We start from the raw sequence: 128646 nt of genomic DNA, 5'->3' as shown, positions 1-128646 counted from the left end.
CCGCTAGGGGTGGGGATCCCCCGCTCCCAACCTCCACCATCTGACCCCACTAATCTGGCTGGTAGAGGAGGCACGAGTCTCAAGGGCGTGCTCCCAGGTGGTGAGGCACACTCCCGTGCAGCATGGCACACTCCTGTGGGCCCAAACTGGTCCATATCGGGCCCGAATCAGCCAGGGGGAGTGTTCCCGCACACCTCAGCATCCCATTACAGGCTGATTCAGGATCAATCGGATCTGATTCGTCCCGATTTGGGGAGTGCTCCCCCACATGGCAGTGGCCCATTCAAGGTGATTTGGGTCCAATTTGGGCTGTTTGGGGCCCAACTTGGGCCCGAATTGGCTCGGATCAGGCCACTGTGGAGTGGGGGAATGCTCCCACGCTCTGCAGCGGCCCAATCTGGGCCAATTCAGGCCTGATTGGGGCCGATTTGGGCCTGATTCGGGCTGAATTAGGCCCTGATTGGGGCAGAATGGGGCCCCCTGCAGAGCACAGGGGTGCTCCCAGGTGGTCACAGCCTGCATGATGACATCACTTCCTGGAACCATCCAAAAGGTAGGCGTCAGGGCCCCCACCTCCCCCTGGGAGTACAGGGGAACCTGGCAACCCTATTGTAGAAAGAGGTGCCAGTACTGTGTAGCTGTGTGTACCTCCAGAAAAGAAGCTCTGGTAATAACGAATAAGACACTGGAAGGACGGTCTTCAGCTTGTAAAAACATCAAGAAATTAATTATGAAGATAGATGTGAACAGCTAGGAGGGTTTGTTCTTCCCTCCATATGGAGATTCCTCCAAGATTTACGATCCTAATGTATTTGGTTTGGCTTAACTATTCAAAAATACAGACGAGCAATTATGCTCGCAAAACTAAATGTACTACCTCCTGCAGTCTCTAAAGGCCGCATTTTGAGTATACCCTTTCCAAATAGATATTGCAGCCCGTGGTTTGCGTGCTACTGAATCTGTAACCCATGTTTTATTTGAATGTCCCTGGTACAAGAAGGCAAGACAGAAATGGATTAAACCCCTGACATTACACTGGACCAGAGTCTACAGTAGATATTTAAGTTCCTAAATTGCTAGCAATAGCAGACTCAAGAGTAGAAAATTGACTCATTTTATCCACATTTTTATTTCAGGCCATGAGAATTTGGGCAACTTACAAGAAATCAGTCTTTTTGTAGCTTATGTATTAACACTCTCTGGCCTGAATTCTTCTTTTCTTCCTCATATTTTCAGTTATGTTTGATGATGAACACTACTTAAGACTTATAGGTCAGAAGAGTAGAATAAGAAAGAAAGAAAGAAAGAAAGAAAGAAAGAAAGAAAGAAAGAAAGAAAGAAAGAAAGAAAGAAAGAAAGACACTGGCGAAAAAAGGGAAGCCACCAGCCAAGTCAGACTGGGAGCGGAGCGACAGAATACAGGCAAGTCCTTGCGGTGAAAGCACCATAAAGTGTTTGCTCCTACTTCGATGCCTGCCATGAAACTTAGATCATGTGAACATTTCCTGTCTTTCTCTCATGGAAATCAAGGAGGCATCGCTAAGAAGTTCCAAGCAAGCTTCCTATCCAGGCACTGGCCCAACCCAGCCGATATCTCTGATCAGAAGATGGGCCTTCTGCTAAACAAGGGCCCAGACAGGCAATCCCGATGTCAGTCCTGTTGGATGTTTGAATAAAGTTCCTTTTGTGTCCTCACTATAAATAACAACAACAACATTTGATTTATATACCACCCTTCAGGACAACTTAATGCCCACTCAGAGTGGTTTACAAAGTGTGTTATTATTATCCCCACAACAAAACACCCTGTGAGGTGGGTGGGGCTGAGAGAGCTCCTAGAAGCTGTGACTGGCCCAAGGTCACCCAGCTGGCTTCAAATGGAGGAGTAGGGAATCAAACTTGGCTCTCCACATTAGAGACCTGCCACTCTTAACCATTACACCAAAGTATCAAGCTGGGGTGGAGGCCATAGAACCGACATTTCTTTTAAACTTAGTATAACCTATTCCTCTCCTTAACAACAACAACTATAACAACAACATTCGATTTATATACTGCCCTTCAGGACAACTTAATGCCCACTCAGAGCGGCTTACAAGGTACATTATTATTATCCCCACAACAAACACCCTGTGAGGTGGGTGGGGCTGAGAGAGCTCTGAGAGAGCTGTGACTGACCCAATGTCACCCAGCTGGCTTCAAGTGGAGGAGTGGGGAATCAAATCCAGTTCTCCAGATTAGAGTCCTGCCGCTCTTCACCACTACACCAAACTGGCTCTCAGAGGGCCAGCAGCACGCATGGTGTAGCATCCGACCAGGATGAAGGCTCTGAATCTGCCATGCTGAGGGACCTTGGAGCAGTCACGGTCTTTCAACCTAACCTGCCTCACAGGGTTGTTATGAGGATAAAACTGAGAAAAGAACTATGTTGTCAATGTCAACTGCTTCGAGTCCTCATTGGGAAGAAAGGCATAGTATAAATAAGCAGTTCTTAGGGTTGCCAGCTCTAGGTTAGGAAATTCCTGGAAATTTGGGGGTGGAGACTGGGGATGATGGAGTTGGGGGGGGAGGGACCTCAGTGGGATATAATACTATAGAGTCCACCCTCCAAAGCAGCCATTTTCTCCAGGGGAACTGATCTCTGTCATCTGGAAATCAGTTGGAATTCTGGGAAATCGCCATTCCTCTCGTGGAGGATGGTGAACCTGTCAGTTCTGGGTTGGGAAATTCTTGGAGATTTGGGGGGGTGTCTGGAGAGGATGGGATTTGGGGAGGGGCCTCAGCAGGATATAAGAGCCCCGTGGCACAGAGTGGTAAGCAGCAGTACTGCAGCCCAAGCTGTGCTCATGACCTGAGGTAGATCCTGGTGGAAACTGGGTTCAGGTAGCCGGCTCAAGGTTGACTCAGCCTTCCATCCTTCCGAGGTCGGTAAAACGAGTACCCAGTTTCCTGGGGGTAAAGTGTAGATGACTGGAGAAGGCAATGGCAAACCACCTTGTGACAAAAGTCTGCCAAGAAAACGTCATGATGCGACATCCCCCCATGGGTCAGTAATGACTCGGTGCTTGCACAGCGGACTACCTTTACCTTACCTCAGTAGGATATAATGCTATAGAGTCCACCCTCCAAAGTAGCCATTTTCTCCAGGGGAATTGATCTCTGTCGCCTGGAGATCAGTGGTAATTCCTGGAGATCTCCAGCTACCACCTGGAGGTTGACAACCCTAGTTGACTCCCACCCTGTTGAAATTTCAGTTGCCAAGTCCTAAGGATAGCGCTCTTTCTTTTTTGCAGGCAACATGCCTCCGGATGCCAGTAGACAAACACTGATCTTCTCTAAATGGGTCTATTCTGATTTTGCAACCCACCCACCCCACCTCATGTTTTAGCAATTAATCCATGTCTGGAAGATGTTGTTGGAGGGTCATTCCTCAGCTTTGTTTCCCCATTCCTGGAAATCCTGGGCAGACATTTTTCCTTGGCATTTCTTTGAAACGTTCTTACTCACCAGGAACAAGGAGCGGACGTGCCTCTGCTTCCTGTGCTAACATGTCCTTCAAAAGGCAGCTCCTTGCGTGCCCAGTGATGCCGACGTTCCCCCCCCCCTCCATTTGCATTCTTTGCTGTGAAGGAATGCCAGGATCCGCTTGGCCTGAGGTCTAACTGTCTCTGTCCATCCATCTCTCTCTTCCTTTCCTCTGTGCTCTACAGGCCTCCTGCGTGAATCATATCTACCTCGGTGTGTTCTTCCCCACCCCATCGTCCCTTGACTCCACTGCAAATGTATCGGAGACCTCTTAGGAGAAGCGAAGGAAGCGACCAGGGTGCCCTTCTCTCCAATCCTCTCTCTTCTCTCATATTTAACGTAAAACGGATTACGTGGGTTGAAAAGAAGAGGAAACGATTTCAAAGGCAAACCCCAGAATGCTATGCCTCTAGTGGAAATTGGGAAAGGAATGGAAAGAAGGTATTACAGATCCCAAACACTATGTGAAGGAAAAGGCACAGGTTGCCAGTCAGATAAAGACTATGCAGACAGGGAATATAAATCTGAACGTGTAAGAGAGAGCTTAAGTACACAATTATTGAAGTGTCGATAATATATCTATACACCACATTTTGAGTGTTCAAAACATATATTTCGGTATTCCTTACAATGGGCAATATCTTGCCACTCCAACGTTCCTCTCTGTTTTTGCAATCCCTTCCGACTACTAGAAAAGTCATTCCCAGGCTGATGGGACATGGAGGAACAGCCAAACGGATTGGAGGACTATAGTAGGGAAGGCCAGGGGTGGGGGCAGGGCTGGCGCGCCCATAGAGGCCAGGTAGGCGGTGGCCTCAGGTGCAAGGGCACTGGAGAGGTGCCGGAGGGGGTGTTGGGGGCGGAGGTGCACGCCGCAGAGGTGGAGTGGCTGGCCCACAGCTGCTGCAGCCAGCCCCGCTGCTGCCGCTGCATGACTCAGCCAGACGCAGCAGCCACGAGCCGCTGCCGGGGTGGCTTGCGGAGCATGGAGCAGCCTCCGCCCGCCACCCCAGCCATCCTCCTGCGAATGCCCCTGGCTTGCGCTGCGTGATGATGTCATCACACAGTCCGTGGCACGTGTGTGCTGTGCGCGCACGTGCACAGGGGGGTTTGCCACAGGTGCCAGAAACCCTGGTGCCAGCAGTGGGTAGGGGATGTATAATTTGTTTGTTTGTTTGTTTATGTCATTTATAATCACCTTTCTCACTGAGACTCAAGGTGGATTACACAGTTTGAGATTAGAACAATCAGTAGCAAGGATATTCCATAAACAATGCCATAGGGTAAATCAATACAAGTTAACAAAGATATAGCATTAATAGGAATCTAATACAGAGATGAAGAAATGCTGAAACAGAACATAAGCAATTCTAGGACTGGTATTAGACAACATGAAGCACAGGTAGTACATAGGAGTACGTATTTAAAACAATAGATAATGTGTTAGGGTCACCATAGGTCGGAGGTGACTTGACAGCACATAACACACACACGCAATATGTAAGGCAACACAGCGATGAAGTCTATGGTCCCTAACTCACGAAGCACAGATTCATGATAACTCATTTAAAGCAACAGATAGTATGTAAGGCAACATAGTGGTGAAGTCTATGGTCCTGACCCTAACTCATTAGAGAAGCATCTGAGACCCCATCCCTACAAAACAGCCCTCCTATCTGAGTAATAAGCCTTTTTGAATAATTCTGTTTTGCATCATTTGTGGAAAGCCAGGAGTGTGGAGGGTCTCCTGTCCTGACCTCCTCAGGCAGGTCATTCCACAGGACAGGGGCCACCACAGAGAAAGCCCCTGTACAAGCTGCTTTTGATTTCGCCCATGTGCCGCCTGGCTCCTCCTCCTGCTAGGCCAGCTCCTTAGCTAAGGAAAGGGGTTGCGTTTTCACCCCTCCCTTTCCCTCCTCAGCCCAGCCCACCAACCCACACAGCTGTTCCTCCATGTGGATCCTGTAACACCAGGAATGAGGTTTCCAGGAACTGGGTACGCACCAATATCATTGTAAGGGAGATGGGTATTATTATTCTCATATTGAGAGGTGGAGATAAGGTGAGGTGGCTAGAGAATTGCTAAGTCTGAGAGCAGAACCACAAGTGACAAAAGGCACAGGTTGGACACTTGTCAGCTTCCTTCAAGTTTTGATGGGAAATGTAGGCATCCTAGTCTTGCTGCTTGGCTCTCCGACTGCTGTCCAATGGACTTTTCAACTGTCACGTGTCCAACATTCTGCCAAGCTGCCTACATTTCCCATCCAAACTTGAGGGAAGCTGACAAGTGTCCAATCTGTGCCTTTTGTCACTTGTGGTTCTGCTCCAAGACTCCGCAGGCATGTTTATTGGTGACCATAATTGGACTGGTTTATTTTCAGGCTCATGTGGATCTGAGAATGAAGACTCCTTGCTTTAGGGAGTCTAACCACAGTTGGTCGCGATGTCCAGATTTGAGCACTTCGACCAACAAGGGTTTGTATATTGCTTATAAACTGGGATTCTATGCCACACAGTTTAACTCTGGATTAGAATTCAAGTTTGGGGGCAAGAAGCAAATCTTGTTCTGATGAGTGTATTGAGTAGGAACCAAGTGATGGATAATATCTGGATAGAATTTATATAGATGTTTTGTATTAGCCTTGAGATATAGTATTTATTGTATTTGACTGGAAACATTAATAACTTTGGCACTTGAGCACTTTGCACTTTATAAATTATATTAATACATATGGTGTATTTTCATTCATATTTTCATTTGTATTGCCTATGGGGGACGTTTGTCCTAGTAAGTTGCATTAGTATATTCGGGGCGGCCTCTTTAAATGTGTGGCTAATCTTTAGATGCCCTGACCTGAATAGCCCAGGTGAGCCTGATCTTGTCAGATGTCAGAAGCTAAGCAGGGTCAGCCTTGGTTATTACTTGGATGGGAGACCTCTAGCAAAGACCAGGGTTGCAGAGGCAGGCAATGGCAAACCACCTCTGATAGTCTCTTGCCCTGAAAACCCCGCCAGGGGTTGCCATAAGTTAGCTATGACTTGAGGGCAACACACACACACACAGACAATCTTTAGATAGGGCTTCCCCTATCACTATATATTGCCATTTTGGAAGACTGCCCTTGTTGAATTCCATTTGCCAAGAGGAAGGGGTTTATTATTCTTGTTATTATTATTCTGCCTTTCTCACTGAGATCCAAGGCAGATTACATAATGCAAGTAAAATACAATATAATCCACAGCTAAGACATTGGCCGTTTCCACATGGCTTACTTTATTCTGCAAAATACCGAAACCTCACGCGAAATCTTGCGAGAAGACGCTGTTATTGCATCTTCTCGTGCAATAACAGCGTCTTCTCGCGTGATTTCGCGCGAGATGTCACTATTTTGCAGAATAAGGTAAGCCGTGTGGAAACGGCCATTTACTGAGCAAAGTACAATAATGAACAAGGGAAACAGTTTTAAAAGAATTCCTTCAGTCCTGACAGGAGAAAAATGTTATAACCCGAAGATTTTTTTTTTAAAAGAAATGGTTAACTGGAGAATCTGGAATTTATTTCCTTTTTTAAAAAACAGGAATCTTTCTCCGATATCTAGTTTCTATGCTAATATGACAAGGATAGCAGCAGAAACTGATTTTCAAGATAAACAAAACCAAGTCAACTCATTTCAGCCCCTTGTGGCATTTTCCTTCCTGGGGTTCCTCGATTTCTCATGTCAAATACAACACTTAAAGCAGGGGGGACATGACAAGAAACATCCATTGCCTCAGCTAAGCATAAATCAGCCAGTGCTATGCGGGTCTTGGAGGCCTGCTGCGGTTTCCTGTCATTCTTTTACCTTCAGTGATTTCGATCTTTTCTAGACTAAAAAAGAAAATACGCATAAGGGGGAGGGGGGAAGGGACCCTGAATCTAAATTTCCTCCACTCCAAAGTCATACCAGTGTGTAAGTGAAATGACTACCTTCGATGTCGGGATCTCTCCAGATTACATAGTGTATTAGAGTATTCGATTGGACTTTGTAAGCAGATTGATTTGGGTAAGATCTCAGACTGTGAATCTTGGAGGGGGTGAAATAAATCCTTTTCTGTATCAACATTGAATCAGATGTCTGCGAAATCTATGTTGTTAGTAGCTCTTCGTTTACAAATACATGTGTTTAGACGCGAGCCCCAAACTCCTCATGATTTTTCACCCAGGTTTTTGCCAATGCTGAAAAATACTTCTCCTCTTTGGTACTTTGCCTGTTTTTGGCTTGCCTTGTGAAAATGTCTGACCAGTCTTTCATGTTACTGTCACTAGCACCGTCTGTCTCTTGCCATATCTAAGTTGCCTCTGGCTACTTATTGTTCCAGGTATGTTCCATAATCAAGTGGGGGAGTACGAGTAATTATGCTTGCCAGCCCCCTGGTGAATGTTGGGGATCACCCACTCCCCTCTAGTGCTAGTTTCCTGCTGCCAAACTGAGTAGTGGTAGAAGAATATTTTTTTTAAATGGTTGTTGGGCTGATGGCATGACTTCACTTTCGGGGAAAACGTCGAAATATTGCCCGTCCTCTCTAGGAATCATCAGCAACGCTATGGTTCTACCATAGTGTTTCTGGTAATTTCTAGAGAGGTTTTCCCAGAAGTGGTGTCTTGTCATCTCCAACGCCTGCCCCACCATATCCCTGTCTCTTTGGTTTCCTGCTGGTTGTCATGCCATGCCTAGCAACCCTATACCATCAATTGCAGTTACTCTCACTTGCCCTCTGTGACATCATCACATAGCCAAATCTGGTTATGTAGTAGGGGATAGGTCTGACCTGCAAAACTACAGACCAATAAGCTTATTTGATGTAGCAGCAAAGCTTTACAGTAAATACTTGCTGTCAAAATTGGAAGAGTGGGTGGGTAGTCAAAGCTCACTTAACTGAACATTGATAAGAGGTTATGTAGTGTACTGATGTCATCCATTCACAGCACAGTCCCTGAATGGATATGATTGCCCATGTGATTCATACAGGACGGAGGAAACAACAGCTGGGAAAACAAAGGAGTCAACCAGCAGTAAAAAAAGTGAAAAAATTCTACCTTCTAAATGTATTTAGTGGAGAAATTCCAATCTCACTTGTTCTCACCAAGTCCCTTTTCTTTGGCCCAGTTCAGATGACCATTGAGAGAAGGAAAATCTACTCGTGCTTCAGGTAATGCTCTTCTGCCAGGTATATAAAGATTTCAGAATCTATTGCACAGCGATGGTTGATGGACGAGGATGTAAATTCTTGAAGTGCCAGATACATGCAAAGAGCGTAAGTTTGGAGCCTGAGGCTATGAGTGCTCCACAAAAGGGGGCATTTTATTTACTTAGATTTCTATCTCACCTTGTCCCAAGGGCTCCAGGTGGCTAACAGCTGTTGAATTATATGTACATGTCTGTGTCCTTTCAAAGCACACGGAGTCTTCAAAGAACCCTGAGGCACAGCAAATCTTTCTGAGATGCTTTTGACTTCAGATATTGTTCAAACACATGACGCTTGTATTGCAGCCATAAGGGCTGGGCAATTGAGGTTCTTTCCAAGCAGAGAAACAAAATTCTGCACCCAGGAATCTTTGTGTGCTTTTTCTGCCACAGTACAGAAATGCAGAATGCACACCACCTGGAGTATAATCAGATGCATTAAATTATTTTACCAAATTCCATTCTGCTCAGCATCCCCCCCCCCCTGCAAGAAAGTAATGATTATTTAAATAGCAATATCATATTAACCCTGTTTCATAAAAAAGATGCTCCGAAGACCACCGTAACATTACTTTGGTGATGTTGAGGTGCAAGCTATCATTCAGTTCCTTTAATAACTAAAAGGCATTTGAGTGGTCTAAGCCTCTATAAAGAGATAAGCAGCTTTCTTAGAACTTGGAGTGGTTTAATCATAAGGCACGTTAGTGGAATACGCCCTCGGCATTTAATAATATACACTCTGGGTGCCCCAACAAGAGAATGAACGTGTAGAACAATATGTCAGCTAATAGATCCATATTTTGCTTTCAATAATATAGAGAGAGTAACTTCCAAGCCTGTGAATCAAGATCAGGATTTGATTAAAAAATGGATATTGTATCATAAAGCTGGGCCTGCGGTTCCCATCAGATAAAAATCTACAAGCATCTCAGTAGTCTAATTCTGCAAGGGAGATACAAAAGCTTAGGCAAGAATGAAACATGAAACCCATCATTGAGAACGGTTCCTTTAGAATAGCTCAGAATGCATTTCCGGACTTTTAAACGTAATTTATTTTAGAAATCCCACCTTCAGTTTTCCTATGTCTGCATCAACATCATCTCAAACGGCTGTTTTTTTTTAAAGAGGGTGTATGAAACAATTGGAAAATTACAGGATATTTGCAAGGGCTAATCTGATCAGGGGCCTCGCTAATCTGCATACAGATGGCCGACGTATGCGCTAAGTACTATATTGCTCGGTGATACCGAACACCTTGGTCCGGAGCGTGATCAGATGCTACGGCAGGTGCAACAAGATCCGGATGCCTCCATCTTGCTGACAAAAGGCTGTCACACTTTTGTGAGCTAGAATAATAGGGTCGTCTCGAAACGAGGGAGAACAACCATCTTAACCTGCCCAGATGGCACCCATTGAATCTAGTTCCTTACACAGCTAGCTTGGCATCACCTGGCTTACAGTGCAAGTAAGTGGGATTTAAATGAAAATAACCATTCAGCATCTGATAGTGAGGGGAGAGAATAATTTTTGAATATCTTTCTTTTTCATAAACGCAAAGTGCCTCATCTGCTTTTTTTCCATTGGCCTTGTTCACAACGTCGACAGCTGGGGAAAAAAGTGGCCACGGAGCCAATTATAAGTGACACAAGAGATTACTGGTATGCAACCCTTGAAGGAGATGATTGCCAGAGATGCTAATTACTCAAACTCACTTCTACTTTCCAGGCTTGGGTTTAGAAAATGAATGGAATTGCACGATACGGCCCAGGAGTGGCGAACACAGATACGTCACAAGAGGCTAGCAGGGCAAGAACAGTAGTCAACCTAGTCTGGCATTCCAGATCAAGAAAATCACACCGCTTAGAACCACAAGCTCTAACCCATCCAATACATTTCAGAGATCTGTGATTTATAACAACAACATTCGATTTATATACTGCCCTTCAGGATGACTTAACACCCATTCAGAATGGTTTACAAAGTATGTCATTATTATCCCGACAACAACAATCACCCTGTGAGGTGGGTGGGGCTGAGAGAGCTCCTAGAAGCTGTGACTGACCCAAAGTCACCCAGCTGGCTTCAAGTGGAGGAGTGGGGAATCAAACCCGGTTCTCCAGATTAGAGTCCCACACTTTTAACCACTACACCAAACTGGCTCTCGTGTTTACACTCTAATGCATTTAAGGTTTCCCATTTTGTCTTTGATCCACTAATCAGGAGGGAGATACAACTTATCTTTAAAACCATGGTTTGTTTCTGGACAGATGCTACCCGTTCAGTAAAATAGCTTTGCAATTGTTTGGGAATACAACCAGGGCTTTTTTTCAGGGGGAACACGGGGGAACAGAGTTCTGGAACCTCTTGAAAATGGTCACATGGCTGGTGGCCCCACCCCCTGATCTCCAGACAGAGGGGAGTTTAGATTGCTCTCCGCGCCGCTGAGCGGCTTGGGGGGCAGTCTAAACTCCCCTCTGTCTGGAGATCAGGGGGCGGGGCCACCAGCCATGTGACCATTTTCTCCTAGGGCAACCCACTGAGTTCCGCCACCTTTTTCCCAGAAAAAAAGCCCTGGATACAACAATTTCTCGTTTCTTGAGCTGATGTCTGGGTGGAATTTTCAAATTTTGCTGACATTTTCTTGATTCCTCAGAATCAGTTGAATATAACAACAACAACAACAACAACAACAACAACATTCGATTTATATACCGCCCTTCAGGACAACTTAATGCCCACACAGAGTAGTTTACAAAGTATGTTATTATTATCCCCACAACAAAACACCCTGTGAGGTGGGTGGGGCTGAGAGAGCGCCAGAGAGCCGTGACTAGCCCAAGGTCACCCAGCTGGCTTCAAGTGGAGGAGTGGGGACTCAAACCGGCTCTCCAGATTTGAGTCCCGTGCTCTTAACCACTACACCAAACTGGCTCTCAGCTACCTCCAATACCTGAGGTCTCTGAAGTGTTTTTCAAGAAGCCAGTTTGGTGTAGTGCGGGACTCTAATCTGGAGAGCCAGCTGGGTGACTTTGGGTCATTCGCAGCTCTCTCAGAGCTCTCTCAGCCCCACCCACCTCACAGGGTGATTGTTGTGAGGATAATAACACACTTTGCAAACTGCTCTGAGTGTGGCATTAAGTTGTCCTGAAAGGCGATATATAAATCGAATGTTGTTGTTGTTGTTATTTAGGTTCCTGTTACACAAGATGCCTGATGTGAATTGGGTTGTGGTTACTCAACCTGACTTTCAGATGTTCATCAGGGGAATCACTTAAAAGTGATTGGAGGGTGTTTTGCTTATCATGGTGAGCTCTTGGGCTCATGCTTAGCCATCTACTATAACCATTGGACTGTATTGTCCTTTGAAGAAAACTCCATTTGAACACCTATAAAGGAACAAGCAAATAGAATTACATCACGGAGTACATCACTGGAAGACCTGCATTATTGTCATAGGATGGAACTTCACCGGTTGGACTCCTGATTGTATTTGTACATAATTGTATATTTGGGTATCTATTGGATATTTATGGGATGAGCCATTGATATTTATATGTATTAATTATTAGAAATTGCAGTTTGAAATTCTAAAATACATTTAAAAATTCAAAAATTCTTAATATCAATTTATTCCTTTTGGCCTTCGAGGTTCCTTTGTTGATATCGGTTGTATCATCATGGTGGCATGGAATAAGAAAAGGTTTTGAGCGTCCTTCCCATGCCAGTTTGCCAGCAAATATGGCTGAGGTGGGGGGGGGGGCTGCTTGCCTCACTGCCAAAGACCACATGCCCTTAATCACAGGATGCCAGGTCATGTGGTCCCAGCGGTGGTACAAGCATGGCTCCCCCACAGCAGTTTTTGCTGGAGGAAACAGCATGGGAGAGAAGGTTGGAGCCCCTTGTCACTCCACGCTAATGCTCCAAGCTAAGCTGCCGACACCAATTAATAATAATAACAACATTCAATTTATATACTGCCCTTCAGGATGACTTAACACCCACTCAAAGTGGTTTACAAAGTACATTATTATTATCCCCACAACAACAATCACCCTGTGAGGTGTGTGGGGCTAAGAGAGCCCTGAAAGAGCTGTGACTAACCCAAGGTCACCCAGCTGGCTTCAAGTGGAGGAGTGGGGAACCAAACCCGGTTCTCCAGATTAGAGTCTTGCCTCTCTTAACCACTACACCAAACTGGCTCTCAAATTGCTTTTAAGGTGAGTTCCTATTGAACGTCCAACTGTGAGGTTGGAGAAGTCAACGTGTTTCAGCTATCTGTGATCATGTTTTCAATACAAAAAGAAAAGAAAAAAATTCACCATGTTTGGGACAAATGGTAGAATGGAAGGAGCCGCTGTAGAAAGTCAGTATGGTGTAGTGGTTAGAGTGCTAGAGAATGATCACGGAGATCTAGATTCAAAGCCAAACTAACATGTGACTGGACTCACCTTCAAAGTGGTTCAGGGGTAGGGAAAAGGGGTCCCACGTGTATGTGCGGAGATAGGAGCGGCTTCATCTGTCCTTGCTTTCCTCCCAGCATGCTTTTGCAGATAGGAAAGAGATGCGGAGTGGGCTCTTTCTGTTTTTTTCTTGTGTTTGTCCAGGAGATGCATAGAAGAAGCAGTAAGAGAAACAGCCTGCTCCCCTTGGCTTTTTTCTATCCGTGAAAGCTTACTGGGTGGAAAGTAGGGACAGACGAAGCCACTCATGCCTCCACACTATAAACCGGAGCCCTTTTCCCTTCTCCCAAACGACTTTTTAGGTGAATGCGGACGGGTGCTAAACTCTAGTCGTTGGGGTTTCCCTTAATCACACATGAGATTAGCACACTTGTGACTGGACCCTGAGATTTTGAGGAGACCATGGGAGGATCGCAGTCTGGGAAGTAATTTGTCTCTATAAGAACTTGCCCATGAATGCGTCCTATATTTGACACCCCATAATATGCAACACACTCTTCCTGGATGACTGTTTTAGAAGATCTGAGGAAGTGGCAAGAGGGCTGTATGATGTCTTGGTTTCTTCATCTCTTCTAAAGCAGTTTGGCCTTTCAGAGGACATCTCACCACTGTAGAAGACACCAGCTCACTCCATAAATACAACTCATTCTGCATACAAATGTGAATTAAAGAGTGTTGCCAGTCCCTTGTAGGGTTGGGCCAAGGGCCAAGTGCCAGGCTAAGCCCTGCATTTGTCACCTAACAGCAGGACCGTGCAGATCTCTTCCTTTTGTGTGTGGTTATTCCCTGCTTGCTTCTTAAATAAATGTTGCTACGTATCAAGGCCGAGAGCCATGCAAGCAAGATGGGGTTTTAAAATAACAGCAGCCATGCCAGAGACAGCCACGGAATGAGCCAGGCCATTTTCAAACACAGCGGGGAGGGGGAAATATCAGGAGGAAATGGAAGAACAAATGTTCACTTTATCCATCCTAGAGAGAGTGCCAGACTTACAGTGCAGTCCTATGCAGAATTACTCTATGTAAGCCCGTTGAGATCAATGGTTTAGAATGGAATAAATCAGCATAGGATTGCACTGTTAAGATACAGCCCAGCGACAGACAACCCTCCCAGGCTAAAAACAGCTCCTTTGCGGTTGCTAACCTACATTCTCTTCCCTTATCTGCTGCTGTTGGAAACGACCATTTCGGAAACGTTGGGTTAGGAAGGAACGGGTCTATTTGGATGGAAACAGCAGGTTGAGAGGGAGGAAAAGAGTAAGAGCAGAAAAGGAGGAACCTCTTCCGTTTGATGCTTCCCTCTCTCTCCTTCCTAAGGTTTCCAGTTTTTTATTTCAAAATTGCTGGTCCCTTATGGGAGGCAAAAGAATGAAACCAGGGCAATGAAAGCAAAGACAGAATTGCTCTTCCCTTCTGGAGGGAAAGCCAGTCTGGTGTTGTGGAAAGAGCTGGGACTTGGGTGGGGGAAACCTGGCTTTAAATCCTTGCTGGGGCAGGGACCTTCAATCATTCTCTCTCTGTCTCTCTCTCTCTTTTGCCATCTTAACAGGGCAGCTCTGAGGACAAATGTAGGCAAAAATGCAAGAGAAAAAAAATGTAGGATACAATTGTGAAGACTGATTATAAACATAGGGCACATTTTGGAAGGGGAAATTGCTGAAATTCTGCCTTGAGCACCCAAAAGAACACAGAACCTCTCTGAGTGGGATTACTAGAGTTTTGGGACAGCACCCAAGGTTGCCAACCTCCAGGCAGAGCCTGGAGCTCTTCTGGAATTACAGCTGCTCTCCAGACTAGAGGTCAGTTCCCCTGCTGAGGCCCCTCCCCTCCCCAAACCTCATCCTCCCGGGACTCCACCCCCCCCAAACCTCCAGGAATTTTCCAACCTGGAGTTGGCAACACTGCTAGTGACTCCTAGCTTGGAACGGGGGGGGGGGCATGAGCAAGAACAACGGGCTCAGAACAGCAGATGCTCCCCATTTCCCATTTTACGGAGAAGGGGATTAAAAACATTAAAACTTGTCGCTTTAATGTAAGTTTGATCTGCAGGCATTTATCCCATGATGTTATTTATCTTCAGGCCATGAAAAGTTTTAACAGCCCACTCATTATAGGGACAGAACCTCCCCCCCACCGCACCCCTCGACTTGGCAACCTTATTTACAAGCCTCCAAACTGCCTCTGGCTCAGAGTGTTTGCTGCCCGTCTCCTGAGCGAGGCTGTGTCCTTTCTGCCAAGGCCATTGGCAATTCTTTGGTCAGCTCTGGCACTCGGCTCTTCCTTCTCCCCCCTTTTCCCCGCGAGCAGGTGCAGCAGCTGCAGCTTTACAAGGAGACAGCCCGTTGGAACTCACCCCTTTCCTCCATGGAGAATTGTCCCAGCAACCGCTCCCTGTTCAAAGCAACTGGAGGAGGGTCAAACGAGAACAGCCTCCCCCCAACAACTGGCTCAGGGGTGAATGCCAAGAACGGGGGTGGCAAAGACACACCTGCCTGGAGGTCAAAGGGAAAGCTTTTGGAAGGAGGCAGATGGTTTCCCCAACCTGCAAGCCCTTCACCGAAAGTGGGGGGCACTTGCTGCCAGATAGTTCCAGCTGTTCTTTCGTGGAAGGAGACACAGGCTTTGATTGTATGATGTCTTTTGTGGTGGGTTCAGGAAAGCTATGAGGTAAAAAGGTCCCTGGAGAAGACCACAGTGCGGCTCCATCACAGAGACCGAATAATTGAGGACCAAGTCTTTAGTTCTGATATTCCATTAGGCAGCCGTTCTCAAGCTGCTCTGCTTTCTCAAGTGGCTCTAGTCCCCCCCCCCCAAACTATATTATTGAAATAATAACCAGGGGCTCTCAGAGGCCCATAGAGGTCGCTTCCCAGTTTGGTGTGAGAGCCAGTTTAGCGTAGTGGTTAAGAGCGTGGAACTCTAATCTGGAGAGCCGGGTTTGATTCCCCACTCCTCCACTTGAAGCCAGCTGGGTGACTTTGGGTCAGTCACAGCTTCTAGGAACTCTCTCATCCCCACCCATGCCACAGAGTGTTTTGTTGTGGGGATAATAATGACATACTTTGTAAACCACTCTGAGTGGGTGTTAAGTCATCCTGAAGGGCGGTATATAAATCGAATGTTGTTATTATTATTATTAAAAAAAGAAAATGGGGGGAAAAGCACTGAAAAAGATGAACCCTGATTTGAATTTTTTTTAATGCCTAAATTTGAGGCCTCTTTTACACTTGAGGCCTAGGCCAAGGCTTTCCTGGCTCTCCCTCAAATGCCCTGTTTAAAGATTCCTGTATGTGAAATGTTTTGAACCAATATTACTACATCAGTGCTAGCTAATATGATGGTTAAGGTTATGGACTCCTATCCCATGGGATGGGGCAGGGCCAGGCTAACTAGTTGTTATGATCTTGGGGTTTAATTTAACCTACTATTTAAGTCAGGAGGACATCATCATGCCCACAACACTGCTGTTTTTTTAAAAAAAGAAATTTTCCCCTCACTGCCACTCCAAGCATCAGGGAGCAACAGAAACTCAGGGTGGTGGTCCTATGTCCCCATTGGTGCCTTGGCAGCCCTATAGTCAATCCCTATGGTTGCCAAACTCCATGTGGGGTCTGGAGATCTCCTGGAATTATAACCTATCTCCAGAAGATAGAGATCAGTTATCCTGGAGAAAATGGTTGCTGTGGAGGGTAGATTCTTTGGCATTATACCCCACTGAGGTCCTTCCCTCCCCAAACTCTGCAGTCCACAGGCTCTAACCCCAAATGTCCAGGAATTTCCCAGTCCAGAGTTGGTAACCCTACCTATCCTTCTCAAGTATTTTTTTTTTGTTTCCTTTTTCCAGACCTCAAGCTGATTCAGGGTGCATTTATGCTTCAGACTCTCAAAGCAAAACCAGATTTTTAGGAGATTGCATCTGAGGTATTACATTTTAGGGTCCTTCTGTTCCAGTGTGCCCCTCCCCCATTATTATTATTTATTTATTTATTTTACAAAATGTATACCCTGGCTTTCTGTCCTCCTACGGGCCATCAAGGCGGCTAACAAATTAAAATGTACATAATAAAATAATCTTAAAAATAATTACAATCAACAACAAAAAATCATAAAAACAATTAAAACCAGGGCAAAAATACACCCAAAAGCATAAAAAACAATAATTTAAAACAGGGCAGGAAGGAGGGATCCCTGAGAGAATGCCAGATGAAATAACTACGTATTCATCTACAGGCAGCTGATAGCAACAAAAGGGGACAAGCGAGTCTCTCGGGGGAGGGAGTTTCAGTGTCTTGGCACCATGGCTGAGAAGGTCCTCTGCTGGGTTGCCACCCGCCTAATCTCAGAAGGCAAAGGCAGCCAAAGCACAGTCTTAGAAGGTGACTGTAGCGGTCGAGATGGTTCATAAGACAGTCTTTCACGTATTTTGGTCCCAAACCATATAGGGCTTTAAAGGTCAACATTGACACCTTGAATTGAGCCTGGAAACAGGTTGGGAGATACAGTAGATGGGCCAAGGTTCAAGTAATATGGTTCCTGTGCCCCAAATTGTCCAAGATTTTCTATTCCTTGGCTCAATCATCAACCAACAGGGAGACTATAATGAGGAAATCAGAAGAAGGTTGAGACTTGGAAGAGCAGCTGTGAGGGAGCTAGAGAAGACCCTTAAAGATAAAGATGTCTCTCTGGGGACCAAGATCAAGATAATCCAGCCTATGGTATTCCTCATTACAATGTATGGATGTGAAAGTTGGACAGCGAAGAAAGCTGATGAGAAGAAAATGGATTCATTTGAAATGTGAAGCTATAAGACAGTTTTGTGGATACCATGGACAGCCAAAAAGACAAGTAAGTGGGTACTAGATCAAATCAAGCTTGAATTCTCCCTAGAAGCTAAAATGACCAAACTGGGGCTTTGGTCACATTAAGAGAATACAAGATTCTCTGGAAAAGTCAATAATGCTCGGGCAAGTAGAAGGCAGTAGGAAAAGAGGAAGACCTGAAACAAGATGGCTTGACTCAATAAAGGAAGCCACATCCTCCAGTTTGGAAGACCTGAGCAAGTCTGTTAATGATAGGAGATTTTGGAGGTCTTTCGTTCAGAGTCACCATAGGTCAGAGACGACTTGACAGCACATAACACACAAACATGCCCCACTCCAGTCAACATCCTGACTGTAGCATTCGTATTGCTTAAGGTTGCCAACTCTGTCTTGGAAAATTCCTGGAAATTTGTAGTGAAGCCTGTGGAGGGTAGCATTTGGGGAAAGTAAAGACCGCAGCTAGGAAAACCTGGAAGTCATGTCGTGCCTCTCTAGGAATCACCAGAAACTCCATAGAGTTTCCAGCAATTCCTTGATGCCCCATGTCTCCACCCCTACTGGCCTCCTGCTCGTTGCCTGGCCATGACTGACAACCTTGGAGGGAGGTTGGAGGGAAGAATGAAGCTGTTCCTACACAGACTCCCACACATTTGGGTGAGAACGTGCATTTTTCTATCCTGTGTGAATGGATATGGAGGTGTGCTTTTCTTTCCATTCTGGCACTATGACGTGGATGTAGAGATCAGCTGTCTGGATCGTTAACTGTAATTCTGTCTAAACTTCAGACTGGTGCCTGATGGGGAATGTATTTATTCTACTAAATAAAAACGTCCAACACATTTTGGCCAAAATGTCCTTCTCAATGGCAGCTGTAACTATTGATAGATAAATAGTTCCCAAATGGTGAGATCATTGAATGAATTCATGAGTTATACTTACAGGGTTTGATTCCATGGACCATTTCTGTTTGCAGAAGAGCTTTTGCACAAGTGAGACACACATGAAAATAATCACAAGCTTGTGTTAAGTCATCTTGATTGTATCTCATCTTGATCATTTCAGGTGGGTGGCTGTGTTGGTCCGCCATAGAAGGGCAAGATTCAAGTCCAATAGCACCTTAAAGTCCAACAAGATTTTCAAGTATACCTGGTCAGATACCAGGTATCTGGCAATGGGAGCTTTGGTTCTTGAAATCTTATTCCCTGGAAATTTTATTAGTCTTTAAGCTACAACTGGACTTAAATCTTGTATCCCATCTTGCATTCCTGCTTGCACAAGACATAGTGCAAGGCAGGGCTTTTTTTCTGGGAAAAGAGGTGGTGGAACTCAGAGGCTTGCCCTCGGAGAAAATGGTCACATGGCTGGTGGCCTCGCCCCCAGCGTGGAGGGCAATCTAAACTTCCCTCTGTCTGGAGATCAGGGGGTGGAGCCACCAGCCATGTGACCATTTTCAAGAGATGCCAGAACTCCGTTCCACCGCGTTCCAGCTGAAAAAAAGCCCTGGTGCAAGGTATATTTCAGAAACTGCACTTCTGTCTACAACCTTCTTTGATCAAGCCATATCACATCTTTATATTGGACTATAATAAATCCATCAAATAGCTTTCTGCCTTTTGATTTTTGTACACAGCAACACTGATTGGAAGTGAACAACCTCCCATCTTACAGCTGCTCGTGTGCAATGTCTCACACAAATGGAACTGTATCAAATAAAACTTATCATCTGTCATCAGGATCCAACCTGTAAACTCTCCATATTTATCTGTTCACCTGTTTCAGGATTTCATTCTTAAAATTGAGGCAGCTTACAAACACTAAAAAAAATTAAGAAAATATGACTATCCTGACAACAAAATCTTGGAACAGCAAGCACTGCACAATGACAATGTGACAAACACACGCACAAAATTGTGTTTCGCATGGACCTCTGTGTACAAAAAGGTAATGTCAGGGTAAGACATTAAGCCCCTTTTGGGGCAGAGACTGTTCTTTCACCCGGCACAAAAGGCTCCCAAATGCAACATCAAAACTCCATCAGAGCCCTGTAAATAATAATAAAATAAAGGCCACATTGTATTTTTGCCAGGCTCATTTATCCATTATCATAAGGAAGTAACTCACAAGCCAAGCTGGTCTGCAGCTTGAGAGGTTTTGTGCCGCAAAGGCCAATTCACACCTGCCAACTGTTCCGAAGAAGATTGCAGACAGCACCAGGTGTGCCGATTGAGAGAGATTTTATTGCTGGGTGTGTCACGAGTGTATTTTTAGAGGCACTGCAGCCCACAACACGGACTCCTTCTCTGACAGCCTGTCCAAATTAAGGCTCGGTCATCTTTTTAAAGGCTGGTTGGTGTGACAGAGAACTTCTGTGTCCACAGGTAGGCCCAGATAAAGAAGGGGCGCCCAGTAGCAAACAGGGAGGTTCCCTTTTCAGTTCCACTGCTGCAGGCATGAGGTCAACAGTGATGACAGAAATATGACAAATCATTGCCTGCTACACTCACAAACGGTTGTTTCCGTATTCCCTCCCCAATAAAGTCTCTGTGAAGAGTACAGAATCAGCCTTTTGCTGATCCAAGAAGAGTAAGGCAACACGCCACATGCCAATTGGATGCTTGTGGTTGGTAAAACAACCTATTCATTTTCACAGGTTCTAAAGGAATAGAATGCAGCACACGTCCCCCCCCTAGAGACTTTGATCTCTGCATCAAAATCGAAATCACCCAGAAGTCAAGTTTACCCAGGAGGAAGATAGGCATCATCTCACTGTGCATAATTTGGTGTATAAATTTCTTGACTTCATTCATATCTCACTTTTATCCCCAAGGGGGACCCAAAGCGGCTTACATCATTCTCCTCTCATGCACTTTAACTTCGCAACAACCCTGTGAGGTCGGTTAGACTGAGTGTGTGTGTGTGTGTGTGTGTGTGTGTGTGTCTGGCCCAAGCTCACCCAGCAAGCTTCCATGATAGTGAAGATCTGAACGTGAAGTGTCCCTGATCCTGATCCAACACTCTAACCATTATGCCACACTGGCTCAGTGTCAAGACCCCATGCATGCCTACGCAGTCCTGTACATCTGGGAATGATGCACGTTGCACCCTTCGAAGGGATGGGTGGTTTGCAAAGCTATGTTTAGATGTCTGCTGTTGCATACACTCTGTCATTAGGGTTGCCAGGTCCAGGCTGAGAAATTCCTGGAGATTTGGGGGGTGGAGCCTGGAGAGGGTGGGGTTTGGAGAGGGCAGGGGCCTCAGAATGGTATAATGCCATAGAGTCTACCCTCGAAAGCAGCCATTTTCTCCAGGTGAACAGATCTCTGTCACCTGGAGATCAGTTATAATTCCGGGAGATCTTCAGCCATCACCTGGAGGCTGGCAACCCTAGCTGTCACTGATGGTTGGATGGCGAGATCTCGGTATGAAAAAGCAGGTTGTGAACGTTCTAGCCCTCTTTCCCAAAATTCTATCACATACCAGGCTTGACAGAGAAAACCCATTACAGAGGGTATGAAAGGGCAGGGTTATGCAGCTAGGAGCTGTCCCAGCGGTGGACGTCACCAGGAACAGGGGTATTCTGATTAAGGCACGTATAACTCCTGTCTTACATAGCTGCACTGGCTCCCCATAGAATTCCAAATCAGGTTCAAAGTTTTGGTTTTAACCTATAAGGCCCTTAGCAGACTGGAACCAGCATATCTACAGGAGCACCTCTCACCATATATGCTCCGGAGGGTGCTTTGATCAGCTGGAAAAAAATCTGCTGGTGATCCCCAGCCCCCGGGAGGCTCACCTGGCCTCGACCAGAGCCAGGGCCTTTTCGGTCCTGGCACCGACCTGGTTGAACACTCTGTCTGCGGAAACTCAGGCTCAGCCAGGCACATTATTCTTTCATCGTGCCTGTAAGACACAGCTGTTCCACCAGGCATATGGTCGAGGCTGGGGTGTAGGTGTACCTTCCCACCAGCCTCCTGTCCGGGTGGTGGTGGTGGTGGTATTGTGACCCCTCCAAGCTTTCCATCAGACTGGTTGCTCTCTCCACCACCTGCCCTTGAATGTTAATGGAGCAAAGCATATTTTGGGGGCCACCATCTTGAGTTTTATTGTATGAACTGAGTTTTATCATTGTAGGGTTTTATGTGTTTTATGTATGTTTTAATGTGTTTTAACCTGGTTGTTACTCTGCTCTGAGCCTGCCATAGGGAGAGCGGACAAAAAATTGATTGAATGAATGAATGAATGAATGAATGAATGAATGAGGCTTATCTCCTCTATGATTTCATAGAATCATAGAGCTGCAAGGGACCTCCAGGGTCATCTAGTCCAACCCCCTGCACAATGCAGGAAATTCACGACTACCTTTTTCAACTACAACTACATGCCTGTAAGCTTTTCCCATGTAACTGCATGGCTGCCCTTCATCCCTGCGAGGGGGAGAAAGCACATTCCTTTGCCAAAGGCAGCCCAAGGTTCTTTCTACCTAAACTTCAACCATCATAATGAGGGACATTTTACAATGAAATAATGCCTCATTCTATCTAGTCCATTTTTATCCTGCTGATTCTCCAAGTAGAGATGAATAATTAAGGTTGGATCCAGCCAACTTTTGCTCGATAGCAATTCAATAGTTTTAGGTGGGTAGTAGAAAAGTAGGATTTGAGTCCAGGGGCACCTTAGAGACCAACAAGATTTTCAGGGTGTAAACTTACGAGAGTCAGAGCTCCCTTCTTCAGAAACCAGAGCTTCCTTCTTCAGGTGTCTGAAGAAGGAAGCTCTGACTCGAAAACTTATACCCTGAAAATCTTGTTGGTCTCTTAAGGTGCCTCTGGATTCAAATCCTGCCATTCTACTGCAGAACAACATGGCTTCCTACCTGAAACTATGACGGGAAGATGATGCTCTATCTGAAGAAGGGAGCTCTGACTTGAAAGCTTACACCCTGAAAATCTTGTTGATCTCTAAGGTGCCACTGGACTCAAATCCTGCTGACCCAATTCTTTTATTTACTACAACCCCCGTCACACCTGGCTTTAATCCATGCAGGTCCCATAATCCTCAGCACAGCCATTTTGGTAGTCAACGGGGACCTCGTCCTCTCTTTTTCACTAGTGAAAAAACTGGTGGGATTCAAATCACAGTTCTTCCTTCTCCATATAATCCTCACAACAACCCTGTGAGGTAGGTTAGGCTGAGAACCGTGTGAGTCACTGATCAGATTCATGATAGCATGTGGATTTGAACATGAGTCACCAAGAATCTAATTTCATATGATAACTAGTACACCACACTGCTTTTAAGAGCCTACCCCCCTGTCCATGTAACCTTCCACAAAATTAGCACCCTATGAATTGTACCTGAATTCACCAGTCTATCCTGGCAAAATATTGCTTGTTTTCATGGCTAGGCCATGAATATATTTCGAGATGCGCCCAATTAGGATACTAATTAGAACGGGCACACAATTTACCCTTATTAAAGAATGGAGGCTGACAGGACTTTGATCAGCAGATTAGATTAGTTGCGCAAAATCAAATGTAGCGCGGAGATTTGAAAGAACCACTTTTTAAAATGATAGGCACGATCCACTCAGTTTTTATTTTTGTTTTCCATTTGTGCAGCCTGTCTGGGAAAAGCTCCCCATAGGTTTGGTTCCTACCTTGTATGTGTTAAATATTTTACTCTGCAGAGCACCAAAGTGAATGTGTGGTAGACTTGTCAGAATGGCTAGGATGAACATTGTTTACAGATGTGACGTGGCTGCTTGCATTAATGCTCTTGGTCCTCTGCCCAGACCGAGCAGATGCAAATCTAATTAGGCCTAATTACGCTTTCCAAAAAGAATGCTAATTCGAGACTCAGCGTGCAAGGATTTCAGGATGTATCTTTTACATAATGTGATTCATCTGTATATTCTCAAACAATGAAATCCCTTACTGTGTGTTTCCAAACTGCCCCTTTTGTTTAATAAAAACACATCAGGAATTGAGCACACGCTCCCCAACAACCCCTGGCAAATCACTGTCTCTATTTATTCCCAAGTTTACCTTTCAGTAGGATTTTTGGGAATGCTTTTTACCACATGCTGTTAGTGAGGATGAAATTACTTAGGTTTCAACCTTCTTTCTCAGCTGTCTAGAAGTTAAGTGTGGGTGGAATATCTATTTATTGCCATTTTTATCTCCACTTTCTTCCAAGGAGCTCAGGAAGGGTGGTATATATGGTCCTCCCCTCTTCTCACAACACTCCTGTTAGGCAAGTTAGGCTGAGAGAGAATGGTAGGCCCAAGGTTGCCAAGGCTGTCAACCACTGAAAGGGTAGAGGGCAGGGACATGCTAGGGGATGTCATCACGGGCATGATGATGTCACTAATGGGGGAAACCTGGAAGTGACAGCTGGTAACTCTAGGAATGGCTTGGAAATCTATGTCAAAATCATAGAGTTTCCAGTGATTCCTAGAGCTACCCACGGTCATGTCCAAGTTTTCCCTGGAAGTGACATCATCATGCCTGCAACACTGCCTGTTTTTTTCTATTCCCCCCGCCCCCCTGGCTGCCATTTGGAGATGCTGCAGGCAACACCGGGAGAATGGTACTCCTCTCCAGGAAGCTTCATGGCAGAGTGGAGACCTGAACTCTGGATCTCCCAGATCCAGTCTGACACTCTAACCACAGCATCACACCAACTTCATCAATGGGCAAGTATCAGGGGAAGGGATATTTTAAAATACTATCTGCTAATAAAAAAATCTCTGCACATAAAAAAAAATAACCGAGCTGCAGCGTTCTGTATCAGCTGAAGTCTCTGAGTTGACTTTGAGGACATACGTAGAAGGCATTGCAGTAGTTTAGATCCTGGTGGCTAGATCAGCTGTGTCAAGGTAGGGGTTGATCTTCCAGGCTAGATTTGAGTTGGTAGCAAGTTTGGTTTGGCTACAGCTCGACCATAGCTGTAGGGCAGTAACTCAGGACTTCCGCACAGGACCTCTACTGCATCACCAGGGGATTTGGATAGCGAGATATAGAGCTAGGTATCATATACATATTGATGACATCCAATGCCATGATTTCTCCTAAAGGCTTTATACAGAAGTCGAATTACATGGGGGATGATTGCACCTTGTGGAACTCTGCAAGATAATTCTGCACTCAAGATAGCTGGTCTTCAACAATACTTTGAGTTCTTTCAATAAGAAACCATTTAAACCAGTCCAAAGTTATCTGCTGATAACCTACTTATCTGCTTTTTAAAGTAGTGGGGGGATGACTGTCTTTTTGAGTGGTCACGGGAAGGTGCCCTGAGTTAGTGCTTGATGGTACTGTTTGAACCCACAGAAAATAACCTGCAGAATGAGCTTGAACTGCCCAGAGACGTTTCAACTGAGTAATGAAAAACCAGCTCTTAGTTCACCACCGGTGAACGGAATGGGAACTGAATTGGGATTCCAGTTCATGTACAGATGATTCCCAGGATCATAATGAAAACACGGAAAACAATTGAAGATCTCAAACTTTTCTTTGAAAAGTTTTCTCCCCCCCTGCTGATGAAGCTGTCCAATTCCAGATCTGAATTCTCCAATTTAAGTTCAGAAGAGGCTTGCTGTAAGGACAAGGGGTGGCTGAGGAAAGTTCCTTGAAGCCTTTGGCTGTGTGTCTTTGTGTGTGGTTCTTCCTCAGGGCTCAAATGAAAGTTTCATTGGATTTCAGTCATGGGACATAAACGCAGCCATGAAGTTTTATTTCATAATACCAAGGCTTTTCTCATGAGGTGGCTGTAATGTGGTGGTCTGTGAAGAACAAGCAAATGGGACCGATGCTGCAGGAAACCACAGAGTTTAAGAGCCACTGCTAAGGGAATGTTCACACAATGATGGGTCTGCGTTTCAATGGACCCCTGCCCCCCAGTTTGCATCTATAGAGGAAATCTGGCCTGAGACAATGACTTTGTCAGCATGCATGGTAGACAAAAACAATTTTGGTGCCTAAAGACTTTGGGATACCTGCTGCTGTCCCAGGCTCTCAGTGGAGTCTTATGATCCAGCTAGGAACATAAGGCTTAAAGCCATGTTCCATTGGCTCAATAACTGGCTCAAGGTTGCCCAGCAAGCTTCCATGGCAAAGTCAGGATTTGAATCTGAGTCTCCCAGCCCGATGCTCTAACCACTATGCAACGCTGGCCGTTCATGACTCACCAACTCCTTTAAAATAATCTTTTGCTCAGAAGAGGGAAAAAGCACATGGGCACATTTCCCCTTATTTGAATAACCAGACTGCTTTTCTTACATCACACTATGTGAACATGATAGACCATACTAAGCCACCAGCCTGCTTACTGGCTTGCTTCCAGGCCATCATTCCTGATAGGTTATCGCTTGCCCAAGATGATGGTGCCTTGGCCAGTCTGAGCAGTGGAATCCATTTGAGGCTGTAGAAAATTATTGGACAGGACAGTAGTTGGTAGATAGTATTTATTTATTCAGTACATTTAATCCCACCCTTTCAACAAGTCGCTCAGGCAAGTTACACCATTCTCCTCTCCTCCACTTTATGCATACAACAACCCTGTGTGGTAGATTAGGCTGAAAAAGCCCCCCAGCAAGCTTTCATGGCAGGGTAGGGATTCGAATCTGTGCCTTCCTGGTTCTAGTCTGCCATCTTAACTACTAAGCTGAAGTGGTCCACGGCATAGCAGGAAGAGCTGTGCAGAAGGCTCTTTATTATGGGTCTTTGCTGCTAAAGACAGTGACATTTGTGGGTCTGAAGATGTGGATACATTTCAGCACACAGGTCTTGTGGGCTTGCATTCAGTCCTGCACGAAGCCCTTCCCAACTGCACTTTTTAGCCACAGAATCCAGTCACAATCGCACAGCCTCAGAGCTGGCAGCGTGACTGTAAAACGCCTACCTCTCACACTGCACATCTCCAGAGATTAGTTTGCCTTGTAACATGCATTTTAAATTGCTCCACTGACACAGATAGCTTTGTCATGGTAATTCATGCCAACGCGCTAAGAGATGGTGATGGGGTGGGGGGCCCCCGTGGAGAGAGCTTTGCTTCTCTTCCTGTCTCAGAAGAGCATGTTTGGATTCTCTGTACTTCGGGACAGATGTTTCACTCCACATCTACAATGCTGACACATTTCACAGCATTGCTGAAGATTGCATTACTAGGGATGAAAATCCCAGTGTCTTCATTTGGAAATGAGAAGGCACAGAAAAGGATTTAATTGGTTTGTACCACTCAAATGCCATCCTAGGATCGATCGATCGATCGATCGATCGATCTATCTATCTATCTATCTATCTATCTATCTATCTATCTATCTATCTATCTATCTATCTATCTATCTATCTATCTATCTATCTATCTATCTATCTATCTATCTATCTATCTATCTATCTATCTATCTATCTATCTATCTTCTGCCTTTCTCACTGAGGCTCCAGGCGGATTACATAGTGAGAGATTAGTACAATTAGTGGCAAGGACAAGGGCAGGCATTTCCATACAGTGTCAAGAACATTTCCATAAACAATGTCACGGGGTAAAAGAATATAATTGTCGAAGGCTTTCACGGCCAGAGAACGATGGTTGTTGTGGGTTTTCCGGGCTGTATTGCCGTGGTCTTGGCATTGTAGTTCCTGACGTTTCGCCAGCAGCTGTGGCTGGCATCTTCAGAGGTGTGGCACCAAAAGACAGAGATCTCTCAGTGTCTGAGAGATGGGAGATCTCTGAGATTGAGAGATCTCTGTCTTTTGGTGCTACACCTCTGAAGATGCCAGCCACAGCTGCTGGTGAAACGTCAGGAACTACAATGCCAAGACCACGGCAATACAGCCCGGAAAACCCACAACAACCATAAAAGAATATAAGTTTACAAAGATATAGTATTAGCAAGGATCCAGTATGGGGCTGAGGAATTGCTGAAACAGAACATAATCAATTCTAGGACGCGATCTAAGATTTCTGCTGCATCCTGTGGGGACCTAGATAGCGAGATATAGAGTTGGGTATCATCCGCATATTGATGACATCCAACTCCACAGCTGCAAATGAGTTCTCCTATAGGTTTTACGTAGAGGTTGAATAATGTGGGAGATAAGATTGCGCCCTGCGGGACCCCACAAGATAATTCCCATTCTGGAGACAGCTGATCTCTGACGGCAACCCTTTGAGTCCGTTCCATGAGAAACCATTTAAACCAGACCAAGGCACATCCTTTGATGCCCACTTCCATTTCTAAATTCCCCATTTTTTTCTTGAGAAGACAAGATTCACTAGAAAAGACAATACTGTCAGGAAAAGTGGAAGGCGGCAGGAATAGAGGAAGGCCCAAAATCAGATAGTTTGATTCAATAAAGGAGTAATCAATGAAAAAGAACGGAGGGGGGTGGGGCGCACCAAGTCAAAATGAAGAAGGAACAGCAATGGTGCAGGAAAAGAATTAATATTGACTTACTCCTACTTTATCTAAATTGTTTGTGAATGTAAGATATGGAATGTTTGTTAATATACGTAAGCCTATGTTGGTGTAGGTTTCTAAATACCAAAAATGTATTGCACTTCGCACATGCTCTATATATTGGTCCTATTTTTTTAAAAACATGTTTTTTAAATTGTGTTTTATCATTTTTGGAATGTTACATGAATTGCTTCTCAATGAAAGAGGCCACGTCCTCCAGTTTGCAAGATCGGAGCAAGGCCATCAGCGATAGGACATTTTGGAGGTTGTAAATTCATAGAGTTGCCTTAAGTCAGAAGTGACTTGATGGCACATAACACACAGTTTTTTTCTAGTTCTTTTGAGACCGATTTTACCCCAATCATTTCCTGGAAACTAATTTTGAGTCGCCCTTTCCCCTTGTTCATAATGCTTCTTTTGGTTTTCTTTATTGTGCCCACTCCTACCCACCTTCAACCCACTTTTCAATGACTGAACATCCATCATCATTGAACCATTCCCCCCCTTGCCTTCTGTTCTCCTTTCTCCTGAATTTGTTTTCAATCTTAATTTTTTTAAAAATTCTTATATTGCTGTACGAACATACCATTGCAACGACAGGTGTAGCAGGTTCTCTGAATTCCCAGATTTCACTTTTTTTAAAAAAGTATCTTGCCCATTCCCTTGCAAAGGTATGCCTTTCCCCTTATATCTCCACAAGGGAAGGGGCTAGATCCTTATTGCTGGGCAACAGACTTTCTAAAAACCTATGGCAGGCACCATAAAAGGTGTTGGTGGGCACCATGGTGCCTAGGGGCACCACGCTGGGGATCTCTGCTCTAAAAGTAAACCTTTTTAGCTGTAAAAATGGAAAGGTGACTTGAACTCTGAGCAGCCTATAATAGGACAGGAAAGAAAACTTGTTCATACTTGCTAGGTTGCCTCTGCTACCAGGTAAAGCCAATCTTTTTGTAGGGATTTCCATGCTGAACAATCAGTTACAGGGCTCTCAGCACTCTCGCTGGTAATGGCAAGAGGATCATGCCAGAGGCTGTAAACAGTGATGAATATTCGTCTTTGTGGTTTAATTTCTTTATTGCCCCCCTCGCCCTGAATTCCTGTACAACCTGATGCTATTCTGATTTTTCTGGTAGCTTTGGGGCAATGTTGTTATGGAACCACATGAAGCAGAACATAACGCCCATAGTTTTAGGGAAAGTCTCATCAAATGCAAAATCCATTGAGTCCGGCAGAGGTATTTCCACAACTTCAATCAGCTCGCCTTCTTCTGGCCGGCCGCCTCCTTTGCCCGTTTTCATCTCATCGGTCACTTCTGCATAAAATAACGTCTGCTTTGACCCGGTCACACCAACTCCAGATCTTCAGAGGAAAGGAGATGAAGAGAGAGAAAAAGAAAAAAAAACAGTAATATTTATTTTTAAAAATATTATCGGATGAAAATGGGAAATACGACTTGATTATTTAATTGAGGGCCAATGTCCTTTTAAAGAAACATAGAGCTACTTCTGAAAACTGCAACCTCATGTCAAATTCTCATCCTTCCTTTTGTACATCTTGCCTTGTATCCCAGTGTCATTATTATGATTATGCTGTGTGTTTTCCTTGTAAGCTAATGGGGCGGCAATGATGCCAGGGTATATGCTAAACTGTATTGTGGAAGGAGAGGGTGGTAAGAACTGCCATATTTGGCAGGAGCCCTGAATTTCTCTTAAAATTTGAATATTATGGTCCAGATAATTTAGCTATTTAACATATTCTGATCTAGGTCATAAATATGGTATGTAAATTATATACATGATGGGATGTCTCAATTTACTATATTTCATTGTGGTCCCTCCAAAAATTACCTCCAAACCTTCTATATATTATCCATTTTTATCTCTCAAGCATTCACAGTGTTGTTTTCACGCCTAAAAGCTGGTACTTGTTGATTGTTCTATACTTTAAAAATGCCAACCTTTGTTAAAATACTAAACATGAATCTCGGTTATTAATGAAATGCAATTTAGGTGAATGTACAATCCATCATTATCAAGACTGGATTACACCACGTTTATAAGCAAATACTAAATCACGGCGTTCTTTGTACTACAGTCCAAATCCTTGCACACATACAATGGGAGAGCTGATGAGCAATTAAGGGCTGTTCCCAAGGTAAATCTGTTGGTCCTTTATACGGTTCTGAGATTGTAAGTGGCAGGTGCAGGAAATAAAAACACAGAATAGAAGCAATTGACACAAAATTATATTATATTATACCATCTACAGACAGGTGTCCTGGCAGGTGATCTCACTTGTTATAAAGTATGTTGTGGTGAGGTTAAAGTGGTATTTATTCATAATCTATCAAGTGGAGTAACTGCATTACACTCTATATGGTACGGTTAGTATATTGTTACTATTAGGAAACATCAAAGCAAACCCCACCCTCCCCCCCATTTACGAAGCTGAAACAAATTAAAGCGAGATGCCAAGTTCTGGGCCGTTTCCACACGGCTCCCCACTGCTCGTAACAACCTGGAAGATCGCGCAAAAAACGCGGAAGATTACGTTTTCTCGCGCGAGCCGTGTGGAAACACCCCTGAACTTCTGAAGAGTATTCATACTGGTGGGTGAGGGAATCAGAGATGACACCTCTAAGCAATCCTCAAGTGGTATAGCCTCAGCTCGATCCAGAGCTTCTGTTGCTGTTCTTCCCTTCGTGTAAGAGGGTGCAAGCAATGTCACCATGTTTGTGGGATTTCTTGAGTGCTCCCCCATGCTCTAAAATAATCATTCCAAGAGCAGGATGGAAGCCCCTAGCGGCAGCATTTAGGAGGGGCTGTAAAACGTAGCTGCTTTGGAAGGCTGTATGGAGATTTCTGAAGTGCTGAACTTCTGTTTTCTAAGTGGGATAAAGTTGGGTTTTGGATTTTATTTGGGGTGCTGGGTTGCATGGGCAGGCTTTTTTTTCTTTTAATTGTATTGTTTTATTTCATTAGCAAATTAAGAGAGAAAAGGAGACTTGTAAATAATTTAAATAAATGCCTCCTGGACATGGAAGGGGAGCCTTCTCCTCCTCACGGGCTTGGCTCTTGCTCTCCCAAGTCCAAAGTTGCCAGCAACAGCATCCACGCTATTGATAAAACAAACAATACTCAGTTCAGGAGTGGACCAATACTCAGTCTAAAGCAGCTCCTTATGTTAGGGGTCTGTACTGGATCCTCCCAGCTCCATCCCAGTTTTGCCTTGGCTAGCCTGCATGGGTCATGTGGAGCGGCTGTTGACTGCACATGTGCCTGCTTTGCAACTGTCTGTGCCCTGTAGGAGTGTTGGCAAACAAGCAGTTCTTGCACCTTAACGTGACCTTCTTGGACCTTTTGAGCTCTCTGGTTCTCCAAGACACAGAACTAGTCTTGCTTCAAGCCTCTTGCCAATTCGGAACACCACACAGTCTTCCAAGGGCATCTGATCGGAGTGAGGACAGCTGCATTGTCCACAGCAGCCACTTGGTAGTTCAGCTCTGCACTCTCTCCCGTGACTTTGGACTCCTTAACGCCTCTTTTGCACTGAGCTCACAGCTCAATCCTCCACCACCTGGTAACCACACTGCAACGCAGGGCAACCCAAGTCCGGCTGCCTGCACTGCGTGATGACATCACTTCCATGACATCATCACGCAGGGGCAGAGTGTGCACAGTGCGCTGTGGAGCTGGCGGCAGCAGTGCAGGCAGCTGGGAGGCTGCCCGTGCCATTCGCCTGCCCCGCTGAGGGGGCGGCTGGCTTGCCGCGCGCTCCCTGTCCTGCGGGGCAGGCAAATGGTGCGGGCTCCTCCTAGCCCTCTGCTCAGCTGCCCGTGCTGCCGCTGGTGTGCTCCCGGTGGCTGGCAGCTGCGCCTGGCGCCCCCTCTTTGGCAGCGCCGGGGGCAGACTCCCCCCCTGCCCCCCCCATCGATCCGGCTCTGGCAGGCCAATAAACAGGGCACAGAGGCCAAGGACTTCCCCTGATGTTCTCTCCTAGCACTGGCATTCAGAGATTGACTGTCTCTGAATACAGAAGTTCCCTTAGAGCTAAGCTACGACAAATTACACGAGGAGGAGCACGTGAAGGGAGTTGAAATATTAGCCAGGAAGCTGACTTGATCCCCCTGGCTCTGTAGAGAGGGGAAACTGACAAAGACTTCCAACCTCTCTTAAAACTCAGCTTCCCAGCTAACATTGTGACTCCCTTCACGTGCTCCTCCTCGTGTGATTCGTCTCTTGTAGCTTGGCTCTCAGTCTCCAAGGCTGATAGCCACCGATGAACCAATCCTCCATGAATCTCTCTAACCCGCTTTTGAAGTTAACTTTGCTTATGGTCCTGTTCAACAGAGACTAAGTATATTTTCTGCGCTTAAAAAATAAATTCCAGTATATATGTTACTCAAGGTCATTCTAAATTTTGAGCATGGCAGTGTAACTTTTAAAAAATACTGTTATTGTTTGCAAGTGGGCCCCAGTACACATACCAAGCTCAATTCCCTGCAAAGTCTCTCTTTTCTATTTGCTTCAACAGGAAAAAAGAGCATATGACACATGCACTTTCAACATCTCTGTAGACGTGACACCTTGGGGTGTGCGTGTATTATAATGCCATCCGACCTATGACGACCTTATGAATGAAAGACCTCCGAAACATCCTATCATTAACAGACTTGCTCAGATCCTGCAAACTGGAGGACGTGCCTTCTTTGACTGAGTCAAGCCATCTTGTTTTAGGCCTTCCTCTTTTCCTACTGCCTTCTACTTTTCCTAGCATTAGTGACTTCCAGAGAATCTTGTCTTCTCACACCTTGGTGTAACGATCATAAAAATGCTATGGACATTTTTTACCCCAATCCTACGGAGACTTCCTCAGAATTAAGTCCAAATGAGTTTAATAAGGCTTATTCCCAAGTAACAACACTTAAGGCTTGCAGCCTTTTGTTTTACACTGAAGAAAGCATCTTTTCATCTAGCAAACCCGTCTTCTAATCTGGCTCCAAGGAGCAGCTAGAGATATCTCCTCCATTTCTCTCCCCTCCTCCCCCTAGCAAAAGCTCGCTAATCCAGCAGGAAACGACATTTGCCAGGATTGACAGCTGTGGATTTGTATTCAATTCCCAGGTTTTTCTCTCTCCTTCCACCCCCTCCCTTTAAAAAAAAAAAGCATGTCAGTGTCCACCTCAATAGAGTTGTCAAGAGGAAACACTAAGAAAGTTTTGTTTTGCTTAAACGCGGCCACGCTCCGTACATTTAGACATGCGTTTCCAAGGAGAGAACAGATGCTTTTTTCCACAAGCCCGCAATATGGGGAGACAGAAGGCTCTGGGCACATTTTCATTTGAGATTATTTAATTCTTGACATTTCCTTAATTCCAAATACGAGACACATACTACACACGCGCACAGTTGGCTACTTCTCTGATTTCTGATTTTTAAAAAAATCCTTGTAAAATAGACAGTTATTAAAACAGGAGTATTGGGCTAGTAAAGCCGTGTTCTAAAATGCATCTTGTATTTTTTTAAAAAAAATCATCCTACAATACCCCAAGTGCGACACAATCGCTGATTCTAGTAGGGTTAGATCAAGATGGGTAGCCGTGTCAGTCTGTCTGTAGCAGTACAAAAGAGCAAGAGTCCAGTAGCACCTATAAGACTAACAAAGTTTGTGGTAGGATATGAGCTTTCGTGAGTCACGACTCACTGGTATCTGAAGAAGTGAGTTGTGACTCATGAAAGCTCATTCCCTACTACAAATTTTGCTAATCTTATAGGTGCTACTGGACTCTTGATCTTTTCCAATGCTCCAGTAGGGTCGTAAACTTCCAGGTGGGGTATGAAGATCTCCCAGAATTACACCTGATCACCAGACTAGAGATCAGTTCCCCTGGAGAAAATGGCAGTTTTGAAGGGTGGACTTTATGGCATAACATTTTTCCTAAGCTCCCTCCCTCCCTCCCCTCTCCAACCCCTCCTCTTCAGGCTCCACCCCCAAATCTCCAGTAATCTCCAAACCATGTACCATGGAGAACTACAAATATAAGTCTCCTATAAACTATCCACAGAGGAGAGTGTCCGCGGCATCTCTGCGTGACTCATTATGCCAAGCAACTCCTGCAGAGGCGGTGTCACTCGTGCAGATATAGTTTCTATGATTTAGTGGGAGGTGTTAACCTTCCCCTCCCCCTTTTTTAAGTTTTCAGATTTTTCTGCAAACCTGGGAGTTCCCTCCTATCTGTATGTGGCCCTATCATGATGATTTTTTCAATCCATACCTGGGGAATCTAGTTTGAACTGAGATACCGGGTATTTGTTAGTCACAACAACCCAAATCTGTTCAGCAGAACTTCGGCAGGATCCCAAGTCAGCTTGATTAATCAAACTATGAGACACTGATGGGGGGAAAATAACAAATTTCCTTAAACTGATAAGAAGCCATAATTTCTATGCATAGTACAGGCTAGTGAGATTACACCCTGAGATAGGTTTTTTCAAAATGAAATTCTGCAGCCTGAATATAATTATCCCTCAAGCAGCTCTTGAAATGGGCTTGCAGACTGCCTCAGGATCATGCCACCCATAAAGCAGCCCTAATCCTGACACGTCCCGATTGGTCTTGTCAGCTGAATCGCCTAACAGAAACTTAAATGTCTGTCCAGTTAAGGCATTAAATGCATAGATGGGCATTCTCTGTGGCCTTCTCTTCCCGCGGAGACTTGCCAAGTCTGAACTGGGGTGCTAACTGCTGAAGGGCTTTGGGCTGGCTTCTGCAGGAAAAGTATCTACATCTGGAAGACATCCATCCCCTTTCATCTCATCGGGTCACCAACAAAACTAAAACAGTGTTCCACAGAAAACCAGCAAATACATCATTAAAATATAGATGCACTAAAATGCTGCACGAAAAATTCTCATGTACTTGCTCTAACCCAAGCCATTGAAGGGCAGCCCAAATACCAAAATCTTACAGGATTCTCCTAAAATATCCAAGTCCTGCATCATTTGACACCTCACAAAAAAGGTCAGTTCCAATATTTCCTAGGTATATTAATGACAAGCTGCAGTACTGCTGCTCAAGCTCTGCTCACGACCTGAGTTCGATCCTGGCGGAAGCTGGGTTCAGGTAGCCCGGCTCAAGGTTAACTCAGCCTTCTGTCCTTCCGAAGTCGGTAAAATGAGTACCCAGTTTCCTGGGGGTAAAGTGTAGATGACTGGGGAAGGCAATGGCAAACCACCCCATAAAAAGTCTGCCAAGAAAATGTCGTGATGCGATGTCCGCCCATGGGTCAGTAATGACTCGGTACTTGCACAGGGGACTACTTTTACCTTTACATCAGGTTCACTTTTTGCCCTTCACTCTCCTAATACTATTCATGCTGTGTTACCCATGTGTACGTCTACTTCTTTAGGGCGTTGTGCTGTCAGGTTTTTAACTTGATATGTTAGTAAAAGAAATTACAAAATATAGTTCAGGAGGGGGTGTGCAGAGACAGGAATTAGACCTTATGTTTGAAGCAGAGCTGCTGGCCAAGTATCAACTTCTCCATATGTTTAGGCACACTTAAACATGACATGATCCCATCACGTGGTGCACTTCTCCACCCCTGTGCCACACAACGTGACGACAGACCCAGATAAGCACGCCTAAACACACCAGGACAGCCGGACCTGTAATTTTCAGCAGCAGCCCTGAGCCCTAGTTCTGTAACTCTGCAGTTTTTTATTTTCAAGAGAGGAAGAGAAAGAGGCAGACAATGAATGGCTTGGAAAGAAGACATAGTGAGACTTCTGTGCAAACTAATTCCAGAAGGATGCACTGTACAAAAATGCTCCCCCAGGAAATGAAGTGTTTATCAGCGACACAGAAGCCCTGTTCACAAGTCACAGTAAACATACATACATTCTGTTTATGCACGCTTGATTTTTCTCTATACCTGTGTTCAGGGCTTTTTTTCTGGAAAAAGAGGTGGTGGAACTCAGTAGGTTGCCCTCGGAGAAAATGGTCACATGGCTGGTGGCCCCGCCCCCTGATCTCCAGACAGAGGGGAGTTTAGATTGCCCTCCAAGCTGCAATCTAATCTCCCCTCTGTCTGGAGATCAGGGGGCGGGGCCACCAGCCATGTGACCATTTTCAAGAGGTTCCGGAAAGCCCTGCCTGTGTTCAGTAATTCTCATGTTACATTCAACGCAACCTCAGCTGAATGTTTTATTGGGTCCTGCACATTCATCCAGGTATTGGTTCCTGGTTTCATTTGTAAAATGAATGCATGTTGGATCTTACAAACAGAGGTATGCAAATACATGTAGGAAATGTGTGTGTTCACTGTAACATGTGAACAGGACAAATAGCTGCAGGGGAGGAAGACCGATCATGATGATTCCTTTTCAGGCTACCGTTCAGATTATGCTAAAACTTCTACTTCCTTCCTCTGCTTTCCTTTTGGCTTGCTTTACAGTTGTTGTTGGCCGGCCTGACCTGGAATTTACAGTGGTTGTTGATTGCTGAGTAACTGAGTGAAGTGGCTGAATGCATCTTACTCTTTGCATACAGGAGGTCTCCAGGATCTCCCATTAGTTAGCAGACCTGGAAAAGGCATTTGTGTAGTGCTGGCTTTGGCAGAAATTCTGAATCAATATAGAAGAACTTCATATATTAAACATACTGGTATCCAGAGTTTTATTGTATGCCATCTTGATCAAATGAAAGGTAGCTAATAAATGTTTGAAAAATTAACAATGCAAGCAATCCAACGTCTCTTTACCACATTACTCCACTCTTGGCCCATCTACACTGGTTCCCAATTTGATTCCGGGTCCAAGTACTGATTTTTAAAGGCCTACAAGGCTTATTCCCACACAAAGCTACCTGGCTGCTACAGTCCTCTACGAAGGTCCTGGATCAGGTACCCCCATCGTCTGAGATTACTCTGGTGGCAAACCATGAAATGGCCTTCTCAGCTGTGGCACCCAAACTCTGAAGCTCTCTCCCTAGGGATATTTATCTGTCTTCTGTCACTATCCTCCACCAGTGAGTGAAGACTTTCTTTTGGTTTTGTCTCATTTTCTTTCATTGCTATCTCCTTTCTGCTCTGTTTTGATTACTGTTTTTTCTGTGCTTTTACATGTTATTTCTGGTTTTAATTGTTTTTGTGATGTGTTTTTATAATGCTCATTTGAACCTTTAGCCGCCTGGTACAAATTTTGCAAAAAAACTAAATTATGTACCATCACTTCAGAATGTATGAAAAAACAACACTGGTCTTGGAACAGACTCTATATGCTACATAAGAGGAGTGTTGGGGGAGCTGAAAGGTATCCATTTCTGATCAATAGGAACTTTAAATTCTTGTATGTTACTGATGCTTTTAGTGTTGAGGAAGCTAAAAATCTGAGCAGAAAGACAAGCCAACAATGCCCTGTTTTGTCTTCATCTTTCCCACTGTTCTCGTACTGGCCATTCCTGCCAATCTATGACTTTTCATAGGAAAGGGAGTGTTAATCCATCATAACAACCTGTGGCCCACAGCTCACCAGCCATCAAGGATATAGTTCATCCTTCTTGCTATGCTGCCTGCTTGAGACTACAGCAACAGGACTATCAAAGCACAATTTGTTGCTGGTGAACTTGGAGGGTTTCACCTTGTGCAAGCCTCTTTAGCAACTGTCCATTAACAATTAGTGATTCCAGACCTATTTACCTGTATGATGTAATCCTCTTCAGGCCGGCTAGGGGGACTTCGTAGCCACATTCCTCTAAGACTTCCTGGCATGCGATTTCCTCCAGAGAGAGCTCTGCCTTGTCTACAATGCCAGCACAGAGCTCATACGTCACACCTGATGAAGCCGGTAAAGTACCTTTAAGAGGACACCAGGTCTCTGGGGCGTTGCTCTCAAAGTCTTGAGGACAATGCTGATCCATCTCACACATATAGACAGCTGAAAACATGCAACAAGTATACCCAGTCATTGACAGTACTATGCATGGAGAAAGGCTGTAGTTTAGTATTGGAACATGCGGTTTGCATGCCAAAAGTCCCATCTTCGGACAAGGATCTCTGGTAACAGCAACTGGGAAAGACTCTTCTAAGCCAGTCAAAATAGACAATATTGAGCTGGGGCAGGGGTCCCCAACCTTCTTGAGTCTGTGAGCACCTTTGGAATTCTGACCCTGGGTGATGGACAAGACCACAAAATGGCCGCTACAGGAGGTGGAGCTAGCTACAAAACGGCTGGCACAGGAGCCAATCACAGAATGTCAAGGAGCAAGGTTATGTAACGCTTCAGCATTTTCAGGCAGAATCTCTGCTTAACAGGATTCCTTTTAATCTGCACAATTGATCAGATCTCCAGTGGCCAATCAGAAGCCCTGTTGGGCAAAAGCCCCACCTAGCCCCATCCAGGGTGCACGGGGGCACTGGAGTACTTATCACCTGTGTGCGCAAAGTATGCACGGGCTCTCATGCCGCACCAGAAAATGATGTCCCCTGAAGAGATGTGGGATACGCTGAAGCCCAGTTCAGTAAAAATCACCTCCGAAGGGGCAGTTTTTACTGAACTGGGCTTCAGTGCGACCCACGGCTCCCCTGTTCAATTGGAAAATGACGCCACAAAAGAGGAGCGTGGGAACATGCGCCTCCCGCCATGCCTTCCCCCCAGTGGGCAAGTGAGTGGGGCTGGGTGGGGAGTGGCAGGTAGGGGCAAGGCAATAGCAAGCCTACCACATCCATATGGAAACTTCACAGAGTTTTCATATCTGGGACCAACAGCTCATTTAAGATATGGCAAGCTTTTCACCAACATATCCTCTCTCAAGTAAAAATGAATGCCTGTTCTGTGGGCTGATGGCTACCTGGGCTGTGCCAAAATCAGTCTTAGAAGATCTCACTTCCCGTAAGATTATAAATAATCTTACCCAGCCTTGCCCAGCCTAATAATCCAAGGCTCAAATTTCTTCAAACCAGGAAAAAAATGTAGCAAATGTAAAATGTGCAGTAAGTGCAATTATAATGACCATGGGGTAATCTACAGAGCAAACCACACAGCAGTCTATCCCTGCCTCTGAACTGCATCGTCGCTGTAGATTCAAGCGATAGAATTCAAAAAGCAAACCAGCCAGGCACAACCCTTCCTGTAATTTAAGACTGCAAAGGGCTTTAAGGGATCTCTGAAGTCTGTATATAAATAATCTGAACCCACTTTAATGAGGTTTGCTCATCTCATTTCTGATAACTGATGATACAACTAGCAAAGCAGAACAGCTGCAATTAGAAGGCACTGGAACACCTAATGTTCTGTGTCTTCCCAAAATGAGGAGAGGAAAATCAATTAAAGCTTTTGAGTAGAATGGAGGACGTAACTGAATCGCCCCCCCCCCAGTTAGATTTCTGCAAGATGGTACATTGAACACTATTATCTCTTTGTGAGCAACCTATGCCTCAAGGAAACTTCCATTTGTCAGCCAACACATATATTCCACAGGATTCGTTGATATTTGCTGGGATGTCGGACTGTACGTGATGTACCATGTGCACAGCGATGAGTCTTCCAGCCTGTCAACTCAGCTGCCGTTTCGGTAAAGTTATGAGAAGCATGCATGTTTGTTTGAAAAATCCCTTTTGAACATATAGTGCCCCCTCACACAGATTGCCAAGTGGAATTTGCAACGGACCTTTAGCGTTAATCTAGAAACAGTTGTTGTGGTAATACTCGTCTAAAGGAAACTCTAAGAACCACGTAATACCGTCAAAGGAAACGCAAAGGGCTGGATTCTGCATTACTGTTTCAGTCCACGTCGACCTGCGAGCTACTAAAAAACAGATCACTGTTGCCAGTAGCCTTTATTGTAGAGTTTATTTTACTTTTTATTTCTGTTCTTTATAGTCCACCTTTCTCACTGAGACTCAGGTTTGTGGCGGCGACCCCAAGCCATTAGCTAGATCCATTTTGTGGATGTCTCCGCCTCCTGTGGCGGCCATTTCGTGGCTACATCCACTGTGCTGTGTCAAAATCCCAAAGCTGCCTGCAAGTGCAAGGAAGTTGGTGACCCTCGGCATTAAGTTGTCAGTGGAATATAGATCCAGAGGAGTTAGCCGTGTTAGTCTGTTGTAGCAAAATCAAAAAGAGTCCAGTAGCACCTTTAAGACTAACCAACTTTATTGTAGCATCAGCTTTCGAGAATCGCAGTTCTCTTTGTCAGATTCTTGCCCTCCATGCATCTGACGAAGAGAACTGTGATTCTCGAAAGCTTATGATACAATAAAGTTGGTTAGTGGAATATAGGGCATAAGTTGTCAGTAAATCGGACAGGGTTCAGGCTGGAAATGCCCTATTAGGCAGCTTTCTGCACATTCATTTACTAGATGATTGAGGGCAGCTTCTTTTGGCTACAGAACAAATATTACACCACAACTATTCACAGGCCCACCAGCCTTTTACTGGCACAGCCACAATGCTTGCTTCATTGAAGGGTAAAAAATAAAGCAAAGGAAAAGAATTACCTGGACGGAACTGCTTCACCACAACAAAGCACTGCCGAGAAGTATTAAAGATCAGAATGGACACGCTAAGGAAAGAGAAGAGAGAGAGAGAGAGGGGAAAAAAAACCCAGATCAATGCACTCAGAAAAAAGCAACATGCCACTCTGCGAAGTCATCCATTTTAATGGGTTTAGGTCTAGCCTGAGAAGAAAGGATGAGCTAGCCACATGAGCTAAGGACGTAGTTGTTAAATTATAGTTCTACAAGTGAGCAAGCTAATTCTGAAAGGCTAGAGCCTTCTGATCTTCAAAGGCATGCTCTGGTACATATAAAGGAAACAACATACATTTGCATAGTCTTAAAACAGGCATAATGAAACCTGCGCTAGAATCATCGGCTCACAGAACGTCTCAGCCATATTTGTTCAGGGAGCTTCAGTAATTTTGCTTACCTGCCTTACTTTTGGTACCCAGAAATTTATATTTGTTTTCAAAGCGCCTTTTCTTAAAACTCCAACTCAAAACTTATTTTCTCTGCAAAAACCTCAGGCTTAGGCCACCCCGCTCCCCCGGAAATAAACTGCACTTGTTCACTTGGCCTGTGTCAAATGAGACACGTGTGCACGTGTGTGTGCTTGTGAGAGAAAGAGCAATATAAGTATTGATATTGTGATGAAACACCTCATTTTGGATAACTGGAAAGCAGAATGCACAAGCCTTTTAGATTGGCTCTGCACCCTCTTCCCCCAGGTCATTAAACATTTCCAGCATCTCTCAGGGTGTGGAACATGCTGTCTCAAGAAAGATTAAATGGCTTACATGCACCCATTGTTTCCTTACCACAAGGTACACTGATGCTCGCCGCAATGTGTGAACAAGTTCTAAACAGTTTCAGGATCAGGGCCAAAGTCAGCAAAGCCAGTCCACCAATACAGCACGAGGCATTCATTGCCATGACACCCTTTCCTCAGCAGCGAGGACCTCTAGGATCATTTATCATTTGGTGATTCATGGATTTCCTTCGTATGGCCAGTTATAGAGATTGCGTGCAATAGGGTGACAAATAAACCACTAATGTTATTTGAAGGAGAGGTGTGACGCATGCGCAGTAAGACCAATGGGCTGAACAAAGAGGGGTTATTTACACGTCATATAATCAGCTGAAATCCTAATGCCTAATTAGGTACTCAATTGAGACACAAAAACCTTGGCAAAAGTTTTAAAAAAATTATAACCTCGTTTAAGCAACGTTTTGAAATTCTATTCTAGGTCAACATGTGAAGAGAAGGACAGGCAATGAGTTCGTCGAAGGAGTCTGTCAGCTCCTGAACAGACTACCAGTGGGTTGAGGAAATTCTGCTGTTTGAGTTAATAAGTCAGTTTTTAAAAATATATGGAAATGAACCAGGTGTACAAAAAACTTCACGTGGTTTACATGCAGAAGGTCCCAGGTTCAGTCCCTGTCATCTTCAAATGAAAGGCAAGCACATGACTGAAGCTACCTCTGTATTCTAAGAACTAAAACACACACAAGACGAATTACATGACGCTCAGGTGAAGGAAGACGCAATGTTAGCCGGGAAGCTGAGTTTTAAAAGACAGATCGGAAGGCTCTGTCAATTTCCCCTCTCAGAGCCAGGGAAATGGCTCCTCAAAGGGTTTGTTTATTTCATCTTCTCCTCCCAGAAGGGGAGGTGAAACTGACAGAGACTTCTGGGAGGTGAAGAGGAAATAAGCAAACCCCCTCAGCAGTGATATTTGCAGGCTCTGTAGAGAGGGGAAATTGACAGAGCCTTCCGATCTGTCTTTTAAAACTCGGCTTCCCGGCTAACATTGCGTCTTCCTTTACTTGAGCATCCTCGTGTAATTCGTCTCGTGTGTTTTAACTCTTAATCTCCAACTTGGGCAGCAGTTGAATGAGCGGAGAATGGTTAGCACAGAGAGGGAGCGTCGCTGCATGGTAGAGCTTTTGCTTGGTGTGCTGGAAGTCTCAGGTTCATCTTTGGTTAAAAGGGTCAGGTAGGAGGTGATGTGAAAGACCTCTGGCTGAGACCCTTGGGAGCCACTGCCAGGGTGAACAGACGATATCGACCGACGGTCTGATTGCGTGGATCGCATCATCATGCACTCCATTACGAAGATTCTCCCAAAAAGAAATGACGTTCTCACTTTCTTTTCAGACAGAAGCGACTGTATCCCACTTCAGCTTTCCAGCTTTTAAAACGCAACATCTTCTCTGACACAAAACATTTATTAGTCGATGTGTGTAATCTATTTCCATGACAACTTGCTGACTTACCTAAATATTCATTTAGGTTTACACTCTGCCCTAGTAATCAGTAGAAATCTGTAGACAGAGAATATAAAACCAGGCACCTGCTCGAACCATCAATTCACTGGGTGCAAATCATCTCTTGTCTTTAATTCCTCACTGAGAATAGTGATGTACCTTCATAGCCTTCTGGTAGAGAGGGGACCGTAACAGACCTGATGCTGTTTCACTTAACAACCTTCTAATTAAAACGAATCCGATTTTCATTCTGTTACAGTTTAATAATGTTCTTTTCTCTACTTCTTATACCTACATTATCCCATATAGGTTTCCACTCTCCTTCTAAATATCACTGGTATATCTCCATCTGTGCAGCTCCTGTGACAAAATGACAATTCTATTTGGTGAACAGGGGGTGGCAAATTCTGCTAACTCCCAGTTCCCACAGCATACCCCTATTTTGCCCCCATGGCTGTTCCTAGGGTTCCACTGCCCCCCCCCGGAATAACATTTCAGGGGGCTCAAGGGACTGCAGCAGGAGGAGGAGGCTTCATGAAGTCCATGGATGGCTGGATATACGTCGCTGTGACTTTGAGCATGGTTTTCAATGTGTTAAAGCGGGAGAAGTTGCCAAAACCCTGACCATACGATATCCGGATCTCCAAGAACTGCGGTCCAGTTTGTCCCAATGAAGATCCCAAGCACCGATTAGAGCAATGGAGGCAACAGTGCAAGTCTTGCGTTTTATAAATAAATAAAAATAAAACTGTTTAAGTGGCAGGCTTCCTTCTAGCAGAGGTGCCCTCTGGGATATTTCGCTCGCTTGCTCGCTTGCTTGGAGGCCAAAATAGGAGTGCTGTGAAGATACCATCTCTCTCTGTAAGCTAGCCAGTTCCCAACATTCAGTCCCTTTGCCCTGCTCAGGGCAGAAGATGAGGGTGGGCCTGCTTGTCAACAGCTCTGAAAGGCCCAGGGGTACTGAGGGCAAGGTTAAGTCCCAACTCTGTCTCTTAAGTCCAAAGTTAGAACTGTTAGTGCCGATAGTGTGGTGCTACAACATTTGACAGGACTGTTAGGCAAGCAATATTCTTAGGGCTCGATTTTGAACAGCTAAGTTTGAATGCTGCAAAATATCTTCAGGTATTTGGTCAAGGAGTACAGTCTGGGAGTCTACAAAACAGATTGAAGTCAATTTAGGTTAGGTAAGGAAGCATCATTGCCGTTCTTACCTGGGAATAAGCCCCATTAAATACAGTGGGATGTGCTTCTCGAGCAGAGAATTGCATCATAACTCTTGTACATATTTGAACACGCACAAACACTTTTTCTTCTCCTCTCACCCAATCTCCCAACCTTTGGGGGGGGGGGAAATCCACCACAACCATTTCTCAATGGTTTCATTTTTTTTTGTACAGTTCTGATTCCACTAAGATCTTGTATGGTTCCTGGGGGTTCTTCTAAAATATATCCAAAACAACCATCTTGACATCGTTAGTAATAAATATTCAGTGCATGAAACGAAGGGTTTATATTGCGGGAGAAAAAAATAATGAGTGAAAAACAAGCATCAGCTAATGGAAGAATGGGTTATTATTTTTCTTAAGATTCAGTCACTTCAAGACATGTTCCGAACAGATGGAACAATCAGAGAACCAAGCTGTCAAAGTTAAGGAACAAGATCAATTTAAACTTGAATGAAATAGTGTTGTCATTACAACCGTCTCCTTTCTGTGCCATCTTGAGACAACAGGGAACACTGGGACACCAAAGATTTGTGAAGCTTACCAAATTATCTGTACAAAAACAAAATTAGTCAGCAGTTCAAGGAACGATCTAATTTTCTCAAAAGCTGACAAAAGGGGCGGAAATGAATTTTATTTACTCTCAGATACGGAAAGAGGTCCAGGTAACTGGGGTTCGGAGAATGTGGTTTCCATTATATACAGTGAAGCCTTGCTTGAATGGAAGTCATCCAGAAATGTTAGGAAAATGAAAGGTTTGGAAAAGAAAAGGCAACTTGAAAAATAATTAATTAGTTGTTGCCTGAGTTCCAATTAACTAAGATCTGGTTAACAATGAGCGGTGGGGTGGGTTTCACCATTGCAACATGCACCCAAGTAGTTTAAAAGCTTATTAAAAACAGGGGACAGTTTCCCTATATTGTGGTGGCAACATTATTTGGCAACATAATGCACAAAAGATTAGGTCTGACCAATGCATTATGTTATCAGAATGCCAAAAAAGAACACAAGAACAGGAAAAGAGTAGACTTTCCTTGGAATGTATGAGGCCTATACAAGAATTTAATCTGAAATTGACATCGAACAGCCCTGAACAATAGGTCTCATGTGCAAACATGCCAAAAATGCATACAATTTGTTTTTGTTCTTGCTCCTTCCCAGGAGAATTCAAACAGTCAACAAAACCATGTTTCAGGTACAATGGGATGCTGATAGCTTTATGAATAATGACATAGCCTGGAGAAACACTCTAACAAAAGAGAGATGGGGGGGGGCGATAACGACGACTCTCTTCTAATGGAGTGGATGCCCTGATTTGCATAGAGCGCTCCCCCACTTGCAAAGATATGTCCATTTCTTCTATGAAGTATGTATTTCTACATGCCTATCACTTGCGCATAAGGAACTGTCCCACCACCAATGAATCTTAGGACTGGAGGTGGCACTGGAATGCTCACAGAACCCTTTATCTGGCATTATCTGGCACCGCCCTGAGTCTGTCTGACGGGGAGGGTGGTCTAGAAGTGTAATATAATAATAATAATAATAATAATAATAATAATAATAATAATAATAATAATAATAATTTGAATTTACTGTCAGGGATGCCAGTGTTTGAAACGATGGCCCAGGTTTTGGCGCTTTGCTACCTTTTCCAATCCTCCTGGTTTACCTGGCTGGCACATCGTTCCAATGTGAATGTGCCTCCGTTTTGCACGACTCCTCCACTAAGGCAAGCAGGCAATTCAGACCACAGCTTAGCAGAAATGCTTCTGGAGCAGAGTTCAGTCCTTTGTTTGAGCAACAGTTCCCTAGATTTGAGCTCAGCCGTGAACCCTGGGCCTGCTTTTCATCCCCGTCATTCCATTCTAGTTCTTTAGCCTGCATCCGCATTGCGCGAGTGGGGAAAAAAAGGTGTTGCATGCCAAAGGTCCCAGGTTCAGTCCCCGGCATCTTTGGTTCACTGATCTTAAGTAGCAGCTGTGGGGAAAGACCTTTCTCCGCCTGAGGCTCGAGAGAGACAGCTATTGCTGGACACAGTAGACAATTCTGAACAAGACGACTAATAGACTGACATAGTATGGGGAAGCATTGTACGTTCCTATGCACCCCTTTTCCCACGCCTTACCCGCTTCACTACTGGGCAGGTTTCTGGGCTGATGAACTCCAGTTATATTTGACATCTCTTGTCGTCTGCTCCAGATGAGCCCTTGGGATCAACCTGGGCAGGTGTGTCAATCAGTGTTTGCAGGAATCCTGTAACACATTCCTAGCTTGCCCACTTATTGTGGGTCTTGCTCCTGCAACTGCTCTTGTCTCAAACTATGGGAAGGGGCTGCCTTTGATTCAGTGCGTGAAAGTTCCGGGAAGTTTCCTTCGGGAGACAGCAATCTCTTTTCAGCACGAGAACCTTCCAACCACGTGCCTCGGAATCTCATTAATAGAAATTACTTGCAGAAAAATAAGAAGAAGTCCATTTTGTCTTCATGAACTGCTAAAACGGAACACACTGAATTATGAAGAAGTCATTTAATTTAACTTTAGATTGACTTCCTTTTGCTGATTTATTTAAATTTTCTACTGCAGTATTACAAGTGACTTATAAAATGCAAATCACAGACCAATAAAAAACAACAAATCAAACAACAAAAAGCTTGCACAGAATTTGAAGACCCTAGCAAGGATCCTTATGCCATAAGACTATGTCATAACATTGGTGCCGTTATGGAGAAGACTTATGCTTCAACCACAGAGGATCTGCCTGCGTAAATAAAGGCGCCAAAAGCAGCAACTACTCTAGTGATAAAAATCGCTTTAGGTTGTTTTTGTTTTTCTTTAAAAATGTCAGTCTTACAAGCAATTTCTTAAGTACCCAAACTGTAGACACAACAGCACATTCCCGATGACTGCTATCACAGTGTTATTTTCCTAAGGGCTGAGCTACGTGTTACATTCTACATACAGGGAACATAAATAATCAAGTCCGTCACTGCTTCTATTGCCTACTAAAAGAAACCTGACAGCCTTCTTCTTGGTAAGCCACAACATTTATCTCCAGCCAGAGAACCACTGCAGCTCTTGTCTACCGATCCTTGCCTTGGGCACTCTTAGTAAGGAATGATGGCGTCTCCACAACAGATAAAACACCACAGTCCTGATGCGGGGAGAAAAGTAAGGTGCTGCTGCTGAAGCGATATCTGAGAGCAGAACCACAAGTGACAAAAGGCACAGGTTGGACACTTGTCAGCTTCCCTCAAGTTTTGATGGGAAATGTAGGCAGCCTGGCGGAATGTTGGACAAATGACAGTTGAAAAGTCCATTGGTCAGCAGTCAGAGAGCGAAGCTGCGAGACCAGGATGCCTACATTTCCCATCAAAACTTGAGGGAAGCTGACAAGTGTCCAATCTGTGCCTTTTGTCACTTGTGGTTCTGCTCTTACTCGCTCTTGATCCGTTTGTGGTGACCGGGGGACACATATCTCTGGAAATCACCTCAACAAGACATTTTTCTTCTTCCAATGGAAGCATTTCACGCTTTTGGCTGCAAGTCACTGAACAGCATACACACGTATCAGTATGTATGGGAATACTATGTTCTCTTTAATTCTTTGGTTAATAATAACATAACAATAACATTCAATTTCTATACCACCCTTCAGGACATCTTAATGCCCACTCAGAACAGTTTACAAAATGTGTTATTATCCTCATGACAATCACCCTGTGAGGTGGGTGGGGCTGAGAGAGCTCTGAGAAGCTGTGACTGACCCAAGGTCACCTAGCTGGCTTTAAGTGGAATCAAACCCGCCTCTCCAGATGAGAGTCCTGCCACTCTTAACCACTACACCAAACTGGCTCTCATTTCACACTCTGATCCCATAGTACTCTTGGCTGCTGCTCATAAGGCCTGTTTTGAGGCCTGCTTGGGAGTGAAGCCTGTGCCACATTCAACACATTCAGCCTGACGCTTATGTCAGAATGTAGCTGTCATTCTAGAATTTTCCATTTCTAAAAGTCCTATTAATGCAGCTAGAAAAACAGGCACTGAATGAAAGTGTGGAAGCCTACGTAACATTTTCCAGAAATGCAAGCCCTGGAAACATGGATTCCAAACCTATCTAACAAGCTTTTGCCTATGTGGGTGTGGAGGAACTCAAAAGCACTAACAGCCCCCGGGTAACGTTGAGTGGGAAAGGCATGTTTTAACTTAACTTTCGGCTCCAAACTACAAGCCTTTCGCTTTCTTGGGTTGTTCAGTAGGAAGAAAAGTTAGCTAATCTTAAATGCTGTTGAGATTAAAAAAAAAAAGTTGTGGATTTCACTGTTTATCCTGAAATCAGCTCTGTGTTTGGTAGACAATGCATGCAACTGCAGGGCACTGCAACATTTTTATGGTAAAAGGGAAAAAAAACGGGAGGAAAACAGAATTGTTTCTCCCAGCGAACTTTCACTCCGTTATGCCTTTCATTTTTAAATATACATATCTGTAGAAGTGAATTGCAGGAAGGTGCTATTTTATTTGTTGTATTCCCCTTAAAACGGAAATTGCCCTGTTTGGTGGCCAGTTTGTTTCTGAGCATGCTCAAGATGCTGTTTTTAACCGTTAAGTGCTTGATGACTTTGCGGGCACATACCAGAAGGATTACCTCTCCCTGCATAGACCTGCCCACCAACTTAGGTCATCCCAGAATTTTCTCCTGACTCTACCTTCCTTTTGGGAGATCCACTTGGTCTCTTTTAGAGGTTTGGCCTTCTCAGTGGTAGTACCTCTCCAGAAGACTACCTTCTTTAATTAGGTTTCACACACTGCTTAAGGCTATAATATTCTATCAAAAGCCTACCTGACACAGCATTCTCTTTTCAGCGATGGCCCACCCAATGTTTCTAAGAAACCACATCCTTCCCCCAAGGTTTGACCTTCAACCGAGGTTCTATTTAGCTGGACAGGTGGCAAGCATAAGAAAACAGTTAGGGAAAGGAAAAGACAAAACACACAGATTCACAAGTAGATTCACACAAATTAATGCTTAACTTTTGGAGACTACTACTTAGATCAACAACTCATAAATGTTCATTATGATAAACGAAGCACGGTTACTTCCTTTTATTAGGAAAGTATATTGAGAATCTTAAACTGGAGAAAGCAACTGTTTGATTGCAAGACAAATGTACCATAGCGACCGCCTTTGATTTTTCTCTGGGACAACTCCTTTACTTTCCCAGAGCTTTAAGTATAATACAGGTAGGCCGGAGATTAAATGTGTGTCTTTGCAAAGTCTTTACTAGTTTGTTTTGAGCTTTCTTTCTCAGCACACTGCATTTTTCCCCGAGAGACCACTGCCAGTTCAAATGACAATTCAAAGATGTGACCCACTGCAAAGGCAAGCTAGGCTTGACAAAAAACTCAGCCGTCCATAAAAATCACAAACAAAGACAATGTGCAGGCTTAACTGGCAAAGCCCAATAGGCTATTTTTGCTATATCCCAAATAAATTTCACAGCTGCTCTTGATGCAATTTAGTATTAAAAACTTTGAATTAAAAAATTGAGGCAAATACCTTCTAACTCACTTATATTTGTAGAAGAAGGTGCACTAATTTGGTGCTGGGGTTGAAAGACACCAATTAAATTAAAGGTTGAATTTTTTTTTAAAAAAACACCTACAATAAGACACATTTGGAAAGGACTCTATATTCATATAAAATATGCAAATTTTATTCAGTATTATTAATAGCACAGGAGTACAAATTTGGTATCTGGGGGTCTGTAGTGTTCCCCCAGTGTCGATTTCCATGAGGTCTCAAAAAAACCCTCTGATATTTGCTCATGAACTTTTCATTTCAACTCAAAACATTTTGGGTACTGAAATAAAAATATATATTTAATAGTTAACATTTCTTTCATCTTAATCTATAGATTAATTCTCACTCTACCTTCATCTAAATCTAATCCAGCTTTCCTTCTGAAACAGATAGGGATAATATCCATCTTTGTCTGACACCATTCTGTCCTAACAGAATTCTCTTATCTAGAGTACAGGTTGCACATCAACACAATCACATGTAATGGCACACCCACTTGTTTAACACCATCCATAGTTTTTCATGAACCACACAATTTAAAACTTTGCTATAATCTATAAAACACTGCCTGGTTTTCTTCTGAAATTCTTTGTTGTGCTCCATTAACCATTGTAAATTTGCAATATGATCTCTATTGCGTCTTCCTCTGGAGAAGAGTTTTATGGAAACCATGCATGGCCAAAGACAAATAAGTGGGTTCTAGATCAAATCAAGGCTGAATTCTCCCTAGAAGCTAAAACAATGAAACTATTATATGAGAAGACTTTATGGAAAAGACAATAATGCTAGGAAAAGTTGAAGGCAGTAGGAAAAGCGGAAGACCCAAAGTGAGATGGCTTGACTCAATAAAGGAAGCCACGTCCTCCAGTTTGCAAGATCTGAGCAAGGCTGTTAATGATAGGCCATTTGGGAGGTTGTTAATTCATAGGGTTGCCATAAGTCGGAAGTGACTTGATGGGACAAAACACACACGTGCAATGAGAGCTTTTACTATAGGCTACATCTAGCCAGCTTTGCTCAGCCTCACCCAATTAGCCTTCTTACTACAGCCTGTTTTGTGACCATGAAGGCCCCATAACCCCCAACATCGCCCTTTGGAGGTCAAAAGAGACCCCATTCTTCCATTTTTGGCCGCTGAAAATCTGTTCGGATCCATCTTCGTGTTAGGCTTGTTTAGCACCATCACCAGCCCGTGGTGAAATAACTTGGACAGTGGCTGATTCCGCACACGTTGGATAATGCACTTTCAATGCACTTTATCAATCGTTTGAGGTGGATTTTTTGTTTCGTACACAAAAAAATCTGTTCCAAATGATCTATAAAGAGGATTGGAAGCGCATTATCCAACGTGTGTGGAATCAGCGTGTTTCAATTCTCCCTTCCTTCCCTCCCAATTCACTATGGAATAACAGACTCTAATATCCTTTTAGTGAAATCCACACATTTAAAAATACAAGTGGGACTCAGCGTGTTTGCATACGTGCACACACACACACGCTGAAAAATCACAAAACAATCCTCTTTGTTGTAGGAAAACAGACGGAATATGAAGTGAGAGAGTAAAAGGAAGAGAGTTATATTTGTTAACACTTTGCATGTGTGTGTGTGTGTGTGTTCCTTATCACCTCCAAATGCATATAGCAGGAGCCTTCAACTGGTTGCTCACTGGTTACTACAAAGTAGCGTATGCATCTTCTAGAAGAAGACCCAGGAAAAGATCCTTAAAAATCTCTTTTAGGCTGACACAAAACCCCCTTTTATTTCATACAGTTTTCTTTGTGCTGCTTAGATGACAGCTTCATTTCTGGGGCTTTTCCTAGTCCATGTTCCGTTTTCTGTTTTCACTGAACAAAACTTGGGAACGTGGTAGGAGATGGGGGAGAATGGAGTAGCTCAGGATATTTTTCATTACTTAGGAGTAGCTCTCATTAAAGAAAACATTGGAGACCTCTGGCACGGAGGATAATCCACCAACAGTTCCTACGAAGAAATTATTTTAGTCTTGCAAGAAGTCTCTTGTGATGCCGCAAGCAGAGTTTTAACTATCAGGCTTGTAGGAGAATGAGGAATAACTACACATTTCAAGAAGTGTTAACAATCCCATAAGCATCTATCTTTGAAACATAAACTCCAGCTACTTGTTACAGGGGCTTGAACTGTGTACAGTATTTCATTTAATCAGCATATAAAAGAATGAGGTGCCAGCAGAAAGTTAAAATAAACAGACACTCACCAACACTAGTTTGCGTGTAATAACAGATAAAGTATAGCATGTAAAAACTCAACTGAAACAAAATAGAAAGAGAAAATGAAATATCGGGCCAACATTCTGTATATAATAATATTGTACTTGTCAGGGCATTTTTAAATACAATATTCTCTCTCTCTCTCTCTGTGATACCTTGGCCCACAGCCCAGGATCCAGTAGGCAATGAGACCTGGCAGCTCAAAAACGTCTCAGACAACCCCGCCCCCCACAAAACCTTGAAACCTACTGTGTTTAGCTACACTAAGCTCCCTGTGGGTGTTGTTTGCAACACATTTTGTAATAACCATTTTGTTATTGGTGAAAGTTGGTTTCTCTAAAAAGTCCCTAAGCATTATTATCCTGTACAAATCCAAAGCTGCAATAGGTGCACAACATGGTGCCACCAGATAGGTGAATCTGATCTCCTGCCTGCCAGGTGTAAACTGACTGTCAAGCGTGTAGAAGCAGACATTCCTTTAGAGTGATGTTCAGGTGAGGCCTCCTAAATCCTATTTCTGTCATTCCCAAACTTTGTGCGGGCATACAGTAATGTGCTATGAGCAATTCACTGAATCACTGAAGGCTCCTGTTAGGGCAAAATCCCTACCCACAGAGATGACTGCCCGCTGCGTGTCTGCATAATCCATGGCTTTAGCCTTCATTCTTTCCCGTCAGATCCTACAGTGAGACAGGTAATTCGCATTGGACTGTAATGCAGAGATGGGCCAAAATTACCAGCCTTCAGAGGAGGCTGCCTGCTGCATCTCTGCATGGGTTACTGCTCTGGGCTTACTTCTTACCAATCAAAAAGCTGGCTCAGGCCAATGAGTTACGCAGAAACATATGGGGGAAGGGCTCCTCAGAGTAAACCTACTCAGTATTCAAAACAAATGTTCGGGGGGGGGGATGTAAAAGTTAACATTTGCTTGAACAGGCCTCTGTGGTTTCCCTGTTGTTGCAGCAGCTGCTAATACTGCACAGTAGCAACGCCTTACGGCAACAAGGGCTTTTTTTTTTTAAAAAGGGGGCAGTTAAATATTGTTAGCATCAGGGGAAGAGGTGAGCATCTTTGCCTTGTATGTCGGCCCTCCAGGTAGCTGTGGGAAACAGAGGACTTGATGGTCCATTGATCTGCTCTAGCATTTATGTCTCAGAACTCAGAATGAACAACTAACATAATAACTTAAGATCTCACTTGACACATGGGTGGGTTTTCCTGAAATTTTCTCATTTCAACTCCACTTACTATTAAGGAAACTGAAATGCCACCCAAATTCCAAAAGTCACTTCTAAACAATAGCATCCTATAAAATCAATCTCAGGCTTTAAGTGGGATATGCTAAAAGGTGTGTATAAAGGTGTGTCTGAAGAAGGGGGCTTTGACTCACAAAAGGTTATAGTCTGAAAACCTTGTCGGTCTCTAAGGTGCCCCTGGACTCAAATCCTGTTGTTCTCTTGCAGCAGACCAGAGTGGTCACCCCCTTAACTATACATACAAAAGTCACTTCTCAAAATTCCATCACACTCTAGCAACACTATCAACATGAACAACAAATATAAATCAAGACTAGATGATGCAAATGAAGGGGCGAGGCCAGGCAGACGGGTTGGCTCGGTTTTCAAAGTCTCCGATCGAATTCTATTGTACAAAGCGCATGGACTACAATTTGAGCCACAGTTGCAAGAGGAGACCGTGGCCCTTTGACCTACACACTGCTCACCAGGAACAGCCAGCAGCTTTAACTCCAGCCCAATGGTGACACTTGGCACTTAGGATTTTCTTTTACACAGGCAGATGTATAAAGCGAACTAGCCATATGTGTACAACCACGTCCCTTAATTGGCATCGTCTGATCCTGGGTTCTCATTCTTGATTATACTAGTGTGGGGCAGAATATAGGGAGCTGGGTTTATTTTTTATAGATCTCCCTCACTTCCATTCACAAATTTGTCCTTAAAATAATAGGATTTTTAGGGGGAGAACATAGTTCAGGGTGTGTGTGGGTGTGGGGGGGGGAGCATTTAGAAAGAATTTCCATATACCTTACCAATCTCTTTAGGTACCTCGTGCAGAGCGCACAAAATCGCCGTACCCAAGATTGACCTACTGTTGCTCCCAATTCAGTGTATGATCTGAAGCACAGCAGTTGTGCTATCAAGGACTTACGGTCCAGTCACTGTTATTGATGCAACATGCAAACAAATCAGACCATTATCTCTAGCTGGAAAGAGCACATAATAGATCTTTTGGAACATTCCCCTCCATAAGGGCAGGATGGAATTCATTATTACTGCATCATCCGTGATAAAGAGGTGTCAAGTCTATACTTGATTACCTTCAACAATAGTTGCATAACACAGCCCTTCACAACTTGTTCAAAAAGCTTTCCCTTAATGTTTAACCTGAAATAATGTTCTGTCTTCTGCTTAAGATCTCAACTTGTACTGTTCTCAGTGGCCAAGGGAGATAATTGTTACCTGCCTGTGCTAAAGATCTCTTTACATGTTTATAAAAAAGTACCCCCTGTCTTCCGTTAAGCCTTACCAGCCCAAGTATAAACATGCCTTGATCTTTTAACAATTCTACTGTTGGGCTCCTTTGAACTCTGTTCCATTTGGAATAGGTGGATAACACACAGAGTTACCTAAACCCGCTCATTTTAGAGACCCATCTCATCCAACTACTGGGCTGTTCAATCCTTTTCCATGATAAAGCAGCTTGCCATTCTCCTCACATATCTCCTAGAGCAGCGATGACGAACCTATGGCACGCGTACCACAGCTGGCACGCAGAGCCCTCTCTGTGGACATGCGAGCCAAGGTGCCGGATCGCTAGTTCCAGGGCTCACTTGGAGGGGGAATGCCTGGAACGGCATTCCGGTAGCTCTGAGCAGAGATCACATGGGTTTTGGCCCTGCCCACGTGATTCCTTTTCCTCAATGCTGCCTCCCTGCTGCCCATCTCTTTAGCAGCAGGAAGCGCTGGTTTTCTAAAGGAGAGTAAGCTGCTTTGATTTAACTTGCTTTACTTTCATTCCTGACTCCTGAGTGAGTGAGAGACACTGACTGACTGCAAGCCGGGCTGCTGGTGTAAAGAAGGGCAAACTGCTTTGATTTCACTTTATTTACATTAGTTGCTCCTGAGAGAGAGAGAAAGAGAGAGAGAGTGCTTGCAAGCCGGGCTGCTGGTGTAAAGAAGGGCAAACTGCTTTGATTTCACTTGCTTTACTTTCATTCGTGACTCCTGAGTGAGTGAGAGAGTGAGAAACTGACTGACTGCAAGCCGGGCTGCTGGTGTAAAGAAGGGCAAACTGCTTTGATTTCACTTGCAGTATTCAGGTTTAATTGCAGTGTTGGCACTTTGAAATAAATAAGTTGGTTTTGTGTTGCAGTTTGGGCACTCAGGCTCAAAAAGGTTTGCCATCACTGTCCTAGAGACTGTGATGCAAAGAGTCCACATACACAACTGTACATGCAGCAATCCAGGCTATGTAACCCTTCTTTGGAGGGGAGGGAACAATTGTGCAAGCTCGACTGCACACATGAAGGATTCGTGTCATAAATTATGAGAGGTGCATGGGAGCCCTTCATTTCACCCAGGTTTGGGATCTGTATGACCTGGACCCATAATATAGGTGGAACTTTGGGTCATGTATGAAATGGTGAGGATTCATCAAAACAAGATAAAGGCCCAAAGTAAGCTCTTACTTCTGTACCTAAGCTAGTCTCCCCCACCCTCTATTCCTGTCTCTCCACAATCGCTCTACAAACCGATCTTCTGTTAAAAGATAGCCCCACTGGCATCGTCTGGTGTCTGGAGACATGGGCTGGTGCATGTGCACATTATAAGTCCCCATGTTAATACTGTCCGGGGTCTGAGTCCCAGCCCCCAGACTTGCCAGGAGGGAACAGTGGGAGGCAACCGGGAGGCAGCAGCCCTGCCGCCCCAGCCAGCAACCAGGTCCAGGACCTGCCTACTCCAGGGGGAAGGGGCGAAAGGCCAAAGCCCCAGAGGGCTGGAGGGAGCAGGGAGAGACCAGCTAGTCCCACCCTCCAGGGGGAGAAGAGGAAGCTAAGCAGGCCAGAGGAAAAGGACCAAGGCGGGGGGAATAGGGGCCCAGCAGTAGCCCAAACAAAGCTCTTACCTGGCAGGGAGGAGAAGCAGCCACAGCAGCTCAGAGCCACACCCCAGCCTCCACCTCAGCTTGAAGACAGCAGCCTGACTCAGGAGATGCTCACAACCAAGCCCCTCCAGGTGGAGCTGCTGAAGGCATTCTGTGGGAAGAGCTGGGCAGACAGCCAAGGGGCCACAGCTGGGCCTACCTTCAGTAATCAGCTCAGCCAGAGAGGCCTGGCAGTCAGCCAACATAACACAGCTGTTGCTGATCCAGGCAGCCCAGCCAGCTACCCCAGCTGCCGCAGCTTGATACAGCCCAGGCCAATGCTGGGAGGCCAAGGAGGGGTGTGGCCTGGCAGGCAGGACCTGCAAGGAGGGCGGGGTGCTGAAAGAAGGCCCTATAAAAGCTGGCTGGGAAGAGCTCTGGGGTGGTTGGGTGTGAGTAAGGAGTGATGGTGCGGAGTGAGAGCAGTGTGAGAACAAAGGCTAGGAGGAGAGTGGATGAAGTTGGAGGAGATGGCAGAGACCAAAGAGGGTGAGTGGCACAGGTTGAGCAGGCCAGCGACTGGATTGAGAGGGAGTCTGGGTGATGTATACCGCCCCTCCTTCCACAGAGCAGGGTCCTGCAGAATCCCTGGCCCCCCTGTGATGTCAGGAGCAGACCGCCCAGTGCCCTGCCCAGTGGCAGCTGCTGCGAGCCCTGACAAATACGTGGAGTGAATTAACGTGCATAGGGGAAAATACTTGGTAGAGCAAGTGATACAGTAAACGCTTATCTGTGTCTACCTTTTATTTTTATGGAACCGATTTCTGAGATTTCTCCCATAAACATGGGTTGGATTAGACTAAATCTGCTAAAGGAAGGGATGGGATTATTCCTTCTTCCTGCTGCAGACCCCCCAATTTGCTTGAGCAGAAAACCTATTCTGGATCCAACCCAATGACCAGTAGAAAAGGCACATCACATAGGCACATAGCACACACCTAGAGACATGACTACAGCTGCAGGGCTACTGAGCAGGTCAGGACCCTAAAGAGGAAAAGAACAGCTGGATGAGTATATGGAAGATATGCACTGGTCTCCACTGCAAGCAATGGCAGTACACTGTGTTATGTGTGCACAGTGACAGGCCAGCTGGGAAGAGAGCGCAGTGATACCAGAAGCAGAATGGATCATGCTGTATCCAATTAACATGCTGAAATTTGAAACAGACAATCGCTGTTTTGAAGGGCTGCACTGCTGTCTACAGGCTGTTTTGCAATCTCTTCTGGAAACATGGTAATAGAATGCTTGTGGGGATTGGTGTTTTGCCAATACCACAATGTCGCTTCTGGTGTGAACCCAGAAATGACGTCACTGCGTTGGCAAAATGCTCTAGGATTCACCTGAGATGCTATACATTTACCATAGAGATTCTGGGGAATCCTAGATCATCCTGCCAACATGGCAGCAGTTCCAGATGTTGTCAGATATGATGTTGTGGCATCAGCACAGTGCCATTATAATCACTTATATCCCACTTTTCTCCTCAACGGAGACTCAAAGCGGCTTACATTGTTCTCCTTTCCTATGTTATCTAAATAACAACAACAACAATAAATATAACTGTGCTTATATACTGCTCTTCTAGACAGATTAGTGCCTCACCTAGAGCACTGAACAAGTTAGTGTTATTATTATCCCCACAATACAGCTGGGGAGCTGGGACTGAGAGGAGTGGCTGACCCAAGGCCACCTACTGAGCTCATGGCAGTAGTGGGATTTGAACCAGTAGTGTGCTGATTCGCAGCCGAATCACTTAACTAGTGTGCTGGGCTGAGTGTGTGTGACTGGCCCAAGGTCACCCAGAAAGCTGCCATGACAGAGTTGGGAATTCAGAGTGGGAATTCAAACCTGGGTCTCCCAGATCCTTGTCCAACACTAACCACTGCACCACACTTGCTCTCAAATGGTGATGGCTGGAACCTGGATGGATTTTAAATGGAATTAGGCAAATGCACAGAAGGCAGGCCTATCCACAGTAGAGTTGCCAACTTCCAGGTGAGGCCTGGAGATTTCCCGGAATTACCACTGATCTCCAGGCGACGGAGATCAGTTCCCCTGGAGAAAATGGCTGCTTTGGAAGGTGGACTCTATCTGGCTTTATACTCCACTGAGGCCCCTCCAAACTCCACCCTCCCCAGACTCCATCCCCAAATCTCCAGGAATTTTCCAGCTGGAGTTAGCAACCCTAATCCACAGACATTAGCTGTGACCGTTCAGGTTCAGCAGCAATGTGACTCTAAATAAAAGTTGCTGGGAGGTGAATAGTGGGGGGGGGGGGGGATTATTTATCGCCTTCCTGTTGCGCTTGTCAGCAAACAGAGGTATTTGGTTGGCCACTACTGGCAAGAGGTGCGGGACTGGATGATCTTTTGGTGTGATCCAACAAGGCTCAGCTTATGTTTTTATTGCAATTATTCAATGTGCTCCAGTAATTCTTACAATCATTCCTTATTGCCTGCCTATGCTGCAGAAAACCAGACTGAGGCGAAGAGAATAGCATGTCTAAGACCATTTGGTAAGTTCAAGGCTAAGGTGAGATTTAAAAAGGGATCCTCACAACTGCTCACAATGCACATTCTCCACACTGCACTAGCGAGGCAGAAGTACACCAACAATGTGGAGGCTTAAAGTATTCTTCATCATATTATCCTATGAGAAATAATCCGTGATGTTTCACCGTACCTATCAATCATGGACGGAGTTAGCAAATAGTCAGAATTGAGAATGAGGCTATTCTTACAGCTCAGAGACCCGGGAGCAGACCCAGTGGCTTCGCCTCTGCAAGCAACCCTTACCGTACCCCGACTCTGCTCTTGCCTCTGCCCTCCTTCGACAATCTCACAAGGTTTGTGTACCGAGGAAATGAAGATGATCAGTAACTCACTCTGCTGTTGTTGAGCAGGGTGGGAGGGTGAGTGAAAGAACTAATAAAATGTGGTTGAAACAAAATGATCTGTGTCTGACCCAACTAACTCCATCTGGCTATGTGGTCCTACACCAACCTCGCAATGGTGGCTGGGGAGGAGGGCTTGCTATTATCCTTTGTGAGTCTGTCACCAAATCCCATTGGTCATATATATGCTTTTACTGCTTTTCGTGGCTTAGATTCTGCACCCATTTCATGTTTGCCTCTCATTTGCGTGTGTGTTTTTGGCAGGCGGATTTAATTCCCATGTGGACAAAGAACCATGTACCTGCCGAGTCAAATACATTACTCAAGCAAAATGATCAAGAGGACATTTTTATAAAAGAGTTAGAACTGTAGCAGAATGGAAAAGTCCAGGAGGTGCCTTTATAATAGTACTGTAATCTACTGCAATGATTACTGTAGGCGTCCTCTTGCTTTTACTGCCCTGTCTTCTACCTTTATCATTCTACTCTGACATTGTTTATAATATGCCCTGCATTAGGCAGTTTGTTGTTTGCAGTTTTCTAACTGTGCAATCCCAGTGCTACTGCCCTGTTCACTGGATGCCTTACGCAGTACGATTGCATTGCTTTTTAATTCTGTAATCTGCTTCGAGTCTCAGTGAGAACGGTGGGCTACAAATCAAACAAATAAGTGCATTATACAGCATCATCATAACCATGTCCAGCAAGATATGAAAGTATAGGTCTGGGTCCCACAAACTGTCAGCAGAAAGAGCTGACGAGTCAGGATCTTCTCCACCTTCCTCTGCCCCCAGACGCCTTTCTAACCATGGAAAGTTTTATCACGGTTGAGAGACTCCGAATGTACTAATAGCTGCATTAGCTACTAGCAGGGAGGGGAAAGAGAACAAGATTGCCCTTTTTGCCTCTGGTGTGAGCAACTTCATCCTCCTCTTCCTCCTCCTCACTGCAGTTGCTTGACTTGAATGGCTATCAGTGCACACAAGTCCCTCTCAGCCCCAGCAATAAACTTTACCAGGGTCAGAAAGCGTTCCAGGGAGAAGGAGAAGGCGGGGGAGGTCCACAATCTTTGTGCCCGTGCAATGCAGGATCCAACCCCTAACACTGAAGACGCAAATTCACACCTCTGTCGCAAGGAGAAAACCCCAGAACCAGAGATGGACTCTCTCTCTCTCTCTCTCTCTCGGACAAATGACAAATGTGTTTATTTAGGATATATCCACGCCAGCTGATTTCATATGCTTTCTTCCAGCAAAATGCTTTTAGTCGCTTGCAAAAATCTATGTCGATCTGGGAAGGGTTTGAGGCCAAGCAATTTTTCATCCTTGTTATCTTTGTGGTGATTCAAATTTAGAACTTTATGGGCACGTTCAAATTGCCTTTTGAGAATCTTAATGTGTCTTTACTAAAAAAGGCAACTTTCTTTTAACATGTACTCACAGTTTAACACACGCTGCGTCACAACTAGGACCACAAAGAAAGAAACAGCCACTAAATAATTCTTTGTTGGCAACAGTTCTCCTGTTGTAGTGTGTGTGTGTAGGGGGGGGGGAAGGGGTGAATAATGGGCAAAAGACTCATGAATGAATCTAAAAAAAAAGGAAGGGGGGGATGCGGTTTTCTGTAATTCTAATCTAAACCATTAATGGCTGCAGATGAATTGATCCCAGGTCCAATCAACCAAGAACTCTTTTTTTTTTTTTTTTGCAAATGCTGTACTGAAATAAACATGAGTTCCCAACAACATACTGCTTTAACTATATAATTCTACAATGGAAAAGGTTCAAGTTACCAATACCTTGGGATAAAATCCTGCCTGGTCCATGCCTGGTACACTTCTATGGGAGGCTAATACAGCCTGCTGTTCCCCCCAAAGTATCCTCAGTGCCTGGTCAGCACTACTCCCAAGATGCTGAAGGCAGAACAATCATTTTAGAACGAGGCTCTCCCACATCGCGCACTGAAGCATTCAATGCCTGCCTCCTCCTCAGGCTTATATAAAGCTGCCATCCTCCAGGCAGTGGCTGGAGATCTGGAATTACAACTGATCTCCATCTGACAGAGATTAGATCCCCTGGAGAACATGGCTGCTTTGGAGGGTGAACTCTATAGCATTATACCCTGTTGAGGTCCCTCCCCCCAAAACCCTCCCCTCCTCAGGCTCCACCCCCAAATCTCCAGGTATTTTCCAAGCTTGTGTTGGCAACTCCAGGCCTATCCCTGCACATGGTGCTGCTCTTGTTTCCGCTAAGCATGGCCTGTGTCCTGGGGGCCTGCAAAGGGCCAGTTACAAGGATAACATGGCAGAGGGGTGTTATAAGCCATTTTGTCCCCACTGGTGAGAACAGTGGGATATAAGTATCTAGATAAATAAAGAGCTCTCCATGCTTCAGGCAAGCAAGATTCTGCTGTTCAGTTTATAGAACCCTACGATGCACGCTAAGGCTCAAATAATGGAGTGCCAGGAGACAAAATGTTGGATTTAAAGAAGGGCTAACGGGCTGACTCTGGGCCAGTCACAACCTCTCAGCCCTAGCCCGCCTCACAGAGTTGTTGTGGGGATAACACGGAACGAACCTATGGCTTGCTGCCTGGAGCGTGTTGCAGGAGAGGAAGAGTACAAAAGTCTTAAAAGTGAATGAAATACATAAGCCTTGAAGAAGCTTCCCATAAAGGAGATGTTCTCAGTGGGGCTACACAGAAATAAATTAGTTGAGGAGGATAGTTTGAACAGTACAATTCAACATATTAGGAGTGCGGGGTTGCAAGCCATTTTTATTCCTGCAAAGAAGTGGGAAGTCTGCACTGTGGAGCATGTTGGATTGGTTTTCTCTCTCTCTCTCTCTGGTTCAACGCTGTGCTTTGCAGTCACTAAAAAAGTTACAGATGACAGCTGCTGTACATGTAAAGGCAACAAATGTTATGTGACCAGAGATGAGTGGCATGACATGTGCACCTTACGCAATCATGTTCCTAGCTATTTTAAAAATGTCCTGTGAAAAAACTCCTATAAAAAAAAATGATAATTGTCAGAAACCTTCTGGAAAACAGATCTCTTGTAAGCATTTTCTCCGTAACCGTTTTAAAACAACCCTAGAGCACTTTTGTTTAAATTAGCAGCAATATTTATGAAGTGTCACTTAATGCAGAAACAATGAAAGAAGTTATGTCTAAAACTGCAAAGCGTAGCAAAAGTAGTACATTCCCAGCAATTCCCTCTGACCTCTCTCATCCACCAAAAGCAACCTTCTCAGAGATCGTTCCCACCCCGGCATTATCCAAGTGAAACACCGAGAACATGATAAGAGTGTTTTTGAAATGCCTTCCCTAGTTCTGAACTGACTTCAGCAGTAGGCATGAAGAGTAAGAATTAAGAGCTGACTTAAACACTTAGCAAGGGCACATGGCATACTGAGAACTGGCAACTCCGTCTTGGGAAATTCCGGGAGATTTGAGGTGGTGCGTCTGGCTATGGCACAGTTTAGGTAGGAGACGGAGCTCAGCAGGGACATGATGCCATGGAGTCAGCCCTCCAAAGCTGCCATTTCCTCCAGAAGAACGGATCTCTGCAGTCTGATCTCAGCAGTCCAGAGATCAACTGATCAACAGTCCAGAGTTCCAGGAGAACGGCAGGCCCCATCTCTATGTGGCCAACCCTAGGCACGGCCCATGCAGGGGTGGGCTACCCCGAGGGAAATGGCATGATGAAACGCATATCCACATCACGTTCTCTTTGTGAAGCCGAGGCTTGCGCTCAGGAAAAACATATTTCGTCTAGCCGAAACCTCCTCCACAACACATATTTATTTAAAAGGTGTTTTCCTCTCCACCACCCCTCCCCATTTGTTGTGCCTTCAGGAAAGCACAACAAATCTATAAAAACACTACAACAAAGCAACGATACATAAAAAACAGCACTGGCTGTTGCTAGTTGAGGTTGGAAGACATGTGTGCCTAGGAATGCCAGGTGCCCGCGGATGGCAGGCAAACTCCCAGAGGTTTGCCCCTTTGAAAGCTGATCACAGGCTCTCAGTGGGAGGAGGCAAGATACCTGGGAACTGCCCGCCACCAGTAGGCACTCCAGGCGAATGGGAGCGCACACCTCCGTGGTGATGTCACTTCCAAAAGAGACGTAATCTCGTGGGAGGGCGGGAACAGGAACACACTTGTTCTTCATGCCATGGCCCAAAATATACTGTTTGGGGCCCATTCTTAAGGAATTGGCCCCGGCGTGAACTGCACACTCCAGCCCCCCCCCCGGCAACAACTTCACTTCTGGAAGTGATGCCATCACAACGGAGGTGCACATGCTTTGCACGCATGCGGGAGATAGAAAGGTAAATACTGCACTCCCCTGTGCCCCGCCTTCCTAATCTCCCATCAGCTGCCAGGGAGACCTGGTCTACATGTGCCCTACATGCACGCCAGTGTGAATGGGGCCCAGTTTCTAATTCAAGCCCAAATCCACACTGATTACCCTGAGTATAAGGAAGAAAACACTGCTTCTGCCACCTCTGCTAAAAGAGCTTCTGGCTTAGGCTCGGTACTCAGTTTAAAGCAGGGGCCCCCAACTTTTTTGAACCTGGAGGAAGCTTTGGAATCCTGATACAGGTTGGTGGGCAGAACCACAAAATGGCTGCCATGGGAGGCAGAGCCGACCACAAAATATCAGGGAGTTGAGGTTATACATAACTCTAATGGTAAATCTTCAAGATTTCAGGCAGAAGCTCTGTTTAACAGGATGACTTTTTAAATGAACATATTGTTTTAAAGAATTTTGTACACACATTGAAGAACTTTGTGCTGTGGTGGCAGCTGCTGCCAAAGCAATTTTTTAAAAGTCTGCACAGCCAATCAGAAGCCCTGTCAGGCAAAAGCCCCAGTGGCCACATTCACTTTCTAAAAACACTTGGTGGGCACCAGGAAAGGTGTCCATGGGCACCATGGCAGGGGACCCCTGGTTTGAAGAAGGGTTCTCTGTTTGCATGATGACTGAACCAACTGCTATAAAGAGACCTGTTCACAAAATGGTGATTGCCCCTACAAGCCTAGGAGAATCCAGAAAGAGTGAAATCAGCAACCAAGTTTACTGAATAAAGTTATAATAATTAGTTGGGTGAGAGAATGAGCAAACTCAAGCAGTTAGAATAATATCAAACATTCCATACAAGGCCCAGCCCTAGAAAGCCCATGAAAAGGAGCTGAATAGGTGCATCATATTCTGTGCAACACTGTGCCACTCAACAGGAAGCAAGCCAAAGAGGTCAAGGGAGAAAAGGGTATACCTACAGGTCCAGGCAAAATTCAATTCCCAGGTCCTATTTACATAGAAAGTGCGTTGTGCAGTTCATTAGATGGAGGCAGTCCTAAGCAAGCAAAAGCCCAACTAGGGAACAGATTCCAGTTTCAGTTATAGATTCAAAACCAAAAGATTATTTTCGTTTGAAGTTTGGAAAGAGAAGAGAGAGCAAGAGGGATGACTGGGTATGCAACCCGACTGGTAGAAGGAAAGGTGGAACAGTTTAGCACCCTGGCAATATTTCCCAGGTCAGAGAGTCGAAACATCCAGTTGGGAGGGGTGGAGGTTTGGGAGCAGTCTCAGACTGATCAGTAACACGTGACCTCAGCAGATAACTGTAAACATTTCAGATTAAACTGTAGATCTTTTGATGGAAAATGCTAAGAAAGGAAAGACCGTTTTCTTGGACAGCGCTAACAAGGCAGGTTTCTCATTTCAACTTTCAGGTTAATGTTTTGCATGGCAATTCTCAACAGTCGCTTTTCATGGACAGTGTGACACCCCCCCCCTCCCCCAATAAGTCATGAACTGTCTGTTCTCTGAGTCTCTGCATTGTTTTCTACATGAACATTGACATTATTGGATGTGATGTCGAGATGTACTTGGCAGTTCTATTTTGTATGTGTCTGTGATTTTTTAAAGTACACCAACATAGCACACAATGGCTTCTAGACCCTTTGCCTTCACATACTGTGGAATTGTATGTCAATCAAACCTAGAATTTCAAATGCAGAAATTTTTGAATATGTACTATATGTATATGTTGCCTTATGTACTATCTGTTGCTTAAATATGTGCTCCTATGTGCTACCTGTGCTTCAAGTATGATCCTACTGGGCAGTTATATGTTGTCTAATGTTAATCCTAGAATTGCTTACGCTCTGTTTCAGCATTTCTTCAACTCTGTATTGGATTTTTGCTATTGTGATGTCTTTGTAAACTTGTATTTATTTACCCTATAGCATTGTTCATGGAACCCCCTTATCCCACACCGGCTCAAAGTGCCAAGGGGGTGGCAACGTATGACTTACCATCCGTGGCTGTCGTACGGCTAAGTGTGTTGGGTTGGGGAAAGCAATGGTGAACTACCCTGTAAAACCTTCACTGCGGGACTCTGCGGATCTCTCTCGACGCGCTATAGGACAGAAAGGCCTGGAGGGGGACGATCTATGGAGTAGCCGAGGATCGAACGCGACTGTGTGGCTTGGATCGGATCGGATTGTTCATGGAAATGCCTTTGATATTGACTCAAGGCAGATTACACAGTACGAGATTAGTACAGTCACGTACTGTGTAATCCACTCAAGGCAGATTACACAGAACGAGACTGTATTAATCTTGTACTGTGTAATCCACCTTGAGTCTCAGTGAGAAAGGTGGACTATAAATAATAGCAATAACAATAACAATGACGATGACGATGATATAGAATTCTTAGTGAGAATACTTCTCAGACAAATGTTCTGGAAAACTAAAACATATTAACAAGATCTAAAGGGTAATTTTTTTTACTGTACGTTTATTTTATTAAAAAATGTCTTTCTTGCTTCATCCACAAACATAAAGCAGCAAGCCAACACAGTAAGTTTCTTAACTCATTTCTTATATGTAATCTTGCTCAGCCAGCCACCACTCTGGTTCAGCCATGCTTATCCTCTACTGCACAGCTAGCTCCCAGATCCTTCACCTCATCATAAGATTATCATTAAGGCAGCAACCACAAGGAGATTTCAAAACAGACCCCAGCGTGGCAGCAGTAAGCAGAGAGAAAACAGAATAAACACACACACGTGCACAAGTTCCAGTGAATCTTACTGTCATCATCACTTCCCAGCCGTTCTTCTCTTTTTACCTTTGTTGCACGCACAATAAAAATGCAGGCATAATGGTAAACATACTGGGGCCTCCTAAGACCCCGTTTCCCTTTCTCTGTTACTACACTGCACATGAAGTGCTTCAAATACTCTCAAGTGCTAAAAAATTATTAGAGAAAGAGCGAGAAGGAGGGAAAGCAAAGGAAAATAATGCTTGTTACCAAATATGTTTCAGCAAAGTTTACCTGTCGTGCGTCTTCATGAAGTCCCAGATCTTTGAAACACCATTCTGGAAAAAAGCCATTATTAATGATTAGCACCGTCTTCGGCTTTATTTCATACAATCAACAATTATTACATTTATATATACACACTTTTCTTCCTCTGGTAGGCAGTGTGGAATTCGCTCTTTTCTCCCTTCTCCATGCTGTGAATTGCCCCGAACTAGACTAGGGAAAAAAGGGCGACCCGTGAGGGGGGGGGCAGTGGTAGTCTCATCTCCTCGGTATTGCAGCGCCTTCTTTTTTCCCTTCTCTCTTGCAACGTTGGCAAAGTGATTACAGTACCCATAGAAGGGAAAGGAGGAGGAGCAGCAAGAGGAAGAATGGCTCCCCCACAACTATCTGCCAAGATGCATCCTGAAAACAGCAAAAAAAGTAAGCTCCATTTGCCCCCTGAAGTGCGAGTGTGGAGGGACTGCAAAGAGCAAGGGAGGAAAAGGTGGGGGAGAGCAGCTGGCCAGCCTCTGGAGAGAATCCCTCCCCTGGCGATTCTCCCCAGCAGAGAATCACAGCGAGTGGCCGTTCTTTGACGGACTACACTTCCCAGGGAAACTTGTGGGAACTCAACATGTGAAGGACACGTGCCGGGCATCTTGTGTAGTTTAGCTCTCAGTGGTTGTTGCTAGGCAACCATAACAGTTTAGCCAGTATTCCAGGCTTGGTTTCTGTCAGTAAAAGGCAGAGGGAGAGGGCAGTTCCCATTCTATGGCTGTTTTGATCTACGAGGGAGGACTCACAGGGCCAGGGCCAGCAACAGTCATCAGACGACTTTATACCACATGACTTTCATGATTCACCCAAGCCTGGTTGCTTCCTACTGCTGAACAACAACTCCTCCCCAAAGCCAGTGTGGTATAGTGGTTAGAGTTTCAGAGTAGGATATGGGAGACCCAAGTTTGAATCACTACTCTGCTGTAGAAGCTCATTGGGCAAATTTGATCCAGTCACGCATACTCGGGCTAACCTACCTCTCAGGGTTTTTGTGAGAATAATATGGACAATGATGTAAATTGCTTTGGGTCTAAATTGTGGAGAAAGGCAGTATATAAATGAAGCAAATTAAAAAACATAGGTGAAGATGGGGGCTAGGTAAAAGGTAAGCATTTTATGAGTTTGAAGGAGAGAAGGATGTAATTGTTATTATTATTGTTTATCTACAGTCTGCCTTGCTCACTGAGATCCAAGGCAGATTACATACTGCAAGTGAATACAATGTAATCAATAGCTAGAACATTCACAGAGTAAAAATATAATATGATCAACAGTTGAGACATTCCATGAAAACAGATACAAGAGGGTATGGTAGCCGCAAATTTGAAACGATAAAGCCAAACACATAGATGAAACCTTTCTGAATTAAAGCATAGGCAATTAACATGAGATCTATAGCAACGCTGAACTGCCCAGTAGGAGCATATGTGCATCAGCAGACAGTACTCAACAGTCTAGTCTACAGGAGACTGCCAGGAGGAGGGAAAGAGAGTGTGGGGAAGGGGATACAGGAAAAGTGGAGCACCCCTTGCAACTCCTTGCAGGTTCCTCAACATGCAACTGGGCCCGGTTCAACCAGCTCCACGCAACTGAGACATAAGGAAGAAGCTGCTGGGGGGGGGGGGTGAGGAGGAAAGGTGAAGACAGGGGGGCAGACAAAGGTGGGTGGGAAGGCGAGAAAGCAGCAGGGGAAAAGGGAAAGGCTATGGGGGGCAGGGAAGGGAAAGAGGGCATGGAGGGGGAAGGGGAAAATGAAATGTCCCCTCCCTCAAGGTCTTGCGGGCCCCCCACTTGTTAATACCTACTCAGTATATTTTTATCCTGCCCATCCTGCTGGGAGCTCAGGGTGGTGCACATCATTCTCCCTGCATTTTATTTTCACAACATGCCTGTGAAGTAGCTTAGGCTGAAAGTGGCATTGACTGGCAGAGCGGGGATTTGAACCTAGGCTTTCCAGATTTTAGTCCTCACCACTGTGCCAGGAGAGTAGCTTCTTTTGGGCGACAGATAAAGCATGACTCCCCTCTTTAAAAAAAATAGTTCAGTGCTGTAGTCACTCACTGGGAGACTTGGCTCCTGGAAGCTACACAGGTTGCAAACCTTGTCATGAAACCTGCTGTGTCCTAATCATGTTCGGGAAGCTCTTACAAGTACCATTCTTGTTTTTTGCTTCCTGCCATGGTGATACACTATTTATGTAGTATATGCCATCTAGGCTTGTCAAGTTGTGGGGAAAAATAAAATACAGTGACATTACTATATAGGGCTGCCAGGTCCCACAGTGGTGATGGGGTTCCCCCTCTCCCACCCTCCACCGCCTGCCACCACTCCCTTGGCTGGGGGGAGGGGGGAGAAGGTGGAGGAACAGGCCTTCCCAGCACACTTCCAGGGTAGTGCAACAACATCACTCCCGCACCCAAATCAGCCCGCTACAAAGCACGGGGATGCTCCCGGGGCCTTCCTAGAAGTGATGTCATCGTGCTGTCCCAGGAGTGAGTACATGAGTTGCGCATGCGCAAAGACTCCAGGAAAAGTGAGTGCGGGATCTCCCCCTCCTGCCAAGATGGTAAGGAAACCTGGCAATCCTATTGCTATGGCACATCCGGGGACAACCATAGAGCTTCAACAGATTCCTAGAGCTCCTCTTTGTCACTTCCGGGTACAACTGACACCACACAGATAAAACTGGGCACAATGACACTCGTACACAGGGTTGCCATGTGTCCTGTTTTCCCCAGACAGTCTGTTATTTTGCCAGACTGTCTGGGGGAAACAAAGTTGAGATACCAGACACCTGTGCGTGTGCCCCTGCTCACCCAACCGCTCCGCCTGTGTGCCCAGGAAGCAGCCAGTCAGTGGCCAGCCAGCTAGCCCACCCAGCCTCTTGCCCTCCAGTGATGACACCACTTCATGATGGGCTGGGAGTGCACAAAGGCAACGAAAAATGATAAGTGTCAGGGCTCATGTCTGGCTTGGAGGGAAGCCATCTGACAACCCTACTTGTATGCCCCCTTGTCTCCACACCTAGCCCTCCCACCAGTTATCCAGCTTGGCAACCCTAATGCTACCCCTCCAAAGAACCTGGTCGAGGCAGCTCACACAGTAAAACATGATAAAAATCATGAAACAGCAAAAAAATAATTAAACTGTTACACACCCAACTGTTAAAAGGCCAACCAAAGAATAAAAACATTCAGAAGCCTAAACTGTTCCTTGCAAAACAGTCCTCAGGATAGAAGCAGACTGTAATTTTTTTTTAAAAATATCAAACCTGGGTAAAAAAAGATGCTTTGGCCTGGCACCTGAAAGAGACTATGGTAGAACCCTTCCAAGGCAGGGCGTTTTTTCAGGGGGAACGTGGTGGAATGGAGTTCCAGCACATCTTGAAAATATTTTCAAGCACAATACACAATAGTGCTTGAAAATAATATTATTTCATAGAAACCTGTGTGTTTCTTCCTCATTTCCCTCTTGAGAGTTCCGCCACCTCTTTTTCCAGGAAAAAAACCCTCTTCCAAGGTATTCCAGAGGTAAAGCCACCACTGAAAAAAACCTTTCTTGGGCACAAGGTTGCCAAGTCTCCCTGACAACTGGTGGGAGGAGGGCGGCACTTACTGGGCTTCTTTGCACAAGTGCTCCCAGCTGGCACATGATGACATCACTGCTGGACGTGACATCATTGCACCGGCCATGGGACTAGTGCTCTCACGCTTCATACAAGGCCAATTCTTTCAGAGTCAGCCTGTTCGTGGCTGAAATAGGCCCTGTATGATGTGCAGGAGCACTGCTGCCACCAGTGTGAGGGTGTCACTTCCAGAAGTGACATTGTCGTTTCTGGCTGGGAGCACGTGTCACGCACATTTGCTCCGGTTGCCTGCCATTGGCAGATGATCACTGGGTGGCTTGCTACCTTCTGTGATTGCCAGCAATTGGTGGGAAGGGGGCGAACTGCTAGGAGTTTTGCCCATCACCGGTGGGCACTTGTGAACCCTACTTGGGCAACAACTGTCTCACTTCTGCTGGCAGGGAAAGAAAGCAGGGCTTGAGAGGGGGGATTTTAAAGCGGTGGATATCTGGACCACCCTCCTCTTGCTCTGGGGGTTGAGTTTCCGCAATCATTAATTTACCTTTTTTGACAAGCAACTGAGGTAAAAAAGTCATCATGTTTTAGCCCATATGGCCCTTGCTCACAACACAACAAGCATATACATTTTTTAAAAATGTATTTTTACCTCATGAAGTTGTGGGAAACAATTTGAAAACCTTCAGCCAGGTACACAAAGAAAGAAATTGAGCTACTGGGTGGGCGAACGCAGGCCTGAAGGCTTAGATACAGATCTGTCAGGACAACTGAACACAGAACAGTTGGTGGGGATTAGATAACTACCACATAGCCTTGGACAATAATCTTCTAAGCTTTGTAAATTTAACTGAAGGATCCCTTCCCCCACCACCACCTCTCTTGGAAAGGGCGAGAGTTTGCCTACTGGCTGGGTTTGATCATAACTTTCACAGTTGAGATGATGAAACAGTTGTTGCTGAGGAGGAACTCCTTATCATAGGCACCATTGCAGTATCTGTTAAAAACTGGAAGGATTTGCAAAGGGAAAATGCCTTTGGTGGAACACACCGTGATGACGGAAAAGACGTTTACGGATGCAAATGAGTAACACGGAAGCAAGGAGGTTCTGAACTGGATACTAATGACATGCCAGCCAAGCTTTCAGCTAATAAATTATAGTCAATATGAAAAATTCAGCTCTCTCTCCCACCCCCCACCTTGGGGTCCACCGCCTTCAGAAACCTCCTTTGAATGCCACCACTTTCCACTGATACCCATGTCTCGGAGCTTTTATTGCATGTGTTAACTTATGCTAACCAAGTCATCTGCTTTGGCTGGAGTACAGATATGAGGGCCCAGGAAGAACTCCAGAAAAAACTGGGGGGGATTGTTTCTCCACCCCCCCCCCGGGATCTCATTTTCTATTTCTCCGATGGAAAAATGAGGAAATTCAGGGGGATTCTGAAAAGAAACTCTTACGAGCTATTTCTTTTTTTAGAATGAGTGAAACGCTTCTTAAAGCAAGGCTTTTCACACTAAAAATGTTTAGCATGAAAAAGTTTGAAGATTTTTTTTTTAGTTTTATTGGAAAATTCTGAAGAGCAATGAAAAAAAACCTGTGAAAAGCTTTCTTTTTCTGAGTGAGGAAAACCTTGCCTAATAAAGCATTTCACTCATTCCAAATTTACAGCATGAAACTGTCTGGGGACTTTCACATTTTTTCCAATGGTGGAGAACTGAAGGGGGAAAAAAACCTCTTATACTGTTGACCTATACAATATTTTCAAGATTTGTTCAAATGTAATAATTTGGCAACAATTAATAAGCTACAAGGGGCAGAAACTGGTACATTTACCAAAGCTTAAAGGTCCAATGGCAAGGCTGTTGCCATGACACAATCTGCTCATGTTATTACAGAAATCCTGGTGTTTTACTTGTGTTTGGGGTGGGGGGTATGTGAAAATGGTGTGTACTTGACTGACTGTCGTGAATTAAAGGTTAAGAACCATGAGGAAGGAGGCACCAAAGACCCTTAGATGGGTGACCATCAACCATATTTCTCCACTTTCCCGCTCTTTCCATCATTTTTTAATCAGTGTCCCATCAGTTTTGTGGAAAGCATAGTTTTTGCCCAGACATAACTCAGTTGTATCCTACAAGTATCAGTTTGTGAGGGTCTTTTGATCTACAGTAATGAAGTTATAAATAGATTAACACTATAGAGGCATATGTATGGCTCTGCTTATCCCTACACACCGATCAGATAACGCTGTAAAGGTATCTGGTGGTTATCTCCAGTAATATCCAATTTTACTTGGCCAGCTTGCACCTGTTCAAATAAATAAAGCAATAAACAAATGAAACAGTCCAACATCCCATTGTTTGCAGTGGCAGAAACTCAAATGAGTGCCCATTTGAGTATTACTGTAATTTGAATCCAGCTATAGGCAGCTGAGTTTCTATTGTGCCAAATGCCAGGCTCCTTGCTAACAGTCCGGTTGGAAACCTGCTAATTATTAATAGCAGGTAAATAGTTACCAGTGGCCATACAGCTCTGTGTACTTTGCAGCACAGTAAAACCAACGGGCTACTGGTGATTTTATCAAGAAATAGGCAAGATCACAGCGCTGATGTACCTGTCTTGTGTTTAACAAATTTGTATATTTATTGCATAAAGCAGAGATAGGCAACTTGGAAATCAGTGCAACTTCTGGCAAGTTCTCAACAGCAGTTTCCCTAGCAATGAGGAGGGCTGTTAGATTTATCAGGCAGTGCTTGGCAACTGGGGGAGGGCTGTGGGTGGGCATATGGGGGGGGGAGTGCAACACCAGCTGCAGTATCACATCATGCCTGGTAAAGAAACAGAAGTCACAAAGGTAGCTTTAGGAATTTTGGAAGCCCTACGGTTTTACCACAGAGTTTCCAGCAATTCCAAGAACCACCCTATGACACTTCTGGTTTTCCGCAGAAGTGATGTGACACAACACATGATGCTGTGGGCATTTAACGTTTTTCTCCCACTGCCACTCAGAGTGAGGGGCACAGCATCCCTTGCCCCCACGGGGGGAATGGGACCCCCTGACTTCAGCCACGTTCTAAGAGTCTTTACCTGTGCCTTTGAAGATATGAACAAAGTGCATAATAAGGAGGGGTGGGTGGGCTCTGCTAAAAGTTCTGTTGTTATTCATGTAAGGGGCACTAAGAGCTTTGTATTTGTGCTTTGGCTTGTTGGCTACCCCTTGTTCAGCACAAAATGTGGTTCCTGTTAGTTCCATTATAGTAAAGCACAAGCTTGTGTACTTTTTGCATCAGAACCAGTACATGTATTTGTAGTAGCAACATGTGGCTCCAGGCCAAATCTCCAGCTAGTGCTAGTCCAAAATGCTGTCTAAAAACAATGAGAATATTGGAGCTGCAGCCTTACAGCCTACCCATCCCCAGAGCTCTATTTCAACAAGCGCATATTCACTTTGTTGTTAGGTGCCACAACTGAGAAGGCCCTGCTCCAAGAGGATGATATGGCGAAATAGACCCCAGGTCGGATCTCTTCCTTAGGCCTTAAATTACTGATTTCCCTTGCCCCCCCCCCCCATTTCCCCCTTCTGTTCACCTTTCTATGCCGCCTTTCCACCCAAATAGGGTTCCCAAAATGACTGAACATCAAAATATTAAAAACATTTAAAATATTAGAGTAGCAATTAAAATATTTAGACAATTCACTAAGAATGTGTAACCATACAAACAACACACAACTAAGAGTTATTGGGAGTACACGAAACAAAAAAAGTCTTCATTTGTTGGCAGAGGACAATGTCAGAGGGAGACAGAGGAATCCCCATGGGGAGGGAGTTCCAAAGTTTTGCTGCCATGATCAAAAATACCCTTCCTTGGGCTGCCACGCATCAGTCTTATTTAGTAGGGGCAACAAAAACAGGGCCTCTGAAGATGACCGGAGTGGACAGGCAGGTTCACACATGAGAGAAGGCAATCTGCCTTTGCAAAGAGGAAAGTTGTATTTTTGTGCATATTGGTGCTTCCCCTTTATAATCAAAACTCTCTCCCCTTCCCTTGTGCCTGGCTCTATTGTGTGGATTTCACTATCTGCATGGAAACCAGCTCATATGAGGAAAAGCAGTCTAACTACACCATCCAGGTATTGTCGAAGACTTTCAAGGCCGGAGAACGATGGTTGTTGTGGGTTTTCTGGCCCGGAAAACCCACAACAACCATCATACACCATCCAGGGTTTAACCAGTAAATCAAAACTATCTTGTAATCTGTGCTGCCTCTAGAATTTTTTAAAAATTATAGCTTGAAGCTTCATGGAAAAACACAGGCTTAGCGTGTCGAAGGTCCAATGATCCAACACTGGCAGCTCCAGTTAGAAGAATCTTGGACAGCAGGTGTGGGAAAGACGCAACACGCTGGAGAGCTGCTTGCCAGGTGGTGAGGTAGATGGCCCAATGGCCTGACGGTATAAGGCAGCTGCATATATTCATATACTGCCTTGAAGATGTTGCTTCTTCCCTCGGTCATTCTGTTCTGGCCATAGAAAGCTGAACTCTTGAGCAGGAAAAAAAAAAGGGCAGATATATGCATGAACAGACAGTGTGTGCGCATGTGCACGTGCGGGGGTATTTGGCCATCTTTATGCTCTGTACAAATCCTTTGTTCTTTCTCTGCTTGCCTTGCTGCCCTCTCGGCTCTCATCGGGTGAAAATGCCATTTCGTTTATCCATTTTCCATTTTAGCTTAATGGAAATTGATTTTCACATCTACAGTAGCTTGCAAGAGAGGACGAATTGGGATTTCATAATTGGATGGATTTTTTTTTCCGGCATCTGCATTATTAATGCCAGTTACTGTCATGTAAAGTCAACAGCTAACATCTCCAGTGACTATGGCAATGGCCCTGTACGCTCCATACCTCTAGGTCAATCTGAACTTGGCGTGGCTCATTCATGTACATTTCCATTTTTGTGCCTTATCCTTGGTGCTGTTTTAATTAGCCTAGCTCTGGAGGAATTGTTTTCAGTATCGCTTTGAGTGTCGCTTTCATGTAAATAAAATAATGAGGATGAGGGGAAAAAAAAGATTTCAGCTTTGGTGCCAATCTCCACTTAAAAACACCGGGGATTTTTGAAAGGTAACGCAGAGCCAATTCTCCGTGTGAGATTGTGAAATCTGAATTATCAACACGAGCTGTACATCGCAAGCCAGAGGCAGCACGCCTGGGCTTGCACCGATTTGTATGTAACAAACTTAAATGAACTCCTTTTTACACTCCATTACAGAGATCAAGGCGTACCCTGCCCCCAAACACGGAAGAAAAAAGATACCTGCATTCTTCAGAAACACTTCCCACGCTCTTGGTATAGAAAGACTGCGTTGTATAGTAGGCAAAGCATTCGACTCAGGGCAAAAAAGATCTAGGTTGGAGTCAGATCTCAGCTATGAAACTCATGGGGTGACTGTGAGAACTACTCCAAAACTGGTCTGCTCATATCTATTCAACAGGGTTAATTCCCCGGAAAGTGCTCTTGGGACTGCACTGTCAGTCAACCTAAGCTGTTTTACAGGGTTGTTGTGAGGATATAACTGGGTGGCTGCCATGAGGGATATAAATGGGATCAATCAATAAATGACTGCCTGCTGTATGGGAGATACTGTAATTTACCTTTCTCAGACAGACTCTGCCGATGTGTTTTGAAAAAGGTAGGCTCCCTATCCCATATGATATTGGAATGCCCCCATTATAAATTTTGTTGCAAATTATGGATCACCCCTATTTTAACTAAATTATCTTCCACTGTATGTAAAGATAATATAGTTCCCTGTCGGTTGGTGGATAGAGACCCAAGGTCTATGTTGGCTGTGGCCAAGTATCTCTCCACCATATTTTCCTTAAAGACTCCTTATCCCCTGCTCAAGATCATTGGATCAAAGGCGCTCAGAAGATAACAATGCCTGCTACAGTACAGAATACCGGGCAGTGTCGTTGGATGAGATCGCTATCCTTAGCTGTAATGCTGGGGTTCAGTTTCCATGGGAAGCTCTGAAGGGGGTTTTTGAGCTTCCCCAATCAGCACAACATCAAGGGTGAAGATAGGTACTAAGGCTGGTTACACACACAGACATGGGAGGAGACGAGCTCCCCTAAATTCTCCGTATGACAGGATATCATCATGTTGGGAGTTTCTGCGTCCATGTTGGTGGCAGCCTATCAGTTGGCATAGGGGTGGGAAAACCCAAAGAGTGGAGATGCAGTTCTACAAGGCAGCCCCTCATCTAACTTTACACTCACGAACAACATGCCTTTCCATCGCATGATGAACAGGGAAACCAGTGCTTGCTAAGAACTCCATATGCACATTGAAGGATTCTGCACCAGGAAGAAACAACAGCATGGTTCAGATATGACAACAATTATGTGCATGAGCTTCGGGAATCTTTGGACTTGTATGTTCTCTTCCTCTTCCCCTGACACACCGCTCAACAAACGCTAACACAATCACAACCTGTAGCACATAGATGCAGAGGAGTTAGCCGTGTTAGTCTGTGGTAGTGCTACTGGACTCTTTTTGATTTTACAACCTATAGCAGAGATAGATAAATCCTAGGTACTAGGTAACCACCCAACATCTAGAAACTTTATTGTGGAAACTCTTATTTTCAGCAACAATTTTATTGTAGCATCTCATGACATATTTCACGGGAAAAGCAATGCTTATTTATGATTTCACATCAGAAAGTCCTTGTTGGATGACATAAAAATAAATGGCATGAAGTTCTTTTCACTGCATGTCTTTATGTACACTTAACTTTACACCATTTAGCAGTGGCAGATGAATTCATTTCTTAACCACTTGCTTTCTGTTCGGGCTCCAATATTCAATTAAATAAAGTATTTTTTTTTAAAAAATGTATTAAATCTAAATCAAACAATACATATGGTCTTACGGAACCACAGATGTTCATATTCTAGTGCTCTATAAACAAATATCCAGTTTCAAAAATTTATTTGATTGAGGTTTTACTACTTCTCTTTTATTCAATGTTGTTTTCGTTTTTAAAAAGCTACAGTCTAAAAGCTTTAAAAAGCTTTTTATAAGAATCCATTATTGGTAATGCAGTCCTGGTTTCACACACAAATGCCAGGCACCAATTCTATATCATCCTTCCGTACATTTAAAAAAAAATAAACTCTAACGAAAATATCTTTGGATTCCACAAAATTCACATCCAGAAATATATCCAAATAATTTCTGAATTTATTTCTGAAAGGATACCAGTATTGGACAGTTCCAAAACATAGTATTAAATCTCCACTGGGGTTTGACATTCCAAGACACATTATACCAGATCCATCTCATTCTTTCCGTGTAACATCCTCCAAATCTTTTCTCCGTTGCCTCTTAAATTCTTCCCCTTCTTTTTGCAGGTCAAGCAGTATATTATATATTCCTCTGATCTGTCTTTTCCACACTGACATTTCTAACAGTAATTCAAACTTTGTTTTGTTTTGGGTCCCCCCAATAGTTATTCGTTATTGTTTGTGCAATATTCCTTAACTGAAAATACTGGAATAAGCGTGGGTAATAAGTAATTCTCTATCTTATCTGCCACTTCTTTATAAGATAACTTTAACTCAACCTCCAACCATCATTCATCTTTATTTCGACCAACATGCCATATCGCCAAATAGTCCAGAAGTAGAGAAATCCTTATCATAAGGCACTGATGCTAGAGGTGAAAAGCCTGGACTGAAATGGAGCTTTTAAAAAGGAATGATGGAATTACGAGAAACTGGAAAAAATTAGGCTAGGGTTAGAGGTTTGCTTTTTGTTGTGGTGATGACAACTAGGGGTATTTCTATATTTATATACTACAACACTTTTGCATAGTTTCAATAAAATTATGAAAAAGGCTGAAGAAGCTACAATTAGTTCTCATGACAGCAATAATTCAAAATTATGATTATTAAAATACAAAAACATGAAGCCTGGAAACCTATTCTGGTTTCTAAATTTTGGGGTGGGCTCCTAGAGCCAAAGAAAAAATTGTCCAGGCTTGAATTACAATTTGTTTTTTTCTCTACAGGATTCTCAAAATCTGGTTGAATCCTGATTTGGTTTTAATTTGTCTCACAGAAATAAAGCCTTCCTTACTGAGATACATTTCAAGAAGTATATTTATTTATGTGAGGCAAATGCATAATTAGAATCTTACCAAAATTTTGCCACAGGCACCTGAGGTCAAACAACAATGGAAAACATCCTATGTTTAAATGCCAGACTTAGGTGTCCCAGTGGAGTATAATATGAAATCCCCATCTATAACCTGTGTTCTTCAAAATTATGGTAATGTATAGATATTTTTATTTTTAAAACAGGGAATCAACAAGCAAAATCTGAAACATAATTTCACAACCCAGACAATATATAATTCTAGAAAGCAATACCCTTTTCCTTCAATTTACCAACATTATTAATATGTTCACATTCTTCTTTTGCATGTCTAACGCTGGCGAATTCTTCCACTTAATAGACGCACAAAAATCATGCATGCATTCATTTCAGTCTGATATTGTTCTTGCCTACACTGTGTCAGGTGCTTAGCATTACCTGTCATACCGAGCAACACCCTACTGTTATGACGGTATTGTAATGCTTTATGTGATGGTTATAGTTAAATGCTGAGGCTATTCTTTGCCTGGACGGCAAATGTTACTCGCCTTGTCCTTCGGACCCGCAATATGAATCTAGGCAAAGGTTGTTCCTGCTGTTATCTGTCTGCTCTTCTGAACTGCACCAGGGATCTCGCTCCTTAGGCTGGGAAGAGGCACCTGCACAGAAACCACAACCTTGCAAATCCCATACATCAGTTCTGCTATTTTCTCACTTAGATGTTTTCCTGCCAGGGTTGCCAGCTCCAAGTTGGGAAATTCCTGGAGATCTGGGGAGTGAAACCTGGAGAAACCTGGAGAAAGTGGGGTTTGGGGAGGGAAAGGACCTTGGCACGGCATAATTCCATAGCATTCCACCCCCAAAAGTAGCCATTTTCTCCAGGTGAACTGATCTCTGTGGCCTGGAGACCAGTTGCAATTCCAGAAGCTCTCCAGCTACTACCTGGAGGCTGGCAACCCTCTTTCCTGCTGAGCTTAGCTGACCGTTAGACTAGGGGGAGGCGGATTTTAGAATTGGCCTGCACTTTGGAAGCCTATATATGTTTGATGCTTGCATGTGAACGTTATTCCTGGCAAAGACAGAGTAAGCTCATGATACTAGCAGCTTTTCAATAAAGTTCTTTTACTGCCTGCAGTGAAGTCTTTTGAGAGTTGCTTGGCAGATCCTTACACACTGTTTCACCCACACAATTTCAGCTACCGTCAATGAGCTCCATCCATAGAATGGAAACCTCTTGACTGTAGGAGCTATAACATTGCACTCACTGTAGTAGTCCCACCTCAAGTGACACATGCATAAATGAACAGTCTGAAACCAGAAGTCTCCTTTAGCTTTCACAGAGCAACACAGTTCAATTGTTATTTTCATTGCACAACTCTGTCATGACTGACACTGAAAAGAACAGTGGGCAGGGATACACCTCCTAGTTCTTACACTGAGAAGCAACAGAGTTGTAACTAGTCCTAAACTGTCATTGCTGGCACCTCTAGTGCTGCAACATGACACTTTGGACTGGGATCTCCAACCTAGCTAAGCCACGGCTGCCACGGGGCAGGGGTCATCACAAAGGCTGGGAGAGTCTAAGTATGGATCCCAGGTGCCTGCCAGTGGTGGGCAATCTCCTGGCAGTTTACTTGCTCGCCTGCTGGTTGGCAGCAACCAGTGGGAGGTTTTGCTCTGCCTGAAGATTGGCTGCCAGCAGCAGGCACCCGGATGTGACATTGTTGCGCGGGCTGTGGGAGTGCTCCCGCACTTCTTTGGGGGCTGATTCTCAAAGAATCAGCCCAGCATGAAGCGTGGGAACGCTCCCACAGCCAGCGTGATGACGTAACTTCCGGTCGTGACATCATCATGCAAGTGCTGGAAACCAAACACACGGAAGGCATGAGCTAAGTGCCGGGTCTCCCCCATTCCTGCCAGGAGGGTAAGGGTACCTGGCAGCTCTGTTTCCAAGCCATGTGTCTTGTGGGGAAACTGTTTCCAAATGGGCTCTCCCTGTAGATCCAAGGAGGATCTCTCCAGGGATCTTCTGAAACACTACTCAGGACTGGGCCTTTGTTTTGGGAAATGTCCTGGCAGGCACCCATGTGTTAAGCTGAGCATTGCTGCATTTTGGACCTAGGTCAGCCATTAGATTTGCAGGAGTGTTGCTTCAAAGACAGGGATGAATTTGTGATAACCTTCACTCCTGTGCCCATTCCATCTGGCAAAGCCCCCAAGCCCTGTTTTCACAACCACCAGTCTCCAGCTTCAGGGCTGGCCCTGGAGATGGCATTCTGGCAATGGAATGGCTGAAGATACTCTGAGGTTGCTAGTATGAAGCCTCAGGCACGAGCTCCTCTTACGACACACGTTTACTCAGAAGTAAGTTACTCTGTTCTGTGGGGCTTTAATTCACTTTTCTTGGAACACATGAAGCTGCCTTACACCACATACAGTGATTGAAACATGGTGCTCGCCGATGTGTTCCCTGGGGGGTCCACTTGCTTCTTCCCCAAAGCAACGGAGCCAATGCTGGCTTTCCTCCACTACATGGGAGTAGGAGGTGCTTCAGAAGACCCCAGGAAGGGCCCTGTGCCTCCTTAGAGCCCCCATAATAGGAACTTCTCAACGTTTTGCAGATAATCTCACCATTCTGTAATTAGATTTCTGTAATTAGGCTCCATGGCAGCCATCTTGCAATTCTACCCATTACCCATGAAAGCCGGGTTTTGTGGCATCCATTGCTCCGTTTCAAAATTTTAAAAGTGCCCCCAAGGTTCAACAAGGTTCAGGACCACAATACTTAACTACTGCTATTCTAACCAGCAGCACAGTTATAAAATCTCAGACACAAGCCTCTCCCAGTCCTGCTTCCATGTGAGTGCATTTGAGATCCCATGCTTAGCTACCAAACCAATTGATGAAAATCCTGCTATATAAAAGCCTAACTGTGTTCCAGACAATACAATTCCTACCTTGGTCCTCCAGATGGCGCTGCCATGGAGGGAAGCCCAGAAGAGACAGCCCATCCCTCCAAGAGCATGCTGCAGCGGGAAGCCTAGTCTGGGATCAGGTGTGGAGCAGGCGGCAATGCCCTCCCCCCACTGCCAGCCAGCTGGGATCAGGAGCGGAGCAGGTGGCAATGTCTGCCCCCCCGCCATCACCCGGCCAGGATCAGGAGCACAGCAGGTGGCAATGCCCCCCCCCACCTTCACACAGGTGGAATCAAGAACAGAGCAGATGGCAATGTCCTCCCCCCACCTTCAACCAGCTGGGATCAGGCAAGAAGCAGGTGGCAATGGCCGCCCCCACCATCACCTGGCCAGGATCACGAGTGGAGCAGGTGGCTATGCCCACCCCCCACCATCACCCAGCTGGGATCAGGAGTGGAGCAGGTGGTAATGCCGCCTCCCCCCTTCATGCAGCCAGGATCAGGAGCAGAGCAGGTGGCAATGCCTGCCCCTTTCTTCACCTGGCTGGGATCAGGCATGAAGCAGGTGGCAATGCCCGCCCCCCTTCACCCAGCCTGGATCAGGAGTGGAGCAAGTGGCAATGCCCGCTCCCCCTTCACCCCGTTGGGATCAGACATTGAGCAGGCAGCAATGCCTGTCCCCTTCACCCAGACAGAATCAGGCGCAGAGCAGGAAACAATACCTGCCCCACCTTCAGCCAGCCGGGATCAGGAGCAGAGCAGATAGCAGTGCCCTCCCCTCCTTCTTCCAGCCGGGATCAGGTGCGGAAGAAGTGGGAATGTCTGCGCCTCCTTCATGTGCCCAGGATCAGGAGCAGAGCAGGTGGCAAAATCTGCCCCCAGCCTTCATCTGGCCGGGATCAGTCAAAGAGGAGGAGGCAATGCCCAGCTGACCACCCTCCCCATTCTAGAGCCCGTTGTATTTTTTCCCACAACGGGATTTGTTACTAGTATTTTATATTTAACCAATTCACCAATTAAGTCTCATATTTTATCCTATCTTTTCTTGAAGGAACTTGATGTGGCCAATTCTCCTTTCCTTCATTTTATCCTCACAACATCTACTGAGCAGAGGAAAAGTAAAATGAGTGATAAACATCACTGTCTCCTAAAGTCTAAACCTTGCCTCTCTGATAGCGAGTTAAGAAACAGGTGGGATAATCTAACCCTAACCCTCACAACAACCTTGAGAGGTAGGTTAGGCTGAGAGTGTATGACTGGCCCAAGGTCACTCAGTAAACTTCCATGGCAGAGGAGGGATTTGAACCTGGGTTTCCTAGTTGCTAGTCCAGCACTCTAACCACTACACCACTATGCACAACAGCTGCCCGTACACACACATCCTTTATTGTGGCCCCCCCTTTATGGAATGGCCTGCCTGAAGGCGTCAGGAGAGCTCCTATTCTCTTGGCTTTCTGCAAATCATGCAAAACTGTATTCAGGAAATTGAAAGATGCCCTGGTAAAGGGATATGGACTATAGGCTATACTATTTGGTACTCTGTGTTACTGCAAATATACTCCTATTGGGATGTTTCATTGTTGTTTAATATGTCATGTTAAATTGTTTCTAGATTTCTGCTATCCGTATCCTATGGTATCATTTATTGAACGTCCCCGCCATTGACCATATTGACTTATACTGTGTGATCCACCTTGAATCTCAGTGAGAAAGGCAGGCTATTAATAACGTAAATAAGTAAATAAACAAACAAGATTAAGCAATAGGTGCGACTTTGCCATTAGGACAAGGCTCGCTTCAGACAGCTCATTTTGGACAACCATTGAAGGTTCACTTATTTACTCCAACAACAGAGGGAGGCCGGGGGCGTCTTTGTCAGCTGGATGAGATCCGGCCAGAGTTTTTGTCCCCCCCCCCCCCCCGTTACAGGTATTTAGCCAGGGCATGGCCGAAGATTCTTGTGTCGCCATGTGAGCTGGATAAGAGAAATCACCACCAACTCAATCTGTTGAGGTATCATAGTATACATGTCTTTGTTTAAATTGGATTTTTTTGCATTTTGCATTCAGATGGTTTTAATTCTACCTGTACTGTATCTTTTGTACAGGCACAATCTTTTTGTATTTATTGTAAGGTTTTAATTTATATGTGATTTGATGTTGTGACCTGCCCTGCAGGAAGGGCAGGCTAGAAATATAATCCATCAAATCAAATCTATTTTGTAAGTGACTTTTTTTGGTGCAAAACTAGGGTTGCCAGCCTCCAGGTGGTGGCTGGAGATCTCCTGGAATTACAACTGATCTCCAGGTGACAGAGAGCAGTTCCCTTGGAGAAAATGGCTGCTTTGGAGGGTGGACTCTATGGCATTATACTATTCTGAGGCCTCTCCCCTCCCCAAACCCCGCCCTCTCCAGGCTCCACCCCCAAAATCTCCAGGATTAGGGTTGCCTGGACCTGGCAACCCTACGCAAAACTAACGTCACTCTGCTGCAAGTAAGCCCCTCTGAAGATCCTCAGACTTACTTGTGAGCAGACTTGCTTGGAATTGCTTCCTTTGACTCTCAAAATATTGTAGGAAATCTGGGTAGAAATGCTTAAATAATGAATAATTGCTCCACCGCCACCACCGCATTCTCTGCCAGGACTTGGTAGCTCAGCAGTTGCTTTTCACGCAGAAGGTTCCAGGTTCAACCTTCAGTTAGAAAGATCAGGTAGGAGGTGAAGTGAAAGACCTCCGCTTGAGACCTGGGAAGGCTGCCACTGCTCAGTGTAGATAATAACGGCTTTCATAGACTGGTGGTCTGACTCAAGACAAGGCAACTTCATGTCTGTACGCGCGAGCATTCAGTCTCCATTCAGCAAATCCTGGAAACAAGTTTCTATAAAAATGAAAGTCTACAAAGGTAGACTTAACATAAGCCATCTTGACAAACAAACAAGACTAATTCTACATCTCAAAGTCAGTTGGCTGTCCCTGACTAAACAAATATGCATTATCCCACCACCCCCCACACACTGGTGTGTGTGTAAACATCTCTCCCACCCCACACACCCCATAATCACTTAGAAAAGAACACAACCTCAGGTCACACTCTGGAATTTTTACAATCTGCCTCCATTCTAGTCTTCAAAGTGAGCATTATATTTTGGCAGGGGATTGTAATAAAACTACATCCAGATGGTTATGGCGGTAGAGTCTACTGTTCAATTCGGTTTCGTTTTCTCAGCCATGCCGGACGCTCCTCTCGGCTGGTCCGGGAGGAAACGACCGGGCACCCTGACCGGGCGGCTGATCTGCAAGGATTAGCCCCCAGGACTCCCAGGGAGGGAGCCAGGGTCCGGGACGCGGCGGGAAGAACTCCCCGAAATCAATGCGGGGAGGGAATTGCCCGTTTGTCCCTATGGAGGCCGGCAGATGTGCGCGGCGCCTCGAGTGCCGCCGGGCAACGAGAAACGGCAAGTAAAAGAAACAGGCGGAAGCCTGTAAACAAGCGAATCCCTTCTGTTCTACAAGCGTTTGTGAAGGAGAGGTTGATCTGAAGAAGACTCGCTCTTCCCCTTCGTGGAGTTCCAGAATTTTGTTGGCGCCCCCCCCCCAAAAATGGCAGCAAAGAAGCAAAGTCCCGCTCTCGGTAAGTCAATCTCGGCCACCTTGCAGAAAGGGGAGTCGCTCGAAGAATTGGTGCGCAGGGCGGTGGTGGAAGCCATAAAACCCTTTGTTGACAAGCTGAACGAAACTGATCAAAGGGTGGGCTTAATTGAAAGCGAGGTGAAAACCATTAAGGCAGCAGCGGGGGGGGCAGAAAAGTCTGCTCTGGAAAGTGCGTCACTTGTGAAGGCTACAAAAAAGGAGCTGAAGTTGGTGGAGAACCAACTGATCGGGCTACAAGTGGAACGAACGCAGACAATTTTGCGTCTCCAAAACGTGAAAGAGGAGGAAAATGAGGATCTGTGGGATTTGGTCTCGGAATTACTGGCGACACCCGCGAGGACGACTAAAGAAGAGGTTAAAAGCGCCATTTTGGAGGTCCGTCGGGCTTCTTCAAAATATGCAACAAAGCGACAGTTGCCTCGTGAGATCATTATTGACTTTTCAACTAAAAAGATTCGGGACACCATCCTATATAACTCATACAATGCGGATTTGGACTTTATGGGTTTGAAAGTCAAGATTTTGAAGGACGTTCCATTTCTAGTCCGGAAACGGCGTTTTAAATATAAAAAGTTTGCAGCTCTTCTGAGGGACCATGGAATAAAGTACAAATGGTTATTCCCGGAAGGAATATGGTTCAGATATAAAGATCAGGCCTATAAGATATTATCAGAAGATCAACTAAAGGATTTTGAGAATAAAAACCCAGAACTCTGCTGCACCAAGAACGAAGAAAAGGAGGAGCCGGGGGGGGGGGGGGAGGAGGAGAGCATTGCAACAGCAGTTGCACAGAGAGAATTGCGTCCGGGACCCAGAAGGGGGAGGAAAGTTTAATCAGAATTTGAAATGTTTATTCTCTGTATGATTAACCACTCCATCATTATTCTATGGAGCTATTTTTGTATTATGACAGTATGAAGGGAAACATTGAAGTGTAGTGTTTAGTGTTTGTAGTTCATTCCCCCCCCTTTTTCTTTTTCCACTCCCCTTTGTCCCTTCCCTCTTCCCTTTCCTTGTGATAGTCTGGTGTAGTGTTTTGTAGTTATGAAAAATAAAAAAATTTATAAAAAAAAAAAAATAGAGTCTACTGTTCAAAGGTGTCATTTTTTTGCACCCTTTAGGAGGCAAAACAAACATCTGAGAACACGTTTGCTTATTCAACTGTTAATGTGATACCTGGGCCAGCCCAGTGCGTTCTTTTCATCAGCTCCCAGGGCAAGAACGTTAGAACCAGTGATGTGCAAGGTAAAGCTTCTCGTTATTAGAACAGCTTTACTCCCGAGATTTAGAAGTCCTCGGGTTTCTTTTTGACAATATAGCTGTTAATTGCTGGGTCTGCCTAGTTCTCTGAGCAAGGAGGACAGCCTTGGTTTAGTGGCGGAGGACACGCTTTATTTACAAACAGTCTCAGGTTCAATCCCTATTATCTCTCCAGCTAAAGGGTCAGATAGAAAGTGATGTGAAAAATCCCTACCTGAGGGCCAAACTACAAGATACATCTATCACGTGATCGCCATGACGAGTTGCGGCAGGATGATCACTGTGAGATCCACATGGGAATTCAACTCAGAAGTGCCAAATGGGTCCATTTCAGATCAGGACTGTGGCTTGGGAGGAAGGGCTCCTGCCTCCCCCCACCATAATGTTTTCCCAACCCCAAACTGCCCAGATGCATTATTTGTTCTTTCCGGGGGGGGGGGCACTGCACATGCAGTGAATGCTTGCACAGTTCCCTTGATAGGGCAACATTTTTATTCATTTTACGTACTTTATTTATAGTCCGCCTTTCTCACTGAGACTCAAGGTGGATTACACACTGTAATAGGGTAGCCAGCTCCAGGCTGGGAAATTCCTGGAGATTTCAGGGGTGGAGCCTGAAGAGGGTGGGGTTTGGGGAGGAGAAGGACCACAGAAGGGTATCATACCAGAGAATCCAGCCTCCAAAGAAGCCATTTTCTCCAGGGGAACTGATCTCTGAGGCCTGGAGATCATTTGTCATTCCGGGAGATCTCCAGCCACCACCTGGAGGCTGGCAACCCTACACTGTAAGCTGAAACAAAATCACATCCTCGTGGCGATCTTGGGACAGGGAAACAGTGTGAGGGAAAGGCAGCAACCCCTCCATCCCTGCACTGCGGTCTTTATCTCTGTTGGGCCCCTACGACTCCTCTGAACTGAGCTGCTATGGGGAACTTGCAACGGGCATCTTGCTGCAGGTCCGTGTGGTAATCATGAAATATATGTAATGTGTAGTTTGGCGCTGAAACCCTGGAGATCCACAGCTGCTCACAGTAGAGAGTACTGCCCATGACATCTAGTGGTCTGACACAGCATAAGACAGCTTCATGTGTACAATACGGTACAGTGAACACACAGCCGGACTTAGACCTGGGTGACACTCCCCGGCCCCGTCTGTCTCTGCTTTTTTGTTGCTGTTGTCAAATTTAGACAACCTCATAGGGGTTTCAATGCTAGAGACGTTCAGGGATGGTTTGCCATTGCCTACCTATGCGTAACAACCCTAGACTTCTCTGATGGTCTACCATCTAAGTACTAGCCAGGGCCACCCTGCTAGCTTTCAAGATCTGATGAGGTCAGGCTAGGCTAGGCTAGGCTAGGCTATCTAGGTCAAGGCTCAACCTACCTTAAGGAACTGGTTGTAACGATAACCACTGCACTGCACTGCACAGAGTTCCGGTAGAAGTTACTCAACATACTGAAATAAGCGAGCAGTTATGCAAGGTGGCTACTTAGAGAGCCAGCTCCCCTGCCGCTTTCCAGATAGTACACCGTAGTAAGTTGAAACTAAAACCCCAAAGGGTGAGGATGTATTGCCGGCTCTAAGAAACATGATAGCTTCCGAGGTTAAAGTTACAACTTTTCTCGCTAACATCAGCTTGCAACCAGGTCAGCATTTAAACGGAGGTTATAACCTAGGATGTGGACACAGAGGAACTGGCACTGACATGAATAGATATTTTAAAAACTCAAAAACTTTTATCTCAGTGCTTTACGTTAACATATGAAAGCGGTTCAGACAGACATTATACCCCCACTGGGAGCCTTTTAAAGCATTCGGCAATTGCACGATTGCTATTGCGTTATAAAATTAAAGCAATCTATCCATTAGGTTCTCTGAATTCCCACTTTCATTTTTTTAAAAAGTACATCTCTCTGCCTTCTTTGATTGAGGGTACAGGGAAAAGGTATGTCTTGGCAATGAAAAAGGGCTTGAGACTTACTTTTTAAAATGAAACCTAAGATTTCAGAGGCCTCAGTAGACAGGTCATTATAATACTATAGCAACCTAACTACTGCTGGTATTTAAAAGGACCTCCATGACACAGGGGGAGGAAATGTTAGCTTTGGGGGAATGGGGCCCAGGAAAATGGGCTTAAGTTGGTGGCACCTTTTGAAGCTTTCCACAGGGATGGCGCTTTGGCTGCATACTGGCAGGGAACAGGATCAAAGGTGGCTTGAGGAAGTAGAGAGAACGTATAGGGGAACCATGGAAAAACAAGGGGTGGCCAATGATACCGAGTGGAAGCTCAGAAATAAACGACTGCAGTGGGGACCCCAAACTGGAGCAAAAAACTTGTGTGGAATTCACCATTGTGAAAAAAATTGACTTGCTGAACACAGCTGGGGTGTGGAGGGAGAAATGATACTGGGCGGCAGCAGGAGTGGATAAATTGTCTTGTTTTCTTCGGCTTGCACCACGGTTTTTGAGCAAAAACACTCTGTCTGCAGCAGCTATATTACACTTTGCCTCCCTCAAACATGAACAAAATCCCAGTTGTGGTACTGGAAGTAAGCAAGATGGGAGAACATGGAACCAACCTCCCCGCTGAATGTAGAGGCTGAAGCTGAGAAGGGCAAATGACTCTTCTCCCCACAAAGTAACTTCTCCAACAGCTATCTTTCCAACCCCCTCTTCCCCTTTAAAAGAAAAGTACACGTGAAATGGTTAAAAAGGCAGTAAAACAGAGTTTTCCAGTGCAAATGTTTAATTGTCCCCTTTGAGTTACGAGTAATCTCTTTTAGAAATTGCATCTTTTTAAAATTAGACTGGCCAATGTCTCTAACAAGCATTCCTATGTTTTTCCGCAGGAAGCAAAAGCCTCATCCAGGTTGCAGAGAGGCCATTTTCCGCTCACTTGCTTTGAAAGCCATTAAAATATCTTGAGGAAGAACAGCAGCAGGGGGTTAATGGAAGGCAAGGCTCAGAAGCAACCCTTTAGATTTCCCCCTAAGACTTTCTCACAGGACCTTCTTACAAACATTGCAAGGACCTTTCACCTCCCCCCCCCCCACCAACTTCTTCACAAAAATCAATACAAAGCTGACAGATGCTACCCACTCCAAATTTCAAACTACAACTGGCCGCTGTCCTCTTGAAACTTGGAAAAGGCATTTGTTTTTCTGCCAAGCTGAGTACGTGCATGATGCTGAATAAAAAGAGGACCATGGCAACTTGGATAATTTACATTCATTGGTGGTCAATAAGGTTATGGTGTCCAGAACAGATCCACTGACGGTAAATAAGGTTTCCTAGAATCAAGGATTTCTTCTACTAGCTGTATCTGTATCTTATTCTAGCTGTATCTGAAGAAGTTAGCTCACGCAAGCTCATACCCTACCACAAATTTTTTTAGTCTTATAGGTGCTACTGGACTTCTGCTCTCCTCCTGTAATGTTCACACATTAGGCTTGCCAGCCTCCAGGTGATTGCTGGAGATCTCCCGGAATTACACCTGATCTCCAGGCAACAGAGATCAGTTCCCCTGGAGAAAATGGCTGCTTTGAACACTGAACTCTATGGAATTATACCCCACTGAGGCCCCTCCCCTCCCCAAACCCCACTCTCTTCAGGCTCCGCCCCCAAAATCTCCAGAAATTTCCCAACTTGGACCTGGCAACCCTATCACACGTGCATGTTCATCCCTTGATGGCCAAAGCATCTTGTGTTGCTTTCATTAATGATTTATTTACCCCCATTGACACAGCATCATATTTTACAGAATACAAGAAGAAATGTTCTTGCCCCAAGGAATTTACAATGCACGAATGTGACAGGGAAAAAAAGAGGGGTGGGTGGGTAGGGATAAACAAGGCAGAAAATACGCATTCATTCTTATTTCACATACACAGCTTTCTTTTCGGTAGGAGATGGCTTGTACATATGTGTGAATAAATCAACACAGGTCAAACACTATATTAGCTTGCACTGCCTTAGACACAATGGTTTTTCAAAGAGTCACAATTTAACTGCCAAAAAATGGATCAAATAATGTGTATGCAAGCATGAACCAGCCCTAAGAGCTGAACAGAAAGGGAAATTCCACGTATACAGTCTCTCTCATTATTTCTATCTTGTCAAAGAAAAAAAGCCACACCTGGTACAATTCTGCTTTTTATGCCGTTTCTAAAGGTACAGAAGTTCCCTCAAGGACTTGACCTGACAATCATACCTGTAAAGCATTTTTGGTGCTGCACTCCAGTCAATGACCATAACACTGAAAACCTGGACTGCTTTTCTAATCTTTCTGTCCTCAGAAGAAAACTTAAACCCAGTTTCAGATGAAAAGGATCCATTGCAGAAAGCACAAAATTAGGAAGATTAGGCTACACTGGTGTTCCCCAAACATTTCTCCGCAGATGAACCCCTAAATTAATTTTTCAAAAACTAAAAACATTTACAGGCTAGGAAAAAGTTGATGGAGGGGGGAGCACAATTCAACTACAGCTAAAGTGTTGAAAAGAAAATTTATTTATAGAGCTGCTATACAGACATACATACACATATATGTGTGTGAGTATACATAAATATATAACTAAATAACTGATCATTCGAGGGACATTTGGAATTTTTGTGGTATTTCAAAATCTTTATTTAGTTATTCATTTATTCCACAATTTCTCATTGAACTCCTGACAATGTCCTGCAGAAGTAGGATTGCCAGGAGGCCCTGGGTGGTGGAAGTGGGAGATGGAGGGACATGGGGAGAGGGACATGGAAGTAATGGGTTGTGCCAGGGGCTGACTGAGTAAAAATCGGCCCGAAACACTAAATTGGGGGCTGATTTTTAGTCAATTGGCCACCAGCACAACTCATTACTTCCCTATTGCATCAGGAATGACGTTATTCAGGGTGCAATACAGGGGCACTCTGGAATGCATGGGGGCGCATTCCTCCCCCCATATTCCTGTACCTTTTTCCTCCTGACAGCCAAGTGAGAGGCGGCAGGGGGTGGAGACTGAGGGCAGAGAATTCCCTGTCACTACCAGGGGCAGAACACTGGCTGGAAAACAGTGGGCTAGACCTAGGAGACTGAAGGAGGCAAGGCTTGCTGGGTCCATTATATATTAATGATGGGGAGGGTGAGATTTGGGGCCAAATTCAAGGACAGTCCCCCCCACCCCTTTGAAATGAAACCTGTCCCAGGACATAGACAGGACTATCCTTATGCCCATGTGTATGTGTGTAGGGAAGAACCGTGAATATTATTACGCAAAATTGCCACAGGCAGTTCAGTTTTTTAGAGGCAAACCTGCACCTGAATGAGACAGGCTCACTCTGCAATTGAGTATAAAGCTCATCCCCTAGCTGGGTTTATAAATTTAATAGATTTAAGATATTTCTATTACACCTCTCCTATGGCTTGAGGTAAACTTTTTTTAATAAAATCCGTAAAATCCAGTAACAGAAGAGAACAACAAAACAGATAAAAAGTCAACACGGTGTTCAGTACCACAATATATTCGATACCACTATCCAAAAGCTTTCCTCAGAAAACAGGCCACACCAGCCTTTCCTGGATGCCAGAAACGAGAAGCTCTACCGGACGACTTCTGGAAAGCTATTCTACAATCCCAAGGCAACGAATGACAAAGCCAAACCTGACTTATGAACATCTCTTAAAACAGGGGGTAGCAAGTTCAGATAGGTTACAGCGCCACACTTTTTAGTGGGCAAGGCGGATCTATTTGAATTAAAAAAAATGATAAGGATGCCAGAGACCTCTTCCAGGCCTGACCAGGCTTCTAAGTAGGGCGTCAACAGGCCTGAAGAAAAGTGTCCTATCCATTTAACAGAGGTTTAATTAACCAGATAATGTTCCTGACCTCCACGCCACGAAAAGCTTCATCTGCCCAATTCCGCACATTAAGTCTCTATTAAAGGGTCAAGACATTTTTCTTCCACGCCTGTTGGCAACCCTTCTTGTAGTCATATTTTAAAGGTGCTGCAGAGGCCTTCTCTGTTTCTCGATTTTGGTAACCAGAAGTATAAGTCAGTTTAGTCCCATACACTTCGATGGGGCTAAACAGGTTTAAATCCAGTTCACTCCAAGCAGAATTGGTATGGCTACGATAGCAAATAGGCTAACCAGATACAAAAGGAGAGCAGGATTCCTCTGCCTTCCTTAATGGTGTAAAGAAGGAGATTTTGGTAGGCGCGATTTGTCATACATGGTGAGAAAAGATGAACCAGCTGCCGAGATTCTTCTTAAATTCACAAGAACTCTCTGTCCCCTTTTGCCTTGGGACCCAGTTCTAACATCCCCCTCCCCCCAGACTTCTTGTGCTTTTTGCTTTGCATGGCAAAAGCAATCCAGCAAGATATTCCCTCTCCAAATTATGAAAGTTCACAGCACTGGGGCCAAAGGCTAAAGGAAACAAACAACATCACAAGCTACATATCGCCCCTCATCCAAACGCTCCCCTTAAGATCCAGCCTCTCTTCCGTGCCTTTTGTTCTTGCATCCAGATAAAACACCTGCTCTGCCCTTAACAGCTGAAAGGCCTAGTCAGCCAAAATCAGAGTGTGCATAATCTCTTTCTGCGGTGTGCATCGCCAGTTCAGCTTCATGGAAGGCCAAGGCTTCCCCCGTAATTATATTTAACCAATTCACGGAAAAGAACATCACTCACCTTGAGGAGTTTCGCCCTGCTCTTGCCTATAATGTATTCATCGATGCTCATCACATCTGTCCCTGCAAATCCCATTTCCTGTCCTATTCATGAGCTGCAGCAACCTGGAGCTTTGGCGATTGCCACCACACTTTTCCCATGGCCTTCTCACCTCTCCTCTCCACCCCAAGCCCCCCACTCCCTTTGTTTCTCATCTGTTCTCCCCTGCTGCAAACTGCTGTCAGATGTTCACTTATCCCTAATCTTGCTTGCTGCCTTTGATATTCTTTCTAATCCAACAACCTGTCAACTGGGGCATCAGCCCATGTCCAGGCCAGCTGCTCCGTCCCAGGCTCCAAGATTCCCCTCCCTGCCTCCGTATGGAACATTCAAAAGATTCTGACCCAGCAAGCAAGGGGAAAAAACCTTGAAGCAAATAATTAATACTGTTTCGACCAGAGCTCATGACACTGGTATACCATTAAGAGGCCTTCTGTCTGGAGGAAAAGTAAATCTTTAAAAGTTTGTTTAAACTCAAGTGTTAATGCATTAATCAGACCTTGGTCAATGTTTAAGAGACAAAACTGGGGAAGACGCTTTTTAATTGAAAAAGTTATTATCACGCTGATACCAGCTCAACAACTGACACAAAACATTCTTATTTGCTAGATATTTTAAGGTGGACAGAGCCTCCAAAGAAAAGTAGCAAATCTGTCACATGCTAAGCGCAAGACACGAGTGTTAAACGTGAACAAGTGTTTCAGCTGCATTTGCACAACTGTTTCAGCACTTAGTACAAAAATGCACCACTAGTCCTGACTGCTCAGGCAAGAGCGCAATTATTATCTTCCTACCTGTTCAGATTATAAGCAGAACATATCATAAGGAAAACTGGATTAGATTTAGATGACGGTGGAGTGAAAATTGATGGGAGGAACATTAACAATCTGAGATATGCAGGTGACAACATATTACTGTGTAATCCGCCTTGAGTCTCAGTGAGAAAGGCAGACTATAAACGACGTAAATAAAAATAAATAATAAAATAAAATAGTGAAGTTTTGAAACTACTACTGATGAAAGTTAAAGGAGAAAGTGACAAAGAAGGATTACAGCTGAACATCAAGAAGACAAATGTAGTGACTAAAGAATTTCACAATTTTAAGGTTGACAATGAAGAAATTGGAAAGATTTTCTATTCCTTGGTTCAGTCATCAACCAATTGAGAGACGGCAATCAAGAAATCAGGAGGCAGATTTGGAAAGGCCAAGGATGTGTCTCTGGGGAGCAAGTTTAAGGTAATTCATACTATGGCATTCCCCATTACTATGCATGGAGGTGAAAGTTGGATATCGACAAAAGATGACAGGAAGAAAATTTATTCATTTGATATGTGGTGCTGGAGGAGATTTTTATGTTTACCATGGACTGCCAAAAAGACAAGTAAGTGAGTTCTAGATCAAATCAAGCTTCAATTCTCCCTAGAAGCTAAAATGATGAAACTGAGGCTATTGTACTTTGTTCACATTATGACTCAAAGACAAAACGCACTGGAAAAGTCAATAATGCTAGGAAAGGTGGACGGCAGTAGGAAAAGAGGAAGAGTTGTGAGATGGCTTGACTCAATAAAGGAAGCCAGAGCCTCCAGTTTGCAAGATCTAAGCAAGACTGTTAATGACAGGATGTTTTGGAAGTTGTTAATTCATAGGCTCGTCATAAGTTAGAAACTGCTTGAAGGCACATAATGGAAGTAAACACTGTGTTTTTATCAGTACCCTAAATCATAGACACTTTGATGAAGATAAATTTGTGGGGGGAAAGCTTCACATGTTTAATTTCTTGGTTACAGGCTCTTGTTAAAGATACTGGGGCAGTACATCAAATGTGCAAATGAAAGATGGATGGTGTGGCCCAGAGCTTGTGGACTAGAAAGTGGTTTAGAAAATTTCACCACCTGTGACTTTCCCCCCATTGCAGCTCTGCACTGATGCACAATGCATGCACACCTGATGGACCTGTGACCACTGAAGGCAAAGACGCTCTCTTGACATCTGGCCCCGGAGATTCTAGATAAACAGCTGTCCTGTTTCACATTTACAGGGTAGGTCTACTAAAAGAGGAGAGGGGAAAGAGACAAATACTACGCCAATCAAGTTCCACTTGTTTCCTAGTCTACATGGTAACAGTTAAGTTTTACCAGAAAACAGTAAAATGGTGCAATCACCAATTCGCTATTATTGCAAATGGTCGGTGTTTATCTTGACTACATTTGAGCATTGCATAGAAACAGACCTGTCCTTTTGCATTTCATGATTTCGTGACTGCGGTTTACAGTTTCTCTTTGCCAGTTTCTTTCTCTTGCCCATGTCTATGTCTCTGCAAACTGAGGACATAGTTCATGCATCTGATGACGTGGCCCGTGTGTCTACGACAGCATATGGTGCCCCAATACATTTGTTTGGCTGCATCCAGATGTTAAAAACAAGTGAGCAAGAAAGTCTTTGAGCTCGTAAGCCCCCTTGCTACTTCCATCTCACTTTACATAAAATGTCAGAATATGCAGTGATGGCAAAGTTGACGAATTATATCAATAGAAGACCTATCAATAAATTTGAAGAGAAATGGGGAAGATATTTTGTTTATAATGGATACAATTTTATGAGGTCTTAACTGGAAATCGGAAAGCAATTGTACATTGATATATTTTATAATTTGATTTTAAGATGGTCAATTATATAAAAATAATTGGTAGTTTAGGTAAATAATTGGTAAAATAGATTGTACAATTTGGAAATATTGGTATAAAGTTAACATGTTTATTGAGAAGTAAAGTATAAACACAAGGTAAAGAGATGCAGAAGGGATATAAGAATTTCTTTTTGTACAAGGTAAGGAATAGAAATAGGTTAAAATCTCTTATAGTAACTCATATTTATATTAAAGGTCATGGTAATCAGCTGCATCAAGAAACAAGTAGTGATACTGCCAATAATTGTTATTGTTAAAAAGGAAAAAGATAGCATGGAGTAATAATGAAATAACAAGTTCTTTTTTATTATTATTAATATTAAATAATAAGCAGGAATAGTCTTGAATTGTGCTTGCGTAGTACAGATGGAAAATATATACTAGTTAAGCTTAAAGGTAAAGGTAGTCCCCTGTGCAAGCACCACGTCATTACTGACCCATGGGGGGATGTTGCATCGCGACGTTTTCTTGGCAGAGTTTTTACGGGGTGGTTTGCCATTGCCTTCTCCAGTCATCTACACTTTACTCCCAGGAAACTGGGTACTAATTTTACTGACCTCGGAAGGATGGAAGGCTGAGTCAACCTTGAGCTGGCTACCTGAACCTGGCTTCCGCCGGGATCGAACTCAGGTCGTGAGCAAAGCTCAGGATGCAGTACTGCAGCTTAGCACTGCGTCATGGGGCTCTCTTAGTTAAGCTTAATAATTAATTAATAATTATATTAATCTCTATTTTAATATTGGTAAAGGTTTTGGTTTTTGAACTCGGTATTTTAGCGATCTCTGAGGCACACAGTCATATATTCGTCTTGACTTTCCTCCTCTTCTTACCCTTTTTTTTCTGTACCCCCTTTTGTTAAATAAAAAAAATGATAAAAAAGAAAATAAAGAAAAGAAGATAAGGGAAGGCGGGGGGGGGCAAAGCTCCAGTGTGCTCCCATGCGCCCCGCATCGCACCAGGAATGACATCATTGGTCCCCAAATGGGGCTGATTTTTACTCAATCGGCCCCTGGCACAACCCATTACTTCCATGTTGCACCAGGAATTATGTTATTTCTGACTTGAGCAGTCTGGAGCCCCTCCCACACAACTCCCCACACACACTCTGCCCCCCCGCCCCCGGTTTGGCCCTCCAGCTAATTATTACAATACATTCCAACAAGCAACTGTTTCGTCATATCACTCAGATCTGTAAGGTTCACTCAGCTGAACAATTACCCCCCCAAAAGTTCTAGGGCTAGCAGAAGATCTTTATGAAAACAATCCGCCCCTTCTCCCCCCCCCCAAACCCTACTAACTCAAAACTCAGTACCTACTGAGTCAAAGCCCAATGGAACAGCTGTGAGAAGAGGCTCCTTGGCCCCAGCCCAGTTGCAGCTTTGGGAGAACAGCAATACAAAATATATGGGAAGCACAGAAATCCACCTGCCCTCAGAAGTGAGTCTTACTACTACTACTACTACTAAAATGTCCACTGAATAGTTCTCAAAAGAATAGTAACGATTTGTTAATGTTTATCCCTGAACAAGTCTAAAATGAACGGCAAGCCAGAGGTTTTCTGTTTTGGGGGGCGGCGGCAAACATTTAAAGGTACTTGTATACTAAAACAGGTTATTGGTCCAACTTAACCCAGTATTGTCTATGGAGGTTAATAGTTCTCCAGGGCCCTGAGGCAGAGTTCTTTCCCATCACAACCACCCCAGATTTGTGAAGAACGCAGGAAATTCTGTGGAAATTCTGGGGAATGCACCTGGGAATTACGTGCAAAGTATGTACTCTCCACTCACCTGTGCCTCCCCCATACATGTGACTCAACTTCCTGTTTTAGGGCTAGAAGCAAGATTGTGCCATGTAATATCTTGCTCAGCTGCTTCCCTGGGGGAATCATTGCTACTAACCCCTTCCAAGCATTCACCTGGAACTACAAGGCGGGTATAGTGTAATGGGAGCAAGGGGTTAGCAAAGGGTCAGAAGGCTAGTGATGTGTGTATGTAAAGCGCTGTCAAGCCACACCCAACTTTTCAGGACCCTTGCCAGGGTTTTCAATACAAGAGGTGGTTTGCCATTGCCTGACTCTGCATAGTGACCCTGGTCCTCCTTGGAAGTCTCTCATCCAATTATTAACCAAGACAGACCCTGCTTAGGTTCCCAGATCTAACAAAATCAGGCTAGCCTGGCCACATATAGTAGAGTGAAATCTTGTGGTTTTAAAAAGTAGAACTTCCTGTCAATTGTTGGAAGTTATCCATGACGCCAAAGCTAAGCTCGGAGTAATGATCAAACAGCACAGTATGCCTTGCTTCCTACATTCAGGGGATGATGCTTTATAGGCTTTGAACGGTAATGCCATAACTTTTAATGTACTGGGTAATTATACTACTAGTTACTGCAAACCTATAGCTGTGAGTTCTGATTATACATCTTTAGAGTAGCGTAAGGATGACTTGTAATCAGGTGGGAAGGTGAGGATTTCCTGAAATGCTCTTTTGGGTTATCAGAAAGGCCATCTCAAACACTGCAGGTCTGGTTTTTATTTTTACAGATGACCACGTTTCAAAAGACATGGCGATAGACACCTCCACGTAACTTTGCAGGTGGCAAACTCAAACTCAGCCCACATTTGTGTCGCCTGTCTTAAAACGCTTTAAACGTGATAAGAATTTTGAGCAGTGGGAGGGAGGGGAGTAACCATACGGATTGTGTGCTGATTGGAATGGAACGTGGCCGTGGAGAAATGAAGATAGCTGGAACATTAGAGGAATTGCTAGCAGTGGGATCTCTCCATCTAGAAAGGGAATTAAAAAGACTGCAGAGACCAACAGAAAAGGAAATGGGACAGGGATGCTAGGGAAACTGAGAATGGACTAGAAGATTAGATGCATAGAGAAAGCAGGGAATGGGGTGATGAAGCTGAATGGAAGACAGGACAGGGAAGAGGACACTAAAGGCCATGGGAGACTAAAGGGTACATGAAGGAAATTGGTGGGACGGCTGGATGGAAACTTTGGGGGCACTGGGCACGACGACTTTCCATCAAAAAGTTATGAGCAGCAACTGCATTTATCACTTTTTTTTAAAAAAAAAATGGCCTTACCCCAGTAGAGCACTAAAATAATTTGCATTTCAGTATTACACATTTATCTACTTATTTATAGCTCGCCTTTCCCTCTGAGACTCAAGATGGCTTACAGAATAAAGACAACGGACTCCGACAACGTCACAGTACAGAAATAAAGACAATGCAAACAACAAACAGGAATCGGCAAGGTGTATTATAAACGATGTAGTAAGGGGTAGGGGGTCGCCATAAGGCAGTTATGACTCGACAGCATTCTCCACCAAGGGGTGGAAGACCAGGTAGTAAAAGAAGGATAATACTTGAAATAATCATTGAAACAGACCACAGTCCTTTGGGTCAAAAATTAGCTGCTGGCAACCCTGCAATATTATAAAACAGTTGCGGCATGATGCAATACTGTTGTCAGTACTCAGATGCAACCTCAAACCACGTGACTCCAAGACGATGGCATACATCTCCCTTATTTCTTCCTCTTTGCAGATACCATAACTGCCAGGAGACATCTACTTCTGATCCTGTCCCATGCCACACATGCAGCCCAATACTGTGCATTCATGTTTGTGATTAAGTCATGTTAATTCCAATAGGGCTTACTCTTAAATGAAGGCGCATAGGATTGCAGCCTTAAAAACATTCCTGTTAAAATGTCCAGTTATTTACTGAGGAGTAACAAAAATAATAATGCTCAGCATTCCTACAAAACGGTCGTGATTTCGGTGTTCAATGGATGCATTACCTTGTCATAATTCACGCGACAGTCCTCTAAGATAGGGTAGTGCTATTAGTCCTGTAATGCAGCCAGGGCCCGGGAAGGGATGCTGAGGCAGGGTGGCTTGCCTAAGGCAGAGAGGTGAGATTTGAACCAAACCTCACGAATCACGTCTCATTCTTGAGCCATTGCAACTGTCAGCTTTGATCAACCTACTCCTCATCAGAGATAAAACCTATCACCACTGTGCTAAATTGAGAGCTGACACCCCAGGAGCAAAAAAAAAAGGGGGAGGGGGACGAGATAGCAAGCAGGCCCAGGAGATGTTGCCGGGACCTGTAAAGGCTGATTCACATGTTATAAAATCCTCGTGTCCTGCAGGGCATGTGATCTATTGGTACTGGAGAGCCTCTTTGGTGTAGTGGTTAAGAGCGGCAGGACTCTAATCTGGAGAGCCGGGTTTGATTCCCCACTCCTCCACTTGAAGCCAGCTGGGTGACCTTGGGTCAGTCACAGCTCTCTCAGAGCTCTCTCAGCCCCACCCACCTCACAGGGTGTTTTGTTGTGGGGATAATAGTAGCATACTTTGTAAATCGCTCTGAGTGAGTGTTAAGTCATCCGGAAGGGCAGTATATAAATCGAATGTTATTATGTTATTATTACTGGGGCCACGGCATGCAGAGAAAGGGTGCTTTTTTGCCAACCCAGTGAGCTGCTATTTGCACCCTGGGGGAAGCTTACAAGTAGCCATTAGAGAACGTCTGACTAACAGGATCTGGTGTAGACATGAGGACTTCATAACATAAAAAGGCTCTGAGGCGATGCAATTAAGTCACAACAGGGAACTCGGGCTGGGCAGGAAGAGGCATCTTCAGTACGAAAATACTGGCAGTTCAAAACAGGCACAGAGGAAATGCTGAGTGGATTCTAGTGGAAGCCTCTCCTTTGGAAAGCAAAACTGTGAGAGGTAGAGTAGGTGGGTTAAGAAGGGTTAAGTCGGGACAAGGCTGGTCCCCACCAAGAATACACAAGAACAGGAATAAACCTATTTGTTTCCCAGCCAGAAGTGTACTGGCCCCATCTCTTGTCTAGTTGCCAGGAGTCGTTGATGCAAAGGTGAGAAAACAAAACGAAAACCAGTGAAGCCATTCGTGTTATTAATGCACCTGTGCTTGCTCACATAGCAAAAACTTGTGCACATGGAGATGTACTTACAGAGCACTGCGACAAGACAGTCACTGCCAGCTACTTCAGGCAGACTCTCCGATAGCAAAATCAGGACCAAGTGAGCTCGGAGCACAGCCATTCCACTGTACACATGGACAGTCCAGCAAGGAAGTATTGCTATTAGAAAGAGAGCCAGTTTGGTGTAGTGGTTAAGAGCGGCAGGACTCTAATCTGGAGAGCCAGGTTTGAGTCCCCACTCCTCCGCTTGAAGCCAGCTGGGTGACCTTAGGTCAGTCACAGTTCTCTCAGAGCTCTCTCAGCCTCACCCACCTCACAGGGTGATTGTCATGAGAATAATAATAACACATTTTGTAAACTGCTCTGAGTGGGCATTAAGATGTCCTGAAGGGCGGTATAGAAATTGAATGTTATTATCATTATTAAATGTTCTCTAGACACACCCATGACAAAAGCCAATGTGGTGTATTAGGGCATCTGATAAGGAGGCCTAAGTTCAAATCCACACCCTGGATCAGGGTCATCCCAAGCTAGCCAGCTGCCTTCCTATGACCCAACCCACCTCACAGGATAAAATGGGGGATAAAACAAGGGAAGTGATATCCAAGGATGCCCCCCCACCAGCTCTTTGGAAGAAGGATGGGATAAAAATAGGTGACAGTGATTTTTAATTTTTCTCTCTCTAGCCAGCTGCTGGAACAGGGGTGGACAACAGCAGTCGAGGGGGGCGGGTAATCTCCTGCCTCCAGTGGATAAGTAGCAACCCTAGATAAAAATAAGATAGACAGACAAGACATTCTTAGTGCGAGCCATACAGCCACTAAGCCAGGGGGCAATCTACAAATCTTAGAAGGAATTCAGAATTTGGGGAGGGGGATTTGGGATTTTAAACATCCCCTTCTCCCCACTTGCAACAACTTCAGCAAAGTTATTTTATATTGCTCAATTTCAGATTTTCTCTCCAGACCCTTAACACACAGCAAATAGGAATCAAGTCTAATATTAAAGAACTGACTGATGGCTAGCAGGCTGGAAGATCTTATATGTATGCCTGAGACCTGCGTACCACATGCATCTATCATAAATACACCTACAGAAATAAAATACTATGTCTGGAGTGCTGCTGTTTTTAATTGTGTTTTGGGATAGCTGAGAGTCAGAGTGATGTTAGAAAGTCAGACAGCACTGGGCAAACCCAGGTTCAAAATCCCACAGCCATGAAGCTTCTTGAGCGACCTTGGGCTACTTGGCTGTTAAACCCATGTACCTCACAGGGTTGTTGCGAGAGATAAAGTGGAGAACTATGAACATGCTCCTGAGCTTCTTGGATCAAAGGCAGTGTAAAAAAGATTCAGTTCCACAATGCTACTAAATTGCAGATTTGTGTGTGTTGCGGGAGGGAGGTTACTTTTTGATTATCACACATGAAATGGCCTTCCACTGAGTCACAGCATTGGTCTGCCAAGGCCAGCACTGTCTACTCTGAATGGCAGAAGCTCTCCAAGGTCTCAGGCAGAAAAAGATGTTATTCAACACCTGCTGAGAGCTAAGGGATTCAACCTGGGCCTTCTGCACATAAAGCAGATGTTGTACCGCTCAGCCATCGGCCCTACCTCATCATAATGGCATTTAGCCTATGAAACTGGAATCTGGAAGACCCAAGTTCGAATTCTCTGCAAGGCCACGAAACTCAACGGATGACGTTAGGCCAGTTATTCTCTCTGTGTGTCTCACGTACTTGACAGGGCTGTTGTGGACAAGCAGAGAATGTACACTGCCCTGATAAATTTTTACTTAATAAACAAATACATAGTGCTTGGAAAGTGATAGTGGATCCAAAATTAAACAATCGTGAGACAGGCTTTTTAAACAAAGGTGCCAGTACATATATACTTGAAAGCCAGTACAGTGTAGGAGACGGCGTCCTCCCTTCCTTTCCTTTTCAGAGCTCCTATGATCAAATGATCTTCAGCAATGACTAGCAGAATAATAAATTAACTTCTAAAGGAAAATATGCAACAGAGAAATTTAGCAACCCACAAGGTTAGATTTGAATCACTATCTAGCATCAGATAGGGAAGAATTTCTTCCAGAGAATTATTAATCAGACCACAAGTTAAAAGAGGTAAAATCCAACAACTGGAGATTGGGAACTGGGAGCTCCAAGTTCGAATCTTCACCTTGCCACAGAAGCTTGCTGGGTGACCTTGGGCCAGCCTCTCCCTCTCCCCCCTCAGCTATAGTTGCCAGCTCCAGGTTGAGAAATTCCTGGAGATTTGGGGAGGTGGAGTCTGGACAGGCCAGGATTTGGGGAGCAGAGTGACCTCAGTGGGGTATTATGCTGTACTGCCTACCCTCCAAAGCAGCCATTTTTTCCAGGGGAAGTGATCTATACGGCCTGGAAGTCACCTGTAATTATGGGAGACTGCCAGCCACCACCTGAAGGTTGGCAACCCTACCAATCTCCACCCTTATAGGGTTGTTATAAATATAAAAATGGAGGAGGGAAGAATGATGTGAGCTGTTTTAGGTCCCTATTGGGAAGAAAGGCAGGATATAAATGAGGTAGGTAGGTATGTAGGTAGGTGAAAGAAAGAAAGAAAGAAAGAAAGAAAGAAAGAAAGAAAGAAAGAAAGAAAGAAAGAAAGAAAGAAAGAAAGAAAGAAAGAAGCTGCTGAAGGCTAGACTCAGAAAGTTAGGTAGGTAGGTAGGTAGAAACTCCTGAACTCTAGGCTCAGAAAGGACGGTAGGTAGGTAGCTAGGTAGAAAGAAGCTGCTGAACTCTAGGCTCAGAAATTAGGTAGGCAGGCAGGCAGAAAAGCTGAACCCTAAAGCTCAGCAAGGCTTCCAGGCTGACGGCGGCCCCTTCCCAGCAGTCTCAAGCTGGCGGTTTCGGTTTCCCCTCCCCACGCTTCTCCCCCTGGGGAAGAGCCAGGCCACACGCCGGCCTCGGAGGGCGGGAAGCGGCGCGGGCTCAGCTGCCGTGCCGGCGAAGAGGCCGCCGGGCTTACCTGGCGGTAGCGGAGCCGCAGAGGCCGCAGGTACAGCGAGGCCGCGCAAGGCCCCACCGCCAGGTCCTCGATTGATTCCATCGCGGGGCGGAGGCAGCGTCAAAGACCGTGGCTCCGCGGTTGCCGGCTGTGCAGCCCTGCGCTTGACGCGCCGAGAACGGGCGGCGGAGGGAAGGAAGGAAGGCGGGCGAGAGCGCCTGAGGAGAGGCCCCCTGCCCCTCAGAGGACGCTTAAGACGGGTGGACTGGGCTGAAGCCTCTTTCTGCACAGGAGGAAGTTGCACGATTATCCCCCGTCCCCGCCCTTCCAGGTACTAGCAATTTATTTTACTTCAGAAATTAGACATCGCCTTGCTCTCCCCATTGGCTTTCAACGCTGCTCACCTCACTCGCTGCTATTTTGGCCTCGCAACAACCCTGTGAGGTAGGTTAGGCTGAGAGGGTGTGACTGGCCCAAAGTTGCTGAGGGCCAAACTATAGGTGATGCCTGACATTAGTTGGACACTTGTCAGCGTCCCTCAAGTTTTAATGAGAAATGTAGGTGTCCTGATCTTGCAGCTGTAATGGAGAGCCAAGCTGTAAAACCAGGATGCCTGCATTTCCCATCAAAACTTGAGGGAAGCTGACAAGTGTCCAACTAGTGTCAGGCGTCACTTGTAGTTTGGCACTCAAGAGAGCTTCCATGGCAGAGTGGAGTTTGGAACCTGGGTCTCCTAGTCTGACACTCTTAACAACTATGTTATACTGGCTCTCAAAAGGCAGTGCTGTTTTTTTTTTAAATTTACTTCATAAACTATATACCACCTTTCTCCCCAAGCAGCTTGCATCACTCTCTGCTATTTTTGCCTCACAACAACCCTGTGAGGTAAGTTAGGCCGAGAGAGTGTAACTAGCTCAAACTCCATGTGGAGTTTTGAACCTGGATCTTGCAAATCCTAGTCTGACACTAACCACTCCAGTATACTGGCTCTCAAAATGCTGTGCTGCTATTAGATCTCACCTTTCTCCCCACTGGGATTCAACGCAGCTCACCTCACTTTCTGCTATTTTGGCCTCACAACAACCCTGTGAGGTAGGTTAGGCTAAGAGGGTGTGACTGGCCCAAAGTTGCCCAGTGAACTTCCATGGCAGAGTGGGGATTTGAACCTGGACCTCCCAGATACATTGAAGAAGCTACTTCAGATCAACAGCTCACTTTTTCAGCTATCTGAAGAAGTGAGCTATGGCTCACAAAAGCTCATACCGTACCACTAATTTTGTTAATCTTATAGTTGCTACTGGACTCTTGCTCTCTTCCAAGGAGTTTAAAATTAGGCATGCACAGTGTAGGGCAGTGGTCCTCATCCACAGCTTGTGAAGAGCTACATTTGCGATTACTATTAACCAAAACAGCCACAGGACGACTGCATCCCACTACCTCATCCAACACACACACACATGTTATGTGCCATCAAGTCACTTCCAACATATGATGTCCCTATGAATGAATGCCCTCCATAATATCCTATCATTGATAGCCTTGCTCAGGTCTTGTAAACTGAAGGCCACAGCTTCCTTTATTAAGTCAATCTATCTCATGTCTTCCTCTTTTCTTTCTGCCTTCCACCTTTCCTAGCATTATTGTCTTTTCCAGTGAGTCTTGTCTTCTCACAATGTCACCAAAGTATGATAGCTTCAGTTTTGTCGTTTTAGATTCTAGGGAGAATTCAGGCTTGGTATCTATCAAACTCTCCCCCAGCACAATTCAAATGAATCACTTTTCTTTCAGCTTTCTTCACTGTCCAACGTTCACATCCGTACATAGTAATGGAGAGTACCATAGTACGAATTATCTTGATCTTGGTCTCCAGCAACACATCCTTATCCTTAAGGATCTTTTCTACTTATACAAACATTAATATTAAACATATAACTACAACCAGAGGCCGTGGAGAAGAATGAGGGCTTGTTGGAGTGGACTGACCCTTGACTTCTATCCCTGGCATGAGGCCTGTGGCTCAGGAAAGCTAGCAGTTGACCCATCCCTAAGTCACTGCAGCTATTTCAAGGTGCAAACCATCTGCTAACCACAAGCTCTGCTAGGAAATGGCCTAAATCTCTAGCATGCGGGGCAGGAGCCATATTGGGAAATGGTACACTGAAGAGCCACAGGTGGCATGCCAAAGAGCCACATGGGGTTCCAGGGCCACTGGGTGAATATTACCAGTGTAGAGGATTAAGGGGAAGGCATCAGATGGTATGACAAGAAGCAAATAGCTTTGGCAGCAGAGTGGTGGAGAAAGTCTTGAGTTGTAGCAATGGGAGACTAGAGAGGAGGGCTGTGGTTCAGTGGTGGAATATATGCTCAGCATGCGGAAGGCCTCAGGTACAATCCCCGGCATCTCCAACTAAGATGATTAGCTAGGAGGCGATGTGAAAGACCTCTGCCTGAGACCCTGGAAAGCTGCTGCCGGTCAGAGCAGACAGGGCCAAGGGTCTGACTCCATATACGGCAGCTTAATGTGTTCAGATGTGAACTAGGTTTTTTCTTACCAAGGAGATCGAGAGAGCTATTTTTGTGCCATGTTGTATAGCGCTCCTCATTCCCTAAAACAGTGTTTCCCAAACTATTAATCTTTGAGTCTTTTGTTTATTTTTATTGTAGAAAAGTTAAAAGATAGAGCAAAGAAGGAAAGTTAAACATAACAAAAACACAACTATCAAGAGCTAACAGTGGCCTACATACAAAGTAAAAACAACAGTAAAAAGCATAGTAAGCATGTTAATCCATTACACTTTTTCGCCTACAACACTTCCTTCTTTAGTGTCAATCAGCTTGTGGTCTAATTAACATCTTTTTTTTCTATATCTCATCTTCTTAATATCCCATATCCTTATTCTTAAAAATCAAAACCACAAATCATTAATTCATTTTTCTTCATATCCCTGAGGCTTTTGGAGATTAAAATAAGTGGGGGCACAGTTCACCTAATACTCAGATACACATTCTCGAATCCAGTTTTTGGATCATGCTTCCAGCAACCCCCCGCCCCAAGTAAATCAGAGTTGGCAATGGTACACCTTTTGGTGGATGCTGCTTGTTCCACCGAGAAAGTCAGAGGTGGGCAATGGTTTACTTTTGGAGAAGTGATGATACTTGAGGAATTCTTTCACACCTGTCACCTGTAGCCCAGGCTACATTGGGGAAATGGGGGTGATAGGGGTATTAGAAACTCAGCAGAGGACCATGGACTAGTCATTATCTGCTAGCCTAACCCACTTCACACGGATGTGGTAGGGATAAAATGGGGGGGGGGGCGTTAAACTATCCTGAGCTCTTTGCAGGAAGGGTGGGTTAAAAATATTAGAAATAGTTATATTTCGTTTGGTAGCAGAGTTACCCATTCAGAAGCGTTTTCCCCCAACGTTCACAGCAATATCTTGCGAGAGAAAGTCCTCATCTAAAGCATTACTTGCCCTATCCCATGGCCACATGTGGGTGTGTGGATGAGGCCTTCATAGCAGGAGCTCTGAAAAATACATCCTTCCCTTTGGAAGGCTATGAAGAAAGAAAGAAAAAACTCTCCCAAAGGAAGCGGAGAGAGAGAAGGAGTCAGAAGGCATTCCCACCTTAGACAAAGAGAAGCACCTTACTTATCAAGAGAGTAACAAACAGAGAGAGAGAGAGAGAGAGACATGCAGCGCCCCCCAATGTCCAAAGCATGCTGAGTCACGTATTGCAACAAAAAAAAACATTGATAAATTATATTGGTACCTGCGCATTGTTGGGAGGATCAGTGGCACAAGGGGTTTCCATGGTCTGAGGGAGCATAGAAGTGGCAGGCACATCTATTATGGGGGATTCGAGCATTAGATCTATTCACAGAGGAGAGTTCTATCGTGGGATAACTAGATGGACCACTGGTCTGATCAAGCAGGATGGGTCTTATGCAGGACTTTTTTTCAGGGGGAACGCAGGGGAACGGAGTTCCGGAACCTCTTGAAAATGGTCACATGGCTGGTGGCCCCGCCCCCTGATCTCCAGACAGAGGGGAGTTCAGATTGCCCTCCGCACCACCGAGCGGCGCGGAGGGCAATCTAAGCTCCCCTCTGTCTGGAGATCAGGGGGCGGGGCCACCAGCCATGTGACCATTTTCAAGAGGTTCCGGAACTCCGTTCCCTTGCGTTCCCCCTGAAAAAAAGCCCTGGTCTTACGTTCTTATGGAAACTTAAGTTTTCAAAGCATATTTCATCATGTTTGGGCATCTCTAACCTACCAAGCCACATAGGAATCTTTTTACAGGAGTAAAAGGTACTTTTCACAGGAGTCCAGTTAAACTTCAGTCCCAAGTGGTCACTGCTTTGTATGTGAGTAATCAGGTGGTTTTCTTGTACTCGCAGTGGTGAATCTTTAACTACAGCCTGAAATGCTTATTGGATGATGTCACCGTCACATTAAAAGGCAAAAGCAACTGTATAATGTTTTAGTACAATCAATACATTCACCAAGTGGTTTAATGTAGTGATAAGCAAACCATTGTGTGTGTTCTTCTGCCTTGCTGTGGCGTAGGAAATAAATACAAACCAGAAAGAAAATGTCTGTGGCAATTTTGGATCTTCCGTTACAAAGGTCTTATCCAAAAGATGCCATCCAGGTATTAGGGAGTACAGAAAAGTCTGCTTTATTGACAGCTGAGCTTCTGGACAAAGAAAAACCAGGCTATCGAAGCTATCGATAGTCAGTGATTGTCCTTTTTTTAAAAAAAGGAGAGAGAAGTGTTCATTTTTTATTGGGAATAATGAGCTGTAATGAAGTATCCTTTTGGTTTTCTGCCAAAAATGTTTGGTTTTTGCTTCTTCCGGTCCAGGTGTTGCAAGCATGAGCTATTCGACAAAAGGATATTTTGTAATCCATAGGAAGGACATTAATGGCTGTGCATTTTCTGGTTTGAATCATATGAAAATATTTAGGCAAGGCGACATTACCAGGTTTTGTTTCCTTTGAATGAGAGAGAGAGAGCACACGGATTTGTTGTTACCTTTGTCATATTTGCTTTATCTAAAAAATGCAGAGCACACTGGAAGTAAATGCAGTCCTTTGCCAGGTAGCAAATCTCTAATGCCTTCCCCCGAACCTGCCTCCCCTACACGTTCTACCTGCAGTCAACTCACAGCTCCGAAACCTCTCCACCTCATTCTATCCAAATTCAAACTCCAAAACTGTTTTTCTTATGAACACCTGTAGAACTCCAACTCAGACCTTCCTCCTGCATTTTTTTTTGCCTTTTCGGATATCCAGTTTATTTACCACCATTTTGAAAGTTCAAATTTTCATCATAGTAATCAGCGCTGGCAAACTCAGAGCACCGAGGCTGTGGTCCTAACAGCACTTCCTTAGGTATAAGATTCATTGAGTAAAATGGGACTTCTGAGTAGACCTGTTTAGGATCTCTCTTTGAATAACTTCTTGAAGCATCTTTAGCGCTGTCACCTGCCATTATTTAGGGTTACCACTAGGTCTGGAGAAAAATGTCCTGCCCCTTTAATACATGCTTACTGTGTGGAAGTGGGCAGCTGAAAGCATGGTGGTAAATAATAGCACCTGATCAATAGCATCCTATTAAGCCTCTATTAAAAAGGCAGGGCATTTTTGTTCTCCAGGCAGTTGGCAACCCTACCTCTTTCACTGTCTAAACTTTGGAGGTTCTGAACTGAGTAAAAGAACAAATTGCAGTTTGGTTCTCTTGCCAGGATTTTCATGGCGATTAAACTGTGGTTTCACATCCTAATTTGTAGGCAGGAGAACAAACCACAGTTTGTCATTTCGCCCAGCTTGGATGTCACAACAAACTGTGGCTAACTAGAACCAAGAAGTCTTCACATCTTTCAGCCCTGCGCAAAGAGATGGAGCACATAAACTGGAGAGCTTCCTAGTTAGTTCTTATCACAAACAAACAGCTTCCTATGCAATATCTGAACACAGCTCTCTCCTTTCCTCCCTCCCTCGCTATACTCAAAGAAGAGTACGACAAAAGTAATTAAGAGGTTGGAGCACCTTTCCTATAAGAAAAGCCTGAAGAGTGAGACTTCTCAGTCTGGGGGGGGGGCAGAAAGGGCAATAAGGAGAGACATGATAGAGGTTTATAAAATTATGCATAGGGTAGAAAGTGGATAGAGGGAGGTTTTTCTCCCTCTCTCATAATACTAGATCTTGGGGGCACCTGATGAAGTTGTCGGGCATAGATTAAGGATGGGCAAAAAGAAAGCCCTTTTTGACTCAATGAGTAATTAAATTGCGGGATTCACTACCAGAAGATGCAATGATGGCTGCGAGCATGGATGGTTTTAAAAGGGTATTAGATCAGAGTTGCCAGCTCCAGGTTGGGAAATTCCTGGAGATTTGGGGAGTGGAGCTTGGAGTGGGTGGGGTTGGGGAGGGCCCTCAGCAGAGTATCATGCCATAGACCCTCCGAAGCAGCCATTTTCTCCAGGGGAACTGAGCTCTGTTAGCTGGAGATCAGTTGTAATTCCGGGAGATCTCCGGCCACTTCCTGGAGGCCCTCAAACATACATTAGATTGATGGAGAAGGGGTACATCAGTGGACACTAGCCATGGTGACTAAATGTCATAGCCAGAAACAGCAGACCTCTGAATACCAGCGCTAGGAGGCAACATCACAGGAAGGCCTTGGACCTCTCGGCCCTGTTTGTAGGCCCTGCAAGGCAACCGGTTGGCCACTGTGTGAAACAGTGTGCCGGATTAGATGGACTGTCCGACACTGGTCTGCTCCAGGACGTTCTCATCACAGCGTGTTCCATTATTTCCTAGGACATTTTATTTCACTGCTTCTTGGACCAGCACGTGCTTTTCCAATTGCTGTCTTAACCTCCTTCATTAATTGCCAAAATCCTGGGCACGCTTCGGGCTAATTCCCAGCGCGTGCTCTCTGCACCTCTGTGGTGCTGCTGTGCGCTGCTGAGCATTGCTTAGCCAAAGCTGGGTTGCATCACTATGAGCAGCGTTTGGCTTTTGTTGCCTTGGGTGGAGGGGAGGGGGGAGACAGGGAGGCTCACGCCTGGAGAATGCTTCCCACGCGAGCCTGATGCCGCCCGTGCTCCTGCCTCTGGCAGCTGTTCAGGGCCGTGCACACCCTCCTGGCTGCACCTGTGTAAGCGTGTGGAGCTAGTGAGTCAGCGGCCTGGCCCTCCTCCGCCTGCCCCAGCCCAGCCCAAGCCATCTGCTCCAGCAGCAGTCTGATGTTTACCTTGGACACACAGGAATGTCCCTTGCAGCGCTTCTCCCTTCCTGCTGCAGGTTTAACCAGAAAGTCTGAGCTGCCTGATGCGTTCGTTCCCAGTTAATAGTTAAGGCATTTTTTTAAAAAAAATTGCCTTTACGACTTATTGTTTAACTTCACAGGTCATACAGGGTTAGCAGAGCCACGACTCTGTTTGGCAACAGAAATTGCCGCTGCCCCCACGGCCCTCACTCAGGATAGAAGTCTGCAACGTTATGCAGCGGGTGGAAAAAGTGGATTGAGGAAAACTTTTCTTGAGCTCAGAGTCACCCCGTAAAATGAGTTGGCAGTAAATTCAAGACTGGGGCCTGCGTCAGCATACCTGGAGGTAGGGCTGCAGCTGGGGCCCAGGGCTTTTGGCAGGACCCACTGCTGTTGACATACCTGCTTGGGCTCCTTGCTATGGCTAGGGTTGCCAAACCACAGGCGGGGCTTTGAGATCTCCCAGAATTACAACAAATATCCAGACTACAGGGATCAGTCCCCCCCCCCCTGGAGAAAATGGCTGCCTTGGAAGGTGGACTCTGCGGCATTATACCCAGCTGAGGTCCCTCCTCTCCTTCCCCTCCACTGTCAAAATCTCCAGGAATTTTCCTATCTGGAGGTGGCAACTTAGCTGCTGCCCACCCACTTGCTTGCAAGCACTCTGCCACCCATGCTCCCAGCCATACCTATTACACAGCATAATCAGGGAAAGAGCATGTGTCATATATGTCTGTCTACATATCTGCCATGAGTATTTTTCTGTATTCTGTGCTCTGTACTGATCCTCTGAGAATATATGAAGTTGCATATCAGTGGCCTGTTTGGCTGGGACTTGCTTATCTTACAGGTGCCTACTGTGGTGTCTACCTTTTGTTTTTGCAGCCGCTCAGGGATGTGTCCTTGGGTGCCGGCTTGAGCCTGGGAACTAAAAATGACTTCATTTTTTGCTTCTCTCCTCCAGTTCTTCTTTCCTCCTATCTCGAAACCCCTTCTCCCCTTTCCTGGCTCTTTCACACCAGAATGCTAACCGTCCATGTCCTACAGGCGGGAACTTGCCCTATAACTAACCACTCCAAACCTCTACACATCACTTCTGCCAATACCCTTGTCTGTGTTTGTGGATACTGATGGATCTCTAATAAAGTAACTTGAACTCATACACTGGAGTGTGTGCAGTGGAGTACTTATGGGGATCTAACTGCCAGAACCTGACATCATGTGAGTGATGCGGATGGCTGTGACCGTGGCCGGCGCAAGGGTTCTCTAGGGGGTGTAGGAAGGACGCACATGCGTCGGTGGGTGGGAGGGGAAGCACAAGCAGCAGGCCTAGCGATGGGCACAGGAGAGGAGGTGGGCCCTGGACATTCTCTGCTCAGGGCTGCCAAAATCTGGAACTGTCCTGTTCAAGACAGACATAAGAAAGTACTTTGCACAAAGCATGGTTGACTTGTAGATCTCACTGCCGCTGGCAGAGAGCCAAGCTACAAGTGACGCCTGACACAGGTTGGACACTTGTCAGCTTCCCTCAACTTTTCATGGGAAATGTAGGTGTCCTGGTCTTGCAGCTGTAATGGAGAGCCAAGTTGTAAAACCAGGATGCCTACATTTCCCATCAAAACTTGAGGGAAGCTGACAAGTGTCCAACCTGTGTCAGGCGTCACTTGTAGCTTGGCTCTGAGATAGATTGAAAAGGGGGTTGGACGACCATGTGGAAGAGAGGTCTGTTGTTGGCAGTTAGCTAGCAGCAGGCTCTCAGGAGACTGTCTCTGATTGTTGGATACTGGGGAGCAGTCGGTGGGAGAGGGCTGTTGCCTGCGGGGTCTGATTGGGGATCTCCCTGTGACATCTGCCCGGCCCCTGTTGAAAACAAGATGCTGGTCTAATTCAGCAAGGCTATTCTTACATTCTTGTATGAACTTTGTGCTCATAGCAAGCCCTCATGAGCCATCTCCCTTAAAAAAATGAACCCCAGCTGGCAGGGGGCATTGGTGCTGTGCCATGCTGGAAGCTAAATTGCACTCTTTTGCTGGACGTACCACTAATGCGACAAGCTATTTTGGTGGGGGGGGGGCTAGAATGTCCCTTGGCTGATTTCCATGTTTCCAGAAAGGGATACCACCAGTTTCTAGGATGTAACACTTCTGTATTTTCACTAGTGCAGCACTGTAGTTCCTAGTCTCCTGAGCAAGCCAGGACAGGTTGTATGAGTATGGAGGAAGAAGTAGGATTGCCTGGTCCCTCAGGGGCCAAACTGGGAGATGGGGGGTCACTAGGGTAAGTCACGTGTGGGGAGCACTTACCTCCAGAGCATCCATGTCGCACCACGAAGGATGTCATTCCTGGCATGACACTGAAATAATGGGTTGCACAGGGGCTGATTGAGTGACAATCGGCCTCGAACACTAAATCGGGCCGATCTTCACTCAATAGGCCCCCGGCATGACCCATTACTTCTGCTACTAAAAGCTCAGAAGCTCTGCCTCTGAACTCAGTTGCAAACTTAACCAGATGCTCGTGTAAGGCTACGATCCCCTTGACATTTACTAGATAGAAAAATTAATGAACAACGCAGGATTTCCCACTAAATGTGCATAGGAGTGGGCTGCACATTTTAGAACATGGAAGGCTTCTCGGTCCAGATATTTCCATGGTTTTGAGTACCTTCCAGCAGTGCTGGCGTTTGGAACCTTGCTCGTCCTATCCCACAGGCTCGGCGGGAAAACAAGAGCTTATCGCTAGCTGCCAACCTAGATGGCAATTACGATAAGGTTCAGAGGTGTAGCCGCTCTGCCTGCATTCATAAATTCAGGAATCACAGTTACACAATCTGTCTGGCACTGAAAATGCATCCCTGGAGGGAGCATCATGGATTGTTTATAGAGATTTCTCTTTGGGGGAAAAAATTACATGCTTACAGTTATAATAAAGAATAACTACCTTCATGATTTTCTTGCGGTCCTGGGGTTTTTCATGACAACCGGAGCCCTGCAGTCATTGATTTGGGTGGTGATTTCAGAGGAATAAATGAACACTGTTCCTCATCTCCAGGTCTCTTCTTTGCCCATTCTCACTCTTCCTTTTCTCTGTATTTAGTTTATTTTAATTCTCCACTTATGCTTAGGCACGACATGGCTCTTCTTTCCCCATGTCATTTTCACAACAATTCTGTAGACTGAAATTTCTGCTCACCATGAAATGCATAGGGTGGGATCCCAACTAAATTTTTTGATGACACAACTGAACTTTCTTGCCTCTGCCCTCCCACTGCAGCCCGCTGATCTCTCCAAAATGCTGAACCTCTGAGACGGGGGACCCCAAGGGATATCATGAGGGAGATCTATATCAGGAAGGGTGAAATGAGTGAAAATCACCAAGCCTGGATCCAACTCAGAGTCTCTCTACCCGAGACATCTTATACGGGGATGCTCAAGTGTAGGGAGTCACAATGTTAGCTGGAAAGCGTAGTTTAAAAAGACAGAGCTGGCAGAGATCACTCCTCAGAGTTGGTTAATTTCATCTTCCCCTCCCTGAAGGGGAGGTGAAATTGACAGAGCCTTCAGGAAGGTGAAGATGAAATTAACAAACCCTCAGAGGAGCGATCACCACCGACTGTCTTTTTAAACTACGCTTTCCGGTTAACATTGCGTCTTCCTACACTTGAGCATCCCAGTGTAAGAGTCTCTCTGCACAAGACTCATGTGATGCTCATGTGAAAGATCTTACACTTGTTCTCCCATTGTGGATACACATGCACGGCTAGGGAGACAGAGTACACTTGAAAATCAGACCACACGGAAAGTAAGTCACTTGAGCGTCCCCGTGTAAGATGTCTTGTGTAGAGTGACTCAGCAATGTCTCGTGTAGAAAGACTCTCATTCTCTCTCAGCCTAACGTGCTTCCCAGGGCTGCTGTGAGGCTAAAAATAAATGACAAGGTATGCCTCCCTTGAGGTGGAGTATGAATATAATGTGCACCGTAAGGTGACAACCTATCTCCTCAATGCAATGGCATTTTACTCAGTTTCTTACTTCAAACATGGCATCTCCCGCCTGTTTCCTGAAGAGGTGCAGTCCAATTTCCTGCCTCTGGATGTCAATGTAACCCATCCGAGGAAGAGCAAAGCGACTCGGAGAACGACATACGGCTGAAAAAGCATAAGATATGAGACAGCAAACCGCCAGAGGCAGGTTGAGGACGTAGGCAAAGAGTATGTGTCTACAAGATGTCCCGAGGAAAGAGCAAAAAAGGAGTCTGCACGGGCGAGAACCATGAGCTGTAGTGACTAAAAGCTGGGAGATCCAGCCTCAGAAGAAGACAGGCCCGGCATTTCCTTTCCCTTTCCCTTCCAGGAGTTTCATGACCCACCTTCATGACCCACCTTGGGGTCATCACCCACATTTTGAGAACCGTTACCTGAGATCATTATGACACCGAGTATTGTGCAGTGACAGTTCCTTTATTGAAAGCGCCCCCATACGCACAAAATTTATTTTTGAGAGCACATTGAAAACTTTTCATCAACACCTGATTCCCGCCATTGAACAGACAGCACCAAACTAGGTAGACAAGATCCAGAGGAGTTAGCCATGTTAGTCTGTTGTGGCAAAATAGTAAAGAGTCCAGTAGCACCTGTAAGACTAACCAACTTTACTGTAGCATAAGCTTTTGAGAACCATGAAGAGAGCTGTGGTTCTCGAAAGCTTATGCTACAATAAAGTTGGTTAGTTTTAAAGGTGCTACTGGACTCTACTATCTAGTAAAGGGGACCGACTCAATATAAAGCACCTTCATTGACCCAGGTTTGAATTTTCACCACTGAAATTCTCTGAGTGATCTTGGGCCAGTCACACACTCTCAAACTAACCCACCTCACAGGGTTGTTGTGTGGATGAAATGAAGCTGAGGAGAACGCTGTTGTAAGCTGCTTTATGCCCCAGTTAGAGGGGAAAGTGATGTAAAAATGAAATAAATATGGTACAGATGTGTTGATTATGTGCAGATTCAAACCTATAGGATCTTTGATCTTTGATTTCAGATCTTTGGTTTGCTTGACTGAAGCATTCGTAAAAATGCAGAAGTGAATTCAAGTGCACAAACATGTCCTCCGCTATTGGCTTGAGAGTTAAAATGTGGTGCTAGACAATTCAATGAAAATGGTGTCCTTGATAGTGTGTGGTGCCTCCTGTATCCTGCCATTGTGTTCACGCATAAAAGAATAGGGTCTGCCCTTTCCCATATGAATATAATCATATTTTCCAAGTCAGCAGGAGGGGAGGTCCGGCATGCGTGTGTGTGGATTTTCTTTTTTAAATCAGACATGAACTTTTTAACCATTTTGCAAACCATTTAAAAATATTTTAGTCAGTTTATCCAAAAGATGATCGTAGTAAAGATCAAGTCATGGACAAAGGCAGACCCACCTCAGCATATTGTACAGGGGATCTGTTATTACTTTTTGTTTAATGGATGAGATATCAACAAAAGGAGGAAAACATGAATTTCTAAGCTGGGAACTAGTACCCAGATTTCACCCAAATGTGAACATGGATTTTAAGCAGGAAAGGATTATGTTTGTTACAGCCGTGCAGTTTAGAGAATATATTTTAGGATTTTGAGAAGTAAATGGCTAAAGATGTTTCTATAATGGGCTTTACTGGCTAGAAGGTACCGAACTTCTTCTGCTTTGCACAGAGAATTATGTCCAAAGAAGCCTACAGACCCAACAGGATTAGGGACCTTTGCTTGCCCCTTTTTCCCAGGTCTGTTTTGTGCACCACCCCCTTTTCTGAGCAGTACAGTGTTCCAAGGGGCACCTTTTATAACAACAACCACAGATTTATATACTGCCCTTCAGGACAACTTAATGCCACACTCAGAGCGGTTTACAAAGTGTGTTATTATTAACCTTGTGACAATCACCCTGTGAGGTGCGTGGGGCTGAGAGAGAGCTGTGACTGTCCCAGGGTCACCCAGCCAGCTTCAAGCAGAGGAGCAGGGAATCAAAATGAGTTCTCCAGATTAGAGTCCTGCCGCTCTTAACCACTATACTCCCCGTCAATTTTCAACGTGGGGAATCGTGGGTAGTCGGCCAGCTAATAGATCTGGGCTGAGCTTCTGCTTTCCTTCTTCTTGTAGGTACTTAAGCCTGAATGTGGACAGAAGTGGCCCTTGGTTCTTATCTCCTGGCTCACTGTTTCTTGTGAGCTAGCCCAGTAGATCAAGGACCAGACTTGGATGTCGTTTATGCCACTCTTTCCCTGCCTCATTTTATTTGTTTTTTTGTAAGCTTTGGTGAGTCCTCGCTGGAGACAAAAGTAGCATAGCGGTTAAGTGGTTGGGATGCAAAGCAGCACTCTGCTGGTTCGACTCCCACTACTGCCATGAGCTCAGTCGGTGGCCTTGGGAAAGTCACTCCTCTCACCCCCAGCTCCCCAGCTGTAATGTGGGGATAATAACAGCACTGATTTTTATCACTATTCTGAGTAGGCACTCATCTGTCCAGATGGGCAGTATATAAGTGCAGTTATTATTATTAAATAAATAAAAATGGCAATATTCACTCATTCCTATTAGCTGCAGTATGTCTCTGTTCCAGGCTGTTTTGCAACTCTTCTTATCTGTTTAATACACTTTTATTCTGCCCTGCACAGGCAGCATACATTTCCCATTTTATCTTCACAACAATCCTGTGAAATGATTCAGTCACACTCTCTTAGGTCACCCAGTGAGCTTCATAGCAGAGTAGGATTTGTTTAATTCCCTCCATTTACAGTAGCCACCAGCAGTCAACGGCCATCAATTTAGTTCCTTCATCTTGCTCTAGAAATACCAACTAACTGTCAGTGCAGAAGAGAGAATCATTTTTAGTTTTTGTCTATCCAGAGATGTTCATTTTGTATGTGCTACTGCACAACAGCATTTTCAAAACAATGTCTTCAAACTATATAGGTCTGTGTGTTCTTTAATTAATCCATCCCTGAAATTATACGGCCTTAAACGTACACAATCTCCCCCTCCCTTAAGAATAAGACAGCCCATAGCTCCTTCTGGCTAATAAAAGTTCTTTGGGGGGAAAAATCAATGCATTGTGTTGAAAAAATAAACCCTCTGATGTTAAACAGTTAATTTATAAACTGAAATATTTAAAGTAAAAAAAAACAACAACCCCGCTCACTAGCTTTAATCTTGCTCTTACAAAATAATTAAAATGTCGAATCACATATTAGACCTCCAACTACTGGCAGATGTACAGCTTTCCAAGAGGGCGACGACGGGGAACGACTGAGAGACAACTTGAAAGACAGTTTCAGTGTAATTATCCAGAAATTGAATTCCTTTGCTAATTTCAAAGATGTCTTAAAGAAAAAAATCTTTCTACGGTTAACAGCGAGACGTAAGAAATCCCCCCCCCCCCCAGTAGCTCTTCCCACACACAACCCACAACTTGAAAATTATTGGAAGCATTCCCAGAGGGACATTGAAATGAATATACAACCAGATAGATCCCATTTTAGAATAGGAGATGTCTCCCCATTTGACTGCTGTCTGGACGATTCTCCATTTTGCACCTTGGATTGTGGTTAGCCGAGGGACAAAGAAGTATTCTCTTGGGATGAGAGGAATGCCACCAAGCTAGGCCAGTTTATTAAAACAATTATGCCTCGGCTTCAATGCAAATGCAGACACATGATGCTTTCCACTTCCTTGGGGAAGACAGCCAGTCTTTTCTCGCTAGGTTTGCAAAGTAATTATAAAAAAGTCTCACCAACAGGAAAATGAAAATGATTTGAGAAAGGCTATAATACTAAGCATGCTTACTAGTAAGTAAGTACCACTGAAATCAATAGAATTTATTTTCAAGTAAGAAAGCTTAGGTCAGGTCGACAATGGATTCCAAGGGTGTAATCCTGCTTGTGCACAGAGTAGTATCTCTGGCCTTTTCTTCCCTTTCCATGTGATCCCAGAGTCTGGCCACTATTCTTCTCTGAAGGCACTCCATCACAGCCCAAACATTAAATGACAAATAGGGTCCTTGTGAACCCCAACGAAGCAGTCATGAGGGCAGTGCAATCGGAAATGTACTTGTCAGGATCCCGTCTAAGCCACCTCCATTCGTAAATATCAAGCAGTTCTCTGAAGAGGTGGCTTACACATTTTCTAAATAAATAAATATTGGAAGCCTTTTGCATCTAAGCAGCAGTATTTCGTTCCAATATGTGGGAGTGAGTAAAAGCCTTCCAATCTGACAGTTATTCTGTCATGTTGTTGTCTGGTTTCACTTAGCAGAAGGAGGTGGGGGGACTGCAAGAAGGGGCTCAGCAGATATGTGCCTGGCAGGGAAGTTGTCCAACCAGAAATTGATCAATGTTCCTGCCAAACAGGATCAGCCTAATTAGTTTTGTGCACATGGCATTCCTGCTTTCTGACAGTCACTGTAGAATCTCACGGGCTTTAGGAAGACTTTGTGATATAAGCACAGGTCATGTTTGGGTTATCTGTTATCTGGGGCTGCATCTGCTAGGCTGAGGCAAAGCTGTAAGATGGGGCGATGCCGGGGGGCTGAGGCACAGCTTTGGGGTCCATTTGCACCTTCCCTATGATAGGAAGTCTCCCTGCAACAGAGAAAGGATGTAATAGCTTTGCTTCTTTGCACAGGCATGGCTGCATCAGTGGAGGAACAAAGGCAAAATCCTAGGTTTCCAACCCAGAAAAAGTCAACCTGCCAGTCCTGAAGATTTGGAGAAACGGCAGAGAGCCAGAGACTTACATCTTCCCTACCATGAGAACAAAGAAAATACACATACGCAAACACACACTTGAGAGATACAAGAAAAATCAGTGCTGGTGAATGGTCAAATCATCTTTCTGTGTAAGAGACAGCCCTACATTCAGGAACTACAATTTCCCAGGCATCTTGATAGCACTTAAAAGCATTGCAGAGGTGCAGGAAGACTGATACTTACGAGTCTGCCTATTTGCATAAAAAAGCAGGCGGTGACTGCTTTTAAACAAAGCACACAAACACTTCAAGTTCCTTATACCAACTCTGACCCTTGGTCTGTCATGGCCAGTATTGTCTACTCAGCCTGGCAGCAGTTCTCCAGGGTCTCAGGCAGAGGGTCTTTGACATCCCCTTCTACCATATCCTTTTAACTGGAGATGCCGGGGATTGAACCTGGGACCTTTGCAATGCATGCCGAGCAGATGCTCTAACACTGAGCCATCCCTCAAACCAGAATGCACTGTAAAGGGGAGCTTGCCTATGTGCGAAGTTTCTGTAAAATAAGAGACTCCCCCCCACCCACCACCCCTGGTTTGAGAATCCTGGAAAAGTGGAGGGTTGGGCTCAGTCCCATACCAATTCACACCGACCTGTGCACACTGTACAAGTGAGAGTTTTAAAATCAGGGCTCCCTTTTCTATTTGTTTGTAATTTGGCAGAGAGGATATCTTGGAAGAGGGGTACAGTCCCTGAGAAGCTCATCCCTGTTTGGGGAAAGAGAGCTCATACCACGAAATTTGTTTCCTGAAGAAGCCGGTGGAAGGAATCTAAATTCCTAGTAAGACTAGCTTTAAATCAAGCATTAAAGAATGCTGCTTGTGTTTTTGAAATAACCTATTTCCCCCACGTCTTCCAGCTCCTGCTTCTACTAAGAATGTCTGCATTCTGGGGAGTGGAAAAGATGTTCACTAAGCACTTCACTATGAGGCTTGGGGCCCTGACCTGGATAGCCCAGGTGAGCCTGATCTCATCAGTTCTCAGAAGTTAAGTGGGGTCTGCCTTGGTTAGTAATTGGATGGGAGACCTCCAACGAAGACCAGGGTTGCAGATGCAGGCAATGGCAAATCACCTCTGTTAGTCTCTTGCCATGAAAACTCCGCCAGGGGTCAACTGTGACTTGAGGGCTCTCGCCACCACCACATGAGGCATGGGAGGGCCTTGCCTTGAAGCTTTCTAAGAGTCTCCAAAACTTGTTGCTGAATAGTTATTGCATGCTGACTGTTGCTGGGGCCGTTACTGAATAGGCCCTGCTTCTTTTAGCCATTGTCAGAGACTTCAAGCAATTCCCTTGTCCAACGGCTATCTGAATTGACATGGCAATATAGCTAACTCCTAGCAGAAATCTCAATGCCTCAAATCACCAAGGAGATCAGAAGCATTTATAGGAGCCATGGAGGATCACCTGACCTGCTCTGTTCTGTAAATGCAAGAAGGCTTCCTTAGGTGGTCTTCCTACATCAGGGGTCCCCAGTCTTGTTGGAACCCATGGCCACTTTTAGAATATTGAAAACAAGGAATGGGTGCTACCACAAAATGGCTGCCATGGAGGGCTGGAGGCTGGGGCCAATCAGAAAATGGCTGCCATGTAGGATAGCCAGCTCGTTGTTGGGAAATTCCTGGATATTTGGGGAGTGGAGCCTGGAGAGGCAGAGTTTGGAGAAGGACCTCAGCAGGGTATAATGCCATAGAGTCTACCTTCTAAGGCTGCCATTTTCTCCAGGGGAACTGATCTCTGTTGCCTGGAGATCAGTTGTAATTCCGGGATCTCCAGCCACCACTTATAAGCTACCAACCCTACTGCAATAGGGTACTGGAGCCAATTAAAAAATGTTGAGACAAGCATCCTGCAGCCACGAAGTCCGTTGTTTCTGGCTTCTCCTGCTCCAGCGGGGCGCAGGAAAGGTAGGGTTGGCTCTTTGCTATGGGGAAGAAGCAAATGGGTGCCAGGGAATCCATCAACGGAGGGGAATCTCTGACCTACAGCTTCTCATAGCCTCAGAACCTGCTGTGGGCCTGAGTCTAATGAGAAGAAGGAATCTCCCATTTGCCTCCTTAAACCTCTGAAGTTCTCTCCATCCGCTCACGTTAATGTCAGAAATTCACCACTTCACCCTGCCACACACGCCACGCACCCGCCAGGCTGTAAACCTCTATACACAGGGCTAAACAAACAGGAGGCTTTTAAAAGCTGGAAATAATAAGGGACTTCTTGGAATACGCGTACTGCTGCGTGCAGAAACACAGCCCTCCGGCTAACAGTAAATGATTGTTTATGATTCCCTGTTGGGATAGTTGGAAGTGGGTTGCTGTAGCAGTAACATGAGCCTGGGGGAAGGGAGGGAAGTATTCGAGAGACAGAAAGGAAAATCCTGTAAGATTAAAAAAAAAAAAGTCCCCAAACCCTTGCACGTTGTGTTAGAAATCTGCTTTTAAAAAGGAAGGTATATTTTAGGCACACAAGCCAGTCGTGAAGAAGGGAAATGCAAGCAGCACCCACCACTGTTTGCACTTTATACGGGTAAAAAAGCCGCTGCTTCCTTTTCTGCTCTGGCTTGAATTGTCGATGTTCTCCAGCACAAGGCCTTGACCAAAATAGGGAACAAAAAGTTACGTTCAGGACATTGGAGGCCTCCCACACAGAGCTCCCCAGGCCCTGGAGGGGGGCGACAGTCACCATCTTGCTCAAAAACAGTGACATTAGCTAATTTATGAATGTCTCTCTCTCTCTCCTGAAGCTGCCCATCTAAACCAGCTTCTTCTAAAGTGACTGGCCTGTCATGTCAGCTTTGCCTGTGAAAGCAGCTGTGTGTTTGTGGGAAGGATGAGGCGGCCCTTCCATTTTCACTTGGACACAGGAATGAAATAAGGTTACCACTCACCCCACCCGATCCATTTCAGGGCTCATATGCCTTTAGAAGTTTCTTGGCAGAAATTCCTAAATGGGAACCTTCATAGTGGCAAAGCTGCACCTGTTGGATTTCCGCCTGCCTTGCAGCTGTTAAAGGCACAGGAGCCCTGCTAGCGGAAAGGGTGCCTCAATTTACATCTTTCCTTTATCCAGCGGAAGGCTCACTAATGAACTTGCCTTATACTGAGTTAAAACATTGGTCTAGCAAGGTCAGATGTCTACTCTGACTGGCAACAGCTGTCTGGGGCTTAGGCAGAGGTCTTTCACACCATCCGTTACTGATCCTTTTAACTGCAGACGCCCAGTGTTGAACTCAGGACTTCTTGCATGCCAAATAGGTAGTCTACCAAAGCAATGTACTTTTTAATTTAATTTTTTTTAAACAAAAAATTTAAATACCACCTTTCCACTCAGCTTAGGGTCCCCAGTGTGGCAAACAGAAACATTCAAAACCAACTTTTGCAGCACTGCTCATTCTACAATCTCATTATATAGCTCCTGTCTTGTCAACTTTACCAGGAAGATCTGAACAACGTTAGGGTCGTTTCCATACGACTTACCGGCCTCCGGAACGTTGTGCAAAACACATGGAAGATAAGAGTCTTCCTGGTGCGATTTCGCGCAAGAAGATGCTACCTTCCACGTGTTTTGCACAACGTTCTGGAGGCTGTTAAGTCGTGTGGAAACGGCCGATGTCTCCCTTCTTCTTACAGACCCTTCCCAGGAGATAACTAAGTTACCAAATTTTGTCTTCGAGCGTGTGGGATATGCAAGTGGTTGACTGAGCCTCAATAACTTATTTCCTTGTCGGAAGAAGGTATCATCTTTCCGTCCCATGCACAATCTGCATCCGCTGTTCTGTGCTCATCGCACTGCATGTGCCCTCCCTATTCTTATTTTATTGTATTTTTATTATGTTTTCCTTTTATTTCTTACTTTATCATTGCTGACTCTCCGGAGCTGATTCTGTATCAAAATACAGAATCAGGTGTTGATGTTGACCTTTAAAGCCCTAAATGGACTGGGACCAGCATACCTGAGGGACCATCTCTCCCCATATGTACCCCAGAGAGCGCTTCGTTCAGCAGACAAGAAGTTGCTGGTGAACCCTGGCACCAGGGAGGCTCGTTTGGCCTCAACCAGGGCCAGGGCTTTTTCGGTCCTGGCCCCAACATGGTGGCACTCTCTGTCTGAAGACACTCGGGCTCACCAAGATCTGGTATCATTTCGGTGGGCCTGCAAGATGGAGATGTTCCACTGGGCATATGGTTGAAGCCAGTATTAGGACCATCATTGAGCCTCCCGTCGCCTTCTCCTATCCAATGACATCCCGTCTGTCCGGGTGTCTCCCTCTTTGTATTTGAGGGCAGGAATGTGCAATAGGCCATCTGAGATGAGATTATGATATGATTTTAATTGTATTTATATAATTAGGTATTTTATGAATGTTGTACCCCGTCCTGAGCCTGCTTGCGGGGAGGGCGGGCCAGATACCAAATAAAGTAAAATAAATTGATGGTGATGATAAAACCAACTTTAAAAGTACATAGATATGAGACAATTGACACCAACAATTAAACAAAACACAAACAAGAAGGAGGGTCAGTGAGGGGCTGCCAAACAAAACAGAAATGTCCCTCTGGCAGAAATGAGACGGTAGGTGTCTCCCTGGGGAGGGATTTCTATAGTTTTGCTTCTACATCCGATAAGGCTGTTTCCTCAGTTGCCAGCCACCCATTTAGCTGGGTGGCTGGCAACTGTTTAGAATGACGGGCACCCAAAGCAAGGCCTCTGACGATGACTGTAGCAATAGGCTAGGTCTATAGAGGAGTTCATAGGCCTTAAACAATGCAAGTTCCAAGTAGGTTGAGAGCCTGATGAAACTGAAGTCACTCAATGCAGCGACATCACCCAGACCTGGGTGCATCTGACGCAGAGAGCTGCGGTTCTCAAAAGCTTATGCTACAAAAAACTTGGTTAGTCTTAAAGGTGCTACTGGACTCTTTACTATTTTGAGACTACGCAGACTAACACGGCTAACTCCTCTGGATCTCAGACCTGGAAGGGATCTCATCACATTGTATCAATCTCTAGGAATTCCTCCAATCTCTACGGTAAAGACAATAGATATATGGGGGGAATTCCTAGAGCGGAGCTTGGGTTTCCACCTGGAAGTGACATTGCGGCATCAAACAATGCCGATTCCTCCCCCATTTCCCCCCACAGCTTCATGAGTCCCAGTGGAGACAAGGAAGAGCCAGCAGGGGTTTGCCTACTGACAGTGGGCAGATGGCATCCTTAGCATCATCTCACCAGTTTCCACTGGTTGAGTCTGAGCTGAATGGTTCCTGTAGTGGCGGGTAGTGCCACAGGACATCTCAGCTTGGTTTGCTTTGGGAGCCAGTTTGGTGTAGTTATTAAGAGTGATGGGACTCTAATCTGGAAAACTGGGTGTGATTCCCCACTCCTCTGCTAAAGCCAGCTGGGTGACCTTAAGTTAGAGTCAGCTTCTAGGAGCTCTCTCAACCCCACCCACCTCACAGTGTGATTGTTGTGGGAATAATAATAGCATACTTTGTAAACCACTCTGAGTGGGCATTAAGTTGTCCTGAAGGGCAGTATATAAATCAAGTGATGTTGTTGTTATGTCCAGTCAACTTGATTCATTTGGTTCGCATAGGGTGGTTCAGCTGTTAATTACCAAGTTTTAGGCTCCTGCACTTCGCCTTCCCTCTCCCAGCAGCAGCCATTCCCGCTCTCTTTTTTTAGAACGTGATTTTTTGTTACACATATATTTTATTCAGTATTTAAAATTAATCACACAAAGACGAGTTGGAATGAGAACATGAAATAAACCAACTCCCTACAGGCTTTCAAGGACAGCTTCTCAGCCATAAGAGTTCGGAAACTACTTCTTAAAAAAATAGTAGGAGACTTTCAGGAAACTGAATTCTACACCCAGTTCCATATCCTGAACTTTTTCTCTTTTCTGTGCTCGTGCAGAATTGCAGCACACACAGTCCTGAGATTAAATAACCATTTCATGTTTGTCCCTTATAAACGAGGCAGTTGATTCCCCGATTGCTAAGACCATGGTTGAACTTAAATTGGGGTATGGGTGGGGGGGAAGTTTCATTTAAAAAAATCACTGCCCCCACTTCGTTGGCAATAATTCAGGGTCCTGTGAAACGGGTTGAAAATGTCCTATGTAGCACCATGTCATTGGCTATGTTACACCAGGGCTTTTTTTTCAGCAGGAATGCAGTGGAACAGAGTTCTGCCACCTCTTAAAAATGGTCACATGGCCGGTGGCCCCGCCCCCTGGTCTCCAGACAGAGGGGAGTTTAGACTGCCCTCCGCACCACCGAGCGGCACAGGGGGCAATCTAAACTCCCCTCTGTCTGGAGATCAGGAGGCAGGGCCACTGGCCATGTGACCATTTTTGCAGAGGGCAACTTAAACTTTTAAAAACTCCTCCCTTGTTCCAGCTGACCCAAAGTGATGTCATTGTGTGGTCCTGAGTTCCACCACTGAGTTCCACCACCTCTTTTCCCAGAAAAAAAGCCCTATATTACACCATGTCATTGCATAGGCCACATGATCCTTAACTGGCCAGACCCTGTAGCTAGCAAGAAAGAGAGTCCTCTTCTTTTTAAAAAATGGCATTAAAGCTGCTTCCTAGAAAGGCACTAAAAGAACAAAATGGTCTGAAAGGGCTGGTTCCGTTTCTGAGTTCTCTTTCAGAGATCTTTGCAGACCACACAAAATGCGTCCCCTCCTTTTGCGCTGAAAATGTCTGCCCACAAAATGTTCACCAAGCCTCAGTGAATATCTTCCCAAGCCTGTTCACCGAGGATTCCTGCCTCTAGAATGGCAGATGTTTCTTTTCTGCCCTTGAAGAAATAAAGGAAATGTGTGATTGCCTGGTTAGCTCTTCCTCTGCTCCAAGCGACAAGGTTGCCAACTGGTCATGTCTTTACTATCCTTTTGTTTGAAAAGAAAAGAAGCCGCAGCTGAGTGCAACTGGAAGCGCTGGCGTATTGAACAAAGGAAGGTTTTTTAATTTTAGCTATGGTATCATTAAAGAGGAAACAAATAGACAGGCTCCTCTTCCTTCAGTAGGGAGGAAGCAGTGACAAACAGATATATTTAGATGTGAAGTTTACAACTTTTTTAAAAAAATACTCCGTGTCCTGGCAGATACCAAAGGCTGCCAACATAGGGCTACCAACCTCAAGGTGGGGCCTGGAGTTCTCCCCAAATTATAACTATACAGATTAGTTCCCCTGAAGGAAATGGCAGCTTTGGAGACTGGACTCGATAATGATAATGATAATGATAATGATATTCGATTTATATACCGCCCTTCAGGACAACTTAATGCCCACTCAGAGCGGTTTACAAAGTATGTTATTATTATCCCCACAACAAAACACCCTGTGAGGTGGGTGGGGCTGAGGGAGCTCTGAGAGAGCTGTGACTAGCCTAAGGTCACCCAGCTGGCTTTAGCAGAGGAGTGGGGAATCAAACCCGGCTCTCCAGATTAAAGTCCCATGCTCTTAACCAGTACACCAAACTGGATCTCTATGGTACCACATCCCTGTTGAGCCTCCTCTCCTCAAATTCTGCCTTCTCCAGGTACGACCCTCAAATCTCCAGGAATTTCCCAATCCGGAGTTGGCAACTTGACCTTGGCCCTGATGGCTTTAAATATTTCTGGATCTTTCTCTGGTCAGCAGCCAGATTTTGGGGCTTCTAGAAAAGATTTCTAAGGCCATTCAAAGTTCCTGCAACTTCCCAGCTTTCCTACCTACCACCTAATCGCTCTCTGATTGCCTCTCTTCTCAGCCTTGCCTAGGCCTTCCGATAGACCTGTGCTGTATTTAGGGTTGCCAGTCAGTGGCAGAAGTGACAGCGCACCGTTCTAGGATTCAGCAGAAACTCCACGGTTTGTTTCTACTGAATCCTAGAATGGTGTGACATTGCTTCTGGTTTAACCCGGAAATGAAATCACGTTGATGTGATGTGACAGTGATTTCTCCTTTCTTTTTTCCACACTGGCCTACTGAGTGGTAGTGAGCGTCAAGGAACTGCCAGCTGGCAAACCTAGCCATACCTCCCTTTGAACTCTAGCTCCATTCTGAGGAGCTCCAGCAGACTGGGTGCTCCAGTGCTAGCGCAGCGAGGCATCGAGGTGCCTGCCAGTGGCAGGCAATCTCTCTGCAGTTTGCCTGCTTCTGACCAGCAGGAGGATTCGGGCCATCCAGAGATCTTCCACCACCTGCAGGCACCCCGAGAACACATATGGCGTGCAGGCTTCTGGTGGACTCAAGAAAGTCACTTCTGGAAGTGATGTCATAGCATCGGCCGCAGGAGGGCTCTCATGCTTTGTTTGGGGCTGATTTTGGCCTGACCTTGGCCTGGCCAGTTTGACCCTGGAAGCACTCTCGCAGCTGGCTTGACGACGTCACTTCTGGAAATTGTCATTGCATTGGTATTGGGAGTGCATGCTTCACACGTATGCAAAGTGGAGATGCCTGATATCAGGTCCTCCCCCTCGCCTGGATGGTATAGGGACCTGGAGACCCTAAATGCAGCCTTTGTAGGATTAGGGGGTGCCAACCTCCAGGTGGGGTCTAGAGATCTCCTGGAATTACAGCTGATCTCCAGGCTTCAGAGATCAGTTCCCCTGGAGAAAGTGGCAGCTTCACAGGGTAGACTATGGCATTATACCCTTTGAGATCCCTCCCGAAGCTCTACTCTCAAATCTCCAGGAATTTCCCAAACTGAAGTTGTCAACCCTATGCAGAATTCAAACTGAATCCACTGTGTACATCTGACAGCCAGATGATAGGAACTGGTGGCAAAAGTGCTCATGACCTGTATACTGTACTTTGGACCTTACAAAGGCACCTGTGGTAGCATAAGTTCAGGCGTAAATACCTGGGAGAAAAATCTAAAAATTTGGGTGGAGGGAACACCCCTCATCCCTGTC

At 44.9% G+C, this 128646-nt stretch overlaps 1 protein-coding gene across 3 annotated transcripts; it reads right to left on the bottom strand.

Annotated features, from left to right (window-relative positions):
* Positions 1 to 29543: 29543 nt before the first annotated feature.
* NUDT14 (nudix hydrolase 14) lies at positions 29544 to 107161 on the bottom strand. Of its 3 annotated transcripts, none has more exons than XM_054970177.1 (5): positions 107080 to 107161; positions 66717 to 66760; positions 40985 to 41049; positions 38186 to 38423; positions 29544 to 29847 (listed from the first exon to the last, which is right to left on the bottom strand). In XM_054970177.1, exons 2-5 carry the CDS (start codon positions 66731 to 66733, stop codon positions 29601 to 29603), a joined length of 567 nt encoding a protein of 188 aa, XP_054826152.1. In that variant the 5' UTR covers positions 66734 to 66760; positions 107080 to 107161; the 3' UTR covers positions 29544 to 29600. The 3 variants fall into 3 exon arrangements, with proteins under 3 accessions (XP_054826152.1, XP_054826150.1, XP_054826151.1); XM_054970175.1 differs by lacking the exon at positions 107080 to 107161 and adding an exon at positions 103701 to 103987; XM_054970176.1 differs by lacking the exon at positions 107080 to 107161 and adding an exon at positions 92990 to 93226.
* Between the last annotated feature and the right edge of the window lie 21485 nt (positions 107162 to 128646).

Source organism: Eublepharis macularius, chromosome 2 (genome assembly GCF_028583425.1).
Source record: "Eublepharis macularius isolate TG4126 chromosome 2, MPM_Emac_v1.0, whole genome shotgun sequence".
In the NCBI taxonomy this organism is placed as follows: domain Eukaryota; kingdom Metazoa; phylum Chordata; class Lepidosauria; order Squamata; family Eublepharidae; genus Eublepharis; species Eublepharis macularius.
Note: the sequence above shows the minus strand (reverse complement) of the source record. Positions and strands in the feature narration are given on the sequence as shown.

Excerpts from the sequence above, each read along its gene's own strand:
- NUDT14 (XM_054970175.1), bottom strand. The coding sequence starts at position 103,781 with ATGGAATCAATCGAGGACCTGGCGGTGGGGCCTTGCGCGGCCTCGCTG. Across the intron at positions 38,424-40,984 it reads GGTGAAGCAGTTCCGTCCAG|CTGTCTATATGTGTGAGATG; the intron begins GTAATTCTTTTC and ends GCATGTTTTCAG. Across the intron at positions 29,848-38,185 it reads AAGAGGATTACATCATACAG|ATCTGGAGTTGGTGTGACCG; the intron begins GTAAATAGGTCT and ends TTTCCTCTGAAG.